Below are 113,620 nucleotides of genomic sequence, written 5' to 3'. Positions count from 1 at the left end.
TATCTGTGACTCTTGTCTGTTGCCATTCAGCTTTTCCCAGTGTGAGGCTGTACTTGAGTATTTTCATTTATACTTTTACTCCACTGCAATTCAGAGGCAAATATTGTAGTTTTTATTCAACTACAACTGTTTGACAGCTATAGTTACTTTGAAGATCAAGGTTTTGCATACAAAATATTTGCTCAGTTTATAAAATATGATGCATTATATATTAATTATAGATTCATTGTTATAGATTAAACTACCCAGTAGTTGAGATTATATTAATTTTGACCAGCTACAACATAAAATGCTGCTTACACAGACATTTTACTTAAGTAATAGTAGTAATACCACAGTGTAGAAATACTCTGTTACAAGTGAAAGTCCTGCTTTCAAAATATTACCTAAGTACAAAAGTATTAGCATCCAAATATGCTTGAAGTACCAAAAGTAAAAGTACCCAGTATGGCCCATTTCAGAGTAATATATATTATATTAGTGGATTATAATTATTGATGCATTAATGTGTTCATTACTTTAATGTAGCAGCTGGTAACGGTGAAGCTAATTTTAACTACTCTATATATTGCCAGGTATAATAATACATAATCATTTATTTGTTGATTTATATTCTATATTATTTATCTGAATCTGCAAAGTAACTAGTAACTAAAGTTGTCAAATAAATGTAGTAGAGGAAGAAGGACAATATTTGCCTCCAAAATGTACTACAGTAGAAGTATATAGTAGCCTAAAAGTGGAAATACTCAAATAAAGTACAAGTATCTAAAAAATGCATTTAAGTACTTTACTTTAGTAAATGTACTTAGTTACATTCCACCACTGGTAATGCTGATCCAATAAAATAATACCACACTGACAGTACTTTTACTTTTGATACTTTAAATACATTTATTTTTTTTAATACTTCTACTTAAGTAAGATTTGTGAATACTTCTTCCACCACTGCAGAAATCCACTTGATCACCGTCGACACATTAATCTACGAGGAGCACTTGAACACAGCGTCTCTCAACGTCACGTCCTGGAATCGTCATCTTCCAGGTGATACGCCCCGCGAGCCAGCAGGTGGCGCAGCTGGCCAGGCCTGATGCACAAGGAGAGGCTGGCTTATGATGCTCGGTATAGACCATATTTTTTCTCTTTGTCAATTCAAGTCAAAATCCTTTAAAACAAATTAATTAAGTGAGAACAAAACAAATCGGATCTGTAATCAATCTGCAAGTCAAGCTTTGAGAGGGCACGTGGGCATATTTGCAAGTGCAATACAGGTTTTAAAGACATGAACAAAGACAAAATGTGGATATTGTACACAAAACCTGTTGAGCTTCCCTGTAATTATGGCTCAGATTAGTTTTGTCATTACAATAACAAACTTCCATATATCTCTCTCTTTGTGTGTGTGAGTTAAACATCTGAGGACACTCACAGTCCATGATGGGGAGTGACAGTTGCTATGGAGAGCCCATTTGTCAGTCACTGTGACTGTGACCAGTCAACCAACAAAGCAACAAAACAAAGCAAGGATCAGGGCAATGGCTACCATGGATGTGTCACATGTGTACTGTGATATTAATAATCAAATTTACATTCACTTCACATAAGGCAAATCGTTAAAACCTGTAGGGAAATAACCTAACAGAGTAACTTTTAATGTAATTTAACAGTAATTTTAAGTTAACATAGTTTGAGTGTAGCACAGTGTTTGTAGCTGTTGTTGTGCTTCTCTTTGTGAAAAAAATAACTGCCTTTTTGTATTGAACATTTTGTTCTTGTTGTTGCATTGAATCCTTGAATAAAAACTTTAAACTGGAACAAATTAAGATAAAAGAAGGTAAAATAAAATCTAGTAAAATAACATAAAATATATAGAAAGTTAGAAAGTTGCAAGCACCCGATCCTTATTTACCAGGATAAATATATAATACGTGTTTGTTTTAGGACTTTTTAAAGATGATACTGTGCGTTAGTACCTGAAAATATATCATGAATTTGTCATGCAAGTTTATTTATTGTTTATTTATTTTCAATTCCCATTAGATGTCAAAAGCAACAGCTACTTCTCCTGGAGTCCCCCAAAAATAACAACAACAAAACAGCAGTTACATGTAAACATAGCCTATGCAAACACATGGGCTACAGAAATACACATACACATACATACAGATTAAATAACAGTTGGTCAATTTTAGTAACATAGTCAGCATTACTGCAGAATACACATTACAAACAGTTGCCCAAGTGTATTCTGTACATTAATGTCATGAATTCGTATGGTAAGTTGCTGCACTGCAATTGCATAGATTAGTATAGAAATGTACTTGACATTGAATAGATAAACAGATATTTTTAGGTATTTAATAATATGCAAAGTATCGTAATACTACAGAGATTAACACAGAGATATAGGACACTGTAAATAGACAGGTGACTATTGGATTGGATTCTTCCCGTCAAACTCACAGTTTTTCTCAGGCGTCTTTCTGTTAACACTCACCGGTGACCAAAACAACCATCACACCTCTGTAATATTCTTATAAAAACTGATGGTGTGACTGTAGTAAGAGGAAGGTATGGAGAACCTAAAATATTAAGATACTATTCCAGCAACTTAGAGATGTTATAACATTTGTTCCGTCTCTGCGGACTCTCTTCTTCTGTATTTGTGTGTGTGTCTGTGTGTGTGTAGGCTGTCTATGACCACGCATAAGGACTGACTGATTGACTGGCTCTATTGGCTGTCTGAGCCATGGCTGGCACGCACACACACGTACACACACACACACGGACTCTCTATGCCTGCGGGTGAATTCCATCCCCTCTTCGTCTCTTGCGCTCAAAAAACACCTCTTCCATTTACATGCGCGCGCACACACGCACGCACAGCGCACACACACACACACTCCCTCTCTCTCTCTGTCTCTTTTCTCTCATCCGGCGCAAGAGCCCGGCAGCTCGGGTGACGCGTTTTGCGCATTTCCTGCAGCTCGCGCTCACTCGCGGATTCAGGAGAGAGGGGACGGGAAACGGGGGTGCGCGCGCAAGGACCGAAAGGAGAAAAAAAATACGAACGGGAGCGGAGCACCGTGATGTACTTGGGGTGCTCGTGAGCCCGAAAAAGACTGCATTGGGGGGGCTAAACAGCATTTGCTTTCCGAGGGTACGCGCAAATATCGCGGTACCGTGAGGTCGAAGCAAGGAGATTATCCCAGAGAAGCGCGAGCGAGGGGCTGGAAACGGAGCACCAATCCCGGATGGCTAGGCGCGGCTGCTCGCGCTCTCTCCCACCCTGACCTGGGAGAGACACACTAGGATCGTGGGGAAGCTCCAGGGCTTCACGTGAACCCAACTGGAGCCTGTTAACCCGCATTCCCTCTCACGGTCGTTTTATATCTCGGCCTGTTTCCGCCGAAACGGGAATCTTGACTGGCGCACGGGACCGACCATAAACAAACAAGGCAGCCGCTCGGGTGGGAGAGTGTTCAGCAAGCGACCTCTGAAGGGTGTGAGTCTGCGTTGTTACTGCGTTTTTCAGCCCATTTGGGATACATCAGCTGTACTGTTAGCGTGTGTGTGTCTGTGCGTGCGTGGATAATACAGTGTTCAGATATGGTTGTATTAGACTGAGAGTCCAAGGAGCCAGCGGCATTATGGGATGTAGCAGGACTGTGCAGTGACCCCGCTCATTGGAAGGAAACAGTCTGTGTACAGGAGCAGGAACAGGCAGACTAGCCTAAATACACAGACACACACCCTTATCCTTGTATATACACACACGCATCCCAGGAGCCATGCCTGTGTTCAGTGGCCTGTTGAAGGTGCGAGTGTGTGAGGCAGTGGACCTGAAGCCCACCCCGTGGGCCCTGCGTCACGCTGTGGGGAAGAGCGGCTCCTTCCTGCTTGACCCCTACCTGGCCCTGAATCTGGACCAGACACGGCTTGGCCAGACAGTCACCAGGACCAAGACCAACAGCCCCGCCTGGCACCAGGAGTTCTGCACTGAGGTCCGTGAGGGACGGAGCCTGGAGCTGTCTGTTTTCCACGATGCACCCATCGGATATGATGACTTTGTGGCCAACTGCACCATCCAGCTGGAGGACCTGCTGCAGAACGGAACCAGGCACTATGAAGACTGGGTATGTGTATGATGTGTGACTGTACATCTCAATTACTCACAGAGCAATGGGGCAGAAGTCCTTGGGTCCTGAAAGCCACAGGTTCCTTACAAGATGTGCTCATGCAGGTGAGATTAAAATTGATAACAGACCCCAGGCCCTGAAACAAACAGGGCCACCAGTTTCAGAAACATATGGCCTCTGCAACAACCCTACTGTTGCATTGTTTGCACGGCATATTTGATGTGGTGCTTGTGGTTACTTGATGGCATCAGGCAGAAAATGCAGTGTTCAGTGGAATGGGCCCATTGTGTGTTTCTAGCCACAATATGCATACATTTTGTTGAGTGTTCAACCAAAACCAAGTTCTTTTTAACCAACGGGGCGGCGGTAGCTCAGTCCGTAGGGATTTGGCTTGGGAACCAGAGGGTGGTAGCTGGAGAGGGGCCCGTTCACCTCCTGGGCACTGCCGAGGTGCCCCTTGAGCAATGTGTGTAAAATAACAACAGAGTGAATTTCCCCTAGAGGGATTAATAAAGTATGTCTTCTTCTTATTCATCCAGGTAAGAGACAAATTTGTTAATTTGTTGCCTCACAAAAGTCATACATTTACACACTTTCCATCCTCAGAGCTTCCCTGCACAACTACTTGCATGGCCAACGTGCACCTTTATGGAGCTCAGTGCCTTGCTCATGAGTGGGGGTGTACTGATCTGACTTTTTCTCTTCCAGTACAGATTCTCATCCCTCAACTAAGGGCACCTACTGATACTGAGTCTGATACCATTGCTCTCTCTTTCCCTAATTTAAAATCTGCATAACAGCTACTTCACTGTGTGGAACTCACTGGGATGAATAAGACAATATTATTGTGAATGAGTGCAATTTATGAATTTTAGAATGACATTACTGAATGTAGAAACTGTATTTAATGTCACTTCTGGCCCATACCCAGTCCACCTAATATGGTCAGCATTGGGGCTGATAACAATCTGGTGCATCCCTCCTCATGGGCACCTGTCTGGTTGTTTACAGCGTTCAGCCTTTCAGTCACAAACATCCTTACCTTATCAATAATCCAAGAAATTCTACACTTGTGCATCTTGTACATGTGAATATAGGAGTAACGTAAGTGTCCCTACTGCCATCATCATCATCATCACCACCACCTTCTTTCACTTTCTTTGGCAGCGCAGCTGTGTGTTAGTTAACTTTTATTTCAATAGCACACATCTGTTGTCAAACTGTATGTGCATCTCGGTGCTGAGACCGTGGCTGGTTGTCCAGTCAGGTCCGTTTTTTTTTTACTTGTGGCAGAGCTTTTTGATTTTGGCATACTTTTATTCTGCAGCTTTCCCTCCTCTGACTGTGACACAGGAGGTGTTTGGACTTGCATTAGATCTGATTTGGGCATCGCAGGTCCAGCCTGTTGTTGTCCTTCCTCAATTCCTCACATTTCTCCTGCCTCTTTGGACTGGAAGAAATATGAGGTGCCCTTGTCTTTCCCCCCTGTAGAGTTACATTTATAATAAAAAAAAAACCCACAACAACGTTGATGTTGTGAGACTTCACCACAATTTGGTTCAGTGTCTTCCAACAAGTTTCCTCTCAGTTTATGTTGAGAGATGTATACTGTAACTCAGCAGTGGCAAAGACTGAAGTTCCTTTCATTTGTTACGGTTTCTTGTCATGTAATCTCATTTGCGTTGGGACTGTGATGTTGGACTGCCACATGTATATTTGTATATAAGGGGATAAAGAGACATTTGTTTTAGGTCTGCAAGTTTTAGCTCCATTTTTAACTTGTGATCTTGTTCCACCTCTACGCTTTGTTTTATCTCATCTTGCTTTACGCTACATGAAAGGCTGATGAAGGTGATGTCAGGACACGCATTCTGGGGGCTGAGGACATGCAAATTAAATAACAGCATGTGTCGTTTTGCTTTTAGACTATTACTTACAAATTACATATACTTTACATTACTGCCGACCATTTTCCAAAGCATATTGTTAGTTATTATAATCATTTTCTACCTTTCAGGCAACCATCTATTTCAATCTATGCTCCACAATTAACATCAACTGTCAGAGACTTGAAACTTGTTTGAAATATGATGGTAAACCATTACAGTGAATGTTGTGGCTTTTACATTATTATTCTTTATTATGTCAAAATGCCATTTTTGTAGCATGGTAATACTGTTTTTGAAGGCACTTTAATGCCAGAGTTTTTAATACAGACCCTGTTCTCAGATGGATTAACATATGACCATGACGTAATGTAAAAAAGAGAAGCAACAAAATGTTCATTGTGATGAATTATTATCTCAAATTTTAAGTCTTAGGAAACTCATTTTCATATTGCAATACTGTTAAAATGTTATTGAAAGCTTTGTTAATATATATATGATATATAAGTATATGTGATTTGTAGTTATTAGACTAAAGCATGCAAATCCAAACAGTATGGTTCGTTAGGAGGGTTTAAATGATTTATAGTTTTGTAATCTTATACTATATCAGTACACACTGGCATATAAATAGGCACACACACACACCTCATCCCTCAGCCATCCAGAGTAAGGTCAGAGCATATGGATCACTCTGTTGATTGATCACATCCCCATTGATCAGCCAGCCGGCTTGTCAATACATCTGCCTCACAGCGACACAGTCCCTCCCACCTCCGCTCGGTCCTCCTGCCTTCATCACTCCATTACTCACCACTTCTGCCTCCCGTGTCTCCCTCATCCTTCCCTCTCCAACAGCGATTCCCCTCTCATCTTCCTCACATTTACCCCGCTCCTCCTCCCTTCATTTACCCATCATCTTCCTCTTCCTGCCTCGCTTGTGTACCTTACACTCCTCTTTCATCTGCTTCCTCCTGATGCTTTTACTTTCATTTACACTGAAGTCTCCAGTGGGGAGGGAAGGATGTGAAGTTCAGACTCAACAGGGAAACGGTGGGAAGTATAATATAGTAGTTAATAGGTTGTTTGAGTCAGATCAAGCAAGTTTTTCTCTTTTTACTCATTTGTGTCATACAGCATACTGTATGTTTCAAAATAAAATACATCATTTAAGGATGAAAAGTGACCATTGCCCCTACAACATGATTGCTGGCATCAAACATTTTCAACCTTTTACCACTCAGTGTCCCCTCGCAGGATGGTAGCACTATGTAGAACATTCACAAACCTTAAAAATATGCTGTTTCCAGGGACATGGGTGCATGTTGCATACCAAAATATTCTACTAAGATCGTGAAAAAGGTCAAAATTACACCTGCTAAACATCAGCATGTTAGCATTGTCATTGTGAGCATGTTAGCATGCTGATGTTAGCATTTAGCTCAGTGCAGCCTCACAGAGACTTTTACAAAGTGTTTTCCAAAAAACACAGAAAGAACTTATTCAGTCAAGTCATGTCAAACCAAAACTCCAAAAAGCCTTTAATGGGGATAAAAATGGAAGAAACCTTAGTAAGGATCATCCAAGAAGAGACCCGTGTGAACAGGATGGCAGAAAGCAGATCAGTGATGTAAATTAAAATGTAAAATAATAAAAATTAATATTAGAATCAAAATAACATTCCTCAATATGATATATAATCTTGATCATAATCTCGTACCAAATGGTACACTTCCTGCTGTTCAGATGAACACTGAGGCTTGTGTACCTCATCTCTGTCTTTCTCACTTCCTCCGCCCTTCTGCTGCCTCACTCATCTCATCTCATCGTCCCTCTCGTCTCAGCACTGTTTTACCATCCCATCCTCTCTGCTTCCTGTTCTCTTTTGTCTTCCACCACCTCTCCATGATACATCTCCTGTGGATTCGAGAGCTGTGGGCCAGGTTGCTGCTCTGTGCCGCCGGTGAAATATTAACCAGGCTTTGATGCTTATTAATTGTCCCACTCAGTAATTGAGATGCTCTGTGGAGCCCATCCCCATGGTGACGATGACAGACCCGTCCCCTTGGTGACAGCCTCTCACCCACAGAAACACCAGAGAGAGAGATGGGTAGGTGAGAGTTGGGGGAGATGGAGGGTGAGGGGGGGGGTAAAAAGAGAGAAAATCAAAGTAGTAGTTGGTGCGTCTTTGAGAAGTCAGAATCATTTAAATTCAAGGCCTTCAAAGGTAGAAAAACTTAAAAGGTTTCTTTGTGCTGCATGTCCATACTTTAATGGAAATTCCAGTTTACTCACCAGCATAGTTGTAGAGACTGTGTATGCGGGTACTCAGACAAAACATCACAACAAAGTGTACTGGGCCCACCATACTCAATCTTCAGACACATTTAAACAAGTTTTACTCCATTTACACCACTTATTTGGAGGTAAAAAGTGAAAGTTAAAAAACTCAGGGTCTCACAAGTCACAGCCATAATGTCACAAGTTAAAAGCTGTAACCCCAAATGTCCACGTAATCATCCATTGCAGTGTAGAGCTACTTCTTAGATCAACATTGACACAACATACCTTTTATTGGTGCACACAATTAGAGCAATATTTGCCCTTCATGTAAGCTATCATATTAATCCAAATCCTGCTTCCACATGCTGTAGTTTATGTACATGTTTTCTGTACAATGTACCTGCTGTATGCATTTTAACACAAAGCACATTGAGTTTACGTGTAGTGAAATATAATTGCCTTGCATTGCCTTTATATAGAGGTTAACCACGTACCACTGTAAACAAAACCGTGTCTGTGAATTCCTGTGGTAACTATGGCATGTCAGTAGCTGAGCAATGCAAAGGATGATTACAATAGCCGATAGATAGGATCTCAAGTTTTATTTTTCACTTCTAAAAACTATGTTTATATAAATGGGTTATATTTGGCTGCTGTCATAGATGTTATGGTAAAGCTTGTTAGCTATGTTATCATATGTTGTGTTAGCTAGCAAGATAAAACCAGTATTATAGATTGTTAGCTATGGTATCTGATTTTAAAACAGCTTGTTAGCTATGGAATCTGATTTTGTGTTAGCTAACAAGATAGCCATGGAATTTTTGTCTTGATAACAAATCTGATATGCACGTTAGCTACCTAGTAAATCAGAAGACTAGTGCTATTTGTGAGTAGCCACATGTTCAGTTGCTTTACTGCATAAGTTTGAGTGCTTTGTAAGAGAGATTAGCGCTGAACATGAGGCAGTTTGCTCTGTCATTAGTCAGTGTGGAAATATATGACTTTTAGGCTAACTTAAAATGTTGCCAAACAGACCATACCCAGCAATTATTTCATGTATCTTTATTTTTCTTGCTGTATTGTTTTATATTTTGTCACAGCTAAAAAAAACGATCTCCAGGATTGTGGCTGTCATTGATAGATTTTATGACACAACTGCCAAGTTTATTCTGAATGCTACTACAAAACAGGATTAGTGTTACATTATACAAAAGATGTTGGTTAAATTAATGCAGTTATTATCTGCATTTATAACTTTCATTAGCGATTTTAAATTGGAAATAGGCTGGTTTAATCCACTTTATTTTTGGTTCTAAAATTAGTCTGAAAAACAGTTTCAGGTAGCATTAAAATGGTGTAAAAAGTCTCAATTAAGTTTTTTGAAAATGGCATGCCCTGGACACAGACAGACAGGGAGAGAAAGCAGGGGAGGTAGAAAAGGGAGACTGTGGGAGGTGAAAGGGAAATGAAAATACATAGACAGGAAGGAGGAGAAGCCTGTGGAGAAGAGGAAGATAGTGATGAAGGAGAGAGAGCAGGAGATGAGGTGTAGAAATAAGCTGTGTGTACATGTAAATATATCAGGCTGGAGGTTGAGAGCTGTTAGTCTCAGTCTGAGACATGATGACCACACAGTGTAACGTTTCCTCACAGGGACACGGGCCACGTCAGATGTCAGCCAGCCACTGTTTGACACTTGGCATCAACACACTCACATTCTCATACTTCCAGCAACCAGGAATAATGACTGAAGGAAACAGTTTAATTAGTATTTATTTCACATTTTTTGCACCAAAACATTTAGCTTTTGTGAGGCTAATACTTGAGCCTACAGTAAAGCAACATTGTTTTTTAGATGATTAACCATATTTATAGCCTTGTAGTAGTCATTGCTGATATTTAGCTTAAATTTGCATTTTTTTTTTCATGTTACATATTTTTAGCGATTTGTTTTCATGTGACAGATACAAACGGTGTAAAGCTTCTATATATTTAGCTGAATCTATTATATTGGATATTATAACTCAGCAATGACAGGATCAATTTGTCAATTTTTTATTGACATGTAGTTCTTTTTGCCAACTATTGGATACCATAGAGCTGTCAGAAATTCCTGACTCTGAATTACAGCTAGGAAGTTGCCGTTAATGTTTATCCCATTTGGTTGCTCATAATTATGGTGTGTATGATATGATATGAATTGTCAATTTTTGCAGTGAAATACAATGACCAGTATTATGGCCACTAACAGGTACGTTAAGGTCACACCAGCATTTAAAACGGCTAAATATTGCGGTTAAATCATTTAATTTCAATGGAATCACCATGACCAATGGATTTGCTCATGTGGGCAAAGTAAAAATGTTCAACTTGGCTGAACTTTGACACGCAAATTCATGGCGTAGAGTATCTTTAATAACTCTTTATTGAATTAAATGATGTGCCATCTTGAGAACAAAAATCTGCAGGGGAGTAAACGGCACAGTACAGAGAAAATAGGAGCGTTATTGTGACTGGCTAGCACTAGCATTTTCCTAGCTTGCTAGTGTGTTAGCTGTTAGCTCACCAGCTATAGTAGTTTACCAACTAGCCCTGCGAGTAGTCCGTAATTCACCAAGCTTTTAGCACAGAATATTTTGCAACGGCGCATGGATGAACTTTGCTGTGCCACTTTCTTATGTTACTGGGCCTTTACAGTATTTTTTGCCATGGAAAATTTGAAGGTAAATTTGAAAATATCATAACATTACCATCATAATACCATTGTACTTTTGTGCAAGCAAAGTCCTGCGTCGCCATTCTCGGCCAAGACATGACTCTGATCATCATTGAGTTCACAGCCATATTGTCATTGGCCCTTTCTTTTTCCTGAGGTCCAGACTCCATTCCCTTACCATAGCAAGTTGCATGAGGCTCCACCCCTTGGTGACCTGCTGGATAAGTAGGACAGACTGGATTTAAGATGCGCTGTTGCCACCGTGACAATACACACACACTTACATACACACAAAGATAAGCACGGTGCTCTGCCCACTGATGCCAAATCAGGTCAACCTTTGGTGTGTGAGTGTATGCTGGAGGGTGTTTAATGCATGTTCTCAGTGAAAGAGAAGAAATGGGAGGATATTTGAGAGCTCCGGGACAGCAGGTGAAATGCACACTGTTCGTCCCGGAGCTCTTTGTGTGACCCCAGGAGTGTGTCTATTTTTGCATATCCACAAAGAACAAATTTAGATGTTGTCTGTCTTTTAGCCATGGACAGAATAGGGTTGACCACTGATTTTGTTGACTATAACGACACTTTTTTGTTACCGACCGACATGTATCTGTAGCACAAAGTAACGAAAACTCTCATGTACCGAAAGCTGGCATCGCTTTCTGGTGGAGAGTTAGATGAGAGGATTGATACCACTCTCATATATGTCCGTAAAATGTAAGTACAGCAGCTGGTTAGCTTAGTTTAGTACTAGACTATGGCTTGGCCGGGACCATTAACTTCCTGGAATCTCAGCTGGTTACCTGGCAACCGCTCAGAGCCTCTTATTTAATGGACAAATATGAAAGCGGTATCGATCTGTCATCTAACTCTATGCCAGAAAGCGAAGAAGCGGGACGTCAGGGATTCGGGGCTGTGAAGCAGCCTGTCAGTCTGTGAAGCTAACGTTAGCTGAAGCAGTTAGACCTCTTAATAGTATTATTAGGGGTTTGCGAGTCAGATATCAAAACTGTTAGCTGACTAACCAAAAGTTTGTCATTATTACAATAATTAAATACCTATAGTATGTAGTTATAAGTAAATATAACACCTAAATGTCATTATTATATTTGAAAATTGAATATCGAGTAACATTTTAATAATGTAACTAATGTAATATTGTAAATGTGAGCTAAAATTGTCTTTTTATGGAAAACTAGCTACCTTTTTCACTTTTCATGAAATAAGATAAGTTTGTGCTTATACTTGATACAAACTTGTTTAATACTATGCAGATTGAAATCACGATCTCAAATTATTCAGCCTTAGGACAGGGCTTTTCATTTAGACAGATCCAACACAGCAACGACTGTCTGATCTACAGAGGCTGCTCATCAGGCCGTCTGCCAGTCCATCTGGATATCACACACTCATCTTGAATGTCTTGACTGAACAGAGGATGATTTGATCGGGAATGTCCATTCTTGTAAATTTAATTATCCTGTCTAGTTGATGCTACTGGACGGGGGGTGGGGGGCTTTGTTGAATCCCCCACGTCACCTCCACCACACAGCTCAGCTCCTCTTACATTATTAGCCGTCTGTGATGTTACATTAAAGATGCATGACTCTCATGCTGTCTCACTCAGCATGGGCCTCCTGTGTGTGTGTGTGTGTGTGTGTGTGTGTGTGTGTGCAGGCGGACACGCTTGAGTTGCTGAGTGATAGAAAGAAGGGCAAACACACACACACACGCAACCACACACACACACACACACACACACACACACACAGGCATGTTATTGTGTGAATGCGGTCGAGCTCTCTCAAAGCCGAAATTTGTTATTTGACAGATGGATGTGGGAGGCTGTCACTGAGACTAAACGCTCCTGAGAGAGACAGAGAGAGCTGTCTGGTTGGACAGAGATAGCGCGTTAGATGGACGAAGAGTGGGAGGGGGTTAGCTTCACAGTATTGATATAATGCAAGCTTTGAGTGCCCTGTCTGCTTGGTTGAGTGCTTCTCTGTGCTGCTGCATATGGTGTGTGTTTTTATTCTGTCAGTAGTGTGTGTGTTTGGAGCCCGTTTGTATGTGTGGTGATGGGATGAACGCAAGAGAGTTAAGCTTGTATGTGTGTTTAATGCTAACCTCCCTCTGAAGTCCATTTTAAAATCCCCAGATACTTACACAACTCACACACACACACACACACACACACACACACACACACACTCTTAGCTTTCTGTATGTGTGTGTGTAAGAGAGAGAGGGTTTTTGAAGTTATCCGTCTCCCTGGCTGTATCAGTGTCCTAATTGGACTAACAGGATTAATGAGGCGAACTAGATGCTCCAGCTCTCTCTCCTCCCATCTTTTGTTGTTGGGGCGGGGAACGTCTGTGCATGTGTGTGTCTGCACACAGCAGGTTAAAGCCAAGTCACGTTAGAATCCATTTAACAGAGGGTGGTGATGCAGATAAAATCTTCTATCATGGTATATGTAATTTTATTTGCGCTGAAACAATTAGCTGATTAATCAATCACTCGGTCGATAGAACACAAATCTACAACAATTTTGAGAAAAATGGCAAACATTCTCTGGTCTAGCTTCTGAGTTTTATGTCATTGTAAATTGAATATCTTTTGGTTTTGGACTGTTGGTCAGACAAAAAAAGGAATTTGAAGACATTACAGATATTTGAAGCTATTAGTATATGTGTTAGCCAACAGTTGACTATTTACACAGTTACAGAGAAACATTAGCATTCATTTGGAGTTGTGTTTCTGGCCACCTGATGAATTTAACTCTAATATTCACTGGTCTTTTAGCTTTGTTTTGGTCTCCACCAACTCCTGAGGGAAATATCTGGCTCTTTAACCGCTAAATGCTCCACTAAGTTCGCCAGCTTTGTCTGTCTGGTGCTGGGCAGGAAGGGTACAGTGGGTTTATCAGAGCTTTTTCACCAAAAACAGCAGCCTGCTGTGGTTGAAAATGAGAGTTTGTGAGCTTAAAAAGACTGAGGTAAAAGGCGCCACAATTTTGGAGCTGAACTGTAGAGTCGGGTGATATTTCTCTGTGGGTTTGTCACTTCAGTGGACACTTTCGCATATTAATTTTTACACATAGTCATTTGATCCATTGTTAGTATAAACATATTGAGTAGTGCAGCTTTAAGGAATAGGTAGACATCATATAGCAAACTCTCACGGTATGTATTGTCACATTTCCCAACACGGACCAGAAGTGACTTTTGATATACTGTATGATTAAACTAATTGATGCACCTGTGGTTAGGCCCAGTACAATCCCCAGTCGACTTGATTACATTAAAATGCCCGAGGGATGTTCATTTAAAATACTACATGTGTATTAGTGTTTGTTTTATCCTGAATTACCCGCTGAAGGGTTTATGGCATGACATGGTTTATGACAGTTCAGAGACAGGTGAGCTTCAGGGGCGTTTCTAGTTTCGAGTTGACAAGGTCAGGGAGATGCATAAATGACACCCAGTGCACCACAAAACTGGTATTTACCATGGAGCTACTAATAGCTATGGAATCCACAGAATCTCTAGTTTTAGGAGATGCCTCAATCTTATCGTTAGAGCATCTGACAGACAGTAATGTTTTTAGTCCCTTTTTTACTCTACTTTTTATAACTTTTTTTACACTGTACAGTGTCCTTGAGTTTGTGAAAGGTGCTTTCAAAATCAAATTTATTTCAAATGTATTATGATTATTGTAACACTCAAAATATTATCAATAGTTACTTATCATCTTTTTTCTTATATTCTATATTTTATGACTTGTGCTCTTATTTCTGAGCTATACTGTTTTCCTGTTCAACACATTTTAGTGTAACACACACACACGCAGTGTCCGAAATTAACTTTTTCACTGGCCAAGTGGACTGGTAGACCACCTGCCAAGCATATTTGTTTTTTATATATATATTGATTCATATTAATGAATTCAAGCTTGAATAAAACTCAAGAAGTCTTGATCTCAAAACTCTACTATAGTATTTGCTGTTAAATGTATTTAAGGATCAAACATAAAAGTAATGGGTCAAACATAGGACTTTCACACAGGAGGCTTCATTTCCCCTGTGAAACCAATACCCAATGTTAATTGTTTTACGGAAGTAATTTTAACCCAAACCATGATCTTTTCCTAAACCTCAACAAGTAGTTTTCGGGCGTAAACCTAACTAAACTGCGATTGTCACCTGAAATGTTTCTCAGCACGCTTTATTTTGAAAGTCTAACTGGACGTTGCGTATTATTGCTAACTTGACCACTGAATGAGAACATGTTGAAAACGTGACACTGCCACGGTGGCCTGGCGTGTGTCTTACACGCTTTGGCAAAACGCGGTAGAGACTCTCAGTATAGTTTTTTATTGCATGACTATTTTGGTGCAAACATTTGCCCGCCAGTGTGGCGGATAGCCTTCCGAGATTTACTCACCAAATGCAAAGTCTACCCGCATTTGGCTCTTGGCGGGTGTTAATTTCAGACCCTGCACACACGCAGAGCAGAGATGCGACAGATTTGAAATATTCTTACTCCTATTTTCCTTATTAAGCAGAAAATTACAACCGTACACCTTCTGAATTCTTCTGAAAGTTGTGTTATTTTTTCACAGAGGACATTTTTAAATTAACACAGGTCTAACTTTCCGTTTTGGTTTCTGAAGTACCTGTTATTGTGAATGTTGGCTCATTGGTATGGCTTACTAAGACACCTAAATGGAATGAGACCATCATTCATACAGTCGTTAATTTATGTAAAAGTATTTAGTGCTTTCAACCGCCAAGTAATGTAATCCACCTTCTTGTGGACAAAGACTTGCAGTATCTCAACAGAAATCTCTGGGTGAAAGTTAAAGGGTCAGTTTACCCAAATCACGCAAAACATGTTTTCTTACTTACCCCTAGTGCTATTATTTTTTATTTTAAATACAGCAACTGTCCACAGTGAGGTCTGTAGATTAAGCTAGTTGTTATCACAATAACAAATTTCATAACACTAAAAATAAGGACCAGCTTGCTGTACATTATCTAATTTATTGAACGGTGACTTAAAATATACATTCATCCCTTGACATTCATTCTAAGCGATTCTGTTACAGTATTTTACTGCTCCCATCAAAAAAAAAGCAGGAGTGCAGCCATAGAAACATCTGTTGCTAGGATACATGGCTACACTGTAGTAGAATGGTAACCATGGAAATATCTGCATAGCTAACATCAGTGTCAGATATTTGAATCATCTGTTTGTTTAGATTAAATAAGGATTTCTATCGTACAACATTTCTGAATGGACCTACACTTTTACATTTTCAGGTATCTTAACAGCCATTTTCTGTGATCACATTTAAAGCCTGTGTTTATTTTAGATGTTTTGGCATGATATTGAACACTGGCATTGTCTAATTTATCTCCAAAACCCCATATCTGTGTAGTACTAATTCTCATTGATTTGGATTGGAAAAATGAGCTTGAAGGCACCTCACAGCTCAAGTGGCCAGTAACTGGTAATGTGAGAACAGTGCAGTTTTTTGGCTGGCATAGCACCTCAGGACCCGAGTACTAAATCAATGATGGTGCTGTCCATTTGTATCCACTCTATTCCAAATCACTCTGAGTCCATCTTTCAGCTGAAATCCCCGCTGAGATGCGCTGTTATGCAAGAGGTTACATTTGGGGATTAGCACATCATTTTCAAGGGTAGACATCAAGAATCCCGTGGCGTTTATAGGTCACAAATCCCATGCAGTTATGTGTTATACATGCAACAAAAGGATGATACTACACGTACACTTATATGCATCACTGTCTCTGTCTTTTAACGTATTTAGCTTTGGATAGATTCCTTGACCTTAGGGCTGCAACTAATGATTATTTTTATTATCGATTAATCTGCCAATTATTTTTTTATTAATCATTTAGTCATTAAAACCCTGAAAAATGGCCATCACAACTTCCCATCAAAATAGTTGCATATTAGTTTATTATTTTTCTTTCAATTAATAATCAACTGATCATTTCAGCGCTACATGACATAAATCACATCATAAAATGATGCAAAGCTGATGCAATAATAATGTTAAAAATGACTTTATTTGTAAAGCACTTTACAAAAACAAGTCATAGTGTTTTTGCAGTGCTTTACAAAAGACATAAAACCAAGAAAATGCATAGATAGAAGAGTGTTGAATTGCTTCATTTATAATGGTATATGGCCATATTGCCATTTCGACAATATTTCAATTAATTGTTCAGCCCTAATTTTTGTAACAGTTTAGATGTGATGATAAAGGCTTTAAGAGTCTGGAAATTTTGGTTTAGGTACCTTGAAAGTGCTTGAGAAGTGCTTGAATTTTACTCTTAAAAAGCTGTATGAACCCTGAAGTTAATATGTGTTTTCTTCCTTAATATGGGTTGCCAAAATTAGGCTTTAATTCCATTCACCTCAAACGATGATACAGCAGGTAGCAGTTTATTTAATTTTTAAGGGAACAGGAAATGAGTCCTGAGTCCTACTGCAGATCTCAATACTGTAAATTCCTTTCCGCGTGATTGCGTGCCTTTGCTGCTGCAACTACATGAGATGTATGCAGCGTGTCTGATTGTCTTGGACTATTTCATCTTTGTGTTTCATGTTCAGCAATGCACAGACATGTATGTGTGTGTTGCTTCCTGCATGTGTGAGTCTGACTGTTGCATAAGAGGATCTGCTGCTGTCCCAGAGCTTAACTAAGGATTTAAACCTTTCTCACTCTCTCTTGCACTCTCTCTTCCTGTGTCGTCTGTCTCTCTAGCGCTGTCTGTTGCACTCTCTCTAATCTCTGTAACTGCATGTATATCGTAGAGGGATGATGTCATTATTTAATGAATAAGTCTGTGCGTATGCTGAGTGTATGTTTGCTTATCTAGTAATGTTTGAGCAGAAACATTTCTTTTTGTCCTGTGTGAATTAGAAGTTCCCAGAATTAATTAGCCTCCATTTTGATGACACCTGCTCACACACAGAACTCATTATGACTTTTCATTCAAGCTGTAATAATAATGATTATTAATATTAAATAGTGATTTAATCATCTATAGTTTTTAGAAATTCATTCAATTATATTATATGTAATTTATGCCATGTATATAGTGCATTAATGGATTATAACACGTACTCTATATCTCATAGTGACACCATTCCTTGTTTCAGCAGCTTTACTTCCCCTTCATTTATCCTCCAACAACTAGTCTGTGTTTTGGCAACTCTTAACGTCCCTGTGAGTATAACAAAAGAAATCAATTCTTATCATTGTACAGTCTGTTGACACAGAGAGGACTGGGCTCACTGGAGATCTAAAAATAAGAGTTTGATGAGACTCTACATGCAGCACTTTGTCCAACATGCAATGCTGCAAATTTGTTGGCTGCAGACTCTTCACAAACAGCACAAGAACATTTTGTCAAGGAAGCTGATTTCACTCTGTTAAGGAAGGATTTGAGTGCTTTACATGCCAATAAAATATTTTATATATTATGCAGCCTTAAACCTTTTTTATTGCTACTCTGGTTAATAATAATCTAATATCCAATATGACAATATAGAGAAAGTTAATCAATTTATTGTAATGTAAGACAAGGAAAAGCAGCCAATTCTTCAATTTGAGAAGCTGGAAGTGTCAAATTGGCCTTTTTGCTTGAAAAATGACTTAAACGATTAAAGGATTATCAAACTAGTTGCTGATTAATTTCTGCTGCCCTTTTATTTTTTTTTGCCCCTGCTCCTCAGACAACCTGAGTCTAATGAATATATGTATACATGATGTAGTTATTGTATTCATGGGCAAAATTGGCATTTTTTTTCTGCTCAAACCAAGCTTTTTTCTGCTAGTGCCTCCAAGATCCTCTGTCCCTAAATGGTGTGTACAGAGTCTGGCATGTATCAGGAGTACATTTTCTTGGTGCACATTAATTAATATTTTGTATTACAAATTGGTAACTTGTACCCTTAAACTTATAGTTCATATACACAATTTGTGACTTCCAAATCCTGCATGTGAATGCTATACTGGTTTTGAGTACTATTACCTTTTTTATTCCAATTCAGACATTGCTATGCAGAGTTCTTACTTCAATTTATTATGGTTTTGCTTCTGATAAAAACATGTTAATTCAGATGTAAATGCACACAAAACGCATTACAATCAGAATGCAATCTGATCGGCCAGACCACATTCTTACAAAAAGATGCGCCCAACAAGTTGAACGGTCTTCTACCTTTGCCTCTTTCTGCTTTCTCAAGCAAGCTAGAGATGACACCTTCCTCAGCAAGAAAAATAAGTCGAGCCAATTCAGCAGCATCACCTCCCTTGTGGGAGATGTCATATTTGCTGAGAAGTCTGCCAGCTCCACCTACCTAATTTGCACGTTGAAATCAGATCACAAGGGCAGATTTGAGATAAAGAGAATGCTTATAAACAGCAGGTGTACTGTAAATGCAAAGCCTTGTTGTAAGAAATCTTTCTCCATATAACATATCAGGTACAGATAGTATGTTAATGCCAGGAGTGCGGGGTGGGAAATTAGCACCAGCCACCTGCCAAATGCTGGTAAAATATAAAAGTGGCTGGTAGATTTCAGACATAAAATAATGATTTATGATGATAATGATGCGTGTGGTGGGGAGGATTGTAATGATAATGACCTCTTCCATGTGCACTGGTTTGTTTGTTTGTGCTGGAGGAAAGCCCCCCTGCTGCACTCACTGTTCAGCTGTGTTATTTCTCACTGATTTACTCTCTGTTTCTCTCTTTCTTTGTCTGTGCAGATTGACTTGGAGCCGGAGGGGAAGGTGTACGTGGTAATTGATCTGTCCGGATCTTCCACTGAGGGTAAAACCACCACAACACACTGTTTTACTAGTGAAAGGAAAGGAATCACACATCAAAACACTTATGTATACACACACGCCTCTAGCTTCAGGACGGTGTGGCACAGTGCTGTCGGAAAGTACAGCAACAACATGTGCAAAGCCGGCGCTAATGAGTCTGGAAAGGTGGAACTATTTAAAGATAATAAGCTGCGTGGGTTGTCCCTCTATGAGCATATCAGCTACTGATATCATGAACTTTATTACAGTTTAATGTAACTTTGTTTAAGATCTGGATCCATCAGCCTCCGGACAAACAAATCATATTTACCTGCAGCTTCTGACAGAAATTTGAGGAGAAATGTTCCATCATTTTAAAAAAAAGGAATTGTCTCTCCTACTTAACCTAATTAATTGATTTTGGCAACAGAACAAGCTGTAACACAAAATTCACATATTATCACCTTATAAAGTTCATATTGTAAACTTGTTAGCAAACAGTTGCCTATTTACACATCCAACACACTGAGAAACATTACCATTCATTGGAGTTGTGTTTCTGGGCACCCGACAAATGTAAGTCCAATATTCACTCCTTTTTTAGCTCGGTTTTGGTTACCTCCAACTCCTCAGGCAAATATCTGTGTCTTTAGCAACTAAATGTGCTACTACATACTCACAGCTAGTCACCTAGTTTGTCTGTCTACCAATTGGTGATGGACAGATAGTGTACAGTGGGTTTATTACACCTCTTTTTCTGAAAACAGCTGCCTTCTGTGTCCAAAAACAACACATCTGAGAGTAAGCGTGAGCCACAACATAGAGTTGTGAGCCTTAAAACCAAAACAATGAGTTGAAAGATGCTTAAAATGAGGGGAACGGCAAAATTTGTGGTAATTCTCTGTGGGTTTGTCACTACAAGTGATCCCTTTCACATTCTACATAGTCATTTGACCCACTGATGATATAAAAATAGTGATTAGTGCAGATTTAACCAATTCCATTTTGACATGCATAAAAAACAACTAGCTTAAACATGAAATTAGTTATTTAATATATATATTATTTTTCTCTGTCATGAAAGTAGAAGGAGATGCGTGTGGGTGGGAAAGGCTATCAACAAGTACTGAACAATATATATATTTTTTAAATAAATCAGATACCTATTTTATTTTATTTCTAGCCTTGTATAATTCTGTATTCCTGTAATAGCCCATTAAGGACTTATCTGGTAGGGTTTTGTTACTTACAAGTACAATAAGCTTAAACCAGCTATAATTCATATTTTTACAATAATAATGTATCAAATGTGAAAATGTGAAAGGAGTCAATCGTAGTGATGAACCTACAGAGAATTATCACCTGATTGTGCAGCTCCCCTCGGCTTCACAGAGTTTTATAGCGCGTTTCTGCTAATTGTTTAGAAATACGACTCCAAATGAATGACAATGTTGCTCTGTAACTGCTGGATGTGTAAATGTTTGCTAACAAGTTCGCCATATCAACTTAAAATGTGAAAATATGTCAATGTTGTGTTCACAACTTGTTCTACCGCCCTCAAGTGGCCAAAACATCAGTTTTTGCAGGTTTAACATAACGTACTGTACATACATCCTCGGCCATTACTGCCAGTTTACTGCATTGAAACTAGAGGCCCAGAGAGTGCGATGGAAAGATTACTGTAAAAACAGGCCAAGCATGAAGCTTTAGGTCTTCCTGTTTTCCTAGAAAGTTACTTAACAGAATTCATAGAACGTTTCCATTCTTTCTCTTGTCCTCTATTTCCTTCGTCCTCTATTTGTTTGTATTGTTTAAACATGGAAACATCCACGATATCTCTCTCAATTAGCCTTTCCGCACACATACACTCACTCACATTGTTGCCTTATAAGAGCGATTTTCACCTGCACCTGTGTATCTTCACACCTGGTTATAAATAGAAACAGTTCTCTGCCTTCCAGTGAAAGTGTGCATGTACACACACACACACACACATATATATATATATATATATGTGCGTGTGTGTGTGTGTGTGTGTGTGAGGATGCAGCAGAGAACCCCAGCAGTATAACAGAGTATAGTTTCTCTATGTAAAGATGGATAAAGAGAGCAGTAGAAAGTGAAGAGAGGGAGTAGATTCTTAAAATAGTAGGTGAGATTGAGCCACGGATTACACACACACATATGCAGACTCAGGCGTTCATGTCTTGCCCTCCTCACCAATGATTGGACACTCTGGTGTGACCTCACGACCCACTCTCCGCCCATTCCTGAGCTTCCTCCCTGAGTTCAGCTGGCTTGAGTGCTCGTCATGTTAATGTATGCTGATAAAAACAAATGGTGTGTGTGTGCTGATAGGAAGGCTGGAGAGCAGTAAGGGATGGAGAGATGGAGGGTGAGAACTAGAGGAAGAGGTGGTATTTTTAGCAGATTTATTTATTTTTCCCCTGGTGCAATCTGTTCTCTGCAGCTTCAGAGACTGGAAGGACTCGTTCTTCTCTTTTTTTCCCTCCTCTTTTCTCCTCTCCTTCCTTATGCATCTGTTGGTCTCAGGAAGCGAATAACAATAATCTGACCTAATCTGACCATCTGCAGTCTCTCCCTCTCTCTTTCTTTATTCTTGTCTGTTTCTTTTAAATATTTTTTCACATTCCTCAAAGCTTAAAAGATAACCTTCATGATTGAGCGCTTAAAATTACCAGAGTAACAACATGGGAAACCTTTTTTTTTCTTAAAGAAAAGCTTCTTATTGTTCAATTCAATATCTTTTTTTATCCAAATTAATTACCTTTAAGTACTGTATGTTTGGAAACTAATGACATAGATTCAGTGCAGAATTTTATAGTATATAATTATTTTTCAAAAACAAGTTTACAAAGTTCTTTAACAGAAAAGAAACTTGAAAATGAATAGAGAGCAATTAACAAATACAATATAAAATAATATTTTAATGAAAATAATAAAAAAATGACAATAAACTAGTTAAATATGAGTTTATAAAAACTTGTCTTTAAAAGAGTTTCATAAGAGTATGAGAAAAATTTTAAATTGTACCACAATCATTAGAAATAGGGCCTTTAGTGTTAGTTTCAGTCGCTGTATAATATTGAGTTTGGCATGCTATTTCTCAAGCCTAAAGAAATAGGACTTTATAAATATCATCTAATCTAATTTTGCATTTCTGTCAGTCTAATTCTGTCGTGTTCAAGAATACTGCCTGGGTGCGACTGATGGATGTCATTTCTGAAGCCACTCTTTCTTGCACAAGCTTTTTGATTCAGCAAGCATTGCTGCTATATTCTATCATGTATTTATCTACTTAAGGTTTGTACAATTCCTGGTAATTACCACATGAATTCTCCTTTTTAGCTTTTATGTGAGATGAGTCTGCGTCTTGTCTGACACATTTATGTAAGCGAAATTAGTTGCCACTATCAATTTTTCTGTGATGGAAGATGAATAACAGAATAACAATTAATAATTGTTTGTTAATGAGTGATAAATAAATAAAATGTTAATGCAGTCAGAAACAAACCAAAAAATCAACGCAATAATCCTTAATAATTATTATGTATCTACGTGCTAGAATTGAACTTGACAAACATCAGTTAAGACAAGTTTTACCATAAAAGTTAGTTTGGTAGTTTAAATTGTTGGTTTACATCATTCATTAATGTTATCTAGAACAACATTTAAGTCCAGCCGCCAATAGTGCAAACGGGTATCTGTACCACAAGCCATAAATGTGGGAAATTATAAAATAAATGTTACTTGCACTAAGTCAAGACAAGACACAGGTATTTAAATCTTAATGGAACATTGTTCACATGTATCTACAGTCTTATTCAGCATTTGAGGAGCCACTTTAACTGACACTTTAACTTCTTGTGGTGCTTCAATTTAAACTGCTGCTGCCATTTCAGAAGCTCCCAAGAATCAGTATTTTAAAACAGTTTCATTTTTCAGTCTCATAGAGTATTGTATGTGTATATCTACAAGCTTACTCAACATTTATGAAGCTGCTTGAACTGCCACTTCAACTTCTTTAAGCGCTTCAGATTCAGCTACAACTTTAGTTCCTTTTAGTGCTTCAGCTTCACTCATTGCCGCCATTTTGAAAGCTCAAAATAACCAAAATTTTAAGACATTTTAAATGTTTCAACTGCAATTTTTCAGTGGAAGTTTGCACATGTACATTTAATTTTTGCCTTTTCTAGTTTCTAGTTTGTATTCAGTCATAATAAATAATTTTGAAAATGTATTTACAAGCTTATTCAACATTTGAGCAGATGCTTCAACTGCCACTTCAGCTTTTTTCAGTGGTTTACCTTCAGCTATAACGTCAACTCAAAGTGTTTCTAGTTTCTTTTGTTTCAACTGCAATTTTTGTACACAATTCAATTTTCTTCAGAAAATGTAGCATTTTCTAGTTTTATTGTACACAAATCTATCTACAATCTTACTCATTATTTGAGAAGCAGATGGATTACTGCCACAGTTGTATTGTTATTCATTTTTTATGTCATATTTGTTTATATCACCATCTGTAGTTCAGCTTTTCCTCTACTGTCTTCCCTGTCTGCTGGTCTACTACATGTTTGTGTCAAATTTGAATCTTCTGTCTGTTCGTATATGTGTGTTTGTTGGACGTCCATCTCCCAGTTGGTCATTCAGCAGAACCAGAGTATGTCTGTCTCCACGACAATCACTCTTAACTGTTGTTATGCCTCATCGCCCCTCCTTGTCAGCATGCCTGTGTGTATGTGTGTGATGTGTGTGTCCTGGACAGATGGATGATGTATTATGTAAAACAAAGTGATCCCAATAATGGCCTGTTAAGCGCCCCACCCCCCACCAACACCACCATCACACACACACATACACAGTTACACAAAAACACACACTTTCACACGCATACACTCCTACTCACACACACACACACACACACACACAGTCCCTAGACAGCCTGTCTGTAATCGAACTCTAGAGAGGCTCAGCAGTAACCACATCTATAACGCACCCAGGAGAGGGATGGAGGGAGAGTGAAAGAAAGGCAAACTAGGACAGGAGCGCAGAGAGGAGTGTGTGTGGGAGTGAGAGTGGAGGTGGTTCTCTTGTCTTAAGGTTACCCTCGGAAAGCATTTATGTTTCCGGGGAGATGCAGAGAGGAAGGGAACGGCTGGTTGGATGGCGCTTGCTGAGGAGGAGTATTTTAATATGCTGTCCTTCGTTTTAGTGCCCACACATGAAAGTATAAATAGCATGCACACGTACGTATGCATAGGCCTCTGGTAGGTGTGGGGTGTTTGTGAGAAACAGGGAGGGAGGGGGAAAAAAGAAGCGAGGCCGTTGAATGATTAAACATCTCGAGCAACGTGATGCAAATGATCCTTATTTGTACAAACCGCCTCAGGAAGTAAATCGATGGGCATAAGAAAACATCCACAGCACTGTGATGTGCATGAATACTCATTTAGAACTGACTCAGAAACACACAAAAGTTCTGTAATTTCTCTTCAGATTCATTTTTGTTGATACACTTGTGTCTGTTCACTCGACAGCCTCGGGAACCAATGAGAATGAGGAGCGAGTGTTTCGAGAGAGGATCGGTCCTCGCCGGAGACAGGGTGCTGTCCGACGACGCGTCCATCAAGTCAATGGACACAAGTTCATGGCCACCTACCTGAGACAACCAACCTACTGCTCACATTGCAGAGATTTTATCTGGTAGGCAACATACACATACAGATCTGTCTGACCTAACTCACCTGCTATTATGTTTCATTAAACCAACCTGGCTGAAATGCTGACTCCTCTGTGTGTCTGATCTGATAGGGGTGTGCTGGGGAAGCAGGGATACCAGTGTCAAGGTGAGTACTTTTCTCTGGCAGATTCCAGTTTCTCAAGTAACACTGCACACCATGTATTATTTAAGCATGAGAACACAAGAGGGATTACATGTTGCTGAATGACAGCTGTGATTTGGTCTCAAGCCACCATTACCCAGAGCCATAGATGAAGTGCATTACACCAATGCTCATGAACATTGTGTCGGTTACATTTGTTGCTTTTTCTTCAGTGGATGCAAACGTCCACAAAATACAGCTGGATGTCTGAGTGTTACTTAACTGACCTGTTGAGGTACTTTATTGCTGCCCAGGCTCACAAGGAATTACAGTCATATTGGATGATTCTGCAGAACATGATGTACATCCAGTGCCACCGTTCAGTGCAGATGCAGGAAGTAATGTCATTTATGTAGTATGGCGAGAGGTAAGGGTGTGGTGGATGGGTGTCTAATGTATTCAACTTTTTAGTGCTGACATCCTGTCTTAGACTCTCAGACTAAGGCGTTCAGACCGACATGAGCCCTGTGTGTAAAAACGCAAAATATTCCATTTGGGGCCAGTCCGGCAGTGCAACGGGGGTGCCAACGCAGGGGGCTCTGGCAAAACAACGCAGGGTCTTCCAGGAAAAACGTTGAACCTGGCTCAACACAAGCGTACATTCCTGGTGCATTAATTTGTAACGTGAATTATATATTTCTACTGTTTACCTTGTGATCGTCTTGTCGAAAGTTATAATAGTTGCCGGCTCGATAACTTTAAAAAAAAAAAAGTATTCTGTGAAATGTATTATTATAAAATGTTTGCGTCTGATAACCCTTTAAATGGATTATCTGTTACTCAAAACTGGACTTCTTGGATCGTATTTCATGTCTCACTGGTACTTTAAACACAAATCCACCAATGCAGCCCCCTGTACTGTTTTAACGCAGGGCTGTATTCAGTCTGAATGCCCACTAACAAAAAAATGTTGGCTATTTTAAATATTTAACCATGATGAAGATATTTCCCAACCTTAACCAGCCAAATTCTTTTAATTGCTTGTCTACACAGCAGGCGTTTATTTGAATTAATACAGATGTCCACACACGTGTAACTACAGTGATTGTGTGTTTGAACGCTGCCAAAACACAGGTGACCTACACTCAATACTGTGCCTGAATGCATCCTGTGTAGACGCAGACGGAGGACTGAAGCTGCTGCTGCGCTGCCAACGTGCTGCTCACGCGCTTAACCACACCTTAACCACATTGTATTTGTCCCTGCTAGATATCGTAGAAATGATTAATTTAAAAACATTGGCATTGAAAGTAATCCAGATTTTACTGAAGCATCCAATATTAATGTTTTCTCTGGCGAGTGGGTTGTGCTACCTCTGTAACGGCTATTATATATGTATTGATATAAAAATATTAATAATTCAATTCAGTTTAACCTCTGTATACCTCACTGTGTAGTACTAATTGGGATCAATCATCTATGTGTATGAGGCTGCGACTACATTTACACTTAAGTGTAAATGTTAACGCACTCTTTTTAGGCTTTTGTAGATTTTAATTATATTGTTAAAGAAGTTTTAGAAAATTGCATTTTAATATTGACTTTTAATGTGGGTCATTCACATTCGGCCGATACCTGACCCCTTTAATAAGGTCAGTACTGGCACGGATATTAAATCAGTGTATCGAATCGATGCATCACTAACATAATTGCTGGAAAACTTTTAGCACTTTTATTCTTCCCGGGTATCTAATGGATGGGATAATGTTGGTAATAACATCACATATTTGATGTCCCTCTGCTAATCAAATTCAACATCAAACAAATTGTCATTCAGACTTTATTTGACTAAATTTAAGATGTGTGAATGCCTGATGTTGATGCTATGCTTCCAGTGTGTACCTGTGTCGTCCACAAGCGCTGCCATGAGCTCATCATCACCAAGTGTGCCGGGATGAAGAAGCAGGAGGACACACCTGAGGAGGTACACACACTCACGTGCAAACATCCAACTGCACATAGAGTATTTTTGGCTCATACTCACATATAGACGAGAACACAGAGACTGAATTGTGTAGAAAAAACTGAACATGGGCTCACCATTCAGGCCTTTGGTGAATAAATCTGTGTTACTTAAGGTAACTTGTGTACACTCTGTACTAACACTTGAGCCGCATGCATTATTCCTCCGATAATGCGACTGTGACCTCTTTGTAACACCATGTGCGTTTGTGTGTGTGTGTGTGTCTCCCTCTGTAGGTGGGTTCACAGCGGTTCAGTGTTAACATGCCCCATAAGTTCAGTATTCACAACTACAAGGTCCCCACCTTCTGTGACCACTGTGGCTCCCTGCTGTGGGGCCTCATGAGGCAGGGCCTGCAATGCAAAGGTGAGTTCATGCGCAGTGGGGAATTCACATTGTGACCGCACATGGATGCATTTAGAGGTGCTCATGTTTTGCAATCTCCTTGGAGCCTAAACAGTATGTGCATAGATTTAAAGTCAAAGGCTGTAAACAAAAAAAGTTTCAATATATGTTAATTAATTTAATAAAAGCGCTTTAAGTCATAATGAAATGAAAAATGACATTTTCATTACAGTTGTTTAATAATAAATGTCAACACACACATTTGTATCTCTGCCAAGGAGGATATGTTTTGTCATCCTGCTTGTTTCTCTCAGGATCAAACACTGGTGAACAGATTTAAGAGAAATCTGGTGAAATGTTGGGCCAAAGAATAAGTGAATAGATTTTGGAGCAGATACAGGAGTTTCTTTTAAAGGATGTTTTGTTAACATTTTGAGATAGGTAATTTGAGAAAATCTTTGCTGTTTTCTCATGAAATACTGCACAAAATCTGCCACATGTATCCCATGAATATTTTTAATATAATACAATTTTTAAATGTAATATTTTTGTAGTAGTTTCGGACCAAACTTGTGATTTTTTCACTTTTTGTGTCATTTTATAGACTAAGGAATTAATTGCAATTATCAACAAATTAATCGATAATGGAAATAATCGTTAGTTGCAGTCCTGCAAAAAATTTTGCTGTAGCATCCCAAGATTATGTCTACCGTATTACCCCAGTTCTTTGATATCTGTCAGTGGGTGGCATCATGGTGCAATGTGTATTTTTGAGGTTTCACTGATGAAAAATCTGTTTCCTTTTCCTAAAACACTGTACCTGTGTATTGATGGACACCTGTTTGCTATTGATCACACCTGTGACCTTCCAGCACAAGTTGATCTCTGTAGCTACTAGGTAACATTAAAGAAAATTCCCATGTTTGAGTCAGAAAGCCTTCCTGGGTTTAACCTGAACCATTTTTGTGTATTTTGTTGTTGTTATGCAGTGTGTAAGATGAATGTGCACAGACGGTGTGAGACCAATGTAGCTCCTAACTGTGGTGTGGACGCCCGAGGAATCGCTAAGGTCCTGTCTGACCTGGGAGTCACGCCCGACAAGATCTCCAACACCGCACAGCGTAGGAGGAAGGTAACGAGTCACTCTCACTGTGGCACTGCACATTTAGTCCCTCATAAATAAAGATATTTACATTATTACTACATTAGAAATATGAAAGCAGGAAACACAGGGCTACTTGTTGAATTCTGCAAAACAACAATTTCAATAGTTGGAGGAGGATTTGGTGCTTCTTTTCATTAGTTATACAGATGGTTTTGTTTTTAGAATAAATAATATTATATGAATATGAATGATTACTGATGCCTTTTCATCCCTTGTCCCTGCAATAATCAGAAACACCTGTCTAGATGCTGGTACCTGCCCCTGTTTGGCTGTACAGTCTGGGTCTTTCTGTCTGCAGTTTCTCAGCATTTAGAAATCAATTTATTACAACAGATCCAAATAATATTTGAGACAGTATGATGGAAAAGTCTGTTGTTCATCCATAATGTTGGGGTAATAAGACAGAAGTGGAACAAATTCAGATCAGACAAAGCAAACCTTTATGAGAATGTTTTAGTGTCTTTCAGCATATCTGACTGAAGGCTACTTACTTTGACTTTTAGGTGGTTGCCATATGTGTTGTTGCATTAAATGCAAATTCTTTATTATGGTTGTATGTCACCTTTTTAAAGGAATAGTTAGACATTTTGGAAAATCTGCTTAGTCGTTGTCTTGCAGAGAGTTATACTGTATAAGAAGATTGATACCACTGTCAAATCTGTATGGTAAATATGAAGCTACAGCCAGCAGCTGGTTTGCTTAGCTTAGCTTAAAGACTGGGAACGGGGGAAAACAGTTAGCCTGGCCCTGTCCCACAGTAACAAAAATCACCTAACAGCATCTCTTAAAGGGACAGTTCACCCCAAAATCAAAAATACATATTTTTCCTCTTACCTGTAGTGCTATTTATCCATCTAGATTGTTTTGGTGTGAGTTACCGAGTTTTGGAGATGTCAGCTGTAGAGATGTCTGCCTTTTTGGAATATAATGGGACTATATGGTACTCAGCTTGTGAACTACATTTGAAAAACTGAACAGCAATGTCTCTTTTCAGAAATCACAAAAGACCTTGTTGTAAGCAGTTTCATTTAGGAATTATTTTCTTTCTTCCAACATGAAACTGCTCACAACAAATCTGTGGATTATCTTGAGTAACTGGGTCATGATTTATGAAAACAGACATTGCTGTTGAGTTTTTCAATTAAAAAAATTTTTTTTTGCCGCTTTGTCCCTTTCGTCTCACTAATTAACATGTTATATCTTGTTGAGTCTTGGCGTCACTGTGAGGTTGCCAGGCAACCAGTGGCGACATATAGATATTGTGAGAGTTGATGGTCAGCGGATTTTGTTACCTTGGAAGAGAGCCAGGCTAGCTGTTTCCTACTGTTTCCATTGTTTGTGTTAAGCTATGCTAACCTGCTGCTGGTGGTAGACTTATATTTACTGTACAGACAAGAGATTTTATCGATCTTCCCTTCTAACTCTTTAGGATGTTCAAAGTGTTTTAAACTTTTTTTTGAGAAAGACAGGTTTGTAAAAAAAACAAACTTTAGCCTGCTCAAGGTTTTATTCTGTGTATTTCTGTGGGCATTAATGTACGGGAAAAACAAGTCACACGCTTCAGCTGAGAAACTGAGATTCAACTCCCTGACTCATGATTCAAGTAAACGATTTTCAGAGGGCAGCCCAAAGGAACGATCACGTTGTCTCTCTCTCTCCAGTTGACTCCAGGGCAGGACCCTCCCCAGTCTCCTCCTGAGCTCTCTCAGACTGAGGACAACAGCTTCAGCCAGCCAGCTGTCCCCACCTCCCCCTCACAGCAGGGTAACACTGAACACAACACACACGCAAACACACACCATCAGAAAACACAGATTTGACACAAACAGCCCGATATTTCCAAGCCCTTTGAGATGCGTTCTTAGCAGCATGTGGTTTTAACATGTTAATTTTACCAGTATGAGGTAGTATTTCCATTTCAGTAATAATATTATTGCTCCTTTTAAGAAATAGTTAAATGTATTATTGTTGCTGTACATGTAAGACTAAACTTAAGTTATCTAAGAATTATCCCCCACCGCCCACCACCATTTGGTTGTCACAGTTAGTCATCATCTTCTCACACTTTGCAAGCTGAGAAATAAAAGTTAACTTTCTCTTTGTGGAAAGATTCCCATTTTTGTTTTATCGAGCCAAACGATGATAACAACAACACCAGTCGCTGCTGCTATTTAATCACCTGTAACTGAGTCATCCCAGGTTTTAACAGAGGATGTGAACATCATTTTTGAAAGTTTATTGAAAAGTAATCAGTAACAAATAATGAGCAATATTTCTAAAAATATTTTTTTGCATAACGAGCTGAACACTGACAGGAAAAAAAGACAGTCAGCCTGTTTTCACTGATGTCTGATCTGCTTTTCCGTTGACACCCACAGACTTGGCAGGGTTAGATCGCCTGCAGGACGCGCTGTCACTCGACCAGCAGGGAACCCAACACACCTCCTCCTCTTCCTCCTCCTCCACCACCTCCTCTTCCTCCTCGTCCTCCTCCTCGGCAGGCAGGGAGAACGGACAGATCCAAAGGAGGACCCTCAAGGACTTCAACTTTATCAAGGTTCTCGGAAAAGGCAGCTTTGGCAAGGTGCGACGACACAGAGGAGGCGTTTGAGGGGGATGTTTATTTGTTTACCGCTCATTATGCTCACAATAACAGGTTTTTTTGTTCTTTTAACACCCCATTCACCAGCATTCATAACTGCTGAATTTTCAGGCGATGTCAGGGAATATCAGGGACAAGAACAGCTGCCTCGTTGTTTGGAGGGCAGCTGTTTTTACACATTACGTTTCACTTTTCCACTACGTACCATGCCAAACAGTAAACCAGACTTTTTCCTACTTTAAAACTTTACAACTTTACAAGAAAGAAAAAAGAAGAAATTGTGAAAATATTGAGCTGTCTCACATGCAGTTATAGTTAACATTAAAGCTGCACTAATCAATATTTATATATTAACAGATGATCAAATGACTGTGTTTAGTGTTTTAGCGTCTTTCAGCTCATTGTTTTGGTTTTATGGCTGCAACTTTACTGTTTTGGTTCACTCTCACTGCTCTCATCAGTGTTGTATTTCTAGGTGCAGGCAGCAGGCAAAGGCTCTCGTAAACTGACAGAGAAAGTTAGTGACTAGCTGGTGAACATTTAGCAGCTAAAGAGACTAAAGTGAAAACCAAAGCAGAGCTAAAAGGAGTGTGCATATAGAATTACGTTTGCCAAATGGCTTAAATCAGAATCAGAAATATGTTATTGATCCCATTGAACTCTTTCGTTACAGCTGCTCACTATCACGTCAATGCACACTTGAGAATAGAAGGAATAGAAGTACTAAGCAAATCAAAATATAATACACTATAATACAGGTAAGATAAATTAAGTACAAAGTGGATAGAAGTATAAAAGCTAAAATAAGTGTAAGTACCAAAGTGGATTTAGAGGTTGATAAGTATGTACGGTATAATGCAATGTAATAATATAAGTAATAAGTAATAGTGCAATAATGAGTCCTGTCAAGTTAAGTGTAGCTTATTAAGATGATTATGAGATGAGGGATATTGCACAGCAGTAACAGAAGTATGAATAAATATCAATAAATAGGGAATAAATGAATGACAAATGAATCCTAATGTTTCTCCATGTGTTGGATGTGTAAAAGGGCAACAATTTGCCAACATGTCCGCCATGTCTATTCTATGTATGTTGTATTTGCAGGTTGTTGACCTTGAGTAGCCAAAAAAAATCAGTAATTGCTGCTTTAAAGAGCGTCTATTTTAAACCATCATGACATATTTTACAACACAAACAAAATGCAACATTTCATCAGATGGTTTTCAGAAGTGCAGTCTTCTTTTTCAAATGATCATCTGTCTTGAGCAGCTCAGGTAACAATGAACCTCCTGACCAGATTTTACAATGATTTTGTAATACTGACTTCATACATAACAGAAATGTATATTCATTTTATAAATATTCAGATTCTTCTCTTACTTACAGTAAAGTCTTAAAAGTTATTTTACACGATGTGCTGCAAAAGCATAATTTAAACATTCACAAGTGCAGCGACTCATGTTCGACAAACAATCCGTGCTGATTGAACGCAGACAGTAAAGATCTTTTAACACTTTTTGTCTTGGTAATAGAAAATGCACACACTTTATTCTTTCATATATAAGGAATTCACTCAATTATGTATTTAAGAGGAAATTCTGAGATGTTAGAATTATAAGTGTGGAGTTACGGTTTTGTACTTTCTTCTCCCACATCTTCATCATCAGAAAATCATCTGTTTTACTACAGTACAGCATCTTTTCAGTGTATGAATACATTCTACACCTGTAGTTGAAGTCTGTTAACCAGCATTGTCTAACTTTTAGAAAGTTTGCTAACTTCTGTGATCTTCTGCTTTCTTTCTTTCTGCTCACTTTCTCTCCTGTTTTTTTCACCCATCTTTCTCTGTTGCATCTTAACCCCTTCCCTTCCCTCCTGTCTCCCTTGTCTTTTATCTCTTATCCAGGTGATGCTGGCGGAGCTGAAGGGGACAGAGGAGGTTTACGCCGTCAAAGTTTTGAAGAAGGACGTGATCCTGCAGGACGATGACGTGGACTGCACTATGACCGAGAAGCGCATACTGGCCCTCGCCCGCCGACACCCCTACCTCACCCAGCTCTACTGCTGCTTCCAGACACGAGTAGGACCACTAGACAGCATACGCACATACAGATTTAATAGTTCACCTTTGTTTTCTCTGTCTCATACCTCTCTCTCTCTCTGCAGGACCGTTTGTTTTTTGTAATGGAATATGTGAACGGAGGAGACCTGATGTTCCAGATTCAGCGATCCAGAAAGTTTGATGAGCCTCGCTCTCGTTTCTATGCTGCCGAAGTCACCTCAGCCCTCATGTTCCTGCACCGTAATGGGGTCATCTACAGGTAAACGTCCCCAACGCCCTCTTATTTTAATGTTTTTCAGTCAAGCAAACCTTATTATTTGAAAAAGTCAAAGGCTATTAGGGAATTTCGCAAATGGTTATCTTAACGGGAACATACCAGAAGGCGTGTTTCACACTTTAATTGCATTACTGGGTGATTCTCACGTTTTTTTACATTGCATGCTCACTTCTCCCAGTGAGACCAACTGTTATGGAAACCAGATGGTGCTAATTATCTCTCGCTCTCTCTCTCTCTCTGTGTCTGTGTCTGTGTCTTTCTTTTTCAGGGATCTGAAGCTGGATAACATCCTGTTGGATGCAGAGGGACACTGTAAGCTGGCAGACTTCGGCATGTGCAAAGAGGGCATTATGAATGGAGTCACCACCACCACCTTCTGTGGCACGCCCGACTACATCGCCCCTGAGGTGAGCAGAACTGTGGTATATTCTCCCTTGGTTTTTCTGTTGATTAGATGTGGGAAGTAACTAAGTACATTTACACTCAAGTACTATACTAAAGTGCAGGTTTATGTTACTGGCAGGGCTCCAACTAACGATTATTATCAATTAATGGATTAATCATTTGGTCCATATGAAAATAGTAAAAAAGTCCAAGTCAACATATTCAGATGTCTCGACCAACAGTCTAAAACCAAAAGATATTTACTTTAATATCATAGAACACTAAGAAAACTAACAAATAGTCCCATTTGAACCTAGAACCAGAGACTTTTTGGCATTTTACACAGGTGGGGGTTGGTGTTACAGTTGCGTCTGTCCTCCGTGAACCGTGTCATGTTGTTGAATCCAGATCCTGCAGGAGCTGGAGTATGGAGCCTCTGTGGACTGGTGGGCCCTGGGGGTGCTGATGTATGAGATGATGGCCGGACAGCCTCCGTTCGAAGCCGATAATGAAGACGACTTGTTCGAGTCAATTCTCCATGATGACGTCCTCTACCCTGTGTGGCTCAGCAAAGAAGCTGTTTCTATCCTCAGAGCGGTACGTGTCATCTCTCCACCATCACACACCTCTTTCAACATTTTCTTTATGTGATTATTAGAGTATAAAAGAGTTATTACATTTTCCTCAAGAGCACATCTCATCTTCTTCAGCAGTGATTCGTGCTGCTGCTTGAAGGTGTCCATGACAAATGAAGAATAGTTTAATGTTACCATTTCATTCAGTAGATTTTGTCCCAATCAGATAATGTACTGAATGAAACTGGCCTGTTATGCTTTTTGTTTCTTATCCATGAGACTTTTCATTACCAAATCAACATAAAAAAAAAATTTCTGTGAGGAGGTTTTTGCTCAAAACTTTTCCAGTAATAAATAAGTTAAACTGGGCTGAATATGGTTGAAAAGTGGCACAGAGCCCCAGTTTGTGACTCTCATGTATTACCATTAGATTTGAGTCAAAGAGCTAAGCATCCAATCTTCTGAAAAAATAAATACCCAGCAATTTTCGAAAAACCCATAAGGTTGTTTAACAACATTTACCGCTCTTCTGAAGGTATTTCCAGAATCATCAAAGACTCCTGAAGTTCTGAAGATCTGAATGGAAAATTATTCCGCCTGTCGCACAATAAAAAGGATTTTTAACCTTTTTCTCAAGATGTGAAATAAGTTGTGAAACGTCTTTGCTGTTGTTGTATAACACAAGAGATATATGAACATGTCATTTTGTTTCAAAATATTAAATAATAGAAAACAACATTAGCACACTCACTGTAAAATTCTTCATGGTTGGTTCACGTTGTACAAATTGAGCAAGGAGATATGTCATTGCCAGCTACCATCTTTGTCTGGATTAGGAAAGAGAGACGCAACTGGGAATCAGGTAAAAAAATATTTTTTATGATGCAACACGTGGAATATTTTTTCATCTAGATGGTTAAAAGAGTTTTTGAGGATTTTGGAAACGCCTTCAGAACAACCGTAATTTTATTAAACGACCTTCTGGGTTTTTCAAACATCACCACATATTTATTTTTGGGAAAATCGGTTGCTTAGTCCTGTGACTTTAATGTAATAGTAATACATGAGAGGCACAAAGTGGGGCTAGATTACATATAACCTGTATAACACAACTTAACTGGCTAGATTTTAATGTTGAAATTCAGGAACTCTGAAACATGTTACATGTAACCTAGATGTCTAAAATGCTCACTTTTCAGCCAGATGCAGCCAGGTTTTAACCTAGATGTCTAGGTGTCTTGTCACCTTTAAATCACCATGCTGCATTATGAAATGGATGTCTGTGACCTCCAAAACTTTACTTCGAAAGGATTTCACTTCATGCAAAAAGGTTTCACCCGAGATTTTTAGGTGTTCGTCAATGTCCGATGTTTTTGTGGTCATTGTTGTCACAGTATCATTCATGTTTCTATCCTCAGAGCTGCACACGAACAAATGAAACTCATTCAAAATGCACTTAACACAGAGGTGTTACGATTCACTTTGCTGTGATACTGAGAAGAATAAAAAAGTCAGTCAAAGAGGTTAAAGTAATAACAATGCGATCATAAAACCACAGTACATCACAACCTGCTCTTACAATACTGAACAAACAACGGAACAAAAAGAGACACAGCTTTCAGTGACATTAAATAACACAAGCACTCTGCTGACCTGTTTCATCACTCTGTCACTACACCTCTTTGTTTGTACCATCCACAGAGCCATTAATGCCTCAGCTCTATTATTAGCACTCAAATGCTTTCTGCTCAACCCGTCGTTCTGCTTCTGTCCTCGTCATTTTATGGATAAAACCACAGCTAAGTGTCTTAAAGGGGGTGGTTTTCAGACAGTATAATTTCAAATTAAAAGTGTGTATTGTGCATCTTTTTATGTGTAGTTCATGACCAAGAACCCGGCCAAGCGTCTGGGGTGCGTGGTGAGCCAGGGCTGTGAGGAGGCCATCAAGACCCATGCCTTCTTCAGAGAGATCGACTGGGTCCTGCTGGAGCAGAGAAAAGTCAAACCACCCTTTAAACCCCGGATTGTAAGAAACACAACTCAACACACACAACAACTCAAGCACACACTAATGTTTTCAAATCAAGCCAAGTCAAGTAGAACTTTGTCCCCAGAGGGGCAATTGGTTGTGCAGCAGTAAAAACACACAATATCAAAAACACACATGACAATTAAATAAATACGACATATAATAAGTAGTAAGAAGTAAAAAAAAGAAAAAGTAAAAACATAGAGTGCATAAATACTCAGTTTTTATGTACTACTAAAAAAACAATTTTACCAACTGTGGTAGGGTGGTTTTACATCCTTAGACAACTGTAAGTCTGACAAAACTGTGAATGTTTAGATTTTATTCTCCACACATCCAAAAGTAGTTGTGTCCTGCTGCGAGAACATTTAAGTCTGCAGTTTACAGTAAAATGAGGTCCTCTTGTGGTGAGAACAGCTCAGAAAACAATTAAGGTGATGGAAAATAGAGGGAAAATGCAAATAAGCCACTGATCATGTAGCAGGGTCCCTCAAAATAATAATATTTTTATTGTGTTATTTACTTTTTAACACTTTTTTAAATAAAACAAATGTAAGCAATAAATTCACATTTTTAAGTAAAATGGTTTAAAAGTAAAGTAAAACCCCAAATAATGAGCCCTAACCACAACACACTATAGAACACTGGTTCCCAACCTTTTTGGCATGTGACCCCTTAAAATTAGGTTGTGTGCATTTGTAACCCCTTGTTACAGATTGCATGTCTATGAGTTGTGAGCAGTTGAACCAAAGAGTAGTTTTGCTTCTCAGATTGATTTATTTGAACAATGTGTAGATGCCTCAGTAGGGCTGGTAGCTGGGTATGCAGCTGTATTTACCTAAAGTTTGCTAACATTAGCTAAGCTACTGATTATACCAGACCAAATGAGGCGGTAGCAGCAAAACAGTTTATTGAATTAAACAACAGTGTGTTTTATTGCTTGTAAATTCAACTTTTCATTTGTAAGAGGAACACAAAAGTCTCAAAAGTTACATGGCCTCGCTTTTAGGCTGTATTTGATTTTAGTAAAGTTCTTTTATGGCTGCTTTGTGTAAAGACAAAGTTAAACACTGATGCATTCAAGACGTTTGGCTTATTTCGTTAAATATTTAAAAGGGCTTTGTAGAAAACACATGTTGAAAGTAAGGTATCAAAGAAAACATTGTTTTGGTATGGTATTGTATTGGCACTGGTACTGTAATGAAAATAGTCAAACAATACAGAGCTTTATGTCTGAGGAAGTAAAAGGATCTAGTACTTCACAATAAAATGCAAAAGCAAAGATTAGAAGAAAGTCTAAAAAAATGTACTTGACATAAAAAGATTTATAATTAATTACTTTGCAATAAAAATATTTGTTTTCTGCTTTCCAATCCTAAAACAATTGTGTACAGAGACGGCAGTACGTCTTAGCAGTCAGAAGGTGTCGCTCTAATATCACGTATAAAGCACTCGATTATAGTGGAGTTTCTTCCTCTGATGTCCTTCCCCTCTGTGTGTGTGTGTGTGTGTGGCTCTGCAGAAGACCAAGCGAGATGTGAATAACTTTGACCAGGACTTCACCAAGGAGGACCCCGTGTTGACGCCCACAGATGAGGCCATCATCCGACAGATCAACCAGGAGGAGTTCAAAGACTTCTCCTACTGCGCACCTGAGGAGACGCAGACCTAACACACACACTGATCCAACAACACTAAACCTGGCACTCACGTAGGCACACATTGCTGACACATACATGTGTAGAACCATAAATCCCTTTACAAAACACACACAGTCACTCCTTTACTTTGAAGATATTGGTTGTTGTTACTTTTGGAATATTCTTTACATGCATTGTGTTGTTCTTGTTGCCTGGGTTTCTTATGAATATAAATATGACTATGAATATACACACCTGCACATGCTCTACAACACACATTCCCACGTGCATACTTTTAAGGCAGATTTACACTCAAACACACACTACAATCCCCAGTTTTACTAACACAAATACGCTATCATACATCTACAAGCTCACTGCACATACTCCGACAAACAAACACACACATACACATACACACACTTACACTGCTTCTCTCCCCAGCACCATTACACATGTGGACTGTACAGTAGGTGCTGGGTGCAGAGGCCTGTATATAGCCTGTGTTGAGTGGCTGTATTGTGTTGGTATCGTCTGCTAGTAAAGGAGCGTTGTGGCGCATGGACAAGCACCCTACCTGTGTTATTACTGTCCTTATTGTGGACCAGTTATGGCCAAATACCCTTTGTGCAATACCCTGACCCTGATATCTATATATTTTATGGTTTTGTTTGTTCATGTGTTATTTTTGTCTTTTTTCTCCTCAAATGTGTTTTTTTTTGTTGGATTGTGGTTTGATTGAAATCTTTGCTCTCATCGTTTGACACTCACTCCATTTCCTCCTGTCTTGTGTGCATAAAGTGAATGTTGAGCTTACAAGTTACAGGCTATTGAACTAATTATGTGGAGCAGAATGTTACAGGCGGCCTGTGTAGCAGTTAAAAGCCCGATTTCCAGCTATTTCATCCCATCTGCTAGTTTCCGTGTCCGAGTCTGTCCTGCCGGCGTGAATGTGGTGGCCTGTGGGCGTTTTTTTGTCGTGAATGTACGTTTTTGTATGTGTGAATGCATGATTTTTTTCCCTCCCGGTCAGTGTGTGACTTTTTGTCTTCAGCATTTCTGTTTCTATAGTTACCATCAGTGTTTTCAGCCTCCCCCCTTTCCTTCCCCTCTCCTCCAAAGCACCAATTCCCCTTTCCTGCCTCCAGCAGCCATCTCACTCAGCCAAAACCACTTGCTTTTCTGACTTTGGCTTTTTTCAAGAATGGTTTTTCTTTCTTATTGCTCTCTTTCTTTTTTATTATAATTATTATTATTATTGTAAAGTGTATCTGGAAGAAACTTTTATGTAAAATACTATAACTATACTATCATAGGTCTGTTACAGCCGGGGGCGAAAAGAAATGTGGAAAACCAGCAGCTGAATACCTCTTATTTCAAACACACACACACACAAACAAAACACCACATACAGACTCTCTTCTTTGCCTCCCCCCTCTTCTTCTCACTCTCTTTCCTACAGACACACACACATGCACACACAGAGAAGGACTGTTGTCGCGTGTACTGTACAGTGATCTGAAGGCGAGCTGGTTGCTCTGTGTGCAGTAGAGTCGGTGTGTAGTGAAGCTTTGTGCACCCAGGGGTAGGGCTGTTCCTGGTCACACTATCTTACTCTGTGCCAAAATGTAGTGCAACAGCCGGGCTAGTCCTGTCTGGTCTGATTCCAATAAAACACTAAGCTGTCTACATCACTCCCAGACTCCTCTGTCGTCTTTCCTTCCTCTTTTTTTTTTGCACATTGTTGGTGTTTTTATCAATTCTCGCCTGCTGCTGTTCAGAGGCAGATCTGTTCTGTGGGATGCTTTAAAGTTTGTGTGAAAGAAGAGAGGAGAGGGTGGAGTGGAGTGAGGGAGGAAGGGGAGGGGAGGGTGATGCTTTTCCTGGCCAGCTGACCTATCATCGTGCTGCAGTTTTGGAGGCCTGTAGGTGATGCACATGCAAAGAGGGGAGAGGCGACACTCTGGAGTCTGTTCAAATCATCTGTGCTGTAGGGGGACCACTTGCCTTGTGACATTTGGCACCACTAATTGCCTCTGATTAATTAGACTACCAGTGATGATGCAAATTGTAGCGGGGAGATTCCCTGCTGTGCTGTGAACTCCTGCTGCCACCATCTCTTAATTTTCACCATGACGCTGGGTAGAGACGCCTGTGGGACGCGATGACAGCCAACAAGGAGAAGAGAAGGTAAAGCTGCGTGTTGCTTTGTGCACAGAGACATACTGATAACCATCTTCACAGTGTATCTGATATGTTTTTGACTATACTGTAGATTCAAACTGTTTTAACTTTAACTATTTTAATTTAATTGTTTCTATGCCAGTTTGGACACTGAGGTGATGTGGTGAGCCCAGCGGTGGTGTTGTGGCCACGCTGGGCGCTAGATAACTTGAATCTTGACCACAATGCACTACTGTAACAACACCTCACTGGAAAAATACAAGTAAAACCCCTGCAATTAAAATCAAAAAGCATTAGCAGATAAATGTATTCTTATCAAAACAACTTATCAAGAGATTTCCTGACTCACCAGTGTCATCTTCGTTTCAGTATTACATGCTTCATGACAAAAAGTCACTGTGTCGTCAAGCTGGAACATGACTGTTTTCCTGCAGTTGATGTTTTGGAGATACATTTTTTTTCACCAGACAACAGTAATGTTTTATCAGTTTTAGGTAATTTTGAAGGTAGAATCTGAATCTGCAAAGGTACAGCTGTAGTGAGCAAAATGTACAGTAAAAAAGTAAGTAAAATGTACAGTATTACTTTACAGTATAAGTACCTCAGAGAGACCTTGAGTTAATACACTTTGCTATCTTGCACCTCTGAAATTCTCACCTTTACTCAGTTGAATTTCTACATAAATATCATTAAATTAGTTTTTACTGTAACAAAAACAAATACAAAAGTCTGTGTGTGTGTATCCATTCTATATTTAGTGACATGTAGTGTCTGTGGTAATGCCTTGTGAGTTTATAGTGACTGTTCTTAATGTCTCAATCCATGTAAATGTTATTAAGATGAGTTGTTTTACATGTTTTTTTCTGGACCTTTATCTTCTGCAGGGCGATCAGCCGTGAGGCAGCCAGAAGGAGACGACGGGTGGAGTCTGACATATTTGGAGATTTATCTCGTCTCCTGCCGCTCCAACCCTCTGTCCGAACTCACCTGGACAAGCCCTCCATCATTCGCCTCGCTCTCAGCTACATACGCATGCACACAGTGCTCAAAGGTACCTACAGTCATCGCACATACATAAGACACAATAAGGGGGGCTTGCATCTACATAGGCAAACATCTAACACCAAAAGATGTACACAAAAGATGTGTTTCAAAAACTGGCAAAAATTATATTTATGCAGATGACATTCATTGATATTGGTATATATTTTATACATCTTACTGTAAATATTTGGAATATTAGAGGTTATATGTAAACAAAAGAGTCAGCAAAGAATACTTTCAGTTGAACGGTTAAGACCATGTGTCCGTAAAATGCAATTGTCGATTTTCATTCCTGATCCATTGACCACATTTATCATAAATTATAAACCAAATTATTTCCATTCAGAATATTAGTATGCAACAAATAAAATACCAACCTAAAACAGATCTTGTTATACTTTAAATAATGGAAACAGAAATTAAATAAGTTAATATCCCCAAACAAAATAACGTCTTCACTTAAGAGGGATTCAATCATGAATATTTGTTTGAGTAACAATGATTCTTAAATATGTTTATGTACAATAAATACAGCTTTGAAGGAATTCACGGTACAGTGTCCAAAATACTGTATATTTGAAATGAAACTTTGAGTGTTACATTTACAAAGACAGTCTATGTAATTTCTATGTATTTAAGTATTCTGAAGAATAATGTACTTTTTTGCAGAACAGTATCTTCTGCTTCAGAAAAAAAACGTTTCTAGTGTGAATACGATCAGTTTGTTGTGGTAAACTGTTGTCACAAGACTGGTGTTGAGTTATTACCAGAGTTAACACCTGGAACACACACACACACACACACACACACACACACACACACACACACACACACACATAGTGTAGTGTCTGTAATATAGTAAGTAATCAAAAATAAACCACATCCTTTGTTCATAGTTCCCATAAATACTGAACCCACTGAATAGAATAGAGTATTTTCCCATGAAAGGAACTATTTTTCACAGCAATTTTGTAAAAAATCAAACAGCAGCACAATCAATAAAATGACTCCCTTTCTTGCGCTGTTTCAGGGAACACTAGGACAAAAGCAGAGGCCAGTCACACAGTAAAATATGGACAAGTGATGGAAAGTGGAGAGGAAAGGCGAGACTGTGACGGAGGACGTGACGAGGAGAAAGAAACGGAGGATCTCGAAGCCTCGGAGGAGACAGACATGTACCTGAGGATCCTGGAGGGATTTATGATGGTCCTGTCCACTGAGGGAGACATAATCTTCCTGTCTGACAACGTCAGCAAGTACATGGGCTTGACACAAGTACATACACACACACACACACACACATTTCTACATAAATGATGTAATGGTATATGTTTAGGATTCTGGATTTGAAGATGAATATGTGCTTTATATTCTCTAACAGACTGAGCTGATGGGACACAATATTTTCGAGTTTACTCACCCTTGTGACCACGAAGAAATCAAAAATAACCTACGTCTAACAGCAGGTGTGTATGTGATTTTGTGTGTGTGTGTGAGCATCGAGGGCTGTCGACAGCAAGATGTCTATGTTCAGTCTGGGTTCTATATCTTGTGGTTGTGTGTTGGTTTTTGAGAGATCATACAGGTTTGAACAGGTTTATCCATGTAGCGTATTAAATTACTTGTTTTTTAGGGGAAGTTTGGTACGGTGCAAAGAGGGACTTTGTCATGAGGATAAAAAGCGCTCTGACACACAGAGGAAGAAGCGCCAACCTCAAGTCAGCTACATGGAAGGTTAGTGAGAAACAACACCACTTGAAACAAAACTTCACACTTTTTTGCACTTCTTCCTGAAAATTTAGAACATCGTGAAGCAGAGTGAGTTTTAATCCCACACTCACACACTCACTGTGGTTTTAGGTCCTCCACTGTCAGGGCAGCATGAAGGTGTGTGTCGTCCCGTCTTCAGTTTCCTGCCTGCTGCTTACCTGCCAGCCTCTGCCCCTTTCACACACACTCCTCAGCACACACACCTTCACCAGCCAGCACAGCATGGACATGAGGTTCACATATTGTGACCAGAGGTGATTTACACAAGCATGACAGCACACACACGCATACACAATAGATTCGTTCTGCTGGAATTTTTTATTTTGGTGAAGCCTCTTAAACCTCACTGACCTGTTACAAATTCATGCTGTGCAGCCAAACATTATTCAAACCCACAGCACTTTAACTCTCTAACTCTCCAAGTTTCCAAAGATACCAAATATGTCAGGCTGAATTTTAGGGAAATGTATATTAAAAAATAGAATATTTTCATTTGATTACATTAAAAACATGGAGTCTTGACGTTGAATATTTCTCTCAGTGTAAACATCATATAACTTCCTTGAAGAACTGAAACAAGCTAACACATAATATATGATACCGTGAGAGTGTGAAATACAGTAAGATGATTTTAACTTCCTTCAAGCTACTTAATGGGAAACAAAATAGAAAACTGGATTTTAAGAGGTTAATTTAGCGTGACAAAGATGAAAAATCATTTAGAACTATAAATGCTACTTTGTTCACGTTTTACCTTCTCCTTTTTGTATTTTAGACCCTACGACTGCTTAATATCAGTGAACCTTAAACTTGTTTGTGGCTGCTGCTGAATAACTAAAACTAAGTAATTTGGTAGTTGACTGTGCTCTTATTAAGTCATTGTAAAGAGCTTACAGTGTAATCAGGACAAACAGTAACTAATTCCTTAACAAGTGTGTAGTTGATGCTTAAAGACTAGTTTATCAGGCAGTATTTTGTAAAATAAATTCATATTGTTTCTGCTTTGTGTGTTTGTGTTTCTGCAGAGTGACTCTGCTTTTAGGTTACAGTCCTGAGGAGCTGCTGGGCCGTTCCATCTATGATCTCTGTCACACACTGGACACAAACTGTTTGACCAAAAATCATCTGAACTGTAAGTAGTGACACACACACACACACACATACACACACATTACACACCTGTAAATAACTAATTTCACCTCTCTCTCTCTCTCTCTCTGCAGTGTGTTTTAAGAGTCAGTCAGTCAGCGGTCAGTACAGGATGCTGGTGAGAGGTGGAGGTTACGTCTGGGTGGAGAGTCACAGTGCCGTCATCCCCAACGTCCGACCCAAGTCCAGGCGCTGTGCCCACCAGCCACTTAGCATCCTTTGTGTTACCTATGTCCTCAGGTGTGTGTGTATCATTTGATTTAAATCTACTTGCAGAGAATTGAAACTACCTTTATATAGCCTAATCCAACACAATGAATATTTTGTTGCCTTTATTTTTAGACATACTTGCGGCGTGGCTCTAGATACCTGCAAATCTAATAATGCTAACACGCTAAACTAAGATGCTGAACATAGCATTTTGCATTGTGAGCATGTTAGCATGCTGATGTTAGCATTTAGCTCAATGCACTGCTGTGCAGCCTCAGTACAGCTTCACAGAGCTGCTAGCATGGCGGTAGAGTCTTAGTCCTTTTGTTACAAGGATGGACTGTTTGAAGTGTGTGTTTAAAGTTGCACTGACATACAAGAATTTGAGTCAAATGTTACATTTGAGTAACATAAGAAAAGTGCCACGTTTATCCTGTCCTTTTGCAAGACTTGTGAAACCATGATGACAAAAGTCCCTTAACTTTAATGAAGTCCATGACCTTTCCCTAAACCTAACCAAGTCGTTTTTGTGCCTAAACCTAACCAACTAGTTACCTTTGTTAAATGGTTGAAAGTAAAAACAAAAGTATTAAAGTTAAAAGTTTAGTCCTTTAAATTAAGTCCCATAAACTAACCTCACTATAGCTGTTTAGAGGCTTTACAGTAAATCCCATAGAGGTAGCCTGTTTTAGCCGTTTTTAGTATAATTTAGAGTATTATATTATTATTTATAAATGGTTTAATGCTGTATGCATGTGTGTCTCACAGTGGAGTCGAGAAGCCGTTCCTGCAGCTCTCCTTGGACCAGACTGTCCACAGATATTTGAGCTGCAACTGAAGAACAGTCTGCAGAACCAACAATCTCCTCTACCTCCATCTGTGATTTCTTGTCAGTTATTCTCATTGATCTAACTTTTATTAAATATAAAACTTTATAATTCAAAACGACTTGGTGTGTGTTTTTGTCAACCTTTGTTCTAAAAACAGTCCAGATGACTACGACTGAAACCTTTTCTACGATAGAACACTCCTGGACGAATGAGGGACTACACTGTCTTTTTGTCAACCGCTGATGTTTCTGAGGATATCCACTTATTAACACTATTTGATGTATAGTACTTGGATATAGCTTAAAATATTTGAAAAGTCAGAACTGTTGATTACCAACCAAACCTGTGGAAAATATTGTTTATTTTAAGCAAGTTGTAGTATCAGATAGCACGACTTCTGTCCCCTAAATGAAAACTGGAAGTTTTAAGTGTAGACTGCGGTTGACAGACAGTTGACGGGGCGTTGTGAGAGTTGAAATTTGTTGATGAAAGCAGGCAGTTTGACTTTTTCCTGACCTCTCTGGGCCTGACCTTACTTCCTGTGGGGTTTCCTTCTGAGCCACCTGACACATGGGGTGACATCTGACTGTGAAGCATAGACATAATGTACAGTATACACACACACACACACAGAGTATATATAAAGCGATATGCATTGTGCTTATGAGGAGATGTGAGCAGACGCAACTCAAAGCCACAGCTTCCTGAATAGAGACACTCGATAGAAAAGTTCTCGTGGGAACTGTTTCAACTTTTTACCTCTCGGCCTCTAAATTCACACACACACACCAGACAACAGACTATTTCAAGTTTCGGTTCAACTGGCTTTACTGGTGTGAAATTTAATTGAAATGAAAACTGAAATAAAAAGAATCAGAATAAAATGTATTATGACCATAATAATAAGAAAATTAGAACATAACAGCAAACAATATTAAGTTACTCTGTGTCAGCTGATAGTACAAGTGGGAAACAAAAAGCTTTTTTGGGGGGGTGCCTGTGCGTTGCAACAAGCAGTCCCCTCACCACCTGTTGTGAGAACACACTCCTCAACTCCTGTACTATAACAGTGGCCCAGTACGCACTGATATGTGATATGTCGAGACATCTAAGTTCGATTTTACTAGACTAAATTTGGTTGAAACGTGAGAGGTTTTTAGGTCATAACTACACAGTATTTCAATGTGTAGTTAGTACCTGCGCTGCAAAATATATAGCTGTGGTGGAATGAAACTAAGTACATTTACTCAAGTAAAAATTTGAGGTACTTTACTTAAGTATTTCCATTTAATGCTACTTTATACTCTTACTCTGCTACATTTCAGAGAGAAATATTACTTTTTACTGCACTACATTTATTTGGTAGTTACAGTTACAGGTGTAGCCCAGTGGTAAATTCGGGTATTATAGTGTAAGGGAAACTGGGTGGGTTATGATTGATCCCTCTTATTCTCAAAACCCAGTGACATGACTATTAAAATGTAAACGTTTATTTACTTTAAATAAATAAGTGACAACTGATTTTCAAATAAGTAAATACTAATTTATTTTACATGATTAAAGGGAGATCAATAATTTATTTTATTTCATGACAGTGATTAAAACTAAAGGTTAAAGTTTATATTATTTTGTTAAATAATATTATCAGAGGTTTTATGCAGCTATCCTTTTATTACTTTATCCTTCCTGTGTTTATGTGACCGCTTTTTATTGGTCATTTGAGTATTCACGCTGTATTGTGAGTAGTGTTTGGCTGCATGCACGTAAAAACGGGGTACACGTGACGGGAGAGAGGGACACGGATGAAAAGTGCTGGAAGCAGTTTTTCCTCGCTCGTTTTTTTGGCTCGCTCTCTCTTGCTGGACCCGTGGGGAGCACGGGACGCTCGCACGTTTAGAGAGAAGGAAAAAGACGCTAAAAAGAGCCACTAAAGTCGACGAAACTGAGAGGGAGGTTCAGAGAAGGGGACCGTTTGTGACTGAGAAACGAGGCCGGCGACCCGTCTGACGGAGCGGACGCCGCGATCGGAGGTAGCCGAGCTAGCTAGCCACGGCGGGCGCACACGAGGCAGAGCTGTTGGTTCATCGCACCGCACCTGCGTATCCGGACCAGTCTTTTCGACGCTCTCAATGTTTTGTAAGTGTCAGTTCAGCGCACTCAATGTTTTGCGAGACCAAAACAGGCCTGCAACGTTGTTTTTTCTTTTTTTTTTCTTCGTTCAATCGGTACCGTGGTGAGTCAACTGGAACATGTGAGCATGTATGTGTGACTGGGCCCAACGCTGCATTAGCTAACACTTGTTACAGGACACTTGACACGTTTTTGTAAAGTTCTCTGTGCATTCTCAATATTTAGGAAAGATATAAGGGAGGAAGATTTTTACCCCTTATTTTGGTAAAAACGTGTGATTTAAAGGGATTAAGATTATTATTTAATTGTTTGGGATATCTTTTGGTTATTTATTTTTGTACATTTTGTCATAATTAGGGACTTTTATATTGTGTTTTAGGGGAAGTTTTATATTTCATTTGCCAAATCCTTTTGATTCATTAAACAAGGGTTTTACCCATTTATTTTCTAAACTAAAAACCATCTCTGGGTCTCATTATTGTTAAATATTCCTGTCAAAAGGTTTTACAATTGAGTAGAAACTCATTAGGTGCACCTTTGTGGTATCCACCTGAACTACAACGAACCCAAGCACCCTCATTCTCACGTATGTAACATACAGAGTGGTTGTATGGGTGCTACACAAGTTACTTTACAGATGAAGATTTTACATCCAAAACATGATGACCTTATAAATTATGATGCATTGTTACAGATTCAACTACCCAACAGTACATAAAAGAGTTGAAACTGGTGCCACATCAACCAACTACAACAGTAAAACGCTAATCACACATAATTAAAAGTAATCCAATAATATAATGTATAACAGTATAACACTCACAGGAACTATTTTCCTGAGTCACGAGTACTTTTACTTTTAATACTTTAAGTACATTTTGATGATATGCTTACTATACTTTTACTTAAGTGACATTTTCAATGCAGGACTTTTATTTATAATGGAGTATTTTTATGTTGTAAGTAAAGGATCTGAATATTTCCTCTACCACTAATATATAGTGATCTAAATGCTGTTGAAACAACATATTATGTCCATTGGACATCTAAAAAAACTAATTTAGCTTCAACTTTGCTCTTCTAATGTGCAACATTTAGGCATATTGATTTACAGTAACTTCTTTTATTTGATATATTTGAGTGTTGCTTGGACTGAGAAACACCCAGAAAAAAGTGCACTACTGCAGCCCACAGCATTTTTTGAAGGTAATAACACACTCACTTTGAAGGTAGAAGTCAAAGGGCTTTACAATCTGTATAGCGCACAACACCCTCTATCCACAGGGAGAACTTTTATGAAAACTCCATCTGGCAGACATAGCCTCCTAAAACCTGTTTATTTATCTGATCCTGCATGACATATACAATTCAGTTCAGTTTTATTTATATAGCATCAAATCGTAACAGAAGTTATCTCAGGGGACTTTTCGTATAGCAGGTCTAGACCGTACTCTATAATATTAATTACAGAGGTGGTTGGTTTGAGAAAGATAGAGAGTGAGAGAGGGGGAAAGTGAGAGAGTAGGAGGAAAGAGGACGGTGTAGTCCCTCATTCGCCCAGGAGTGTTCTATCGTAGAAAAGGTTTCAGTCATAGTCATCTGGACACTGTTTTCAGAATCAAGACGTTTCGGCTCCCATCCAGAAGTCATTCTCAATTGTGAAAAATGGACCGGGAACTCAGAAATTTAAGCTACTCTGTGTTACTTAAGCCCTGCCCCCAGGAAGGAGTCTTCCTGAGTATCTGCTGATTACTCCTTTCACCTGAAACTGACCTAATTGTTTCCATGATGGTCCAGTAATCAGTAATCAGGCCTATTGTTTTCTGGCTGCACCTCCCTCATCACTGTTAAGTACCTGATTACCATATGATTGGCGTGACCAAGGTGTTAATACACTGTGGTAAATGTTGGGCAGATTGAATCTCAGACCACCATTTCTGTTTAAAGAGGGGTTTTCTTTTTTCACAAAAATGGCTTCTTTGACACCTCTTTCAAACCAACTCTTCTCTCTACTTAGAATCTTCACCTCACTGTCTTCAAATGTGTGGTTTGTAGCTTTTAGTGCAAATGCACGGCGCTCTGTAATCCTGAGTTAGCGTGTCGTCTGTGCTGATAAAGTCTTTTGTGAAGTGGCTGTTTGGTCTCACCTATGTACCGTTCTTTGCAGTTTTCCTCACTACATTGAATTGAGTAAACTACATTGCTCTGTTTCTGTGTGGGTAACTTATCCTTAGGGTGAACGAGTTTCTGTCTTAAAGTGTTGCCTGGTTTAAAGAAAACAGGAACATCGTGCTGTCTAAAGATCCTTTGTAGTTTTTCAGACAGTCCAGATACATAAGGGTTGGAGACACGGTTCCTTCTTGGTTCTGTTACACTTTTGTCCTGTTTTTTGGCTCTTTTAACTTTGTTGAGAGCCCAAGTAGGATAACCACAGGCTGAGAGTGCATTCTGGACATGCCTTTCCTCTTTCTTCTTACCCTCTGAGCCGGTGGGCACTTCTTGGGCTCTATGTTGTAATGTCCGGATTACACCCAGCTTGTGCTGTAATGGATGGTGTGAGTCAAAGAGCAAGTATTGATCCGTACGTGTTGGTTTCCTGTACACTTCTATCTGGAGCTTTCCGTCCTCTCCTCTGAGTGTAGAACAATCAAGAAAGGTCAGGCGGTTGTCTTTGGCATCCTCTCATGTGAACTTGATGTTGGGGTCCACAGTATTGATATGCTCTGAGAACGCTTCCAAGTCTTGTTTCTTGATCTTCACAAAGGTGTCATCCACGTAGCGGTACCAATGACTTGGTGGTGTGCCCGGGAACAAGGACAATGCCTTCTTCTCAAACTGTTCCATGTACAGGTTGGCCACGATAGGAGAGACCAGAGAGCCCATGGCACAGCCGTGAATCTGTCTGTAGAAGTGTCCCCAGAATTGGAAGTAGGTTGTGTTAAGACAGATGTCTAATAGTTTGCAGATGTGTTCAGGTGTAAGCTTGGTCCTTTCCTGCAAGGTGGAGTCCTCCTGCAGTCTTCTCCTCACCGCTGTCACTGCTTCTGAGGTCGGAATGCAGGTGAACAAGGACACAACATCATACGAAACCATTACGTCATCTGGGTCCAACTGGAGATGTTTCACTTTGTCCACAAATTTCTGTGTGTTTTCCACATGATGTACTGTGTTCCCCAGATTATTCCCAAGAGCCTACAGATTAAAGCCTACAGATTAAACCACCAGTAAAAGGACACAGAGCAGAGAAGATTTGGAGAAGAAACCTGACCCAGATGCTTAGTGAAAGGATCAGGGAAAACAACTCAAGAATAGACAATTTGAAGAACAGAACAGAATTTTTACAGAAGAAGTTAACAAGCATTGTCCCAGAAGAAATCCTCAAGAGAGTGATGGATTTTACACAGATAGCACAGGGAGCACAACATAGGAAGAGCAAGGAGCGGCAAATTAAGAAATGTAACATCCTTTTGAATAAGAAGATCAAAAACTTATCAGACCGCATCCTGACACAGGCAGAAAAAGATGTGCTCTCCAAAGGGCTCAACTTTTCAGTTATGTCCAACCACATCCCTACAGTGGACTACATCACAGCCACAGAAATAGCCATTAGGAAGAACAAGATGACAGAAGCAGAGGCTGCAGACCTGAGGCTACGTGTCACAGCAACACTAAAGAGTGCCAAACCGCCTCCTTCTAACATTACATCCGAAGAGAGGAGGGCACTCTCAGCACTGCAGAAGGATCACAGCATAAACATTCTACCAGCAGACAAGGGTCGCTGCACTGTGATTCTGAACACAGCCGATTATGAAACCAAGGTCAACAACCTTCTTGAAGATACAACCACATATCAAAAACTTAAAAGAGATCCAACTAATGGCTACAAGAAGAAGGTTATATACTGTCTACAGAAGCTTGAGAAGGAGGAGGTGATATAAGACAGTGAGGTGAAGATTCTAAGTAGAGAGAAGAGTTGGTTTGAAAGAGGTGTCAAAGAAGCCATTTTTGTGAAAAAAACCCTCTTTGAACAGAAATGATGGTCTGAGATTCAATCTGCGCAACGTTTACCACAGTGTATTAGCACCTTGGTCACGCCAATCATATGGTAATCAGGTACTTAACAGTGATGAGGGAGGTGCAGCCAGAAAACAATAGGCCTGATTACTGATTACTGGACCATCATGGAAACAATTAGGTCAGTTTCAGGTGAAACTAGGCAGATACTCAGGAAGACTCCTTCCTGAGGGCAGGGCTTAAGTAACACAGAGTAGCTTAAATTTCTGAGTTCCCGATCCATTTTTCACAATTGAGAATGACTTCTGGATGGGAGCCGAAACGTCTTGATTCTGAAAACAGTGTCCAGATGACTATGACTGAAACCTTTTCTACGATAGGAGGAAAGAGAACATACAGTAGCACAATGCAAGGAGATGTAAAGTAATAGTAATGTAAATAAAGAGTGTGAAAGTAATATTGCACACATATGCAGTACATATCCTGTCTTTGTTAATATGAACTTGTATCTCATTTTGTCTGATGTTTGTGTCCTTTTCCAGTAACAGTAGTATTTTTATGTACATTTATGTACACATTAAATCAGAATTTCTGATTCTGATTCTGACATTTTATGGTGACTATGTCCGGGGCCTATGGATAATAATACGTTTACAGTATTCTCACTGTCACACTGATGCAGTTACACTACAGCATGAAGGGAAGGACTCTTGCTCCATCTAGTGTTTAATTGTAGTCAGTGAAACAAAACAGCAGCTTCTGCCAGGCGGCCATATTGCTTACTTGGGCTGTGCTTAGGAGAGTGTCATATACTGTATGTACCACTAGTAGTGGTATTTGCTATTAAGAGTGCAACAGCTACTCTTCCTGGGGTCCATAGAAAACTAATTCAACAACAATTTCATGTGATTATGTAAATAAAAATAATATTACATACATATAAATATGCACATACATAATACATGTACTTGCATATAAAACAGGTAATAAATAAAATCAAATAAAATGAGGTACAGTACTAGTTTGTAATGTAAAAAGCAACTTGTTTAAAAACCAAACAACCTGAAATGAAACCTTTGCAAGATAGAACAAATCCTCTGCCAGCTGTTTTAAATCATAGAGGAATGTTTTGCATAACAGCAGCCAAAGGTAGCCCATCAGTCAGGTTTTTTTTTACATCCTTCTGACAGGTGACTACTGACAGTTCAGCAAAGCTCTCAGTAAAACCCAACATCTTCTTGGTAAAAAAAAACATAATGTAAATTCTCATCCATAAAAAAAAAAAAAAAAAAATTATTTTGCTTGTTGGAGGTATTTTTCCAACAGCTTGGCCAGATTTGAGACATTATGCTATAATTAGGGTGATTCAATTTGGAAAATGAAATGTGTCATACTAGATGATATAGTACTAGATGATAAAGATGAAATTGCAGTTTTTCAATCACTTTGGCTCATTTTTTGAAACCGTTTGAACATTTTCTAAACTGTAAGTGCACACAACTGTTTCATGAGACATCACAAGGCAAAATGCCTGCAAAAAGTAGTAACTCACCCAAAACATTTAATTCATCCTTCAAAACCTAGTTATTGTGTCAGTAAATTGGCCATTGCCACCAAAATAAAATAAAGGTGTTTTGTCATCATGTGAGCTGTACTGGTTACAATGTTTAGATGTTTTTTCACCATGGCAGTCAACCCTGGAAATGTTTCTTATATACAAATCTCTGTTTTGGCTGCTTACCGTACTATACAAGAATGTCAGTTTTGTCTAGCTGAATGCTATTGTGTATCGCACTGAGCTTATTAGAATTAGATTTCAACACCAGGTAAAAGTTTACTGGGAAAAATCAATACTGTACAATAATGTAGTACACAGAAAAAGCTTATGAACACGTGTATGTATACAGTAAATTAATTTTGTAGCAATGTGTTGACATGTACTATAAACAAAAAATTCACCTTTGATCTTTCATGTAAAGTCGCATACAGTGAAGAGAACATTTTCCACAAAATGACATGCCAAAAAAATAATAATAAACTCGCAACAACAATGAAAAAAACTGTGGTAGTTCAGTAAAAAACATCAAATTGTACTCACAGTACGTAACACTACAAGTTCTCACCTGGCAGGTAATTTGCCAATTTAGCAGACATCACAAACATTCCATGTCATAGATATTTATGGAATATACTTGTATGTCTGACAGATTTTGATAATGAAATGGATCATTTTGCATGTGATGGCTCAAACGATGAAAGACTGTTTAGAAGTTGTGAAGAGTATGACAATTTCACTGAGATTCAACTCATCAGATTTGAGCAGCAAGCCATGTGCAAGTGGTTATTGTGCAAATTGTGGACAATTGTACTTACTGTTTTTCACATGTGCCAAAACACGTGTAATTTGCTTGAATGAATGAGATATTAAGATCTGTTGTGAACAACAAACTGAACTCTGTTCACAGATTTGAACTTATTGTAAACGAGCCAAAGCGAATGAGGAAAACTGTAATAATGCAGAATCTCAGTGTAACACACAAAACACGTACATTTGTGTATGAAAATTGGTGATCAAGAGTTAAATCTTTTTAGATGCAAGTATATGAATTATTAGTAGGCTTGACTCTTTTGCCATTTTTGAGTAATTCTAAGTGGAATAAAATTAAATCCAGTAATGCAATACAAAACTATATTCACTCATACATACTTATATAGGATAGCTACATACAAAGAAATATAGTGCTTGTCAACCCCGTCTTCTGCATTTGGCCACTAGTTCTCATCCACATCACACCTTATGTCCTCTCTTGCAATACACCTATATGTCCAGACATCCAGCATTCATTGTGTCCAAGAGGGACATCTGATGATGTGGCTGGTGGTCATGAACTTTCCACCTCCATGAGGAGAAGAATTCCTCTATGGAGAGTAAAGTGGAAGGAAAAGTGACACCATCCTGGGATGGGCTGTTCACTTGAAGGAATGGTGAAACGCCACATCGTCCCAAACAACTACAAAACCTTATGGATTCTGCCTCACTTGCCCACTTTCCTCACCAGGCATAAGTCTGTCAGAGAGATCATCAAGGAATGAAATTAGGCACTCAGTGTCCCAATTGGAAGTTTATTCATTTTTTTAAATGTCTTTTTATTTTTGTATGTCAATTTCACAGTTTCGACTATAGTATGTAAACATATCCAAAATGGAGTGTAAATAAACAGAGTTTTGGTGGTGGATGAGTTTGAGTGAGAAAACAATTTTGAAATATGTCATTGTGGAAGAAATTCATGATAACGAAGAAATTCTAATACTGAACTTGACACGTAGCTGACCTGAGATGCCCCTCAGATTAGGTATGTATTTATGTTAGGAGGTGCCAGCATGTCCAGAGCTATGCAAATAAGATGGACCTTGGAGAGTTTCTAGGCTTCCTTGATAATAATAAACTGAGACACACTTTGACATTGACTTACGGTTACCCAGAATTGTTTTCCTTTCTCCTTCACAGAAACCTTGTATAAGACTGGGTGTTATCCTTTGTGACTTTAGGTTTTTAGTATCGACTGTTTTCATGTATGCAAGCTGTACCAAGATGTTCTCTGATATCAGATTTGTGTTGTAATAAACTCATATATTCAAGTAAGGACAACTGAGGCTCATCAAGTTTATTCTTCTATTCATAAAATTCATCACAGTTTAGTCCACATTAACTTCTGTTGTGCTGAGAGTCTGAAGAGTTTTGTAAAAGTGAACTCAGTATTGAGAAATGTGTGTTACAAAAACTGTAATTAAGGTTGTATTCTTTCTCCTGGAATAACCCTGAGTCCATTCTTTGATCTTCAGTCTCTTCTGATCATTTACATAAAAACAGTCTCTGTCTCTCTTTGCTTGAAGGGAATAAAAGATGTTTGTTATCAGTAATCTTTTTAATCTAAATTTTGATTCATTCATTAAGTTTGAGCTTTACTTCACTGAGGAAAGGGACACGAGGTTTGCCAAAAGAAAAAGAACACAGTCCTCTGTGTTCAAAGTGCTTCTTCATAAACTTTAGCTCTAACAAGTCTTTTTCAACATGTTGGATTAGTTTGCTGAACAGACATGTTCTGGTTGGTTATGCTGGTTTTCAAGGTGACCTTGGCAGTTGTTGGGAATAATTTGTGTCCCTGCATGTTGCCTTAGAAGCCTGATCACTCCATTAGAGTCTGAGGCCCAGAGATAAGAGGTGGAGGAGATCATGGTGGTGGGTGGAGGGCTTAATTTCATATTACTATGAGTTCCCATTTCAAAGGAGGCGTGAACATGAGACAAAACTTTCACAACCTTCTCACACAGACAGGAAGACGGCCCCTGTTCTTCCAAACTCTCGTGCATTTCCAGTGAAAGCTCCATGTGACACCACTGAACAGGCCCTTGTTTACACCCTCCTCTCCTCCCCCCAGTCACACCCCTATGGTCAGGTGGGTGTTGTCAGGCTAACAGCCAATGACATGACAGTGCTCACCCTTTGAAACACAACCATGATAAATCAGTGTGCGTCAGTGCAGGGAAGAAAACACAGAGAGAGGCAGAGACAGCAGGAATGATATCATTAAAGCTAAACAGGAGGCACACGCAGGGAAATACTGGTTGTGTAATGAAGGAGAGATTGTGCACTAATAATCAAAGGCATTGAAGTACTAGTTTTTCACGTAGCTATTTTTATTTAATTATTAATTGTCTTTTAATGGTCATTGTTTTATTGTGGAATTAATATAAGGGTATATCTAGATAAAGAAACGATGGAAAAGACAGAGTTGAATGGAACTGACCTCTGGTGCAGAGCTCACAGTTCAAAGATCTTCAACTGGATCTCGTGTGTGTGCCTGCTTGAGATAAAGCTTAAGAACCTCATAAAGGACTTTGTGTGATTGTAGGAAGCGAACAAACATGAATATTATGATATATGCATATTCAGAGATTATATCCCTTGTCTCTCTTTCTGTCTGTTCTAAGGAAGTAAAGTTGTGCAGTTTCATCTCAGCGCAGAATCAGGATATCAACTTTTAAGAGACAATAAAGCTATATGGCCATTCAGTACATAGATAGAACAATGAGGAGATAAGCACTGCCATTATTGCATTAGTAATAGTGAAACAGTGACTTTGTGCCAGTTGCAGCAGTTACTATTGATTACTTTGTCCAAATGACATCTGAGTGACGAAACAGATTTACAGCCTGACCAACCAAATATCTATCTGTCTGTATTTTACATATATGTAAAAACACATGTAAAACGTAATTCAGTTTGCTTTTCATATTGTGTAATTGTGTGTTTGTACCTCTGTTTAAGCATATGTACGTGTTTTTGTACCTGCGCCTGGGGGCATGATCTTCTGTGACTCTTATCTTCTGTGCAGAGTCCACAGGTGTAAGCCCAGGTCAGGGCCTTCATTCAGACGAGCTCAGCACTAAGATTCTCTCTCTGTGCCATGTAGAGTGATAGACAATGTTCGCACACATACATTCGTGTGTATGTGTGAAATAATAGAAACATGCATTGTTACATAAGAGCCACGTTATCTCAGCTGTTCTCAGACAATAGGAGCAGACGCACTGCCATAAACATGTAACAAGAACAAAAATGGTCACTGTTTCATGAATGTTGTGCGTGCTCATCCCGAAGAGTTAAAGCCATATTCGAACAGGAATGTATAAGTTTAGAAACTGCACTTTCAGCTACTGCACAGTGGCAGGAATTTACTGATCCTACAGTGTTGAGACATCACACTCTAGTGGAAAACATTGCTCTGCAGAATAACAAGACTGAGAGTCTATAGCCATGCTAGCAGCTCTGTGAGGCTGAACGTAGGCACATAAATGCTAATGTTTCTATGCTAACATGCTGATGTTTAGCAGGTATAATGTTTACCATCTTAGTTCAGAGTGTTAGTGAGCTAACAATTGCTAATTAGCACTAAACACAAATACAACTGAGGTCGAATGTCATTAGTTTTGCAGGTATTTCATCATAAACCCAAGTATTGGACAAATTAATATTTTATCCTGATGGTGGCGCTAGACAAAAAGTAAAGGGATTACTAAAGTCATATGCTACTATTGAGGCTGAAACGCTCTGCTGATCTGTAGGTTGTACCCATGACATCAAGAGGCCTCTGATTTAAATGATCTTCAGCAACCTGGTGGTGCCATCTCAGTGGAAGACACTCACCCTCCCTCACTTCCCCTTAACACACACACCCCTCTGCCTTGTCCCAGCTGTCTCTGAAAATCTTTCCAGCACACACACACACACATGCACACCATGAATGACCTGCTGCCCTAATTTACGCCTTCTCACTGGGAAACTGTACTGTACTGTATAATTGCACATATACAAAAGGCTTGTATGCACTTACATTCATGCACCATAGCACACACAAACTGGACAGAACATACATATGAGGTAGGTTGTCTACCAGTACAATGACATTTGTAGTGTCTGTATTTATCAATAAAATGTGATAGACAGGTAGGCCTTGGTTGGATCTGTGATTAAGCTCAACAAGAATATAATCAGCTCTACCCACTGATGGCTCCTTCAAGTTTCAAGTTGGCTCACAGCAACATCACTTTTTGAAGGCTAATGCTGATGTTTTTCCCAGGAAACTTAACTTTTTATCTAGCGTTATCATCAGGTCAAAGTTTGAGTTTGTCCAATACTTTTGTTTATGACCAAATACCTGCAAATCTAATGACATTCCCATCGGCCTCAGCTGTACTCGATCCTCTCATTGATCTCTCGGCACAAAAGCGAATAAACAAACTATTAATCTAAAGTGTGCTTGTCTTGTAAATCAGAAGTCCAAAATGACTAGAGGGCATCTGAATGCATGGATATTTAACACTTGCATAATTCTTCATCAAATCACCTTAAATCAAAGCCATTTTTGTGTTATATAATGATGATATGACCAAGAGTAGATGTTTTCTCTACAGCACTTATCGCCATTTAGTTTTTTTATATTGCCTATTAACATATTATTACTAAGCTCCAACCGTTTCCATGGACCTGTGACCCAAACATTGCTTTCTACACGAAAACAAATTAATCTATATAATCTGACTTTCCTTTATTGTCATTTTCTTTTCATTGTGTTTCAAAATCAACGGTGCAAACTCGCGAGCGCGCCCGGATAATTGCTTCGCACGGGCTCGCGCATCCATCGGTCCTCCTCTTCCGCGTGCGCCCCGAGGAGCCCCCGCTGCTCTCCTTGGCTCCTGCTGCCTTTTAAAGCAAACTGACACATCATGCCATTCCCCACTCGGCCAGAGGACGGGACACGGTGAGGAGCTGCTGTGTCGCTCATTATACCCCCTTTCTCCTGTCGTCACCCCCATTGTCCTTGCTGTTTAGTTGCCTTTTTATTAATTCGTTTAAACGGTTAGCTAGTCGCAGTCATGTATCGGTATTTCGGGGAGCTGATAAGCCGCTCTGCGGGCAGTGCCCTGGCCTCGGGGTGCGTGGACTCCGCTCTCCCAGTGTCCTCGTCCCTGATGCGGGTCCGTCACTATGCCGATGCAGCGGACAAGCCTGACGACCCCAACTTCTTCAGGATGGTCGAGGGCTTCTTTGACCGCGGCGCCTCCATAGTCGAGGACAAGCTGGTGGAGGATCTGAGGACCAGGGAGAGCCCCGAGCAGAAGAGGAACCGTGTGCGGGGCATCCTGCGCATCATCAAGCCTTGTAATCACGTCCTGAGCGTGTCTTTCCCCATCAAGAGGGATAACGGAGAGTGGGAGGTGGTGGAGGGGTACCGGGCCCAGCACAGCCAGCACAGGACACCCTGCAAAGGGGGTAAGATTTGAGCCAAACCTCCCCGACTGGCCTTTATGACAGCTAGCTTTAGCCAGCTACTTAGCATTAGTTAGCAGTAACATTAGCACAAAACACAAGGCAGCTGCAAGTCTGTGTACAGCTGTAGTTACTGTAACGTTAGTTTACCTTTACACTTAACGGTTTTATTCTTAGCTAACCATGCAGTTAGCTACACTCTTGTTTTTTATAATAGCTGCTTATTTGTTCGGTTTGTTTCCTGTACCTCACAACTGCGCACCGCTCACATGAGACTTTTTGTGCACTTTAAGTTACAGTGACCTTCCTGTTCACGTGTGAAAATCTGCTGCATCCTCCATACTTTATGGGCAGTGTTGAGCCTTAGCCATCCATCTTAAATCTTGTCTTATAATACTTTTGCCAGCCCATAATACAGTTTCTCATAATCCATTGGTTTGATCAGGTTAAAAACTGGATGGATGCACCAGTTTAATTCTTGTTATCACTGATCTGGTCTACTCTGATTCTAATTTGTGTGTCAGATGTATGATGTGATGGAGAGGGCAGCCATGAAGACATCAGGTGTTATGTCATTGAGCATTTCAGGCCTTGGCTGCACAAAACACATGGTTGACCTTTGAAGACCTATTGCTCATGCACTGTTCTGTCAGGTGATAATACACATGGGAAAACTCAGTGTCAAAAGCGCGGCAGATGCACACAATGTGGGCTCCACTCATTCTGTAGACAAATAATAAAAAAATAAAAAATTCACTGTTTAAACAAACTTTATGTGCAATATGTCAGCCTTGGGCAGAGTATGATATAATATGACAGAGTGACATATGCTCTTTGGTTCAAAGTTCAAGGTTCAAAGCAGAGGCATTATGGGCTGCTGCTGCAGTGCACTCTGGGTAATTTGTAAATAGCGGGATATGATGTATAGGAAGACAGGAGGCGTGAGAGCTGGGGAGGTGGTTGTGTTTCCAGGCACTCCTATTTGTCAGTAGTGTGACAGGTGGGGGAGGGTGGTGTGGAGAGGAGGCATTCTCAGTGGAAAGAGACATCCATTCAGTCAGCCAGTCAGTCAAAGGGCATGTTTGAATGGTGTGGAGCGGACATTGGCCTGGTGTTAACACTATGAAACCCGTCCTCTGTATGTGCATGCAAATGTAGACCTATTCTGGGAAGGCATATTTCATGTACACAGTGCATGGGAACTGTGCTGTATGAATTGATTTAACAATAATATTAAACTGCCTGACAAGCTGAGTCAGAGTATTATCATTTATGGCACCCAGATAAAATATCCAATACCAGAAGGCGATTTGTTAATTTTTAACAGGGGGGACGACCCAATGCCCCCCCCATGCCTTTTTTTTTCAGAAGGTAGCGTATTTTTTGCCCCTTAATGGATTTTAGGGAAATTTACTGAAATCTGAAATAAGGTATAATTATTAAGTTAAATTATCAAATAAACACAAATTAAGTGAGAACAGAAAAAAAAGAGAGAGAAAGAAACTCTCTCGTTTTTAATTTCTGACCTGGCCTCTGTCATGCTGCTGTCACACTTAACCTTTCTCCCCGTCAGCTGTATAGAATATAGACAAATTGTTGAGAATTATTCAATTTTGACAGAGCGTTTCTATTTTTACCGGCGCAGCTTTTCTAGCCAAAGGGTATGGATTTTGGTCATTTTGCTAACAAGGAGGATGGCGTCCCCCCTCAAATTGCCTACTGTCCATTAGGCAAGGTACGGCTAACCAATGGTCACAATGGTATGCCACACAAATCAAAAGTGTTAACCTTTTATTTAGATTAAGTGGCAAAGAACAAGCGGAAAAATGTAAGTACAATAAAACTCATGATTTGGATTTATTGCTCAGCCTGTCAAATTAAAATATATTGTACATGATAATAATAAATCTCATAGGAATCACTGTTAAACTACAGCAACTGCTAGAACTGATCCTACAACTAACTCAGGAGTCACTTGTCTCAGATCTTAAGTCGGTCTGTGCATAAATAAAAAAAAAATGCAGTTTACACAGTTTGATTTGACTGACTATTTATTCATTGTATAGGCTCATTAAACAAGTCTGATAGGTCCTTAATGCTGAAGTCCTGGATGATAGAGGTGGGATAGGAGTAAGAGTGGTTACTTTTTAATGGGTTTAATCATTAATATAGTGCATAGACCCTTGGCTGAATCCAGATCAAAGTGCAAAGGCTGTTTTTGTGTATGTATGTGGTGCTCATACACCAGGTTTTCAGAGCCACACAGAGCTGGACCACACTGCTCTCTACTGACTACTGAGTGACTACTTGACTCAGGAACATCGTGTCGTGTGTGTGTGTGTGTGTGTGTGTGTATGCATGGTACACCCCTAGAAGAGAGTTTGTGGAAAGTTGTCCTATTGTTAAATAGTACAAGCCACTCAAGTTTTGTTTAGTTTGCGAAATTGTCAACATCCTTCACTGTTGTCACATGGAAACCATAAGTGCAGTAGTATGTCAAAGTTGCATAGGTATGGAGGGACACCCAATACTGTTAAGTTGCCACTCAGTTGAACGCAGAGTCCTTGCCACTTAATAAAAATCTCTCCTGGACAAATTCACACTTCACACACCTTTTAAAAAGCACCACTAGAAAAGTGAATCAGTCTTTCTCCAAAAATTCTTTTCAACATCTTTTAAACTTCTGGAGGAAAAAAAATGAAACTATTATTACAGCTTCTAATAGCATGAATAATTGTGTGCCTAATTAAAATACCACACTTAAAAAGACTTAGAAACTATTATGTGTGCTCTAAAAAAAAAAGGCTATTAATAATAAGAAGAAATTATTAAAAAATGAAAATAATATCACGATAGGGCAAATGCACTTAATAGTTGAACCTAGTGATTTAAACCAACACACCATTATTAAAGGGAGTCTAGATGTTTGGTAGGTTGCTTTAGACCCGAGAGGCTCTGAAGCAGAAAGTCCCACCATGTCGGGCCTCCAGATTCAAGCCTGACTGTAGAAATTAAACTGCCCTGACTCAGGAACTCAGAATTTCAGCGTGGGCTCAGTTTATTTCCAAAAAAATCTGCTTTCCATGTCAGAGGAATGTGTTTACAGTTTTGGATCTGGTTGCTGTGGTGAGCGGTTGGTTGGGTGGCTAAATGGATGGTTGGATGGGGGATGGGTAGGCAGCTGGGCTTTTTTTTTTTTTTTTTCCTTTTAATTTGATCAGTGAGCTCAAGATTGTCCTCTGTTGACCCGATGTAACTCAGCTGATCTTTGGATGAATGGACATAAAGACAGAGGGAGAACCACAGCAGCGCTCCTTTAAAAAAAAAGTAGCTTTGTTTTGGGAGGTTTGATCTTTTCCTCTGACTGCAGTAATGCAAATGGAAGTAGGTTGGCACAAAATGTGTAATTTAGTGGCACTTAAAGATGACATCATTACTTGTGCTTCCTGTGGTTTTTTTGCTTCTATTCGAACACATTAAAACAGACACACAGTGCTTTTGTCCCCCGTAAAGCAATCTGCCGTCTTCTCTTTGTGCAGTTTGCCCTTGGGTTTCTCTGTGTAAGCTAACTCTGCATGAGCTATATTTGGTTCTGCTGGACAGTCTCACACATACTGCGCCGCTCAGATGGAGTAGTATGACTTGGGCAGCCTGGCTGTATGATCTCATGTAACGCAGCACACAGGCTGGCCCACACCTGTTACCGTGGCAACGGTAGTAAACCCCAGACAACAGGAAGGAATGACTGCGGCTCGAGGGCTGGGGTCAGAATGGAGGGCTGGGATTGGTTCATTCGGTCTCCACCCGCCTATTGCCGCTACTGTGACTGCCAGGCATAGTCAGTGATCTCTGACCTGTTCATGTTGTCTTGTGTGTTTGTGGAGAACATACTGTAATTATTGGCCGGTGTTATTGGTCAGTGCTCTATCTCTGCTATTCATTTCCCTTGTCTGTTGTTGAGCTGCACATTCATAAACTATAGTGGAGACAGTTTCAATGTATTCTCATGATTTCCCCATGTTGCAGTCTGAACACTTAATACTACTGCAAATATACAAGGCAGCTGAACTCATAACCTAGCATATAAAAATGTCAAAATACAGTACAGATTCATTTTGGTAAAAATTGTAGAAATCATACAAAAATCAATTTGAACATAACAAAAACCTTTTTGTACATTTTGCTCACTTCCGTTTTTTCTTTGTATGGTGGCCGTGTTGTAAACTGCTCTGTGTGTGTGTGTGTGTGTGTGTGTGTGTGTGTGTGTGTGTGTGTGTGTGTGTGTTTCCTTCAGGTATCCGTTACAGTACAGATGTGTCTGTGGATGAGGTCAAAGCCCTGGCCTCTCTGATGACCTACAAGTGCGCTGTTGTCGGTAAGTATTAAAGTCTTAGCCTTCCACAAAGCCTCCTGCTGCTTATGCCCTGATCTCCACATACATATTAATACTGTTTGTTTGACCAAGTTCTTGTCATTTATCCACCATATATTTAATATTCAAAAGCTATCAGGGAACTGCTTTTGACTACATTTGCCAGGATGTTAAGGTATTGGTCATGCCAGATAATAGTCCATCTTTTGTTTTGTTTTTCTACTGATTACGCATTAAGAAATGTGAATCTATAATCTTAATGTCATGTGTGTTTGACACAAGCATGTGAATGTTCCTGTGGTTTTTAAACTGTATTATTCTCCTCCAGATGTGCCATTTGGAGGAGCCAAAGCTGGAGTCAAGATCAACCCTAAGAATTACTCTGTAAGCCTTCTGATGTCAATCCTCTTCCCCCTCACTCACATGCACATATACTGTAGAGATACACATGTTTGTGTGCTATAATACTTATAGGAAAGCAACAAAGCCTGATGAAAGATGAGCACATCACAAGGATGGCAGTCATTGGAGGGATATCAGTTTTCCTGTGTCTCTCTCTCTTTCTCACATCTGGACAAACACAAAGGATGATTCAATCACACTAGAATGCAAAAGGCAGGGCTGTTGGATCTTATCCCTTCATTTTGTATTTTTTGATTAATGAGAAGACAGAATGATTAAAGATAGACACAGAGATGGGAAAAGATAGAACAAGAGATTCAACAGTTGAAGCAGATAATCAAATGTGTCTTTGTATTTTTCTTTAGATGAAATTTTTGTTGAAAGGCTGGAGGAACTGTAGTGTCAGAGGAATATGTTTAAAATTTTCTTAATCTTTTAATTAACTAATAGTGCCTGCCCTGCCTTTTACTGGATTATGGATAGGGATTTTAGTCTGTCTATTGATGTATACTGTGAAATAAACAGACATAAAGGTCACTAGCTGCCTCTGAGCTCAGAGTTAACTTGAAGGAAACCCTAAACAAAAACCTCAGTTTTGTCAAAATGTCGGGAGCATCTTTCTAAATATCAAATGGAAACTATTGCTTTATATGGTTGAGACACTGTTTGGATTGCTGTTAGTAATGCACTGTTTTTCTCTTTTTCTTTGTTTTGAAGTTCCCTTCCTTGAATGTTTTATTATACTGTAACCAAGCAACAACATGTTTTTCTTACACTCTATACTGTGTCTGTCTGTTGCAGGATAATGAGCTGGAGAAGATTACCAGGAGATTCACTATTGAGCTGGCCAAGAAGGGTTTTATTGGTGAGTTTTTGTGTGTTTTTATAAATAATTGTATAACTTGTGGTAGTATTCATTGTTGCACTGCTTGGTATTTGGTGCGTGACAGTGCAGTTACAGTGGCTGTGGTGGTGAGAGGTGAATGTTTCCACCCAGAGAAGCAAACATTTCCTGTCATTTAGCTCTGTTTACTCAGGTTGGGGTAGCTCAGGGTGTGCCTTTTGTCAACTGAAAAGGGAGACAGTTAATTATGGTGAAAAAGAAGCAGGGGACTGAGATAAAAGTTCATCTTGAACCTGACATTTACAGATGAAGAAAGCAGAAATAATAACCAATATCATATGTGTATATACATGTGTATATATTTGTTTGTTGGTCTTAAGGTCTTTCAGCTAGCCTGGGAACCAGACGAATCTGCCGAGCTCATGTTTTATTTGCTCTGGAAGATAGTCTGGCCTCCCTCCAATTCAGACAGATTTCCACCCGTCCTAGATCTGGATCCTTAAATGTGTTCAGCAATAGCTCATGGATGTTTCTCACGGTGTGAGATCACTCAGGGGTTAGCGCATTAACAGGTGAAAAGGTAAAAACAAGGCAACTTGCATACCCTTGGGAAGATATTTACATGTTACCTTGTTTGACTTTTTTGAAACTATTAGTTTCTGAAAAAAGTTGCAATATTAGTGTTAACTATGTTGAGCAAGGCCACACAAACATATACACTGGTTCAGGAGGTAACAGCACCAATACAGCCAGTTTGTTCACTGCTGCCTGGATGCATGTTAATGTTTATAATGTGTTCAGTTCAAACACCGCCAAAGGAGATATGACGCTGTCTGTTGTATTCTTCTAGACAGCAATAGTTGTGTCGTTTGGTGAGGTTTTATAAAAGTCATTTTATACACCCTGGAGGCAAAGCAGTACCCACTGCACACATCACTGCCCTGTTCTGTCAGTGTGAGTGTAACATGGTCAAACTGCCCCTGTTGAGAAATACATCCTTTTTGCTCTCAGTAGTCCCACCCACCTCTCTGCATGGCTGCTTCTGTTTTTGGACCTTGTTTGAGGATATGAGGCCCTCAGGGGCACATGCATATATGACCCAAGGACACAAAGCCTGGCACTCGCATTTCCTCTGTCATCCAAATTCATATTGCCAGTGTAGGTGAATCAGCTACTTTAGTCAAATAATTACACTTTAATTCACTCATTGGGGCACCACCAGATATAATCTGGAAAATGAATTATTCAAATTAATATTAATTAATAACTAAGATCATTAAGTTGATCAGTCTCTAAGAAGGATTGAATTCTTTTCGAAAGATTTACCTTGTCTTCTGCTTCAAAGAAAACACAACTTCTTCTTCTTACTGATTAAATGAGGACATTTATTTATAGCTAAATGTCTAACAACTGAATAACTGAAGGATTAATAAGGTACTGTATATGACAAAGAAAATAAACACAACAGATGAAATAGCAGAGTGACGAAACGAACGAATAACGAACCTGATCTTATTGGCAATAGTGAAGTGAGGTATGTGATCTGATTATGAAAACAACTACACGACGCTAACCTAACGCTAGGGCAATTAACTTCTCTAAATAGGAATTTAATATATTTTATTCGACATCAGCTCTTTATTAGAGCAAAACCGTGGTTTAGCCTACTGAAGCGCTGGCAAAGATGAGGCATTTCCGCCGGCTTTCCGATGTGATGTGCAGGGTTGAATCAGCTGTGCAGAGGAAGGTGCCGGCATATCTACCGGAGGCCGCTCCCATGTGACTCCGTGAAGGCAGTTGGTCACCGAGCTGATGAGGTCTCCTGGCCAGTCTGGCGGTCTCGTTTCCCGTTGCTGACGGCAAAGGTCCCGTCCAAGTCCCTGCTGGCCCAGTTCTCTGGGAGATGCAGGATTCAAAGTTTCTTCGGTTCTAACCTTTGTTGTGTTAGAACACAGACGTTGTCCAGGCTTCCTTCAGAAAGGCTTTACTTTCAAAGGTGGCTAGCTTACAGCGACTTGTGTAGAGTTTGATGTTGTGGCTTGTTGAATAAAATATCTCTGGCTACACTAACTTCTTCAGCTAGGTTTGAGAGAAACATTAACTTAGTGGTAAAGTTACAAAAGATAAAAGTCAAAAGAAACATTGCTTGGAAAAAGGTTAAATTGTGAATGGACTTTAGGCGAGTAAAAGAGAACTTAAAGAAATATGTATTAAGGGAGTAAAAGGCAAAATAAGTTGAGCAAAAGATAGCTGCTATGTTGGTGAAAGTTTTATTCGAAAAAATTGAAAACAAGCTCTCTTAAAGTTTTAACAAAATTCAAACATTACTATGGCCACACAATCATGACGTGAGACATTAAAGTAGCATAGTGGTTATAAAACATTCAGTGAAGAATTATTCAACCAGTTATCTGAGACTTTTCATTGATTTTAACACACATTCTTAACACTATTAATAAGTGGCATAAGGTTAAACATTACAGTTTGCTTTAATACAGTATAATAGCTATAGTATTAAACCGTTTAATAATGGTGACTTCTGTCTGTTGGTCAATAGGTGGTTGTGTTGTCACCTGGTAAACAAGAGGCTAATTCCCTGAATTCATAACTTGCTTATTTCATGTCCTACAAAAATAAAAGTTTGGTTACACATCAAGAAAACACAAGACATGCCCTTCCTCTCGGGTAGAAAGGTCTGGGCTTGCCTAGCAAGTATCCATATTGACACCTTTACTGCTTGAGAGGGGGTTGAGGTCAGTTGGGTCCAGAGATCTGAGCAGACTATGTGCCTGTGTGTTGGTGAATGTGGGGGGACATTCACCCCCCTGCTGTTCTCACTACATCAGTGACATAATGTTAATTCAAACTTTTAGGATTGGCAAAGGTACCTAGTTGTCAAGACTGAAACCTGTTATACCTGATGAGAAAAATTTGTGTTAACCGTCCAGTGTGAAGTATGTTCTCGTGTGCATTTCTGCACAGTGAATGGCGTGCTTTATTAACTCTCCCTCTTCTCCCTCCCTCTCCTACTCGGCTTTCTTCACCAGGACCTGGCATTGATGTCCCGGCCCCAGACATGAGCACAGGAGAGAGGGAAATGTCCTGGATCGCCGACACATATGCCAACACCATTGCACACACTGTGAGTTCTCAGGCATACATGACCAAATATGTTGGCTGGATTTTGGTACAAAATTAAAAATAGGCCAAATTAAAAGCAAGGAATGAGTCATGTAAACTAATGAACAGTGGTTTCCTGCCGCTCCCTTCCCAGCCGACCACTGAGTCATTCCTCCTCTCTTAGAAGCAGCTTTACACACTGAGGCCTGTGTGTGTGTGTGTGTGTGTGTGTGTGTGTGTGTGTGTTTGTGTTATCACTTAATCAAAGCCCTGTTTCACAGGTTTTGATACGAAAATTATTGATTTAAATCAGTTATCCAGCAAAAATGGCAAACATTCTCTGATTCCATCTTCTGTGGTCGAAAAAAACATCACCTTGAGCTCTGGGGAAATTGAGACTTAAGAAATAATCGATAGACTAATTGCAAATTAAAATGATTGTTACTTGTAGCACTAATGAATATATAATTTATGGAACTAACAATAATTTCATTATCTATTCATCTGCTGAATATTTTTCCAATCAATTGTTTAGTCTATGAAATGTAAAAAATCGGGGGGAAATAGCAATTGCAACTTCCCAGAGCCCAAGGTGACAGCTTCAAATGTCTTGTTTTGTTTGACTAAAAATCCAAAAATATTAAGTTTACATTGACATATGACTCATTCGAGAAGCTGGGACCAGAGTGTATTTGGCATTCTTTTACTATTTTTGCTTGAAAAAACGACTGGAAATGAGTATTTGATTATAGTTGCAGATATTTTTTCCATTGACTAATCATTTCAGCTCTAATATAATTAGTAATTAAAATACTTGTATATTTTCTTTGTTTTTTGTTGGATATTTAAAAAACATCATCATAAATATCATTAAATTTACCTTTTTATGCATTTTTCTTTTGTTATTTATATGCTTTTATGGAATGGGAAAGTACTCAAATATGGTCCCAACTATACTGAAATTAGTGACATTACAGTATTGCTGTTTTCCAATATGGTAGAGAAGCAAACATGAGCAGCTAAATGTCCTTCCTTAACATTTATACAATTTCACGAGATCTTTTTATGGCTGCCACTTAGATACGTTCAGTTCGGAGAAAAATATATGTTTTTATGTAACCATATCCACTTTTGGTGTTATTTCATAGAATCAGATATTTTTCCGACACATTCCATCCGTAAAAAATAGCACATTTTTTACTAAGCTCATTGATATTTGGCCATGATTTTTTCAGTAGACTGGTGTGGAGTCAGGGTATCTTTTTTTTTTTTTTTTTTTTTAATCAGGTTCATGAATTGCTGCTGAGTGTGATTGTGAGCAATGTGAATTACAGCAACACAAAGAGGTTATTGTGAGAATCAATATACACCAAGCACTCTATACCTGCGTCATTAAAATGTTATTGACTACAAACGTTGTCATCCATTGTGGTGGATAAATCTTAATTTTTCTACTAAAAATAAATACAACCTGCATTTAGTGTTAGTAGTTTTGAATTTCATATGTTATTACACATTTCATACCCTCCTTTCTCCATGATACTCAGTTTCCCTTTCTGCTCTCCTCTCTAACCTCCTCTTACCTTACCTTGTCATGTGTCCTCTGTACCAGAAACCCCAGGCAGGACTTTGGAGAGGGTGACACATTCCTGCTCTGGGTATCTGAAGGCAGAGGATTATGGGTAGTGAGTACTGACGTGCAGTCAGCTGTCTCATTGCCTGGTAGTGTGGCACTGCACAACCTCTTACTGTGTGTATGTCAAGCAGTTAACGCCATGGCCGAAAGTTAAAGCTAATGCAGAAAGGACAGATGCAGTACCATTAATGGCCACTAGATGCTGGTTCCCAACAATCTCAGACTGTACTGAATTCCATTCAAAAAGTAGCAGATTTTCTAGTGAAATATAACAAATCTTTCCTGCAAGAAGTTTTTGTCTCAGTGCTGGTTTCACGACTTCTAATGGGTATCTTGGTGGCAATTCTGAGGTTCATTGAAGACACTAAAGCTTTAAGAATAGTATGTTTTGGGCTGTGTTTGCTTAATTGATAAGTTCTTCACACTCAGCCTCCTTTGGTAACCTGTGGGCATCGTTAACATGGCTGTGTACATAATCTTCTTCAGTCAATGGTCTATGTGGTCTGATCTTTGCTGCATGTGTGTGCAGGACATCAACGCCCATGCGTGTGTGACAGGAAAGCCCATCAGCCAGGGAGGAATCCACGGACGTATCTCTGCCACTGGTCGTGGAGTTTTCCACGGCATCGAGAACTTCATTAACGAGGCGTCCTACATGAGCATGCTGGGCCTCACACCAGGCTTCCAGGACAAGACCTTCGTCATCCAGGTCCACACACACACACACACACACACACACACACACACACTAACACACAGGCATTGTTTGATCAAAGTAGAAACATTTTACTCAAGAGGATAGATGAGACCCTAAATATACTGCAGATACTTGCTCACAGATACTCACATGATTTAAAGTTTTCATTTGAAATCATGATGAAGAGTTTTAGAGCCACGCCTCAATCAGAGCCCTGCCATCTGTTTTAGCCTGGCCCTGATCTCCTCATACCAAGCAGGCAGCAGTGAACTGAAGGAGATTCCCTTCTTTGTTCAAGAGAAATGAGGATTCAGTAAGAGAGTGGGGCCAACTGACAGGCTTTTAGTAGTAGAAAATCCTCAACTGCTCTACCCTTCTAATTCCTGCATGTCGAGACTCAGTTTGACTTTATAAAATCAGTTATGTTTTTTTGTTTTAGTGTTGAGGATTAAATGTAATCAATAGATTATTTTATTGGGAAAGATGAAGAAAATGAACTATAATATAAGTCTTAAAAATGTAAACAAAGAGGCAATGGAAAGAAACAGAGCAAAAAGTGCAGTGGTGAGTAACATTAAACATTGAAATCATGGAAAAGCCATTCTTTCTATAAGGAAACTTCTGATTGTAAATCTGTAAGAAGAGAAGTGCATCTGTGGGGACTAAAAGTCTCAGAGCAGTTTATTCTCAGCAGTTTAATTTCTATTTGTCACATGGCAGCTCCTCACGTGTCATGGACAGACACACACACACACACACACACACACACACACACACACACACACACACACACACACCCCGACACTGACACATGGGTAGGGAACCCCTTGGCACTGGCCTCTGCTGCTTTCCTAGAATGCTTTCTATAATTACCACTTTTTCATGACAACAATGAAATCTGATATTCTTGATTAACAACCCTGTATGTTTGGATGCATTTGACTCAACAAAACTATCTCTGTCATGATGGCTCTGTAACATTTAGACACATAAAAAAGGATCTGCTCTTACATGTTTCCTTATACACCTAAAATGATTTTTTCCTTGCTTTATAGAGATTTGCAAAGAAGCAGTTTTTTTGGCAGCAACAATACAGGAACAATTGGAAATGTTGAAAGGGGATGATGTCTGTGGAGGGGGTATTTGAGTGAGGGATCAGAAGGGTATCGTTGAGGAGGTGAAGAAGCAGTGACAACAGCTGAATCATGATGTGATGTTCAAAAAGCTTATCTGTGTGTGTGTGTGTGTGTGTGTGTGTGTGTGTGTGTGTGTGTGTGTTTGAGGATTATGTTGTGCTGAGATTAGATTTTCTTAGAGATTTATTAGTGAGTGAGGAGAGAGCAGATCTCTAGTATGGTATCAAGGGGGACATTAGAGATTTTGCTATATTATTCACACAGAGGTTGCTATCCTTTAATCTCTGGTAGTCTTAGATCATTGTGGGCGAGGTTGCAAATCAGTGATTGGACTGCTTTATAAAAATATTGTATTTGCAGGAGCTTTGCATTAGTAATGAAGTATCTTGATTTTTTTTTTCATGTATTTATATACATTTTGGATCGAAACCAGGCAACAGAAAGATTTGCGCCAGACAACATCCCTTCCTTCCATCTGTGCCTGTTTTGTTTATTTGTCCTGTCTCCATTTCTCACCCACATTTAAACAGAATAGTTTAATCAAACATATGGCACCTGTCTGAGGTCTCATTTCAGGGCATTATACAGTAGATGATGATGATGATGATGTTATAACCTAAACTGGCCACATGGTGGCACCAGAATATGTTGTTTTGCATGGAGATGAACCATAGGTTATGGTTGAGTAACAATTAAAAATGTTTACTATTGATATTATTTAATAATTTAAAAGTGAATAATAGTGATGTTGGACAGTGGTGATAATTACCTTGCTGTGACTCTTCACAGGGCTTTGGTAATGTGGGTCTCCACTCCATGAGGTACCTGCACAGGTTTGGGGCCAAGTGTGTCGGCATCGGTGAGATTGATGGAGCCATCTACAACCCAGAGGGCATCGACCCCAAACAGCTGGAGGACTACAAACTGGTACCAGCACAACTGCCTTCCCCTCACTTCTGTCTTCTCTCTTTTATCCTTTCTTTTATCCTTTCTTTTATCTTATTATTTTACTGATTCATTCTCACTTAACAATATCGCTGTCAGAAACATTCTAATATTTTTGGTGTGTGTGTGTACTTTCTGCAGCAACATGGCACCATTGTGGGCTTCCCAGGAGCCAAACCCTACGAAGGGAACATTTTGGAAGCCAACTGCCACATCCTGATCCCTGCTGCTGGAGAAAAGCAGCTCACACGTCTCAATGCCCCCAGGATCAAAGCCAAGGTAAACACTCACTTGAATTTACCCATGGTGCTGTGCTTTAGTTCGCATTTGAATTCACATGATTAAGGACAGGGCAACTTGGTCGCAGTCATGTGAAGTGTGTGTTTGTATTTTGTCTCCTCCAGATCATTGCTGAGGGTGCCAATGGTCCCACCACCCCAGACGCTGACAAAGTCTTCCTGGAGAACAACGTCATGGTTATTCCTGTAAGCACACACAATGCATGCACACACACAAAAATATAACTATACAATTTTGCATTTTGTATTTGAATGGAAACATTGGAAACACTTTTCCATTAAGACATGGAGCTGATTTAACCTCCTCCACTCCACCCCTCCCTACCCATTCTTTGTCTTTTTAGGGGGGGCAGGGGATCTTTAGGGGAGATAGCTGGTCAACATTATATGCCACATAGAAGTGGTATACATCATCTGAAAGCTGGGAACTTGAAGATAAATTTGAGATGCAGCTCAGCACTGTGTGTCAGGGTTTCTAGTCATAAATCTGTAATAAAAATTGTGTTTTGGTTAGGTACCTATTCAAATTTTGAGTTTAGAGGGTATAAGGGTATGATAGAAGTATACAGTGACCATTCTCATGCTCAACTATGTCATAAGTTGTTGCAGCAATTTTTGGGTTGATACCATTTGTTACACAGATTTGGTGCAAAATTTTACCATTTCTGACCATTCGAAAATTGATTAAAATGGTCAAAAATTCCTCCAGTATACCACATTAAGACACCAAGACCTTGAGGAACACCATGGAAAAATTCATGCTGTGATTTGGTATCAAAAACTTGCGAGCACTTATGTTCTGGGAAATTGTTCAGAAACCCCCTTATTGTCAATATACCTAGGAAAGCCATACATCTTCTGAATGCCCTAGGTCACTAGTTTGTGGTTGTAAAGTTTCATGAAGCTGTGATTATCCTAGAGGTCACAACAGGTCATTTTATACAGTGAGGTTTCAAAAAATGGTCTCACTACAGTGAAATGTCTACTATGAGGACTAACATCATCACACATGAATACAATTACATTTTAAGTAAAATCTGATGACACTGGGACTGTTTGCTTATGTTTCCAGCACTGTCAATTACATCTGATCAAACAACACCCATCTCTGTATAAGTGTTGTGAAAATACAAATTTGTAAATATAATATTTAAACCATGAAGGTGAAACCCAAACAATAAGCAGAATAAAATAAAACAGATTTCTACTGAGATCTTTTGCTCGCTTTTACAAGTTTCCTCAAACTTCTAAGTTCTCAGTTTTCATTCACAGTTCCAGTGTTTTTGCTCTTGAGCCTGTTTTGATGTGAGCTTGTCAAAGTAATAATTTCACAAAAGCATTTCATTCCAGTGTCTTTATTTTACCGAAAAATCATTTTCTTCCCAAATCAAATCTTAAAAATATTTTTGCAGTACAGAGGAAATTTAATCAAAATAATTTTACACACAGAGGAATGAAGACAGATGTCTGAGTATGTGATGTTTGGTCCTGCAGGACATGTACCTGAATGCTGGCGGTGTGACTGTGTCTTATTTTGAGTGGCTGAAGAATCTCAACCACGTCAGCTATGGAAGACTGACCTTCAAATATGAGAGAGACTCAAACTACCACTTGCTCAGTGAGTACAAGACTGCTCTTTACATCCTCCATAACCTGCACAGACTATTTCTCATCAGTTGGGGGGGGTTGGACTGGGTGGTGTGGGTGGTGTGGGGAGAGTGCCCTCAACTTCTGGCTCATCAGGACGTTCTTCAGGTAAGATGCGTGGCTCGACCATTTGTTTCATTTCTTGAAACCTTTCCTCAAACGTCCTCATCAGTTGGCCCTCGACCACAACCTTTCCATTATGATATAAAGATATGGTACCGTGCTTGGACTTGAGTCTGATTTGATTGTCGTCATGAATTTCCTTAAGTTCAGGATATGTCTCCTTCATTACATCCAGCCATTCTCTTACATGTGTGCTCATGAACATGAGGTTGATTTTGTTACAATTTCTTCTATTACTATAATAGAGAGTGTTTTTATTGTTACACAGTGTTTTCTCTCTGATCTTTTCCTTTTTTCCATCAGTACATCCTTCAGTGTATTCAAAAGGACGAGCATCCATCTATATTAAAACAAAAACACAGATTATTTTTTGTAAATTAACATGCTACTGATAAATGGTACAACACAGTAGGCTACTCAGACTTGCTGTAGTGTTTTACCTTGTATTTATCTTGGTGTTGTGATGCCCTGGTTTACTCGGCGGGATGGCGGATACTCTGGTTCTATAGCTGCTTCCTGAAGTCACAAGACAAACCTCAGATCAGGATCCACATCAGATGTAGACATTATAAAGTCTAACCTACCCATAATATATCACCTCTACCTCCCCAGCTTCACTATGTCCTGTGTGAAAACTCTTAACACTTCTTTCACTACAGTGAGTGTTTCAGGTTGTTTCAGTATTGCTGTGGTTGCTGAAATAAACCTTTACAAAATAGTATTCTTAAACACGTAAGTTCTGAAGTCTACAACAGTCAAGGACAACCTTTATCTTTCAGTCCTCGCCTATCTGTACAGGTTACCTGGCTGTTATACATCACTGACAAGGCTGCTAATGTATTTTTAAATGCAGGATTCATTTGTTTTAACTGTAATAAATAGAACAAATCTAAATAACAATTCAGTCAACAAGAATTTGAAGGACAAATAAATGATGTTATTCTTACTGAATCGGTTCAGGCGGCGTCTGTGATGTTGCTCTGTAAATTCTGCGTAAACAGGTGATGTGAAGTCTCTGTCCAAGAGAAAGGATCTGTCTCGGACAACTTCTTTTCCTTCTTATTTATACTCTCTTGTTCACATACAGCCAATCATGGCAGAATCATTGTTCACCATGTATGGTCATATAAGACAACTGAAGAATGTAGAGTTGCATTTGTCATCGATGCAGAATCGAAAGAAGCCTTTGATGTCTGTTTTCCCTTCTAGTGTCAGTGCAGGAAAGTCTAGAGAGGAAGTTTGGCAAGCAGGGAGGACCCATCCCTGTCGTACCTACTGCTGACTTCCAGGCCAGAGTTGCTGTGAGTAACATCTGCTGACACACACACATCCATGAACAGACTAGTGCTGGTCAACAATAAACAAACAATTCTTTTCTACTGATACTTTTGCAAGTTCGATATGTATCGGGTCTGCACTGGCATGTACTGCCTCCAGGAAATAGCCATATAAAAGTCCAACACTGACAAAAGCTCTCGCTTTCTCCCACCTTCTCTGCTTTTACATGTTACCAAACTGTCAGCCATATGAATGTAAGCATTCCAACCTTAAATAATGTTAGAAACTCAATCAGAACTGTGTGACAAAGTTTATCATGTTTAAAGAAGTGCAGATGGCCTGATGCAGTGAACCCTGCCCACCTGGAATAACAAAGACTAAGTATAAGATGGACATGCAACAAAGGTTCCACACCTTTCCACACCTGCATTTTCCCCTTGATTGACAGTTGCCCTGATGCAGTGAACCCTGCCTACCTGGAATAACAAAGACTAAGTATAAAAAAGACATGCAACAAAGGTTCCACACCCTCTGAGTCATATCAGCCCTGTAACGAACTAATTTCCATTACAAATGCCAGTCCACTGTTACATAAAATGACACATGCCCATCACAAGTTACCAGACCCAAGTTGTGTCAAAAAAAGTTACATTTACCTTTTTTATATGAAAAAGCAAAAAGTACTGAATTCTCAATGGTAAAAGCATGAACCAAGTTGTTATTGTTAGTGAATTTTCTGTTACTCGACTAAGTGATTAATCATACCAAGACTTCTTTGCATACACTTTGTTAAGTGTCCTTCTTGAGATTGACTGTGTGGTAAACATTCATCTTCCTTTTGCAGGGTGCCTCTGAGAAGGATATTGTTCACTCTGGGTTGGCCTACACCATGGAGAGATCTGCCCGGGTAAGTGATCGTACGGGACATAACACAGTCCAACGTGTTTCTCAGTGAACAGACACCATATTATGCAGCATAGTAAAGTGAGATGAAACGTACAACTTACACTTCAGAAATTTGGAAATGTTAATGTAGTGCAGTGGTTCCCAGACGTTTTCTGTCATGCCCCATCTCACTGTAAACCAATAAAATAAACCAATAAGTATCTACCATTAACAATACAGGGGAAATCTGTGACAAAACATTCATTGAGATATTTCTAAGAACATGAACTGCATGTTTCCTTTCAACCTTGCCAATATTTTTTTTTATTGTGGAAATGAAAAATCCAAGTTAAAATTTGCCCAAACTGCCCACCTGTCAAAATCTTCCACATGTCATTTTGCTGTCTAAGTAAATCTTGATAGCCTTGCTAGTGAGTGTGAAAGCACTGGTTAGTTTCTAGTAACCAGGACGATCAGTTTCCAACAGGGTATCTGCAGGTCTTGAAAGTAAAAAAAAAAAAAATTTAATTCAGTTCCCTCAAAAAAGGTCTTAGAAGGTCAAAAAAAAAGTCTTATATTTAATTTACAAATCTGTAAATATCCTTTCTTGCCTGTTGCAGTCTGTAACATTAGTTATGACTTTTTGTATGTGTGTTGTGGCTGTCGGGAGACATTATATCTTTAAACTACAACTGAGGCTGGTGCGACAGTGGAGGAGGCCGTTAAATCCTTTTTGTGGAGTTTGAGTCAACACCATCAGACCTGTAGCAAACAATGTTGCTACTGTTAACTACAGCAGCTAGGAAGCTCATCTTGTCATAATGGGCAAGTGTCAATTTTGACACAAACTTAAAGGATTAATTATTTTTAATTGGTTAATCCATACATTTTCTGCCACTTACTTATCTGTGTTCAAGTCATGTTAATTGATTAATTATTTTACTAGGAATTGCTGTTATATATAGCAGCTGGGAAGTACTGACAAAAATGTGATATAAATGTTGATAGTTTAATGTACTTAATAAATAATTGCAAGCCTTATTGTTTCCACTGGTTTTCTGTCATTCTTTGACCACTACGACCATGAAAACGGTATTAAATTGCATTCTATGTAGTATTAAAATGGTCTACTGTGATGAACACTGCAGAAACTGTGTTCCAAGTTATAATTTGACCTTGTTTTTGAAATTGTAGTACTTATTTTAATGTGCAAAGGCGACTTATTCCAATTCTTAAGAGCACAGAACCTAAAGGAACAGTTACCCGTGCTTGTACTAAACGTCAACGAATAAGTCGGCAACTCTTGCTGTAGTCTGGTGGGCATGAGTTCCCCCAATCCTACAAAGGTGGTCTTTGAGACATTCAGGGCCTCTGTTGTTAACTGTAGTTTTATATCCTTCAAAGGTAACTATATCTGAATTGTTGGATTTGCTGTTAGCCAACATGTATAACGTGTTCTCTTCTGCCTTTCTAGCAAATCATGCGCACAGCAAGCAAGTACAACCTGGGTCTGGACCTTCGGACAGCCGCCTACGTCAACGCCATCGAGAAGGTCTTCAAAGTCTACAATGAGGCGGGGCTTACCTTCACATAAATGGCCAATCACACCCACACTTCCTCTCCCTCTCCTCACCCTCCTGCTATTGATCACCCTCTCCTGCCTTCTTCCACTTTCTAATCAGCCTTCAGAACATATCACTGTTTACCGCTGCTCTTTGGCTCTTTTACACACACACACATACACACACACCTACAGCGAGACATTGGCTAGCCTGGTATATATCCTGTGATCTCTGTGCTGCCATTATACCGTATCTGCATCTCTGTTTAAATATTGCCCTGTTCTTATTTTTGCCTGAAGTTATATTGAGAAAATAGAGAGCAACATCCTGACAGAATGAAAGACCCTGTCCCTCCTGCAGGCCTCATATATTGTTGTATGGCAGCCATGTTCAAAGCGTCCTTTTTGTGATCGCTGAATGCACGTGTGACCCTTCTGTTGCGATTATTTCAGTTGACAGCACTACAGATGCCTTATTCCAGAAAGAGGTCTTCTCTAAATGGGTGATGGCCACTTCAGTTTAACTTTAATTGAAAGGAATTAAGATTTAACTCAATGTGAATAAAAGAATAGTAATTTTATTACTCTTGAGTTTGTCCTCTCAGTCTTCAGGCGTGAATGTTAGTAGTGAAGTTGCCAAGGTTTAGGATTCCCAACAAGGATTTTTTTTTTCAAAGTTTGTGTTTTTATTGTTCGAGATTCGATAGATGCTCTCCCACTCCTCGTCCCCTCCTTTTTTCCTCCTTTCCTGCTGTTTTATCTCATATATTAAAAGCAGCTTCTCCCCGACTCCTCCGCTGGCCATGAAAGGGGAGCAGAGAGGGGGCTAGGTGTCACTGTGACCGCCCATCCCCTGGCTGAATTTTCCTCAGTTTTAATCGTCCAGTTCCTTGACATTGAAATTATTTGGGGAAATTACTTTTTATTTTTACTTTATTCATTTTTTGGAAACCAATAAAATGTTCAGAAAAAGATATAACAGTGTGTCGCATGAGTTTATTTTCAAATATTCTGTCACAAACTGGGGGAACTGTAAAAGGGATTAAAGATGTGTGTGTGATAGAGGAACACTGTCATTTCAGAAAAGATCCTGCAACATCTCTTGTTAACCAGGAATTCTGCTGCATCTTCCTCAGCCTTACCAGTGACCTTATTGATGAGGCCTGGAAGAGGGAATTACACAGAAGCACACAATACAGTGTGGCTGTAATGGGAAAAGAGGCTACACTCAACACAAGATTAAAGAAATAGTTTGACATTTAGGGAAATGTGCTTATTCGCTTTCTTGCCGAGAGTTAGGTGAGAAGATTGATACCACTCTCATGTTTGTAAGTTCAATATGAAGTTAAAGCCAACATCGGCTTAGCTTAGCATGACGACTGGAAAATGGGAAACAGTTAGCCTGACTCTGTCCAAAGGTAACAAAATCCACCAGCCATACAAAAGCCAAAGTGTAAAAATGATTATTTGCCGTTTTGCAGGGGGTTATGTACCAGACTTTTTCTTGGATGATACCAGTTGCCAGACAACCAGAGGAGACTCCAGGAAGTCACTGCTCCTGGCCACGAAACACTTAAAAACTCAAAAACCCCTGTATAACACTACAACATTTTTACACTGCAGGTGTTGAATGGATTAAACAAATGAGATATAGTTGATTTAATTATCATGTCCTGGGAACCGCTTGCCACACACACCTGTCTTCATAGACACTTTCTCTGTTAATACACATTTCCAGGCATGTATGATTAGTGTAGTCTGCCCTTGGAATTTATTTGTGGAAATGGCTCGAGGCTGCTCAACAAAACATATTAAACAAAGAACAAAGTCTTATAGTCAGATTGAACTGATAAATCTGTCATTTTCAGTATGTCAGATCCACTGACGTACCTGATGCTAGATTACCAACAGGGCAAAGACTCTCAGGAACCCCAAAGGCCCCAGGTTCACTGTGTGGTTTGTTGTATTTTGATTAATTGCCAATTTGATTGGTAAAGCATAATGAAATCATAAGAGCCTGAACATGGCTCCTGCATCTTTACCTAATCCTGCAAACAAGCAAATTCAGTAGGGGTCCATAGCTAATTTTAGCCCTGTGGCCCCTTAGTGGGTTAATCTGGCCCTGACTGAGATCAAAATGTTCTCATTGTAATTGACTGTTAGCAATCCTTGCATTTTCAGTCAGGCTGTGTTCACTCAACACCCATTGATCCACCTCTTCAAATAAATTCTTGACACAGAAGCTGGATTTCAACAAAACCTTTTTAATTTCACTGGTACTGTTTATAAAATCAGCGAGTCTGCTTTGATGCCAGCTTAAACATGGTGTGCGATTTGTGTTTGTGTATTTGAGGTGGATTTGTGATTGTGTGTTGTTTAGAGTGTGCTGTGTGTGTGTTAGTACAAGTGTGGTGTAGTGTGTAGTCTATATGTGTGTGTGAATGTCAGATTGCTTGATAAGGCAACATGCAGTCATCAGTTTCCATTGGCCTCAAAGTAAAAACACACAAACCTGCTCTAGACACAAACACACACTCACACACTTTGCTGGCTGAACCGGTTCTATGTTAACACACACATCTGTACACACACACACACATACAGTGCATTCAGACACACACACTATTTCCGGGCAGACGAGCAGTGAAAGGTAGCATCACACTGACTGAGAGGAGAAGGGAATCCTCTGATTGGCTGAGACAGTTGATGGGCGGGAGCTTCAGAACAGCCAGGTTTCAGACCAGTTAGTGGGAAATAAAAACTACCTTGAAAACAACTACATATCCCAGAATTCAAGCTGTACACAGAACGACACATAAAGCTGATCCATGATAAAACTCAAACTTTCATTCTGCTCTGTTAGCAGACTGATTTTCTCACTGAATCAATGTTTTTCATCACAGAAAGCTGAATAACTAACTGACTAATGTTCAGATTGCTTGTTTCTCCCGATGGCATGCAAACCACTTTCACAAAGACTAAAAAGCAACTACACGATAAGAAGAGATGATCATTATCAGCTGCTCATATTTCCTCCTTGAATTAAGTCCCTGAAAACTTTTTTAAGCCCCTTAAACCCAGTTTTCCCTTTTAATTTCCCCTTAAGTAGCTTTAAATATGAAAAAATCATCTTATTCCCTTGTGTCTGACACATATTCTATATCAGCTTGTTCAAACTCTTTATTGAAGCTATTTGATGTTTACACTGAGGGAAATATTCAAACCTAAGACTCCATGTTTTTTAGTGCCCATCAAATGAAATGATTTTAAATTTACTGTACAGCATTTTATTTCTCCCAGATATTCAGCCTGACATATCCCACTAGGATTTAAAATAAAATCCTGTGTGGGTTTGAACAGAGTTTGTAATGACTGGGTTGAAGACGTTAATCAGCTTCTTAAGTACTGTAAGTGATGGGGTCCTACATTCATTAACACATTACTGTGTACAGATAGAGCAACACTGGTTATTTAACATGAGCCATTTTAGTTTTTGCCTGTGCTCTTGGTGCTAGTTTGAAGTGGGCTGGATTGTGTTGGAAAAAGGAGATTTCCATGAACCAATCAGAATTTAAGAATCAAAATCTGGGTGTTTGCAGGGAGATGCCCCTGTCAATCAAATCTAATTAAACCAACAGTTACTCTTATTAATTTATAGCTAATATGTTATTTCTTCTCACTTTAAATGTTGCCACAAATATGTAATGCTATAGAGAAATTATTTGAAATTTTGAAACTAAATAACAACTTGTGGAACAACTGCTCTTGTTTTCTCCTGCATCACATGAACACAATTCAAATAGCTGCTCTAAACAGTTGAGATTAGCATTGTGTATTGCTTTATAGTTAACACTGTAATAACCCTGTTTCTAAATGTCGTGACACACACTAAGCCATACAAAGCTACACAAAACAGCCACTACTCTATAGTTACAACACGAGAGAAGTCATTCTACACATCTGTTCATGCAGTCTATTGTAGCTAACTTAACTACTGCACACATAACAGAATGATATCTGTCCTCAATGCACTATTCCCTGCACAAGCCTCTGGTGATTTATTTTATATGCCAGTAACTACACATGCACACACACACACACACACATATAAGCTATTGTGGACACGCAGGCACACAAACAGCAGATCACACACCCTCTCATACCCTGCCTCGGTCACGCAGTGATGTATTGTTATTGTAGTGGACTGCAGAGGCTTAACTGTATTTACGCACTCAAAATGTCCTACATTTAACACGTTTGCCCAGTGTGTGCGTCTGTGCTGGCATTTACTGTATGTTCTGTATGTGTGTGTTTCATGCATGTGTCGAATGAAGGTGTATCTCTTTTTGTTTGTGTGTACGTGTGTGTTTGTCTGTGAGGTTTCCCTATAGGTTGGTCGGCGTGGGGGCGGTAACAACACCAGGGTTCATATCAGGACGACACTAAACACACGGGTGAGGCGAGGAAAAGACGGGCAGTGGAGGAAAAGCTACAGGCTGCAGAAAGTCCGAGGGGAGGAGAAGGGGAGAGGACAGGTGGCAGAGGGCTGCTGGGCGGGCATCACGGAGTGACGAGGCAGAGGGGGAGATAGGGGCTGAGGTGCGGCATCCGGAAGAGTCTGTTTTAGTTGATTTTGGTTCTGTAAAGTCACAAAAAAATATGTTGAACATCTGGAGTCTGGTACAGCGAGGCGAGGGGAGAGAGGGGCCGCCGGAGAGCTCGGGAGAGGAGGTCCTGAAGACGACTAATACCCCTGGAAGGAAGGAAAGAAAGAAACAAAGATAGAGACACATGTCAGTGATGGAAGAAGTAACTGGCCATTACAAGTTAAAGGGGCACTCCACAGATATTACACATCAAGATTAGTCATGAGCAGCGGTGGAAAGTAACTAAGTACATTGCTTAGTATAATTTGGGGGTACTTACTTTTCCGAGTAAGATTTTACATAAAAGAATCTATGATAAGCTTATAAAATACAATGAATACAGTTTGTGTTGCACTTGTTGTCATCTCATGACCCCTCAGATTTATCTTGTGAGCCTAAATCTAGCTCCACCTTGACCTGCTACAACAATAAAATGCTGCTTACACATTGATGCATCAGTATTAACAATCTAATAATGTCATACATAATAATATATCACTCACAGAGGCCATTTTCCTGAATATTTTCCTGATAATACTTCTGTACTTTTACTTGAGTAAAGTATCTGAATACTTTTTCAACCACTGGTCATGAGTACTACTCAGCTTGTGAAAACAAATACAATCTTCTGTAGCTCTGGAGGAGCTTTGGCAAATAAAGGGTTAAGTGAAAATAATAAAAAATATTGGCAGCAAAATGTACCTTAATATCAAAAGTGAAAGCACTCCTTAAAATAATGGTCCCTTTCAGATTGTTAAAGGCACAGTCAGTACTTTTTGTCCATACATTACAGTTCCCTTGTACAAATGAAACATTTGACTAGATGAAATTGATGGGAAAAAAATCATCATTTAGTGTTTTTTGTAATCCCTTTACCAATATTATTGATGTAAAACCTTATCAGCCGCTGAAAACTATAATAACTTGCATTTAGTTGTTGTCTCATGCTCATTCCTTTGTTACTGTATGGTTTGATTTTGAATCACAGATTGGTACTTCCTACTCCCTCCTCCACTCAAATTAAATTATTGAATTATTGATGATAGGGAGGTCCCTCTCAATTTTTTTTTCCCGATACAAGTCCGTCAATATTGGGTATCTCCCAATTCCGAGTCTGATCTGATACTTCTATTTATCTAAATGTTGATTCAGCATGTATCTGATATATTGAAATAACAGCTGTAGCCTACTGAACCTGACACCTTATTTTTCAGGAGCAACTTGATCTAAATACTGAAGGACTCCTGAAATAAATGTGACGTGATCAGCTAGAGAGAAGATGTATCACTCTGTTGGAACTACAATATAATAACTACATAAATTCTTTAGCACTCTAACCTGTTTTCTTACCTCTCCTCCTTCCCCACCCTGCTCCATTCCTCCATATTCTCCCTGCAGGAGGGAACAAGAAGAGTGAGAACAAATTAGACACAAAAGAGAGGTGTGGTAGACTTTTCTGACAGGATGAAAGGATGAGGTGATGGCAGGGGGGAGGGCCTCAAGCACCATCTAGCTTTCGTTTTCCTCCAACTGTGATATAATAAAGCAGTTTAAACTACAAAGACCATGCTGTGGGGTTGACTCAACTCTTATTATCATGCTTAAGACTTCCCAGGGGGTTCAGTTAGTTGATTAGAGCTTTACAGCATGTAAGATCTTATCTGCCAGTCTCCAGGCCTTGTTCAGCCTGAGCAGTGCATGAAGCTATTTTGGTGCATGCCATGAATATATTCACTGGCTTATCTGACGTGCTGGAGATGTGGCTGAGAGCTTGTATGTCACTTAATGCTACACAGAGGAGCTACATGGTTAGAAATGGAGAATTTTAGTATCATTGTTGCCCAAACCACACAAATGAGTGAGCGTCTGAGAGGTCAGAGGAAAATGTTACTCTAACATTCAGAGTAGAAAATTGTGACTTACAAAGATGTCATGTGTTTTTATGCTGTTATACAGTCCATTTTATTCAGTGGAGGCTTTTATCCATACTGCAGGAATTTGTCCATTTTAATTTGGGAAGCATCACAGCAGCTTTTGTTAATTCTTTCCCCTCTTGATGCTCACTTAGTCTGTTGTGGGCTATTAGCTAATATACACTAAGTTACCAGTTTATTAGGTACACTTGTGCCATTTAATGTAATCTAATACAACAGTCCTGCAATAAATCCTACCTTAAAACATGATTCTGCAGGAAAAGTCAGATTTATTGCAGGTTTATTGGATTAGATTGTACAGGCATACCTAATAAACCGGTAACTTGGTGCATGTAGTATGCAGAGTAGTATCCCCTTTCTGCCCCCCCCCCCCCCCCAATATGACCCCACACTGCTCTGTCCAATAGGCACCTCGTATACAGGCTCCTCCTATCAGGGAAACACAGATGAGACACAAACAACACAAACAACAAAAGGCAAAAAGTGAGAACGACAGCAATACAGAACAACACACAAGACAGAAGCATTGCCATAGTATAGTAAATGAAGCAACACACAAGACACAGAAAAAGTATTGCATGCATGAAAGAGACAAAAATTAAATGTAAGGCCATCTGACATCTGACAAATAGATTTGACAACAAAATTCAAAACATAAGAGCAGAAGGACGACCATCAGTGTTATTTGTCACAAATTAAACAAACATTTCAGGAAAATGTTTCAATAACTGTACAATGTATTTGTACAGTGCATTTGAGCTTTAATGGATATAACATATTTTGAGACCTGGTTACTAATACAGTGCAAATACATACTGGTTTACATCTTCACGTTGGTCATTTTAGTGCTGAAATTATTAACCGATAAATCAATATAAACAGTGTTGATAATCAATTAAGTAGAGCTAGACTGATAAATCGGCCAAGCCAATATACTGATTAGCTTATTGCAGATATATCGGTATCACTGTTTAAACTGGCCGATAAGTAACAAGAAATTGCGGCACAGAAATGCCAAACTAGGACACATCTAAGGGATCTGTATCAATATTGTTTATTTATTTTATGTTTTTGTTAAAAAAATAAATAAATAAATATATATATATATATATATATATATATATATATATATATATATATATATATATATATATATATATATTGTTATTGGATTTTTAAAATTCCAAAATATTGATATCCACAATATCCAAAAATCCACTATTGGTCAGGCTATATATTTATGTCGCTTTATCAAGTAAAAATGCCAAATATTCCCCGGTGCAAGATTCTCAAATCTGAGTATTTGCTGATGTTCTGTTTTATATCATTGTAAAGTGGATATCTTTGGGCTTTGTACTGTTGGTCAGAGAAAACCAGCAATTTCAAGATGTCACATTGAGCTCTGGGAAATTATAATTTACATTTTGTCGCTATTTTTTAGATTAAATTAACGATTAATTTAAAAATAAACCAGTAGATTAGGTATTAATGAAAACAGTCATTGGTTGCAGCTATTATCCATTTATTAATAAATAAATGGATGAAGTGCATCCTAATGAATAAGAGCAGAACCATCAAGGGATTGTGTGTTAATTTCAGTTTTAGCATTGATTTGATTTATTATTTTGTTAAAGGCAGAGACAGGAAATTTTTCCTACAGGGCTCTGATGTGTTTATTATGGGGAAAGAGCTCTATCTAGTGGCTTCCCTTAAAGCTGTCTACAAAAGATCATTCAATATCAGTTTCAGTCAGAATTTAAGTCTGGACCTGTGAGTCTGTCTGAGCTTGCTGAAGCAAGACATCAATCATAGTTCAGATCCTTTCATGGTGCTGCACACAGACATGTTTTTGTGATACTTAGTCATCCCTAAAAAAGATTTTGTTGTTGCTGTTTGGTCTCCCTATTCTCAGCCCCGGTTCTGGTCCAGAGGTGCTACTGGTGTCAAATCTCAAACCTGTGAAGGCCGTTGGTGTAACCCAACGTTACCATGGTAGCTGACCTGGTTGATCACCCCGGTTGACGCAGCGACGTTCTCGAGCCCCTCCACGGCTGCCTGTGACACTTCGTTGGCCCCGGCAACTGCTGTGTCTCCAACGATGTTGGCCTGATCCACAGTCCTGTTAGTCACTGAGACGCAGAGTGGAGTACAGTTAGTTGTTAAACTGAAACACACTCAAATTCTGTACACTGTCAAAACACACACACACGTATATTATCTTATTTGTGACCTCAATGCTACGTTAAGTTTCTCTGCAACTCGCGCGGTTTGCATCTTCAGATATATTTTCGAGGGCTCACCATAGACTGTATAAAATAGGGTCTCACTAGCCCCGTCGTGAGAGACATTCCCTAATGATACCAAAAGCTCAGAGAAGCGGATGTGCGCTGCACTTTAACGGAGGTGGGGCGGTAAGCAAGACGTATATTTGCCAAACCAAGCAGTTAGCCTTCACCCTTGAAGTCTTTTCTCTCGTAAAACTGAAAATACAGTTTGAAAAGACTTCTGATAAAGCATTAAATTTTGTAGCGCGGCGTCTTCTTAGCTTTATTTTGGGTTAGGGGTTAGGGTTATGGTTACCACCACCCAAGCACACCACATATCTAGTTACCAGACACCACCTATCCAGTCATCCTGCGTCGCCACCCAGTGGACATCACGTGTGGATAGGTGGTGTATGGTAACTTAACTGGATAATTGGTGCGCAGTTTGGGTGGGGTTTTGAATGAAATGACTCTCCATACATTACTGCCCCCCCACACCCACTTGTACTTGACGGTTGGTGAGAACCGCAGGTTTAGTGGGTGTTTTCCCAACAACGGCCACAAGGGCAACAATGAGCCCATTATACACTGGAAAACAAACTTTGACAGCAACACAAAGGTGAGATTTATGCTTTATCGGAAGTTTTTTCAGCAGTGTTTTTCAGTTTTACAAGAGGAAAGGATGAAAATTTTCAAGGATGAAAACTAAATGATTGGTTTGGCAAATATACATCTGGTTAATCACCTCAGCTACATTAAAGCAGTCTCCCACACCATGGATAAGTCAGTCCTGAACGGGGCTATGGAAATACTTTATTTAGACCTTGGGCAAAGATGTTCTCATCCCGGGCAAACAGCAAACACCTGTGAGATCACGAAAATACATCTGAAGATGCAAACCACTGCCAGATAACAGGTAAAAAATGATAAAAAATATTTCCCCCCTAAGGTTTGCGCTTAGAAGAAGACGTTTATGTGACTTTAGTGCCAAGGTCACAAATGGGGCTAGCACATAGCTTTTCTTACCTGTGTTTACTGATGACACAACTCCCTCCTTTGTCTTATTGCCTGAGGATTAAAGAGAGATTAGAATCAAAATCATGTATGTAACTAATGTTTCCTACTGAAAAATATCATATTTTACAATTCTTATGTTTTGTTATAGCTTTTGTTGAATAGACTGTTGTTGCATATTTGCATTCTTTTAGTTAATTGAAATTCTTTGTTGATTTATTTTGTATTTTGTGAGTATTTTTTGTCTTTTAATCAGTGAGGGATGATTAGGATGTGAGCTTGAAATTTTCATTATTCTTATCCATCAATAAATCAAACCATGGCCCTTACACCTAACTGATGATGAAATAAATGTATTAATTCATGCTGTAGTAATGAGACGAGAATAAACTTGTTATAATAGTAATGCTGAACATCACAATTGCATCATTAGATTAAAAGGTTTCACCCCTTAGTAGCAATTATTCCATCAATGTAATAATGTGATGTTGCTTATGACATTAACAGGTCTTTAACGTTTTCACGCATTTACTTTACTTTTACTTTTATAAACACAGTTTAAGATGCAAATTTTTTACATTTTAATTGCCAGAGAAACATCATAGAGGTTCGAGTGATAAAACATATTTATCCTTCCTTTTGAAAACATTTCTCAGCTGCTGTAGCCCCCCAAGACTCTGACATATCCTTCATGAGAGTGTTGGATCAGCAGTATCCATTGCCCTTTCTAAAAATACATTTAAAGACCTACTTCTACTCTGTCCTTTCGGTGTGACTGATGTGTTTCCCTGCTTTTTTAAAGGGACAATGTCCTTTTTTGTCTGCTTGGATTATTTAATTTTCTGCTATCTTTCCCTTTCAACCTTTAAAACTCAGTGTTTGGTGTTTAAGATGTCTATAAAGCTCAGTTGTGTTTTATGGAAACATTTTTATTGAAAACATCCTGTGAACAGCAGCACCTCTCTGTATTCCCTTTCTGCTAACCAGCACTGTGCTCATTACAGTATGATCCCAAGCAGATTAAATTGTGGTTATATAATCCGCCAGAGTGAGGGATACAAGGAGAGAAATATCTGCTCTAATAGATGAAAGGGAATAATGGGAGGAAGGTAACTAAGGAAGGAAAGGAAGGATACATTTGCAGAATAACACGAGTTTGTGCATAATGACTCTTTTTTTGTACATTCACACAGATGCAGATGCTGCCATCTTGCATCCACCCATTCTCTCTCTGTCTCCTGCTTCCCGCCATCTCTCTGCACGCTCCCTGTGCTACATAAGCCACGTGCCTGAGTACTGAGCAGTACTGCAGTACAGCCCAACACACACACACACACTGCAATGACACAGCTTCTTTCTCACAGTCAACAGAGGGAGCCCCCCAGAGTGTCACTGTAAATATCTGTGGTAATCTGTCTGTCACCATCATACAGAAAAAACTGTACCTATGAAAGTGTGTTTTGATTTCTTTTTAGATGTAAAACACGATTTGGCCAGAAGCAGGTGCAGGTGATGCACAGGACTCTGCTGAGCATATAACAAGAACAAGAAAGCAATTTTTTAAACAATCCTGACAATAAATGATAATCCTGACTGAAAGCTTGCCTCAATAAATGAAGATTGCACGGATTAGAGTGTGTGAATGCCTTTTTCTATTATGAAATAATGTATTAAACTTGCAAAAATATGGCTTTAGTCAGTATTTCCAGAGGAGGATTCGTGCTTTAGCAGTCCCAATGAGATAAAAGCTCAGATGTGTTCCATATTTAATGAAAAATCCTATCAATTGTGGTGTTATGTATCTGTTTGCAGCAATGTAAAAGATATATGCACTAAGACATTCACAAGCGTATACACTTACATATACACACATATAAGTAAAAAAAGAAAGCTATGCAGGAGAGGTAACAAGCTGAGGGCTTGTACAAAGACCTCTCCTATAAACTCAAATAATGAAAAAAAGCTACATAAATTATACTTAGTAAGGGATGGAAAGGTAATTATAGAACCAAGATCTTTTGATAGATCTTTTTCATTAAGTAGCAGCACTAAAGCACAAATCCTTTTCTTGAAAAACTGACTAAATCCATATTTTAATATCAATGCAGAAAATCAGCACCTAGAACCTTTTTCTTGTATATTATTGATCAGAATGAGATTTTTGGGAGTTTTTAAGGTATTATTCATTCATAAAAACATGGAAATTGTACTTCTCCCATCCTAATCAACCGACGCTGATTACCAGGATATATGAAATAAATACCCATAAAATAAAACCAGAGATAAAAACAAGGTAAAACTAAATTCCATAATAAAACTGTTAAAAACTGTCAGAACATAAAAACACATTTTTTGGAGCTATTTTGTGGCAGCTTGTGTTCAGTGACTTGTGGGATTTTTTTATTTTAATCACAGAGCATGTCACGCTGTCTGTCCAGGTTTGGCCTGTTAGTGAAAGCAGGCGTGCAGACCTTGATACTGTGTACCCACATTCACATGCACTCTGCTGCAGGCAGACACAGTGGTTTATCAGAGCCATCGACCCTCTTCACTTCAGTGATCACATCCCCTCTCCCTCTTCTGTTCCCCCTCCTGTGATCTGCATATCCATTTTCTTTTTCCTCTCTTACCTTTCTCTCCATCTTTCAGTTCACTTTTACCTCCTCCACCCCCTTTACCTGAGTCTCATCCCTCCACCTCCATCATCATTAAATGTCAACTCTCTCTCTTTCTGTCCCTCCATCTGTTCATACAGGAGCCACGGGACTAGAAGCTCAAAGCTTTGTCTGACATAACACCCCTCCCTTCTCTCTCCCTCTTTTCTCTCTCTGTCTCTCCCTGTGCATCCCTCCATCTTTCGCTGGTATGGGTGCTTTTTTTTGAAAGAGCTGTGGGGGAGGAAGGTGGTTAGTCATCCAAGCAGCACACACTGGCAGGCAAATCTTGCTGCTGCAACGCTACAAACGCACACACGTTCGTGCATCAACACAAGGATGGGTTGAGGGTGGGGGTGGGGGGTTGATGGGAGAGCAAATTGCTGCAGTGCTCAAGTGATCCTTGCCCTGTCTGCCTCACCTCCCTCCCCACTCTTTCAGCTTGTGACATTGACGTATACAGGTGCATTTTTTAAAAATAATTTTCATCATCATGATTAAGATTTTGAAGCTGCTGTGTGACGGTCAGTCAGAGCGCTGAAGAGACTTCCACTCCGCTAACCCCCCCCCCACCCCAAGGCGGCCTAAAAGCCTGGTACTTGGGATAACCTTGAGATGTGACGCATTAGCTGCTTGAGCTAATATAAAAGTACATGACCACAAAGCATCGGAAGCATCTTTAAAAAGCATATTTTTTGCTATTTGAAATGGTCTGTCCTCGTATACTTGCATCTTTATTGTGAATTTATACATTTATCTTAAAATATCTGTGAATGTACCTCAAAAATGTATGGCAGCCAATTTAATGTAGGTCAACTCTATTATGTATATTATAATGGAAGATAAACGGAGTCTCTGGGGACTTCATCAATGCATTGACTCCGTCACCGGACGTCCCTCTGCAAACAGCTCCATAAACCATTGAATGTGAATAAAATAGGACAGGTGATAAAAGCTTGAGGCATCGCCATCACAAGATCCTGCAGAATCCCTCTTTCATCCTCTCTTCTCCTCTTTCTCTTTTATTCTTTTTTCCAACCAGTCCTCTATCAGTTACTGCCCTGCTACCCAATTCCAACTTTTTCCATCTTCTTCTCCATCTAACCCGCCCTCCTCACTCCATCTATCCTTCATTTTTTCAGACCCCCACCCTATGCCCTGCACCAGTCCTGCAGCAGTATCCTGCCAGCGCTCACTTCATCCCCCTCCTTTCTTCCTTTTTTTATTCTTCGTCCTCCTTCTCCTGCCTTTCCCTCTGTCACTTCTCACAAGTGTCCCAGACATGGACACCCATGGGACCCCACCTCAGATGCTGCAAAAACGCATGATGTAACCACACGTACACAAAATGAGTCCATCTCCTTCAAATTTACCAACTTTCCTTTTTTTCTGCAACTCCGTGCAGCTCCATAGACAAGAGGTGTTACGTACCTACATACATCACCCCTTCCTTGGTCTTGGCTGCCGCCTCCTCCATGCCGGCTTTGGTCTTCTCTGCGGCGGCCACCACTCCTTCCTTGGCCATGGAGAACCCTTTCATCAATGCATCCATCTTGGGCGACGAGACGGCTGGGCTCCCCTGCTCCAAACGGGCCTGGCTGGCTAGCTGGCTGGCTGGCTGGTGCTTACAGTGAGAGTGCAGAAGAGATGATGTGAGGTGTCAGAGTGTGTGTGTCTGTGTGAGTATGCGTGTGTGTGTGTCGGTGGCTCCTCCTCCCTTTGGTGCTACAACAGAGGGCTCAGACGACCGCACAGCAAGGCTACAGCACGCAGACTGAGAGAAAGAGGGGGGAGGAAACAGCCGGTATGCACGAGATGCAGAGAAGAGGAGGAGGAGGAGGAGGAGGAGGAGGAGGAGAGACGACCGGATGCTGCAGCATTTTCAAGTCATGCTGCAACCACACCTCCATCCGTCATCCATCTTTCTCCTGATGATTCTCACTCGTGCTCAGCTCAGCCTCCAGCTTGCTGTTTGCATATTTTGATTGGCATGTTGCTCTGGACACACCTTTCTAGATGCTGAGCTTGTGAGCACTGTTACATAACCAGCAGAGCTTCAGCACTGGAAGCAAAGAGGATTTGTTTTTTCACATCATATGCCTTGTGAGATTTTGTCATGTAATCTGTAATCACATCACACAGCTTGTCCCAAAGAAATGATTCCTAGTATTTCCTCTCTTTAAGTAACCAGTTTTTATGTACTGTATGATAGTGATATCACTATGTACTGTATCTATATTTACTGTATGTATCACTCTGTTTATGTATTATGCTTTTTGCCACACCAGTAAAGCCTCGCTGAACTGAATTAAATTCAGTTAAAAGAGAAAAAGAAAGCACCTGCAGCCATTTTTATTGCTGTGGGAGGAGAGGAAATGCTTTGTCATCTCTACCTGAATGAGTCACAACTGCCCCCCTCCTCCTCCTTCCCATCGTCCTGTTTTTCCCAGACATGCCGACTCAGCAGCACAGCCATTCTGTGGATTCATATGATATGACAAATTTAAAAAAGCTGTTGCAACTGTATATTTTTTGCATTTGGTCCATATATCCGATAAAAAACAATGGTGAGAGGAGTAAAGTGATATATTTGGAACAGTGCTGTTTTGCTGTTGCAGAGAGGAGGACGTCTTGTCTTTTCAGTGTGGCTGTACAGAATCCCACTGCCCTCTGGTGGCTTTAACACATAGCTAAGACATAATGACACAGCATTATGGCTGACTGATGGTTCTTTTTAGATATGTAAAGGACTGTTAAGGCATTAAATGGACATATTATAAGTTGTAAAATCATCACTTGCAGAGCTGTTTTTAAGTATTTTTAGGGGGCAAAGTCCACAAGTCTTCACAAGCAAATTGCAGGTCAAGAGACCTTTAGGGTTCTGAATGCTGACCATTGAATTAACATATTTGAACACTTTTCCTTTAAAGCTGTGTCAATAGTGTTTTGACACGAAGTCCTTTCAAAGTATTTCACTCATTGTTTTGGGTTTTACCGCGTTCTTCAGCGTTGTTTCTAAATGACGTTTCTAAAATCCTCTGCACATTACCTGCCCAGCACCAAACCACAGATAGACAAAGTTAGCAACTAGCTTACTTCAAGCTAACTGTTAAAAAAAAAAAAAACCTGGCTAAAGAGATATTGTTCTCAGGAGTTGAGACCAAAACAGAGCTGAACACTGGTCTTACATTTGTCGGGTGGCCTGAAACACAACTCCAAATGAATGCTGATGTTGCTCTGTGTCTGCTGGATGTGTAGATAGTTTGCTAACATTTTCGCCATATCAACTTTATAAGCTATAACATGTCAATGTTGTGTTTAAATCTTGTTCCACTGTTCCCAAGTGGCCACAAAAAACCACAAGTCCAAGCCTAAAGTATGCAGCTCTGATCACTTTACCTCAAATTGGTCAATTCTTACTCATGAAATTTTAATTTTGATGTAAGACCTTGGGAGTATTCATCAGTATTTATGAATAGCAACAAATCTCCCTCAGATGTAGAATGTCCAGCCATCTGCTTCATCATCAAAGGTCTTTCTTTTATGTCATATACTCATTAAACAAAAACAAACTGAGAATACAGTAGCAGTAATATTCAGCTCTCAGGCTTTGTCAACCCTGCTACCATAGTTGTGTCATTGTCCACGTCGCCACCAGCTAATAAACAGTCATATTATTCTGTCAAAATCTATTAGTTGCTCTTTCTGAATATTGCTCTTCTATGCAAAGTCAAAACACACCCTCTGCCATACCAACGGCACCAGAAATGACAGGATATGTGACTCATTGATTGAGGAATGTTCCTATCAAGTGTGGCACTATGCCGTGCCATCCAGTGTTTGATTCCCAAAATAGAGAGTGACACGTTCATTTTATTTGTGAGGTTACAACAGTTCACTCAGCCATATGGTTTTAATAAAATATTTATTCACATTGATAATGGTAGGTTTTTTGAGTGCATTTTTTACATAACTGTATTTGTGCATGTACGTCATCTTGTATGTGTATTTGTCCTTTTGTGCCTTCTCACAAGCATGCTTATAGTGTTAAAATTCATACGTTTGTGAATGTGGTTTGTGTACTAAAAGAAACATCATCAGTTCTGCATTTTCACTTGAATACTAATATTATTTTTTGTACAATTTCCCTTTCATTTATGAGAAACAGAACCCAAACAAACAGGAAACAAAGAAAGAAAAAACCCAAATGCGAGATCAGGTCTTAGCAGTGGACAGATACATTTGACAGGTGATATCAAGCTTATGAACACATAGCATTCTCACACCAACAGTTAGTATCTCACATTCTACTAATCTATTCTACAACACTATCTCGCATTCCTGAGGAGTTTCCTCCTCCTCCTGCTCCTTTTTTAATTTATCCCCTCTTCCTGTTAACTCCTGTGCTCTTGTCCATGTCCTCCTTCACATGTCCTCGCTCTCTCTTTCTCTCCTGCTCCTCTTTATTCCTGAACATTGAGGATCTGTGCAGACAGTCCGTGGTGCCAGTTCTTCAGCTTGGCAAAGCGGGGCCCCCTCACCTCCGACTCAAACTTCTCTCTGATGGTGTGGAAGGCAGGACAAGGCTGTTACATCAGGTAATATTTGCACTTTTGATTCAATTTTAAAGTTAAACATTGAGTTAGATGAGAAGATTGATACCACTCTCATGTCTGTATAATAAATTGGAAGCTACTTCCAGCAGCTGCTTAGTTTAGCATAAAGCTAAGCTAACCGTCTCTTGGCTGTTCATACTGAACGGACAGATGTGAGAGTGGTATCAATTTTCTCATCTAACTCTTTTTTCAAAATATTGAACTATTTCCTCAAATAGTTTGGCTTTTTTGTCAAATTTTGTGTCAGTTGGTGGAACCCCAGTAGAGCAGCCAGGTAAATATAGAAGTATTGAACTAACATACAAATACCCTTAAAGTCCTCTTCCTTTTTTCCCATCTTACCTCGACTTCTGCAGGGCTTCCTCATCTGGGTCTTGCACTGCATGGAGACAAATGAGCAAGAGGATTTGGTAAGGACTCACTAATGAGATGATAACTGAGTCTGCATAAATGAGGACTGCATAATACTGACTGTATTCAGTGCCAGTGATGTGGGCCAGCATCCTGAAGCTCTTGGACTGCAGGTTGGCAGCACGACGAGCCCATTCTGACATATCCTGGTTTGTCTCTCCTGGCCTTATCACTGCCTGGTAAACCGGAGATGCACAGTCTACCACTGGGTCCTTGACAGGCAGAGCTCCACTGCAGGGCAGAGAGTACTGTTAGAGCTCTGAGTGTGTAGTATGTACTGTGTTTAAAGCCCCCAAATGTAATAGATGATCATAATGTATTAAATTCCCATGATGTAGTATCATCTACAACTGAAGAAATTATATTATTCTAATATTTTTTTCTGTTGTTGGTGTTGTGCCTGAAACTTACGATTTGTTCTCCCTCTAATGGGGGGGGTACAACGTGATATCATGGGATTGCGTATAAGTAGCACGACGGACATTTGCGTGTTATGTCTATGCATTTTAAGCTTTTCATGAATCATTTAACGCTGTTAGATGACGCATTTCATGAGTTTTGGACGTGCAGGAAAGGACGAGGCAAGCAATTCTCATTGGAATGAATAGGTGCCATTTTGGGGTCCAGTATCCAGTTCTAATAATAAATCCATGGTGAAAGTTCTGTGTTTGTTTGACCCACCAACCCTAATTTCATCTCATAGACTATATATAAAAATGTACCACGTGTCTCCACTTCCGCCCACTGTACAAAAATGAAGCCAAAATATCCTGGATATGGGATATTTTTCAAAGGCCTGGAAAAGAAATCAAGATGGACTGTTTCATTTGTCTTTACTTCAATTTCACTAGTGCAATATGTTACAATTATATATGCTTTGTAGTATTGTTCGACATTGTACAGTATGTATGCACTAAACTCTTTTATATTAATTTGTGGTGTCTTTGTTGGTGGAATGTAACTAAGTACATTTACTCAAGTACTCTACTAAAGTACAATTTTGAGGTACTTGTATTTTACTTGTGTATTTCCATTGTATGCTACTTTATACTTCTACTCCACTAAATTTCAGAGGGAAATATTGTACTTTTTACTCCACTACATTTATTTGACAGCAAGTTACTAGTTACTTTTTACAGATTCAAATTAATACAAAATATAACTAATATTAAACAAAAATTAACAAATAAATTCTGACATATTAATGTGCCAGTAATTATGTACAAAATAAAAAATTCAAACATCTTCTATTTGCTGATGGGGAGTCCATGGGCATTATATTTTATTTTAAAGTACCACAATGCACTACAAAGCATTAACATTTAAAAATGTTTCTGTTTCTTTGTAATTACAAGCTTTATTGAATTAGATTTAATTTCATTATGGGAAGCTATTACATTAAGATCAAATAATTGCATTTGTGTTGCTTTACACACAGTGTGTTTGTTCATTGTGCATATACCCTGTCTTAGTGTTGTCCCATAGTTCCATGTCGAAGGTGCCTGTACTGTAGTGTACAGTAGATAGTGGAGTGAGTTTACACAGCAACATGACTGGATAGTGAACTTTAAGCATTTTTTAATGAGTGTTAGAAAAGTGAGTCAATACTGATTTGCCAGTATTCATTTGAAAACCTGTGATTGGATACTCAGAACATTCCCATGCCATGACATCCCATCAGGTTCTCAAGGCTGTGATGCTATTGGCTGCTTTTTTAGAGGAGGACTCCAAAAAAAAAACCCCTGTACACTCTCACACTTTGGCCAAAGTACCTCTAAGTACTTCTTCACACAACCAAGTTCATGATGGCCTCGTGGTTAGTGGGTTTATCCATCAAACAACTTGGTTTGACACACCTCAGAAACGCATAAAAAAACAGAAACACAACAAAATAGACAAAAATAAATGCTGTAGGATTTCCAAATACTTTCAGTGGGATATTAGTTTATGAAACACATGGAGCAATGCACAAGCTGTGATAAAATCATGAGACAAAGGAGACACATGTATGAGGAGAGGCGCGATGGGAAAGGAGTGCTTCTGTACTTACGCCAAGGGGGAGCCCGCCTCCTCACTGAGGTCATAACCAGGAGGGAAGGATGAGGAGGGATGGGTGGAGGACAGCACAGGTGTGGTTGGTTGTTTGTTTGTGGATGGAATGAGGAGAGGAAAGTGGGTGAAAAGCACGGAGAAGCACATTGAACGGACACAGACAACATGGAAAAGCCCGGACATACAGTAAAGTAGACATCCGAGTTGTAGTAGCGTAGGCTTATATGTTCAAATGCTGCTTTCTGTGTTTGGGCTTTTCAGAAAAAGTTCTCTTAAAGGGTTGGTTCATCCAAATTACCAAAAAAACCTTTCTCACTTGCCACAAGTAGTATCTAGCCATGCAGATCGTTTTGGCATTATTTGCCAAAATTTGTTAGGTTATGGGGTATGAGCTGCTGGTTCAATTTCCATTTCAGTTTTCTTTTAAGGATATCCTCAGTGTTCCTCAATACAGAAACATGGGAGTTTCCTGGATAATTTAACAATACTGCAGGTTTATCTTATGACCACCAGTTTTAATTAATGTAAATATTATATTCATATTTCATAGTTTTATTAATTATATTAATAGTTTTCCCATCAGTTTGGTGTGGTGAATGGCTTTAAAGAATATGATACCAGTGAGCCCAGCCAATGTTGCTATGGAGAAAAGCCTGTGCAGTTTAACCAATTTAGTTGGGAACTAAACACCACCAAAATTAATCAAACATTGATCCAGACTCTGAAAGTGAACTGATTCATGTGTATTCTACAAAGCGAAATATTTAGCTTCAGCTCGCTGTTTATGGCCCACGAAACAGAATCTTCAGCTCAGAGAGAGAGAGACAGGAAGGGTAGGGGAGAGAGAGAGGGGATGACATGCAGCAAAGAGCAGCGGGCTGGAATCAGACTTGATATATGGGGCGCGCCTCTTCCAGGTGTGCCACCGGGGCGCCCCTGAATTTTTTTTTAATACAGCGAGTAGCAGAAACAAAATCCCTTTAATCCCCATTATATTGGGGGTAGAGGCAGAAATAAAACCACAACCATCTGCATGGTTAAATACCACTAGCAGTAAGTGAGAAGGTATGCTTTTTTGTAATTTGGGTGAACCGACCCTTTAATTTCTCCCTGCGCAGGCCGGTTTGATCAGTGTGATGTGATGTCAAGTGCGTGAGTGGAGAGAGCGCATAAAAGACTGGAGAGGGGATTAGGTTGATTGTGTGACCTCACCTGTCGTGTCCCTTAGCCTGCGACTGCCCTGCAATGGCGTCCATGATGGCGTCCTGTGAGTACATGCTGATTGGTGTGTTGTACTGGGCGTGAACAATGGTTGCCTTGCCTCCCGGACCCTTCACCTCAATGGGCTTGTGGGTGGACAGGGCTGAGTCTTTCAGAGCTATGGGGTTGAAGCTGGGAGTGTACTCCACACTGTCAGTGTCGTGGGGTCAGAGGTCAGTGGGTCGAAGAGGAGGTGGAGAGGTTTCAGGTGCAGGGGTGAAGATGAGATGTTAACAAATGAGGGGGAGGAGAGGTCACTTTATGGAAGACAAAAATGCTCTAACAGCCATTTCACTGTGACTTTAAAGCCACTATGCATAAAATCTGCGACTTTGGTGCCCTCCAGTGTTAGTATCAGAAAGGACACTGTCGCAAACAGCTATGCACTCCGCTACCACTTCTTGGAAAGGAGCCAGTGTCGGATAGATGGGAAAGGTAACTGGCGTCTTGTATAGTTTTTGGAAGTACAAAATGGTGAAATATTGTATAACAATGTCTTGTATACTAACTGCTAAGACAGTATATACTTTATAGGATTAGTATTTCATATGGTATTGGGACACAGCATGTCTACTGAAAATCTGTGACTTTGTCTATCATGACTCAAAGCTGAATGACAAAACTCTAATGACAAAATACAAGCTTTTACTTGAAGGGAAACAATGATTAAAAGTGACACACCAGTCCAAAGAACACCAAACATGCTAATGTTTGAAACAACCACCAGGCCAGACTGATTATTACCTGCAGGTTTCAAATGACACACACTGAAACACACACGCCGCAGATGATGTTTTACTGATACACACTACCGCCTAACATGGATGTATAAAGGACACACAAAACACCATCACACATGCATTTATATACAGTAATATACTGTAAATCCATTCAAAAGAGGACCAGCAGAGGTGGAAAACATCGGTAGATATCGTAGTACTGTATGAGTTCAGCATGACAATTTTTACTTAATATAAAGTAAAGAAGTATTAGCATTAAAATATATGAAAAACAACCTTAACTCATTTTGGTTCTTTTAAACTATGTTATGTGTAAGTAACTCTCTATTTGGACAAGTCAATGTACTCCATATACTGTAATCTTGCACTGTATAATTTTATGAAGTCTTCACAAAGTATAAGTATAAGTATAAGTTTTGTAAACTCTTTGTCTATAAAGTAACCAGTACTACAGCTGCCAAATGAATGTGAAGTAAATAAAGGAAAAGTAGAAAGTCTCCCACAATTTACTTAAGTGAAGTAGCAGTACCTTAAAATTGTACTGAAGTACAGTACTTGAGTAGATGTACTTTTTTTACTTTCCACTTCTGGGGACCAGATGCTGTTAATAACATGTCTTGAATTTTCAGCCTTTTGAGTTATTGTTGCAGTTCCCTAAAGAAACAAATATCAGCACAATATGCTGTTAAAGTTACATTGAAGCTTTAGTTAAACTTCACGCACATGAATCCATGTTGGACACAACTTCACTTCACACCAAAATCACCACTGACAGAGCTCTAAAAACTAATACTCTCTCTACTGACGTATACTTCATGCACATTAAATACTGAGAAATGTGACAGTACTGACTTTGCAGCTGTGTTTGCGATAACCTGAAACACACCAGAGATGGATGGACAGACAGAAAGAGAGAGAGAAGGAGAGAATGTAATGAATCACCAGAGGTATTTTGGTGATAACAATGGCACCGTGTGCTTGTAGGAAACTATCAGACTAGCAGCTGTTTGTCATCACTGGGATATTTCCCAGCTTTCCCTGCATCACCAGGAGTGACTGGCAAGAGCAGAAGTGTCTCAATCCTCAATCACAAGATGGAGGGGGGGCAGAGACACATTTAGCACAGAACACAACATATACACAACTATACAAACACAACACATACTACCTGATCCACTTATGTCAGAACTGCAGCCGTTAGACGAGTAGACAAGCTGCCATTACTGCAGTGGCACCTCACTTGTAAGATCATGTTTAACACTGTAATGTATATAAAATATTTCACTTTTTAATCTGTCCATCAGATCCTGTACAACCGGGGTTGAAAATATGAAAATCAAAAGCCATTAAAATAAAGGTTACAATCTACAAATCTTAAACTTTGCAACTAAATTTAGTCCAGTTTTAACAGATGATGAGACATCTTTTCTGGGCTGTGCTGTTATCAGCTGCTCCAACAACAAACTGAGACTTTGGAAAGTAAAAGTCATAAGGCTCTGCTCCATGAAATGAAACTTTCCATGAAACTTTCATAAATCATTATTATTAAATCATCATGTTTCGATTGCATTCTTGCTGACAAAGGACAGACCAGGGACCGCTAAAGAACGAGCGGTCTGCCTACGCGAGCCGTTAAAGAGCCACTATCTTGCTTGGTCTTGGTCCTGGCTAAAATTCCACTTTTACAGTATCTTGTGTTTCAGATTTTTACTAAATAATGCATTTCTTCTGATCAGATGGCAAAAGTCATGGAGTTTGATGATGTTAATGTTATTTCATTCCCAAAGGCTATGTCATAACCACTTTCAAACTAGCGCTTTAAGACTAAATAACTTCCACATTTACACAAACTACCTTCATATGTTGGAGGGGACAACTGCAGACCATGATTAACCCAAACATCTCTGCTTTTACTGTCAGTCTAAATGTGTTCAGTTCCACTCTGCCACCGCATTAAAGGCAACAGCGCTTAAGAGCACAACACATAAATCAGCCGGCGGATTTGTCTATACAGTACATGAATGTGTTCAGGGTACAGTAGGTGAAGTGGAACGTGCTCTGCAGCACCTAACACGTGAGTCAGATCCCTACAGAGAGAGGGAGCTATCTCAGGTTTGGCAAGGAGGCATCCAGGGGATTCAGGATGATGGTGTGTAACCAGAGCAGAACATTCCATGACCGTGTACAGCAGCTGCTCTTTCCTGCGTGTGTGTGTGTGTGTGTGTGTGTGTGTGTGTGTGTGTGTATGAGCCAGTGGATTCAGAGTCTCCATGTACTCTGTGAGGTGGGGCCACTGGCATGAGACTGGCGTCATCGCCCTGCAATCTGCCTGGAACACGTTTCCTGACACCTGACTTACCGTTGGCCATTGCTGTAAAGCAGCTCAGCTCCAGAAGGGAAACACATTAGTGAAGACTGATACCTGGATGTGATATGTCAGAGGCCAAGTAGATTGCGCCCTTAAGTAACATGTACAAGTATTCAGTGACTGAGGCTTTACCCATACTCATGCCATCCCAACTGAGGAGAGTCACTCAATGATGGCCACAACTTATAACTCCCACCAAACTCTAGTCATTGCAACATGTAGTATAGTCAGAGTAAAGGCACTGCTGATTTGGCCCTACAGTCCCACAAAAAGACAACAAAAGCCTTTTTATGAGACCCAAATGTGCAAATGCGTACTCTAAAAATAACCAGGTAAAACTTCAATAATACCTGTTTTATGACAGGGTCATTCTAATGGAAAGTGCAAATGCAAAGCATAATCTGGTGATATTTTTCTTATTGTCAATAAATCCCATTAAAAAAACCCAAAACCAACAATGAACTGAGCCAACTAACAAGTATTGTCTGTGTAACCAAAGCCTGATAAAGTTCATTCCTATACCGTTGCAGTGAGTGACATGTTTCTTCATTAAGATGAACATGGGGACAGTAGTTCATCTCACATACTCCGCTGCTGCTGTAAATACTCACTAGAGCACCAAATGTGTATTAATCCGCGTAACGTTCACTAAAAATTACAGTGCCAAGCTGTTTTAGGAAATTACTGAACCTTTTTAAAAAACAGAAGATTTATGTTTTTGGTAGGGACAAATAGGCCTGGTGTCACAGACAGGGTAGGGAAGTCAGAGAACTCATTGATGGTTTTGGTCTTTTCATGGTATTTATTCACCATTATTCTTTCAAATAAACATCCTGATTTATTATAGGAGCCTCAAACCTCAAAACTTAATAAAGTGGCCCAACAAATTTGCATTCTCATAATTCCAAAATGGATAAAGAAAGAGCAACACACAATGGCGGCATATCTTGGGAGTCAAAACACCTGCACCCATTGTTTTCTATGTAAGCCAACACACCGGTGGTGGTTTGACTGCTGTACGATGCTTTCAGTGTACTACGGGCTGTTATTTTTTAAATGTGTAATAGCCTGCAAATAGCCAAATGGCCAAATATATCAAAATAGGGTTGGGTATCTTCGAAAAATTTTATTATGACAGCATTATAGAACTGAAGCGATAAGTGTTAAGTAATCTTTTAAGCAAAAATTCACTGGTTCACGGGTGCAGTTCTTAGTATTCTGTGATAGTAAATTGAATCTCAGTGGGTTTTGTACAATTGGTCGGACAAAACTAAATATCTGAAGATGTCAGTTTGGACTCTTGGAACTGATGAGCATTTCTTAATATTTGCTGACATTCTATATACAAAACAATAAATCAATTAGTCAAAAAAAAAATCATTGTTAGTTACAGAATATCCCTAGAATATTTAAATACATTTAAAAACCAAAACAAAGTAAAGTTCATATTTTTAAATCATTTAAGATATCGCTAGTGACTGAGGCCTTTCAGTATGCATCAGTTTGCTTTCGCCTCATGGCGACTCTTCTGTAGTAACAAATCATCACCTTCCTGTAACCTCACCAGAAAATTAAAAACCACCAAAAAAAGTTTTACAAGCAAGTCTCTGGATTTCAAACTCTGTCCTGGGCTTTGCATTTGCAACAGCTTGAAGATAAAAAGCCTCATAGAGGAAAATCAAGGAGCTGAAACAGCAAAAAGAGTTCATTATTTCAGCATCATCTCCCTGGTTTAATTTTATTTTACTGTAAATGAGTCTGTACCATCCACAAGAACTGAAGACACCAACAGCTCATTCATATCCTCTTCTAACCACTGTCCACTTGAATATCATTTTATTTTGAATCACCTTTTGGAAAGCATCTGAGACATTTGAATGGGGAGCTGAGGCCACTTGACCTTTAGTAAAGCATCTCAGATCTACCTGTAGTCTGATCTCCTGCTATTCTATTACCTGGAGTCCAGCCAGGTATGTTTGTGTGTACGCTCCCTAAATAGTGCCCTCTGTGAGAGGAATGAATGCTGGGAAAGTTCTGAGTATATTTTCTCATCCTGGTCTTGTTAATGTGAGGTTAAATGGGGAAGGTGTGATGTGCATTTGCTTCAATGACCAGAGTGTAAAGCAGTACTTTTGTTAAGTTTTGTTACGTCAGCTTGGTTGATGTGTTGGTTTTTGGGTTATCCCTGAAGATGTTAAATCTTCTTCTATCAGTAATTGGAGGTTATGTATCGTTATGGTAACCTACCCCAAAGACGAAACTGCTGAGGCTGCCGATCCCTCTCCCAACTTGCCCTGCAACAGCACCATTTCTCTGAGAGTTTCGGGAGAGTAGAGGCCAATTGGGGAATTATACTGCCCCGGCTGGCCTGGTGGAGATGCAGCGAATGGTGTGGAGGAGGCATTAGCTTTGAGCGGGGTTGAGAGGAGCTCTGGATCTTTTTTAGGGACTTGGAAGAGATTCCTTTTGGAGAGCTTTTTATCCTGGAAAATTTCATAGGACACTGGCTGCTCCATTTGAACTTCTCCAAAATGTTTAGGCCCGACCATCTTTTTCACTTTTTCTAACTCCTTAAAAAGACGGGAAGAGGTCAAGATAGATAGAAAATAAAGCTTTAAAGTTAAATGAGAGTAAAGGTATCAGCTTGTTTTGTCTTCATTTTAATTTCATTTGGTCTGTGTTTTTGGTTTGCTGACCTCTGACCTCTGCACAGAGCTCCCTGCAGTTGCACTATGAAAATTGTCACTAGAGGGCAGCAGGACACTGCCTGCTGGCACCATGTAAGACTAGTGAAGATGATGTTCTCACAAACATGGGACAAGAATACCACGTATTACAGACATACATACAAACATGTACAAGTATGCAGATATACATAATGTGTATTATTTATTCATTATTGTTGTGGGTGTGTATACCTTCTGGTGGGCGATGACTGGCATTGGTGAGTCCATTCTTGGAGTTGCTGTGGGAACTGGTGCAGGACGTCTTGATCTGAAGATTAGACAACAAAATATCCCTTTGAAATATAATGTTAAGTCACATTTTGTCACTTTTTATTAACAATTTATATGTATTTTACCAAAAAAGAAAAAAAAACAACCCTTAACAAATTATGAGAGCCAATTGGGGCATTCATCTGTAGGTACATTTAAATGATTGTTTTTAGTATATATACATAGCCCCAGCTGAAGCAACATGTGTGGCCATTTTTAACACTACCTCCTAAACTCCCAAAATGTCCACACTGATTTGTTTTTTTCCTGTTCTTTCTGCAGGTAATGTCCAGTACCTTAAAATTAGCTTCTGCATCATCTACCTAAGTTTGTGGAGACACGTGTTTTGGTGTTTGTGTGCTGGTTGTTTACTTCTGCATGGTGAGTGACAGTTTGTTGGAGGCAGACTTGATCTTGTTTTGGGCCTCCAGGTGCGTCATCCCTTCGGTGCTGACCCCATCGATGGCTGAGATGATGTCGCCCTGGGCCAGGCTGCCACTCACTGCCTTGCTGCCCGGAGTTATCTATGGAGGGGTCGACAGAGCAGGTCACACTGGAACCACTGACAGATTCCTCAGGAAACACACAAGCAACTGAAAAACATGTGCAGTTACACAAACATATGCATGAATGCTGGATTTATTCCCCAGGGTGGGTGTGAAATAAGAAACTTGTGAAAAATGTAAATTAAAATAATCAGTTCATTTGACTGCTAATTTGTGCTGGAAACCCCAGGTGAAAACAGCATTGATGTGTGTTCCTCTGAGATGTAGTGCCTCACTCCACATAGTTATTTATGCTGTGTGTGCAAAATAAACTAATTCATCAGCTCTGCATATGAAGGGCTGGATAAAATTTCTGTGTTAAGTTGATCAATAGAGTGGAACCACATTTTATCTAATCAGTCCCACCACTGCAAATAAGGCTGTCTGCCGCTAAAATAAATAAAAAAGTAAAAAAGCAGCAGGATTTCTAGTAACAAAGCCATAAAGTATGCTTATTTCTGATGTTAAGAATAATATTGTTTTGTAATTTCATGTTTGCTATTGGAATGGACCAAGCAGGAGTCCAATAGCAGAGGCCAAAACAGGGATAGCTGAATCCTGCTGTAGCTCTGCTACAAAGCCAGACGTTAGCACTTAAACTACACAGAGAGGAGGTTTAAGTGAGCCCAGAGGCCTGGGGCATACAGTATTGGGTCTAGGCTTACAGTCAACTCGTTAAAGAGTTAAAAATAAGCAATGCTGTTGATGCCTGCCTGGCTTCACTGTGATTGACCCTACTGAGCCCCCCTCCATCCCCCAAATACACATACACACACACACACCATACCACTCCCACACACCTGCTACTGACAATCAGACAATCAAGACTTCTTTGATTCTATCTTTTTTATATTTACATTAAGCATAGTCCTCCTCTCTACAAGCCACACTTTCCCTTTATTATGTCATCATGTCTCATAACATAATGCTCTCTGTTCTGCTTTTGCTTAGATTGTCACTCACATCCTTGTTCCTCCTCTCAAACTTTTTGTCTGCTTTTTGCATGTCTTTTTCTCCCTTGGAATTACAGGCATTATGCCTGTGTGTGTAGAAACGTGTGTGTGTGTGTGTGTGTGTGTGTGTGTGTGTGTGTGTGTGTGTGTGTGTGTGTGTAGAAAGCAGAGTGACAGCAAGTGGGAGTAGGCAAAAAAGCAAGGTGATATCAGGTGGAGAAAAATGATTTCTGCTCAGCTGCCTCTGTGTAATCTAACACACATGGAGACACATAACACATGCATGTTTCCATATGCATCAAACACTTCAATTATAACAGATCACAAACAGGAAAAGGATATGAAGACTGATTCCTTTAAACAATTGAAATAAAAGAGCAACACTGTCTTGGGTTTTGGAGTTTTCTTTTAAAAAATGTTTCATCTCTCAAAATGTGTTATATCAATCTATAAAAAGATAATCCTTCCATCAATAATTGATCACAGTAGCCAATCACCAGAGAGCTGTTTTCATTCATTGAGCCTCAAGAGAGCATGTAAATAGACTTAAGTGTCATGGATGACATGTTTGAGGTAACTATTTCAGCCTTTTTTCATAATTTGAATTATGACAACCCCACTAATATTCATATATAATCACTGGACAGCAGAAAAACAGTTTGGTGTGTCACATATTTAATGGCCTTCAGCTTGGCTAACAAGATGGAAAGCATCCACTGTCTTCATTCCTCTTTCCTTTCTTAGTTCTTAGCAAGAGTAGACTGAAATCCAAACCGTGGTGGTGTTACGTCAAACTGTAATGGCACCCCAAGTTGTCACGTCAAGCTGCAGTGTTTTATGTTAACCTGTCTGAGCCCAACATGACCACAGGATGAACACAAATCCAATGATACAATGTCATACTGGACATGGATCAAAGCTCCCCCTGGTTGCCTAAGACCGGAATCAGAAGACAGTCAACTAACAGATGTCTGGAGCTGTGAATCAATATAACACAGGCTGATCACCAGCTGAGCATCAATCAGGACTCAAGAATGAGGAGCTGGAGGTGAGAGGGAGCAGAGTTAATGTCCACACTGTTCTACTCAGGTAAGCGTCATCCCCTCCACCTTCTTCCCTTCCTCTCTCTCATCCCCTGAATCTATCAATTCCTCCATCCATTCACTCCTTCACAATGACGCTGTCCTCTCAGGAGCAGTTCCAAAAAGGTGAAATTGAAACTGACTATAAGCGAGGAATAAAGCTTACTAAAGGTAACACAAGCTGCCGTTAGCTTCCTCGCTCTCCTCGCTTCTTCCCTTTCCCATTTCCACCCCTCTCCATCCATCCACCTCTTCTCCAGTGCTATTTAAAGGAAACACTGTAAATACACCAGCAGTCCTGCCAGAGAGAGAGAGAGAGAGAGAGAGAGAGACCCACTCTCTCTGCTGCAGAAGTTAAAACTAGTTAATTTGCTGTTGTCATTTGTAGAGTGACACTTCATTTTCCCCACTTTTAAAAATATTTATCTATATAAATATATCTATATATTTATCTACACTGATGGCTGAGAATGTTTTAATGTACATATAATAAAATAGAGTATTTATCTTTTTGTTATAATTTAGTTTCTTTAGTAAATCAACTTGTTTGTCTGCTGTTATTAGCGACAGTAGTAACAAGTCTGTAACTTTGCCATGTTGTAGTTGATGTAATGTAATTTTTTGGAATGACATGTCATTTGTATGAGATCATCCTGAATTGATCATTTGACTGTGCTGAGCTAAAAAATAAGTTTCTCTTTAGATGATTAATCAAGCCAGTTATGACCTGTCAAACTAAAATTTGAGGGTGAAATAGACATTTGAGCTTGCATGTAAAGTAATCGAAGTATATATTGTATTCATTTTTTAAAGAGCAATGTTCAAGAAAACTAACAGCAGTAAAAGTTGACCAATGCAGCAGCAACTCGACTCCAGTAAAATTATTCCACTCTAGAGATTACATCTGAGCTTCCCTGTCATCATCATGCACAGCAACATTACATAACCACTGCTCAGCCACTGCTCACACACACAAATCACACTTGTGCACACACAAATCACACAAATATACAGTATGCACATGCAGAGATGCAAGCTTGATGAAGCTTGAACATGCAACAAGTTATTGCCAAACCATGTGAAAAAGTAATTTTCAGGTAAAAAGGATACAAAGTGGGCTAAATTTGGTTTGAAAAATGAAAGTTTTCAGATGGCTAGGTTACACTTAACTGTTTGAAGGACTGAATGTTACAGTGTAGGAGGTCCTGTAATAAACCTAAGTTAAATGTTACCCACACGTCTGAGACACCTACACGTATTTTCACCAAAATGTTGCTTACTCAGCTATTCAAGCAGGAAAATGTGATAAAGTTAAGCTTTTTGAAGTTGAAGGGCTAAGCTGGACATGATCGGTTCAGTGTTTACATCACTGTGCATCTTGTATGTTGGTTTTTATTTTCTTTGCGTAGATCAATTGCCTAAGTCAGTCACCATATTCAGTCAGTGTGCCATAGTCTGTGTTGAAGATCTTCAGTTTAGTTTGAAATCATTTGTGAGCTATTTTGTTAAATTTCATCATAATGTAACACTGCCAGTGCATTGCTTTGTCACAGCGGATTATCAGTTTGCTAATGTTTGTGTGCCATGTTGTCAATGTCCCATTGCTTTTACTTATTCTTTATTTGTAAGTTGCTTTGTGACAACAAATCTCAGCCTGTGAGTGACTCTGTCCTTACCCTGGAGATGGTGAGTGGCATGTTGAAGTCCTTTCCTCCCTGTAGTCTGAAGCCCCATGGAGCGGGGCCATTCAGAGTCACTGTGTACGTAGTCATCTTCGGTTAAACGTCAACACTCCTCCTGCTGTCTGTGTGGTTTCTCCTCCTTCTTGGTGTGCCCTTGTTCCCCGTCCTCCCCTGCTATCCTTTTGCCCTGGTCGCTTCTTCTTTGTCAGCCCTGGCTTCACTACCTTCTCTCCTCGTCTGCTCCTAGCTCTCAGGACAAACACCCTGGGGTGGCGGTGGTGCTGGTGGGTGGGTGGGTCAGGTGCTGTGGAACCTCTGTGGTACAAACGGAGGGTCACACATAGGCATGCATTTGTGCACACAAATACACACAGATACACACATGTGTAGATACACACACACACACACAGACACAGAAAGAGAGTGTAGAGCCAAGCTGAGCCACTGCAGAAAAAAACGTAGACTATTTCTCCTTATTAGAGCCACAAAAAAAACCCTCAAGCTCAATCAAAAACTCTCTCAACAAACCTCAAATCTGAGAAACTCTCAAAAGTCAACTTTAAATGTACTATTAAGATGCAGTTTCTTGCCTGCAGAGTTGCTGAGGGTGAGGGACAGACAGCCTAAGAATAGCCGAGGTGAGCAGAGACACAGGGGCCCTGGTCCTTATAAGGCCTGTAACACGAAGCCCCAGAATGCTTCACTGCCGATTCACATTGCCAATATAGACCCCTCTTACTGCAACACATTCTCTCTCTCTCCCTCTCTCTTTCTACCTCTCTTAGTGCTATCAGTTCATGCTGCTAGCACCTTATTATCCGTAATCAGTCTCTGTGCACTGATGGCAGTCGCTTTTCAGTCTTGCAGTCTTTTGTTCTGCTTGAGAAAGGAAACAACAAAGTACCCAGCGCCGATTCCCTAGAAACACCCCCATCAAGCTGAATGAGCTGCCAGTACTGTGTTTGTGCGTGTGTGTGTTTGTAATACGGAGAAATTCAATTAGCAGCCAACCACAGCTGTTAAGGCTAAGGGAAGACAAACAGCGGATTCTGACATTGTTTAATAGGTGGTGAGAGACTTGTTGCATTTTTTAAAATCACATCCTGATATTTTTTGTGAATATTTGTGACACACACACACACACCTTGAGAAGTTTGTGTTCTGGTGTGATGCTAAACACCTGATTTTAAATGTTGAAAAAGACACAGGAGATGGTGTTTGATCCCTAAGCTGTAAGTGAACATGAGCCAGTAATCATCTGTCACTAATCTATTACTCAAGACAGCGCTAATCAATACCTATGACTAGAGGTCAATATTGATGACCTTCACATCTATTCTAGTAGATGTACTTTAAGGTTTCTGGTGTTAAAATTACATACAATTTCAATTCAATTCCCACTTGGTACTTAATTTATTTTCTGACCTGTATTATAGTGTATTATATTTTTTGCTAGTACTTCTATTCCTGTGTGCACTGACGTAAAGGTGAGCTGCTGTAACAAAAGAGTTTCCCCTTGGGGATCAATAAAGTATTTCTGATTCTGATCCTGAATTCAATTTTATTTATATAGTGCCAATTCATAACAGAAGTTATATCATTGCACTTTTCCTATAGAGCAGGTCTAGACTGTACTCTTTATAATTATTAATTACAGAGACCCAACAAATCCCACCATGAGCAAGCACTTGACGACACTGGCAAGGAAAAACTTATTTCATTTAACAGGCAGAAACCTCAGGCAGAACCAGACTCAATGGTGGGCGGCCGTCCGCCACTGCCGTGTTAGGTTTTGAGAGAGGGGGGTATAAGAATAACAATGATAGTAATGGTAACAGAGCCAAAAACAACAATTTTAGTAGCAGTTGTCAAGCAGGAACACGGGGGCAGCTGGTGGCCCACAACCACAGATCCAGACTCTGCAGCTCCGGAGGTAGAAATACTTGCTGAAAGCGACAGAAGGCGAGAGGAGAGAAACGAGAACGCACAGAACTACGGGAGAATGAAGATGTAGAGTTAGCAACATGCAGTAATAGGATGAAAATGCATACAGATGGAGAGGAGGAGAGAAGAAAGAGGTGCATCATGGGAAGTCTCCAGGTCCATTAAATACAAAGCTACAGCCAGAATACCGTTACCACAAATCCTGGAAACAGGGGTAAACAGCTAGCTACTGTAGGCTCTGTCCAAGGTTTAAAAAATCTGCCTACCAGCACCTCAAAATTTTACTAATTGACTTTTTTTAATTCGCCGAATTAGCTATTAGCTGTTGTTATCTGTCAGATCCCTGGATTTTATATGGTGCAAAGTACTAGAGTTGTGGTTAGTTTTGCACAGAATCTGTTGAGGAAGAAACACTTGTTTTAAGATAAGACAGCTTACACGGTTACTGCGTGTTTATGGCTGTTTAATGATTTGTGTGAGGCTCTGTAATTAGTGCTGTGGTGATCAGTTTGACATGCATTAAAAGGTTCAGTGTGGAAAAATTCAAACAGGTGTGCAGAGTCTCTTTTCATGATCTTGTGTACTGTATATGTGTGTGTGTTTTGCATAGTCTGTTATTTTGTGTATTTACTGTATTTGTAATTTTATTGAGCTGTATATTTATTCACGTCTTTTTACTGCATAATTAGGGCTGATCTACAGCAAGATGACGTCCAAGTTTCCCCACGGGACAGTAAAGTAATTAGAATAAGAACCTCTTGCACACACAATCAGCCATTTCTCTTACCACAGAAAGACACACACAATGAAAAACACACTCTGGTGTACACATGGTGTGATGAATAACAAGCATGATTACACACCAGAGGTGTCACTGTTGCTTTTGTCACTCCTTCCCTTCACACTTGTGTACAATCGCACAACTTCACATGTACACACACACACAGACGTTGAAGGGTGGCCACTAAAGAGCCTGCAGCCCTGCTACTGTAGAATTGGACGCACTGTGGGATGGAGAGGGCGGAGGAAGACAGAGACACAGCAAGATTTCAGAAGCAAAATGTTTACCAAAATAATATACTCTCCGACCACCAACAAAATTCAATATTTATTCAGAGGGAAAAAACGGACATTGCCATGGAAGCAGCAAAACAAACAAACAACGCATGAAACCAAACCTGCCTCCTCTTTTTATGTTATCTTTTATCTTCTGTGGGTTTCACCTTTACTGTTACATTCAACTACCTTAATTAATAAAATTCAGAAGACCCTTATGGATTATTTAAAATCAAGGCCAGTTACGTCGCCCGGATTGGCGCTACCGGGGCCCCACCCTGGAGCCAGGCCTGGGGTGGGTGCCCGACGGCGAGCGCCTGGTGGCCGGGCCTTTCCCCACGGGGCCCGGCCGGGCACAGCCCGAAGGAGCGACGTGGGGCCGTCCTCCCGTGGACCCACCACCCGCAGGGAGGATCCGTAAGGGGCCGTGCAGAGAGATCTGGGCGGCAGTCGAAGGCAGGGG

At 39.6% G+C, this 113,620-nt stretch overlaps 5 protein-coding genes and 1 long non-coding RNA gene across 13 annotated transcripts; 3 read left to right on the top strand and 3 right to left on the bottom strand.

The window, feature by feature from the left end:
- The first annotated feature begins 2,981 nt into the window (after window positions 1-2,981).
- On the top strand, window positions 2,982-40,527 carry prkcea (protein kinase C, epsilon a). The gene is made up of 15 exons (XM_044177934.1): window positions 2,982-4,139; window positions 19,841-19,904; window positions 25,444-25,609; window positions 25,718-25,752; window positions 27,624-27,712; window positions 27,988-28,117; window positions 29,086-29,228; window positions 30,923-31,025; window positions 31,640-31,845; window positions 33,773-33,946; window positions 34,033-34,187; window positions 34,474-34,612; window positions 34,998-35,186; window positions 37,044-37,190; window positions 38,716-40,527. Exons 1-15 carry the CDS (start codon window positions 3,795-3,797, stop codon window positions 38,863-38,865), a joined length of 2,235 nt encoding a protein of 744 aa, XP_044033869.1. The 5' UTR covers window positions 2,982-3,794; the 3' UTR covers window positions 38,866-40,527.
- Window positions 40,528-40,743: 216 nt separating this feature from the next.
- On the top strand, window positions 40,744-46,128 carry epas1a (endothelial PAS domain protein 1a). Of its 2 annotated transcripts, XM_044177930.1 has the most exons (9): window positions 40,745-41,023; window positions 41,902-42,068; window positions 43,092-43,336; window positions 43,443-43,527; window positions 43,695-43,795; window positions 43,922-44,085; window positions 44,857-44,963; window positions 45,055-45,220; window positions 45,959-46,128. In XM_044177930.1, exons 1-9 carry the CDS (start codon window positions 40,998-41,000, stop codon window positions 46,026-46,028), a joined length of 1,131 nt encoding a protein of 376 aa, XP_044033865.1. In that variant the 5' UTR covers window positions 40,745-40,997; the 3' UTR covers window positions 46,029-46,128. The 2 variants fall into 2 exon arrangements, with proteins under 2 accessions (XP_044033866.1, XP_044033865.1); XM_044177931.1 differs by lacking the exon at window positions 45,959-46,128 and having other exon boundaries at window positions 40,744-41,023; window positions 45,055-45,930.
- A 13,241-nt stretch (window positions 46,129-59,369) lies between these two features.
- On the top strand, window positions 59,370-79,916 carry glud1b (glutamate dehydrogenase 1b). The gene is made up of 13 exons (XM_044177925.1): window positions 59,370-59,998; window positions 64,290-64,370; window positions 64,696-64,751; window positions 65,571-65,634; window positions 68,661-68,755; window positions 70,899-71,078; window positions 72,992-73,129; window positions 73,289-73,426; window positions 73,552-73,632; window positions 74,941-75,064; window positions 76,426-76,517; window positions 77,339-77,401; window positions 78,854-79,916. Exons 1-13 carry the CDS (start codon window positions 59,602-59,604, stop codon window positions 78,971-78,973), a joined length of 1,629 nt encoding a protein of 542 aa, XP_044033860.1. The 5' UTR covers window positions 59,370-59,601; the 3' UTR covers window positions 78,974-79,916.
- On the bottom strand, window positions 74,784-76,426 carry LOC122867300. The gene is made up of 3 exons (XR_006375889.1): window positions 76,164-76,426; window positions 75,657-75,732; window positions 74,784-75,556 (listed from the first exon to the last, which is right to left on the bottom strand). It is a non-coding gene; the product is annotated as an uncharacterized LOC122867300 (long non-coding RNA).
- Window positions 79,917-81,184: 1,268 nt separating the features above from the next.
- sncgb (synuclein, gamma b (breast cancer-specific protein 1)) lies at window positions 81,185-93,275 on the bottom strand. 4 transcript variants are annotated; one of them, XM_044177926.1, is made up of 6 exons: window positions 92,884-93,275; window positions 88,811-88,852; window positions 87,522-87,649; window positions 85,932-85,949; window positions 84,925-84,978; window positions 81,185-83,693 (listed from the first exon to the last, which is right to left on the bottom strand). In XM_044177926.1, the coding sequence occupies exons 1-6, from the start codon at window positions 93,002-93,004 to the stop codon at window positions 83,685-83,687; spliced, it is 372 nt and encodes a 123-aa protein (XP_044033861.1). In that variant the 5' UTR covers window positions 93,005-93,275; the 3' UTR covers window positions 81,185-83,684. The 4 variants fall into 4 exon arrangements, with proteins under 4 accessions (XP_044033861.1, XP_044033862.1, XP_044033863.1 ...); XM_044177927.1 differs by having other exon boundaries at window positions 84,937-84,978; window positions 92,884-93,272; XM_044177928.1 differs by lacking the exon at window positions 85,932-85,949 and having other exon boundaries at window positions 92,884-93,271.
- A 2,083-nt stretch (window positions 93,276-95,358) lies between these two features.
- On the bottom strand, window positions 95,359-110,801 carry ldb3b (LIM domain binding 3b). Of its 4 annotated transcripts, XM_044177921.1 has the most exons (10): window positions 110,686-110,797; window positions 110,152-110,472; window positions 106,268-106,419; window positions 105,818-105,893; window positions 101,384-101,406; window positions 99,744-99,941; window positions 98,530-98,553; window positions 96,541-96,710; window positions 96,411-96,447; window positions 95,359-96,012 (listed from the first exon to the last, which is right to left on the bottom strand). In XM_044177921.1, exons 2-10 carry the CDS (start codon window positions 110,245-110,247, stop codon window positions 95,916-95,918), a joined length of 873 nt encoding a protein of 290 aa, XP_044033856.1. In that variant the 5' UTR covers window positions 110,248-110,472; window positions 110,686-110,797; the 3' UTR covers window positions 95,359-95,915. The 4 variants fall into 4 exon arrangements, with proteins under 4 accessions (XP_044033856.1, XP_044033858.1, XP_044033857.1 ...); XM_044177923.1 differs by lacking the exon at window positions 98,530-98,553 and having other exon boundaries at window positions 110,686-110,796; XM_044177922.1 differs by lacking the exon at window positions 110,686-110,797 and having other exon boundaries at window positions 110,152-110,498.
- Between the last annotated feature and the right edge of the window lie 2,819 nt (window positions 110,802-113,620).

This window comes from Siniperca chuatsi, linkage group LG20, assembly GCF_020085105.1.
Source record: "Siniperca chuatsi isolate FFG_IHB_CAS linkage group LG20, ASM2008510v1, whole genome shotgun sequence".
Classification (NCBI taxonomy): domain Eukaryota; kingdom Metazoa; phylum Chordata; class Actinopteri; order Centrarchiformes; family Sinipercidae; genus Siniperca; species Siniperca chuatsi.
This window is presented reverse-complemented; position numbering and strand designations above follow the sequence as displayed.

What these genes read in the sequence shown, in the direction of transcription:
- prkcea (XM_044177934.1), top strand. Translation starts at nt 3,795, where the DNA reads ATGCCTGTGTTCAGTGGCCTGTTGAAGGTGCGAGTGTGTGAGGCAGTG. An exon ending in GCAGGGCCTGCAATGCAAAG is followed by an intron (nt 28,118 to 29,085) that starts GTGAGTTCATGC and finishes GTTGTTATGCAG; the next exon opens with TGTGTAAGATGAATGTGCAC. An exon ending in CGTAATGGGGTCATCTACAG is followed by an intron (nt 34,188 to 34,473) that starts GTAAACGTCCCC and finishes TTTCTTTTTCAG; the next exon opens with GGATCTGAAGCTGGATAACA.
- epas1a (XM_044177930.1), top strand. Translation starts at nt 40,998, where the DNA reads ATGACAGCCAACAAGGAGAAGAGAAG. An exon ending in GCCAACAAGGAGAAGAGAAG is followed by an intron (nt 41,024 to 41,901) that starts GTAAAGCTGCGT and finishes TATCTTCTGCAG; the next exon opens with GGCGATCAGCCGTGAGGCAG. An exon ending in GACCAAAAATCATCTGAACT is followed by an intron (nt 44,964 to 45,054) that starts GTAAGTAGTGAC and finishes CTCTCTCTGCAG; the next exon opens with TGTGTTTTAAGAGTCAGTCA.
- glud1b (XM_044177925.1), top strand. Translation starts at nt 59,602, where the DNA reads ATGTATCGGTATTTCGGGGAGCTGATAAGCCGCTCTGCGGGCAGTGCC. An exon ending in CAGGACACCCTGCAAAGGGG is followed by an intron (nt 59,999 to 64,289) that starts GTAAGATTTGAG and finishes TGTTTCCTTCAG; the next exon opens with GTATCCGTTACAGTACAGAT. An exon ending in ACAACGTCATGGTTATTCCT is followed by an intron (nt 73,633 to 74,940) that starts GTAAGCACACAC and finishes TTGGTCCTGCAG; the next exon opens with GACATGTACCTGAATGCTGG.
- sncgb (XM_044177926.1), bottom strand. Translation starts at nt 93,004, where the DNA reads ATGGATGCATTGATGAAAGGGTTCTCCATGGCCAAGGAAGGAGTGGTG. An exon ending in GGAAGGGGTGATGTATGTAG is followed by an intron (nt 88,853 to 92,883) that starts GTACGTAACACC and finishes TTTAATCCTCAG; the next exon opens with GCAATAAGACAAAGGAGGGA. An exon ending in TGTGTCATCAGTAAACACAG is followed by an intron (nt 87,650 to 88,810) that starts GTAAGAAAAGCT and finishes TCTGCGTCTCAG; the next exon opens with TGACTAACAGGACTGTGGAT.
- ldb3b (XM_044177921.1), bottom strand. Translation starts at nt 110,247, where the DNA reads ATGACTACGTACACAGTGACTCTGAATGGCCCCGCTCCATGGGGCTTC. An exon ending in TGCCACTCACCATCTCCAGG is followed by an intron (nt 106,420 to 110,151) that starts GTAAGGACAGAG and finishes ACCCCTCCATAG; the next exon opens with ATAACTCCGGGCAGCAAGGC. An exon ending in GAAGCCCTGCAGAAGTCGAG is followed by an intron (nt 96,013 to 96,410) that starts GTAAGATGGGAA and finishes CCACACCATCAG; the next exon opens with AGAGAAGTTTGAGTCGGAGG.